General features: G+C 40.2%; 3 protein-coding genes across 17 annotated transcripts; 2 read left to right on the forward strand and 1 right to left on the reverse strand.

The window, feature by feature from the left end:
- The first annotated feature begins 359 nt into the window (after positions 1-359).
- Positions 360-65,818, forward strand: pde4a (phosphodiesterase 4A, cAMP-specific). The gene is given in 16 exon segments (XM_042504345.1): positions 360-1,513; positions 38,519-38,704; positions 39,663-39,699; positions 39,862-39,932; positions 40,675-40,724; positions 41,858-41,925; positions 41,927-41,971; positions 50,780-50,873; positions 50,995-51,158; positions 53,449-53,547; positions 53,638-53,802; positions 54,500-54,599; positions 55,973-56,127; positions 56,237-56,359; positions 61,540-61,722; positions 61,946-65,818. Coding segments are annotated over 16 exon segments (2,349 nt in total). The 5' UTR covers positions 360-1,217; the 3' UTR covers positions 62,459-65,818.
- Positions 65,819-67,280: 1,462 nt separating this feature from the next.
- prkcsh (protein kinase C substrate 80K-H) lies at positions 67,281-77,647 on the forward strand. 2 transcript variants are annotated; one of them, XM_042505727.1, is made up of 18 exons: positions 67,281-67,313; positions 67,648-67,804; positions 69,875-69,991; positions 70,181-70,276; positions 70,364-70,421; positions 70,540-70,657; positions 71,106-71,235; positions 71,652-71,736; positions 72,527-72,605; positions 72,760-72,843; positions 72,924-73,082; positions 73,172-73,265; positions 73,655-73,724; positions 73,888-73,977; positions 74,936-75,010; positions 75,112-75,211; positions 75,324-75,483; positions 77,421-77,647. In XM_042505727.1, the coding sequence occupies exons 2-17, from the start codon at positions 67,717-67,719 to the stop codon at positions 75,468-75,470; spliced, it is 1,590 nt and encodes a 529-aa protein (XP_042361661.1). In that variant the 5' UTR covers positions 67,281-67,313; positions 67,648-67,716; the 3' UTR covers positions 75,471-75,483; positions 77,421-77,647. The 2 variants fall into 2 exon arrangements, with proteins under 2 accessions (XP_042361661.1, XP_042361660.1); XM_042505726.1 differs by lacking the exon at positions 67,281-67,313 and adding an exon at positions 67,428-67,561.
- A 5,957-nt stretch (positions 77,648-83,604) lies between these two features.
- On the reverse strand, positions 83,605-97,372 carry elavl3 (ELAV like neuron-specific RNA binding protein 3). 14 transcript variants are annotated; one of them, XM_042505482.1, is made up of 8 exons: positions 96,897-97,372; positions 90,032-90,248; positions 89,839-89,942; positions 86,816-86,969; positions 86,473-86,701; positions 86,141-86,194; positions 85,550-85,588; positions 83,605-84,794 (listed from the first exon to the last, which is right to left on the reverse strand). In XM_042505482.1, exons 1-8 carry the CDS (start codon positions 96,903-96,905, stop codon positions 84,446-84,448), a joined length of 1,155 nt encoding a protein of 384 aa, XP_042361416.1. In that variant the 5' UTR covers positions 96,906-97,372; the 3' UTR covers positions 83,605-84,445. The 14 variants fall into 14 exon arrangements, with proteins under 14 accessions (XP_042361416.1, XP_042361415.1, XP_042361417.1 ...); XM_042505481.1 differs by having other exon boundaries at positions 86,473-86,698; positions 90,032-90,251; XM_042505483.1 differs by having other exon boundaries at positions 83,605-84,773; positions 90,032-90,251.
- Positions 97,373-102,360: the final 4,988 nt, after the last annotated feature.

A 102,360-nucleotide genomic window follows, 5' to 3' on the forward strand; every position in this document is an offset into this window, starting at 1 on the left:
AAACAGTGGTATTTTAAGATGTCATGGCTGATGTTGTGAGCCCTCTGACATCAGCTGCCATCATTTGAGCAATTTGCTGTGTTTGTTTTTCTGTCAAGGAAATTCGCAGTGAATGCACACATGGGGCAAAACATAATGGATGAGCGCATAAAAGGTTCAAAACCCTCCAGTGCTGACAAATCAGTGAGAACAACCACCACCCAACCACCACGAAGAGAGGGAGAGAGGGAGAGAGAGAGAGAGAGAGAGAGAGAGAGAGAGAGAGAGAGAGGGAGAGAGAGAGAGAGAGAGAGAGAGAGAGATGAGCGCGTTGTGGTGAAACCAATGTTTGCCGTCGAACTCCAGCAAATATGAGAATGGAAAGATAATGGCCCACACTGAACAGGATGACTGAACCTCGGCAATTATCAAATTGTGCCCCTTTATGATGCATTCTGACAAAACAAAAGCTGAAGAAGAGAGTCTGGACAGCAAGGAACAAAGGATCGCATGTGGTTTTTGGACATGTCCATCCTTTCTTCACACCATCCTGATGTACTGAGGGGGGATGAGTCCAGTGTAACATCTCGCTGAAATCACTGGATCCAACATCTCCATGGAGGAATAACTGGAGACTTCTGCTGCGGTGTGTGCGCGCACAGAGATGCCGTAGCTCTACATGAACCGCGATAGATTGAGTACTTTTATGGAAATTGTTCTCAGCTGAGAGACATACGGGCAGCAATAATACCACACCACACATACATACATAGAAGCCAGCGCCGTCGATCTGTGTGCCTCTGCAATAAGTGGCTGATAAAAAGCAATAAATTCTCTAAAATAAATACAGTCATTCGATTGTGCGCCATGGGCGACGAGGCGTCAAACTTCAGGGGAAGCAGCAGGACCGGTGTCTCATCACCAAAACGCAGGACTGGTGAGGATCACGGCAGAGCGGAGACTCTACTACATTAAAACTGATCACCACTGAGAACAATGAGATTAATGATTTTTGGATGACTTGTCAGCTCACCACTGTGACAGTTTTTGATGTTATTCAGAAAACAAGCTTCAGATCCGGACTGTGCTGGACTTGGTCACTTTGATTTGTTCGCTCAAGTAGAAGAAAGGGACATGAAACGTTTTGTGCTTGAAATAAACGAATACAGCCATATCATTTAATCAATAAGTTTAAAGGGGATCTTAATTTTTTTTATTTTTATTTTTTATTTTGCACTATGATGGAACCACCACCATGCTCGAAGAAGAGCCTCTCCCTGTCGCTCCCGGTTCCCCGGGAAGGACAGGCGACTCTGAAGCCTCCGCAGCATCTCTGGAGACAACCCCGGACCCCAATCAAAATCAAACACCGGGGCTACTCCGACACCGACCGGCATCACCACCGGCACATGGAGCGCTCAGACGCCGTGGATACGAGCGACCGACCAGGACTGAAAAAGTCTCGAATGTCCTGGCCATCCTCCTTCCACGGGACCACAAACACATCCATCGGAAATTGTGTCGGGAATAAACGGTAGGCGAGAGAGGGGAGTTCATTCCAAACATCCCAATAATAGCCCATGACAGCCCACAAGGCATATGTGTAAACGAGAGGGAGAGAGGGGGGGTGCATTTTAATGAGTGCGTAATAACGCAGTGTGCCTGAAGGGTTAACTGATATGAAGCGCTTTCTACCGGGAGGCGGGACGCGTGGGTTTTCGGTGCTGATGCGTTATGCGTCTTTGGATAGACTGTCAGATGGGTATGAAGCGCAAACCAGTCCGCCCACTCGAAAACGCAAGAGCAGCATCTGTAAATACCAGTAAGATTATTAAGGGCGTCCACATGTTACATGTAACTAAGTGACACGAGGTACAGTCGGTTTAATGGCACCAAAGGTCTAGTGCGTGCGCTCGAGCGTGCAGCACTGAGATATCAGCGTCCAGGCCTTTTATCATCTTGTTTGCAGAGGGAGGTTTGGGGGCCCCGTGGGCGGAGGAGCAAAAGTGAACCCACCCCAACTCCCGTTTACTCGGATGCACCCTGCTGGAGTGCCCTTTAGCAAGGCACTGAGTCTCTGTCTCAAAGGATATGATGCTGACCCCCCCTAGGTGTGGTGGATGAGGTGGGGGCTACATTGAAAAAAACCCCTATGGCAATGATACTCAATATATGGCCCGCTGACCAAATCAGGCCCCCCTGACAGGGTGTCCAGCGGCCCCCCAACCCTTTTCTAATTCACAATAAAAGTAAAGCGATTCACACTGAGAACTGTTTTTGTACACATAAGGTGCCGGAGTGCATAAAGTATCAAAGTAGAGCTAGTTTTTTTTTTAAAAAAAGTGCCAATGGAGGATCCCTCGAAACCCCCAACAGACGTACTAGCCCCTAATGCCCTAAAATCCTAGATATGTCCTAAATTCCTTGAAAATGTCCTAAAGTCCAGAATCCTTGAAATGTTCTAATATCCAAGAAACGTCCTAAAATCTGTGAAATGTCCTTAAATCCTAGAAATGTAAGAAAATCCTAGAAATGTCCTAAAGTCCTTGAAAAAGGTATGTGGCTGCTGCGACTGCCCCCTGGCCTCCTGTTATTTTGCAGAAGTGGCCCCCAGGCAAATCAAGTTGAGTACCCCTGCCCTATGGTATAAATAAGATATGATAAAGTTATGAAGTGTGACATGGACTGTCACACAGATGGTTTCAGACAGAATCTAATTGGCACACCAGGCACACTCTCTGATCACATATGACGGTAAAAAAAAGAACATCCGGGAGAGGACATCAAAAACAGCACTATTATATGATATGCAAACTTCACCAACTAACAACTCGTCCAACACTTAAATCAAATTACTCCATGCATGTTAATCAAGCAGATTAGATTAACAGCATTTCATTAAGTGAGTCATGGAACGATACAATTTGTATTGCTTTGTCCTTAGACAACGATTGCTCTGTTTATCCTTTTAAAAATACAGAACATGGTTGTTTTTATTGTTAAACAGCTGCTTTATTTCATAGAGCAAGACACATTTACAGCCTGTTCAGTGTGGACAGGAGTTAGGTGACTCATTTATGTTACGTTTCACATGTTCATAAAAGGGGGTTTCTAGGAGAGAGGCTATAAATGCTGGTTTTTCTGGTCGCTTCGTCTTCCACTCTGTCCTTTGAGTGACCTGAATCCCCAGATGTTCCAAGTCAAGGAGTTAGTTTACATGTTTCTTACTCCCTTATTATGTCCCAAATGTGCTCCTTTCAGAAGAGTAACACATTTAACAAGGTGATTATTAGATTAATAACACACCCTGTCAGCCTGCTGCGTCTCAAGAGGACTTTTGGGGTCCTGTTTTTTTTCTTTTTTTTTTTTTTTTTACTCCTGTTATTGTTTGTTTTCTTTCTTTCATTTTTTTAATGCCACAGACGGCCTTCCCGGCAGGCCCCTGGGAGAAGGGCCAACTCCAGCTGACTGTAGGAAGGGCTGATTTGTATTTCAGTCCTCGGGACACGCTCAGAGGCAGTCCAATCTTTAGTGCATTGGGACCGACTCTGCCTGGCCTTCTCCTTCTGTGGGCGGCAAACCATGAGAGGGCAGAGGGAGAGAGAGACGTAATTCGATTCCAACAGTTCTCAGAGCGCACCAAGCTGGCTCCAACTGTGTGTGTTCATGTGAGTGTGTGTGCCTTAGCACATCCATGAGGTGATGTGTAAGGTCTGTGGGTGTTTGTACTACACACTGGTCAGAAAGGAGGGTGCATGGAGGAATGGAGGCTGGTGGATAAATGTTTTGTGTCATGAGTAGCGGTGAAATGCAGCGTGTGTAGTGTGTGTGTGTGTATGGGTGTAGAGATATTTGTGAGTGGGCTGTGCACAGGTTAGCGTCTGACCTGTAGCCTGTATGAATTGCAATAGGCCTCATTTTATGTGTTTTCATATCAGTGTGAGGCCAGAGGGATTTTCATTGGGTTCATATTGTTTTCCATGTTTTTTTGTTTGTTTTGTTTGTTTTTTTTTTTTCCATATGAGAGCGATATATTCTGCATTGTTACTGATGTCCAAGTAAAAGACGCTTCAAGCTGGATGCCTTATCTCCTCTTCTCGCCTCATCTGGATTTATCAGGCTTTATGAACAGCTAGGCACTCTGTTTTTAGCTCAAGGCTAGTTTGTGTTGTGTCCAGCCTATGAAAGGCAGCACCACACACATCTGCTCTCACTACTGTTCTCAACGCCAGGAAATATCATTTCACTAAACCTTAAGACATGGGGAAAAAAGACAGGCAATAACTGGGAATTGCCCCCTAATAATGCTTGTATTGACAAAAGTCTAAGTTACTTAAAATCATTGATTACCAAAAGGTTTGAGCAAAAATTTGATGCTTAATACTCTTCTGCTGAGATTTTTAAATTGAAACTGAGACTTCAAGTCCAGTTGCCAGAAGAAAATGTTGGCTTTGAACATTTATGCAAATTACAAATATTACATTTGTATTTTTAATATAGATCATGCCAACGTTTCTTAAGTGACGTAGTTTAGATTTCATATAATATATGTATTGAATTTTTCATTAGGAGGTAGCTAAGGGTGCCAAGTTACAGACCAATGTTCAAGACCAACAAACAACAAAACTGGATTTTTTAATTTCCTTATGTTTTTGCGAGACATCGGCAGCATTCAGAGTGGTGATTTTTTTTCTCCAGAAGCAGGTGATTTTTAGCGAGACATTGGCAGCATGTGCAGTGGTGACTGCGCCATCAAAAGTGGGTTTTTTTTTGCAAGACATTGTCAGCAATTGCGGCAATGATTGTGCCACTAAAAGCCTGTCTTTTTAGTAAGACAGTAACAACAAAAGTGTGTTTGTTTTTAAGTAAGACATTGGTAGTATTTCCAGCAAGCGATTATACCCCCAAAAGTGGGTGATTTTTAGTGAGACAATGGCTGTATTTCTAGCATTTTTAAGCCAAAATGCTATCTTTCCTAACCATTGCCAAGTGTTTTTTTAAGCCTAAACATTTGTCAACCAAAGCGTTGCTGAAATACAAAGAAATGAAAGTTCCAACCTATCTGCTATAGTACAAATGTAAAATATCTGTTTGCCGGTTGCACCTCGCCCATATTTATTCTGATCATGCGGTTGTGAAATCAGGACACAGTTCACAGTTTTTTTTGCCACGATGAAGCACGTAAGGTCAAATTTATTTGGGCAGGAACATAAAGTGACTTTGTCATCGCAGTGTGAGAAAAGTAATTGGTCTTTGATTGGTTGGACACTGATCGACCCATCGATGACCTTTGTGTCTTGAGGAATCAGACCGTTCAATCACTGAAGTAGTTGGTCAAGACCTCATCTGGAGGTCCGAATGGTCAATCAGCCTGAGAGATGCTGGTGAAATTGTTTGGGACAAGGGTCGTACAAAAGCAGATTGCGTTGTGTTACTGTAATTGATCCACTTGCTTTAGAAAATGAAGCTACCCCAACAATCAGCAGTTGAGGGATGGATAGCATACAAGAGGGATTCTGGGTGCTGTTTAGCATAATTGTTTGAAGAATCTACAATGTAATTGTCTACGACTGTTTTCACTTGTCTATTTTTGTCTCTCTGTTGTATCGTACAAAATGGCAGTCTTAGTGGCAATCACCCCCCCCTTGGAGTGTCGGTCTGCCTCCTCATCCGTCCCCGGTGTCTTTTGTTCGACCGTCTTGTCAGTCCTTTTGTCAGAGGATGCTAATATGAGCGTATCAGTCATCAGGTCCCATGCCCAATACGCTCTGGGAAGTTCCAACATGAAAATGACTGACTGACACTGAACGAGTAACAGCTCTTTCCGCAATTCTGTTGCTATGGTAACTTGTTTTGTGCATTTGTAGAATAGATTTCATTTACCCAAAAAAGGCAAAAGCTTACAGGCACTTGATGGGCTTGACTGTATAATTTGTCAGTATGTAGCAGATCCATCAGAATGTGCATCATGACTTGTATGTTTATAAGGTGAAAAAGTGAATATTAATACACCTCTGCTGAAGAGCTGCAGTCTGACGATAGTTTAATCACAGCACAGAGCTGGTTTCCTGTTCAGTCCTCTGCAACAGTTTCAAACCAAAGCCTCCCTCCCACCCTCCCTCACCCACCTCTTCATGCATTCTTTACACCTTGTTTTTCTCCCCCCCAAGCTGGGATCCAGGGGTGATTTGTAAGCCGAAGCTGCTCTTTTGCCTGCCTGACTGGCCGGCTGCCATGATAATTTAGTTCATAATGAGGTACAGCTCTAGTTAATTACCGCACCAGCTGTATTTTGTTGTTGATCATATATTTACATTTCTGCACTCTAGAAACAAAAAAAGTCTCATGCAAAGCGTATTCATGAATTATCCCAACAAATGTGTTTTAATAGCGTTAAGTAATAGACCTCTTATCTCGTTTGTGTAGCAGAAACATCTGTTTAAGCTACAGATTGCACCCTTCTGTGACTACACTGTGCTTTTCTCACTACTCTCAGCGCTAATTAGTATCTGGAGGCAGTTCATGTACTGGAACGGCGCTCGCTATTGGTTGGCTCAGGCAGATCCCACAGACCTCGGGTAAAATCCCTCTGAGATCTTTTAGCAATGACACCACGCAGGTTGTTTTGCTCGAAGGGGATGTATTTGCAGCTCTCATCCGAGGTCTGACTCTGTGTTTGTCATCTGCTCATCACTTTGTCTCACTGGGGGAAGCTCGCACAGGCTTCTCAGATACTCAGGCCACCGGTAACCGCATTTAGCGCAGTCAGTTTGCTTCGTAAATCGGCTGGAAATCTTGGCAACTTTGCATTTTAATTACTTTCACACTGAATCCACTTGAAGCGGTGATACACTAGTCATTTGTTTTTTTTGTGTGTGTTTTTTTTGACAAGTGTGGATGGGCAAGGATCCCAGCAAGAAGAAACAAAGTGAGCCAGGGCATCAGAAAATTCAAGTTGCACAACAACTCCACCTGTTACCCAATAAATATCGCCCAGTTTGGTGCAAATTGTCAGCTTACATTTCGTCTAGAACAGCACCCAGTCCTTGAAAAAGTATTTCAATACTGGAAAGATGGTCTAAGCTGTTTTTGCAGTAGAAACTGGTGCTACATGACCAGAGATAACAGAGGAGAGGGGCTGTGGCATTCACTTTTGCTCAAGCGGTAGAAAACATGCAACTTTTGGACCAGCGAACACTCTTGGTGGTCAGGGGTGAATTATCAGACCGTGAGACCTTGGGATCAAAAATGCAAAACCCCCCTACCTCTCCTAAAAATAATTTTTTGTTGTTGTTTTCCATCTCTTTTTTGTTGTAATGCATCTTAAGTTGTTTTGTGACCCTTTAAGGTAATTTTGTGTCTTTTTTGGTTGTTTCACCCTTTTTGTAGTTAATTTGTGGGTTCTTTTGCATGTGTTTGGGGTCATTTGCCTCTCCTGTTCGGTACATGTTATTTGATTGACAGTTCACAGGTGAGGGCCAGGGGGAGCCTGACACTTTGGGCCCCTGGGCCTGTGCCCAGTAGGCCCATTCAGCTATCTTCCATGCTGCTGGTGGATCATGTAATGCAAGTTTGTCTATTTTTGCACAGGAAACAATATGACAGCTGGCCGGTAATAAAGAATCTGGAATTGCAGCCAAACAGTGCACTAAAACATTTTTCATGACATTTTACATGACAAATAGACACAACAGTAATAGAATCTTGTTTTTTATTGAATTAGTCCTGCCTAGTTTTACAGTTTGATCTGAGTTTGAGGGGAAGAGAGGGGCGGGTATCTCTCTCTATCTGCTTCTATACTCTTTGTGTTGGTGGTGACGGGCACACAAAAATGCAGAAGTACAAGCTGTAGTTTGAGTAACAGCCAGGCCCTCAGGAAGTGCGAAGATGAGCTGGGAGATCTGGGCGTTGGTAAGATGAGTGGGCAGTTTACCACAGTTCATCTACACCTAAGACCCATTGTTGTGATACAAAGCTGGTTGAAAACCCTTCACGGTATCCCTTTAATGCCTTTTCATAATCCTACTTTGTCAGGTGCATTAAATCATTTTGATGCAACTTTCTGCCAGTTTATTATACGACAGTTTCTTTTCTCAAGATGTCCAGTATGATTGCAGTAAGCTTCATGCTGGCCTTTTTTTTTTCATCTCGTCTTATCTAATAATATTGTTTGAATCCCTCTTTTGTTCATAAAAATTACAGCCTTTGATTGCTGTCTTTATCTCTTTTTGATCCTGTATCCTCTCAGTTCTTCATCTCACCCCAGTGTAAATGGGGAGCATTGATTCCATCTCTATTTCTGTTCTCCGCTTTGTCTCCCTATTGTGTGGCCCGTCTCGCTGGTTCCCTGTAGCTTCTAAGATTCTCTCTGATAGCCTTGTTCTTGCTTACAGCGGCATTAAGCGCACAGTTTCTCTGTCATAAATCTATCTATCATTTCATCCCACTCTCCGTCTCTTTGTCCACTGAGATCATCAGCTGCTTGCAGAGTCTCTCCCCCCTCGAAGCCATATCTGAATCTCAAAACCTTCATATCCCCAGTGGTGAAATGAGCTGCCCACCACTGACAGTGTGCAGCGCCTCATCTCTTCCTATATTCTTCTCCTTAAAGGTATTTTACGCTGATGCAATTTTTCATTCTTACTTGAAAAATCACAGGCTTCAAGGCTAGAGCAGACACAAACACCTTCATCATATGGCTGGCAATCAGCTGCCATTTAAGAGGGAGTTCAAACAGACCTGTGCATCAAAGAGCAGTCTATTTGAAGGAAAACAGTTCATAATGATGAAAATACACACTAAAAATGTTTGAATTCAGAATGTGATGCTTTCTTGTGTTACAAAAAAAAGCTTTTTAGTAGTAGTAATGGTAAATTATTCTTAAAGTCCATAGGCACTAAGAGGAACTAAAAGGGAAAGCTTTTTTAGTGTAATCAAGTCACCCACTTCAAACCAAGAAAAAGGTCCTCACTGCTGAGACTCTGGAGAATTTAAATGTCAAAATGCGTGTTCAGTTTCAAAATAAGTGGTACTCTTTCACCTCGCAGCAAACAGCTCCGCTTGGGAGAAAGCTCTAACCTGAAGCTCATTCTGGTTTAGATTTTCCTCTCAAGGCACAAGAGTGAGCCTGATATTGAGTCCATGTTGCGTCTCAGCAGTTGATACAGACCACAATTCAGATATAGTTGGTGGTCTCTTCTGCCACTGTAGCACGGAGAGAACGACCCCGCCGAAATGCGATTCAGGCTGTTGTCTTAGTGTAAATCTGTCTGAATGACTGAGGCTGACAAACCCTCTGTCAGCTGTGTGCCAGTGCACACTACACAGTGGAGCAGAAAGAACAAATAGCGTACACCTGTCGGGCAGAGCGCTGTGTCAGACTAATGCGAGGTGCGTCCGGGGAGCGCGGGAAGAGCCTAGTTCAAAACAAGAACTCACAACAAATCAGAGCTGGAAGGGATGAAGGAGTGCACCTGGAGACCATGCTTGGCATGGACAGACACAGATGCTCGTTCAACTGATGCCAATGTCTCATCTGAGGTATCACTTCCAGACCTCCTGCCCCGGGACAGTGCTGTTGCCCAAAAATCACTGGCAGATTATCAGCTTCACTGGATGATTATGAAAGAGTGTCAGTCCTGCTTAGAGAAGAGGGACAGATGGCATTAATAGTGGCGTAACATGTCACAGACTTCCGTACTGTACTGTGTGGCCAGGTCCCAGCAAACATGACCCAAAGCTTTGTTCAGAAGTTCATTTATCAGTCTGTTCTGTCTTCCTATAGACTTTGCTGCCCATATATCCTTTTAATAATGAGACAGTGTTGACACATATTTACAGTGCGCCTGAGACAGAAATAGTCCTATAGCAGGAGATTGTTTGTTTTTGTCCACTCTTGGTCTGACTCAGCTCCATTGTTGTTTTGTGAGCTTGATTGGAAAAATGCTGCAACTAATGGCAAATCACATTCAGGCAGTATCAAAACAATAACAGCACAGGGGCTTGCTAAATGTGTCATTAAATATTTCATAGCATTCTTATTTGGTAAGGAGAAAATTAAATCAGCTGGACAATATTTATTTGAGCTGCTGTTGTAAAATCTTATCAGCAGTGCATTGCTTTAGGTTAGGTTACTGCCCTTTATGCATACTGGTGTACAGGGCAGCAAAAATATCCACTCCTGTCTGTTTAAGGCAGGAGTAGGCAACATGCAGCTCTGGAGCCATATGCAACTTTTTAGCCCCTTTCTAAGTTTTTAATGTGGTTACTGGCTCACTAGGATCTTGAATCTAACAGATCGCTGACTTCTGCTGGTATGTTATTTCCTCTTATGCAAGTGCAGAGTCTGCATGCTAGTTGGCCGTTAGCTGTGGTCCTCGGAGTGAGTCCAAGCACAACTATTTGTCTGAGAAACAGGCAACATGATGCAATGCAATAGTCAACCTTCCTTGCCACTTGTTCTTCGATGTCAGATTGGTGTGGCTGGGCCTTAATCCCCTGCCATATTTTAATAGCAGTGGCTACAGTGGTCTTGAGTCTCCCCAGTTTGGCTAGGTATGGATTCCAAATCTAAAAAAGGAAAAGTCTCTGGAAATTGAGAATTTAATAATGTATCGACATATGTGTTTGGTTTTCACTACCAATGCTGCAAGGTAAGTACCAAACAATCATTGAAAACAGGTGAAGAGTAGCCACCTTGTCCCGAAACATATTAATGGATGCTCATCTAGACCATTTTGTTATGTTGATAGGCTAATTTAGATATAATAGGCTGTGTTACCTTCAATATAAGGCTGAAATATGTGGTTCCAGACAACCTTTTTGGTTTACAGGCCAAAATAATCTGCTCTCTCTCCACCGTTTGATGCCAGGTTTCCTCGGTTCTTCTCTTCTTCTGCTTTCCATCTGATTTTCAGTGCAGGGCAGTTCCTGTCATCCTGGTCTCTTTGCATGATGTGTCCAATCCATCTCCACTACCTTGTCATGATGATGGTGCCCATGCTCTCTTGATTGAATAAAGAAAGTAGTTGTTGGTTGGAGATGGTATTAGGCCAGACATTACACTGGAGTTCTCTTTAGGCATCTTGTGTCGACAGCTTGGAAAGGTCTGTCATTTTTCAGCATTGTGAGCTGTATAGCCGGGTAGAAAGAACAGTTATGGCACAGTTTGAGCTCGGTGTTGATGCTGACTTCCACACGTTCAATTCAATTCAAAAACACTTTATTCATACCCAAGGGGCAATTTAAAGCATAAAAAACTATACATGATGACAATGACCTAAAAGACAAGAAATAAAAGAAAACAATGACATGGGGGAAAAAATGCAACAAATAAAGTTGCAATAAATAAAAAGCTGTAAACATTACAATTGAAATAAAAGTAGTGCAAGTTATGCACTAGCAAGTGTATGAGGTATATGAATGCTGACAGATAGCAGCAGGACTAATTTCCAGTGTGTATGTGAGTACATGTATGAGTGCGGTGGGGGTCACGGGCTGGGGTGAGTAGAGGGGCAGAGATGGATGGGAGTTAAGGAGAATCCTTGCGGACAAAGGTTGCTTTTCTCCTCTGCGTCCTGCAGCCTGGACAGTGAAACCGGTGTCCTGAAAGGAGCCACTCCAACGCAGAGAACAAGATGTGTGAGGGGTCCTGTAAAATCCTTCCAGCTGACCTTAGTGTCTGCTGCTCATAGAGGGAGGAGAGGGCTCTGACAGAAAGTCTTTCACTGTGCTCTGTAAGCGGTTTCTGTCGTGGAGGCTTGTGGAATGGAACCAGCAGGTGAAAGAAAATGTGAGGACACATGGCGCAGTAGTACAACGATTGGAGGGTGTCCTTGCTGACCCCAAACGAGTTGAGCTTCCTCACAAGATACTGCTGCTGCTGGCATTTCCTGAAGATCTCCTCTGTGTTGATGGCAAATTTTAGCTGGTGGTTGAAGATGATGCCCAGGTACCTGTACTCCTCAACGATCTGTTTGGGCCTCCCATGGATGGTTGTGGTGACTGTTGCAGCCAGTTCCCACTCTTTGTTGGAAAAAGTCACCCCCATCTCTTTGGTCCTGCCCATGTTCAGTTTCAAACAGGAGTTGTCACACCACTCCACAAACTCCTGTAGAGCTGAACTGTGGTGCTGTGAGGATCTTGAGAGGAGAGACAGGAGGACTTGACACCAAATGACAGTTTGGCTTGGTGGATCTGCAGTCATCAGTGTAGAGGATGAAAAGCAGCGGTGAGAGGACACAGCCTTGTGGGAAGCCAGTTGAGGTGTATAGGAGGCTGGAGAAGGTGTTATTGACCAGCACTCTTTGTGACCTGTTGATGAGGAAATTTATCATCCACAGAATCAGTTGATCATCCAGTTGGAAGCGGCTGGTGAGTTTCTCAGCGAGAATGTGTGGCTGCAGGGTGTTAAATGCTGAGGAGAAATCAGCAAATGGGAGTCTGCTCAGCATTCTGACAGTGTTGCTTGTCTTGCTGAGTCGGCTTTTGTATCGCAGCCTGTTCCTCCATCATATCTAACAGTGCTTCCAAGATATAAAAACACCAATGCTGTGGGAAGGTTCAGTCCATCTACATATATTGGTGGGTGTGGAAGACCAGTGCCAAGTCGTCTGCAGAGTCGAAATCTCTAAGTGTGGAAAAGAGTATCTGATGCCTGTGGGTTTGTCTTTAGGTCTTCTTTGCATCACCCAGTCTATGACCATACTTAAAAGTCGTGCTGACTTTATACTTTTTTTCCTCACTCCTGCTTTGACTTTGAAAAATAAGATTTAGGTTTCATACTGTGAAGCTCGTGTAAAAACTCTTGATGATGAGGATGATCAGTTTTGGAACCTCATAAAGGGACAGAAACTGTGCCTCTGTCTGTCCAGTCCTTTACTGAAGAAAAGTAGTAGTTTTTGAAGACACTTTATTACAAGTCAGAGTTCTGCCATTAAAACACTACTTTAGTAAAAATGCTCAGTACTTTATGTGATACTTTACTGTTTAAGCTGCTCAAGATGGAGCTTAAGGCTAAATATGTAGCTTAACCCTTTGAAAAGCAAATTAGTTTGATTTCTTTCAGAAACATGAGGAGCAGGCAATGAGCAATTTAACACGACATGGCCTAAACATTTGCCAAAAACTAGTGAAAAAAAAAGGTTACAAGAAAATTACCTGAAAAAAAAGTACTGAAAAAAAGATTATTTTATAGATTTTTATTTTATTTTTTTCTGTAACATAATTTTGAATATGAAATTATTATAACTATAAATATAATTTCCTGGACATTTTCCCCTATTTTTTGGGATACTTATCTAGTAATCCTCCCCCTTTAAAAAACAAAAAAGCAAACAAAACAACTAGTTTTAAAGTTAATTTTTTGTTCACTAATTTCTTACAATTTGTGGGACATTTCTTGCTCTTTTTTTCTTCTTTTTTCCTATATTTTTGGAAAAAATCAAACTAATTGCTCAGGGTTCAAACAGTCAAATAGCTTGTGAACTGATTTCAATTCAGGTTTCAAAGTCTATCACAAAACAATGTATTTAATCAGATGATTCTTTTCTTTTTTTAAGTAAAATCTTAATTTGTGAAGTAACTCTATATGTCAAACAAGTGTAGTGGAGTTAAAAGAACAATATATCCCGCTTAAATGTAGTGCAGTAGAAGAATAAACCACAAAATGCTCATTTATATGCGTCTGATGACCTTCAGCAGGCCTCTCCCTCCAGGAACCTGGTGGGGGGGGGTCAGGTCATCAGGAAGATTAAGCTCACCTGGTCGCTGCAAGACTATAAACTGGTGGCAGTCAGCCAGTCTCTCCCTCCTCTGGCTTCCACCCTGTTTGGGTTTTGTTAATTTTAGTTTTTCGCTACATAAATCTCCCTTTTATTCAGTCAACAAACATCTTTTCTCTTTACAACTCATGACGTCTTCTCTTCTTCATCCAGCCTTGTGCTGGGTTGGGACAAATTGGGAGATCGACCTGGATCAAATTGACCATGTTGGTAAGATGAAACATAATTTTAATGATAATTTGGGTTTTACTCATATGGCATTTGGTTCAAGGTATCAGTTTGGCTTCTGTAGTTTTTGACTTTAGGTTTGATACCAGTTTTTTATGTTGATTTTTCTTGTAGCTCGATCTCTTTAAGTGGCATTAAAAGTGACACTGATGCAGTGTCTATTGTTTGGAGTAGGGATGCATGATAATATTGGCACATCATTGTTATTGGTAGGTAGTGGCTTTAAAATGGCCAACATGTTGATAATATCGGCATGTCATTGGCATCGACCAATATGCCAATGCCAGTATTGGCCAACACACTTCTTCTTATTTTGCGCAATGAACAATTATTAAATACACTGAAAAGCATTGTATTTTATGTCTCCATCTGCTGGTGGACCATCACAATAAGAGTATGCATGCATAATATGCTTGAAATGAAGACTTGTGATCACTAAAATTAGGTGGGGAAAAAAGTGGATATATCGATATCAGTTATTGGCCAAATTAATTATTATATATTGGCATATCGAATATCGCCAAAAAATCCAACATCGTTCATCCCTACTTTAAAGTTTTGCAGAATGGGGAATGGGTCTTCACACACTCACTACTGTCTTGTGCATCGCCCCTCATATCTGGTTTTTTTTTGTCTGTCTTTCAACTTAGTCACTCTAATCTTGACTGTCTCTCTCTCTGGTCATAAAGATGCTTTCTCTGGTACCAAGGAAGAGGATGTCTGTGGGTGGATAAGCTGAAGGAAAAAAAATGGAATATTAGTGGGGTTTTTATGGAGATTGATGGGAGGTGCACTTTGTGTATTGTAAATTATCCTTGTGTTTTAAAGGGACTAAGGACTGGTTGGTTCAATGTGGAATGCAAAGTGTAGTGATGGAGGGGGGTGACGACCCTTTATAAGCAGGCCTCTCCCTTCAGGAGCCATTGGGTAAAGTCTGGTCATCATCATGCTGCATTGATGCGTATTGCCATTGCCAGTTTAACACTAACACTAGTTTAACACTAGTGGAGTGGACAGAAAACATTCTGCTGGTTCACAAGCACAAATGCGTTATCAGTTTTAGACACACCTTCAAGCGGAGAGATGCAACTGCCTGCCGTGCTGGGCTGATTTGCTGAGTCAAACCCAGTCAACCAAGCCAGCACATGTCAAGGGTTAAGGGAGATTCAGCTCACCTAGTCTGACTGCACGACTCTATAAACTGGTGGCAGGCAGCCAGTCTCTCTCTCTCTACCCTCTAGCTTTCACCCTGTTTGGGTTTTGTTACATTTAGTTTATCATCTTACTAATTTCCCTTTCAGTTATGTAAAATTAACTTATTTTTAGCTGAAACTAATGTGGTCTACCCTTCTCTGTCCGGCCTTGAGCCAGGTTGTGACAGTAACGGGGTGTAGAGCTCGGTATGTGCACCCTACAGTGTATTTTTTACTGTAGGTTGCTGTGTTGATGCCAGCTGAAGCTTCTGCTTAGGAATTCATAATGCATGTTGCTTCCTGTCAGGGCAAAGCATTTTTTATTGCCACCAAAACAGAATGATTCAGAAACCCATGAAAATAAAACAGATGCAATAGGTTTGTGTGAGGAATATAATATATAAAAAAATAACACTAGCAATCTCAGCAGCTGCAACACGGTTTGTGGGAACGCTTGAGAACTTTACATAATGCATGAAGCAGCTTGTGATTTATAGCCGACTGAAGGTGCGGTATATGACGCACACCTCTCTGTTTCCTCCGTTAGAAAGAGAGCCGCTGTTCCAGCTCCTGACCTCTCCAAGATCAATGTGTGAGCATAACCTGTCTTGTCAGAGCAGTGAGCCCATTTCTTGCAGGTCATGTTCATGTTCACACATTAACACTCAATATTCAGGCTGTTAGAGGGCAGAAAGGGAAAAGCATGGCTCGAGGGTTCAGGATGGTGTTTTCATTTAATGCTCTACTTTTCAGTTTGAGATCTCGATGTCTTTTGACAATTGTGTGTTTATTTATTTATTTATTTATTTTTATTTTTTGCTCGGGCCCGGTCTACAGCAGGAGGTTTTACTGTAAGTTACATCCTCTGTTATACATGATTTTTAATGATGCTGATGCAGATTCGGAAGTGTATTTTACTCCCAACAAAGGCAAAGTAATTAACACCAGTGAGGCCTCAGTCCAAGCTCTCTTTCTCCTTTTTATTGTGTGTGTATCGAGGGGCTTATAGTGTGATTACTTGTGTGGTTTAGGGGGTTTTTGTTGTGAGAGGCTTCCTTAAAGAAGATCAGAATTGAGTCATCTCTCGCTCCATGCAGCTTTCCTCCTGAGCTTTTCTGTTGTTGGCAGTTTTTAAGAACTTAAAAGGTTGCTGGTGCAATCTTAAGTACTGACAGTGCCCAGCAAAAGTTTCAAAGTCTCCCTAAGCAAGAATACCTAATTTTGATGTATGTTTGCATCAGCATATTCTTCAAGAACTATTTCACATCTTGAAAGATGGTCTTTTCATAAACTAGGCTGTCTGTACAGAAGAAAGACAAAAACACTCAAAATTTGAGCTATATATGACCAGAGAAAACTGGGGGAAAAGGCTGTGGAATTTGTTTTTGTTTAAGAGGTAGAAAACCTGCAGCTACCGGATTGCACTACACTACATCCAAACCATTGATACTCCTGCTGGAGGGTGACGTCACAAGAGCTTGGGAAACAACATGGCGGCCAGCTGGCAACAAACGCTCTTGAATTACAGTTAAACAGTAACCTAAGATATATTTCTGAAAAATATTTCAGGTAATAAACAGGCAACACAATAACAGAATCCTGCCTCATATTTTCATCCTCTGTTTTTACAATACAGTAAACAGTATGGAGTCTACTTGTTGTTCACAAGAACTTGTGCACTACAATGTGTTTCTAAAGAGATTTAATGTAGGAAATAGGCAATACAGTAACACAATCTTCTGTTTTATACACAGAGACCAGACAATCCTTCACTCATATGGGATCAGAGAATCTCCATGAGTGTGAGAGTGGTGTCACTCTCTCTCTCTCTCTCTTTCTCGAGCTGCTACTTCCCTTTGTGATTGTGGTGGTGGACATACAAAAATGCAGTAGTACAATCTGTATTTTGAGCATGAGCCGAGAGTGAGTAAAAATCTGCTGTCATGCTATAGATTTGAGCTGAGAGATGAGCGGGGAGATCTGGGTGCTGGTAACATTGAAGGAAGTTTACTACAGTTAATTTACACATAGTGCCTATTTTGATATGTAACAACATTGGTCCTTTTAAGGAACATACTGAAAAGTGGCTAAAACCTGCTGAATACTTCCAAGGATTTTCATCCTAAGTTTGAGAACCAGAAACCACCAGAGAAACATGTCTGTTCAATCGCAGCAGCAGATAAAAAAAAAAAGCAGCGGGTTTTCCCCTGCACAAAGATGCTGCTGCTTTAATAGAAGACAACCCCTGAGCCCATTCCTTTGCATCAAACAGGTGGGACGCCAACACCAGGGAGAAGGTGTAAAGATAAGGCGAGCGGAGAGAAACAGAAGGAAAATGTGGCAAATGAGGAAGCGCACTTGTGTTTGGAGAATAGAGAGTGAGGGCGGTTGTCTTCACAGATCATTTGTAATTGTACATTTTATCACATCAAATTTGACACAAGACCTGCCTGTGATTGGTCGTGTCCCTTGCCACTGGCGGCCGCAGTTGCACAAGCCACTGATGTTGTGTACACGAAGCCTGGACCTCCCTTCTCTTTCTCTCTCTCTGAGGGTGCTATAAATAGGGGGTAGAGAGGCCTCAGGCTCTCAGTGTAATGAGATTAAACCCAACCAGCCTCAGCTCCCAGTGTTTTATTGAGCTTTATTTCAGTTTTCATTCTGTGTTTCAATATGTATAAGCAAGATATTGAGAGTGGCTGCTTCTGCATGCCGGAGTCCATGTAGGAACGTTTGTTTGTGCATCAGTATGTCACTGTGTGTGAAAGCAGCAATAGTGAGAGATAATGTGAAAGGCTTGTGTGTGTAATAGTCTCATTTTGCACGCTGCAGGGCACATCTCCTAAAGATGTGTTCATACTGATGGTAAAGCATTTGTCACCAAGATGTTGTGCCGTCACGAAGCTCCAGCCACCGCCGCCTTGCACTCGTCATGAATTCCCCCACGTTGCTCTCTGACTTTTCCAGCAGTTTCCACATTATGCACGTGAGGCCCCGTCTGTTGCTGCCAGTGGAAAAGTGATAGTTGACCACAGTGCACACGGCTCGTACAACGCTTTGTACAATCCTGATCTGTGAAAAGGCAGACAGAGCCGCGCTGGCACAGCTCTTGTGGCTGAACGTCTGCGCGTGAGCATGTGCTTTTTTTGCAAATGCTTTTTTGAGACGGAAAGTGTCTGGGGACACGCAGAGTGGGAGACATCCATTCTGTTTGGACATACTGCTGATTCTCACAGCCCATATTCCCAGACTCTGACGTTTTCGGAAACGGTCTGCTGGCTGCTTTTTCTACCGCGACGCTCAGGCCCCATTACCCAATCACAGCTTCTTCCTCCATCATTTTGCCATCAGTTAGGGAACCCAGGTTCACTCAATCCTCTGCTGATATCTGTTATTCAGCTCCTGCTCCCATTAGCAGGAGATCACAACATCATCAACATTATCTGTATCTCTAACACTCATCTTAAGAACACATTTATTTGTAGTCAATGGAAATAGAAAGACAAATAAGGATGAACAAAAGATAGCAGGAGCAGAGACAAACACAGAACTGCATCAAAAAGCAAAACGTAACTATCTTTTACAGTTTTGTTGACATGCCTCTAAGCTTTTATTTAAGTCAAAACAGCAGCCTCTCAAGACTGAGGACACAAGACTTCTTGTCAGGTCTAACCACCAAAGTGTGAAAGAAAAACACCAGGCAGATGCTGAAAAGTTCAAGCTGCTGGCGTGATATGATGTGAGGAAAGGAAGTGGAGACAGGAAGGCCGCATTTTGAATTAGGGGGACATTTTAAAGTCTAAAATTCTAGTGCTTATGCTTTAAATAAAGGGAGAATATGAGGAGGGCAATGGATGACATAAGAATAAAAATGACAGACATATGACTCATCAGACAAGCATGTTGTATTCACTGGCCGGCTGCAAGGCAATGTCCCTGAGGCAGTTTCAGGACGAATGAATCCACACAGATAATCCTGCTTTTTCCTCACTAATGATATCTAACTGCTCTCCAGGATGATCACACTGATTTTCTTATTGTTCTCTTGCTAACATGATTCTCCTGTTAAACACCTATTAAACAGCACTGTAATTGGAGTACAGTTTTACTAATTGGCCTTGTTAAATTTATGGTATGTTTTATCTCCAGGAATGTAATTAACCTACCCATTCAGCGTTTAATTTAGCAAAAGAGATATTATTATTCATCATTTTTTAGGGTGTAATCCTTAATTATAGAAATTCATAGTATGCACTACAGGGCCATTTAAAGCAGCATGCTTTTTGTTATTTTTCTTATGATGAATAACAATGGATAAAATGAAAACGTGTGATGTGAAAGGGATTGTCTAATGAAGCCAAAGAGAATTATCACTTGACTCCAAAAGGCTTTAAAGCATCTCTCCGCTCATTGTTTTGGGTTTCCAGCTTTAATTCAACTCTCAAAGCTCTTATAGGGATGCATAATATTGGATTTTTTGTTGATATCCGATATGAAATATAACAGTTCATTTGGCTGATAAGTCAATATAGTCAATATATAAATATATAATTTTTTCCCCTGTAATTTTAGTGATCATTAAGTTTCTTTTGAAGTAGAATTAACATCATATTGTGCATACTCTTATCATGAATACTCACCAGCAGATGGAAACATAAAATGCCATGCTTTTCAGTGTGTGTAATATTCATTCATTTTGCAAATAAAGAAAATAGTTTAACTTGATGATTTGTACATGTTTACGTTGTCCATATAAAAATATTGGTTTGTGATATCGGCAGAAGTCATTATGTTGACTGAATCTGATATTTTATTTTAAAGCCAATATCTGCAAATACCGATGTCGTTCCGACACTTTCTTGCATCCCTACTTATAGCATTGTGTTTGGGCTGCAACAGGAAGCTGTTTTTAGTGAAAAAGCTCTAAAAACCATTGATGTACTACCTTCCCAAGACCAAATGGCAGGCTCAGATAGTGAATAAATGAACAATGAAGACTCTCCTCCCAAGAAAAACAAGTGCAGTCACTTCAACAGATGTCTTAAAAGAACCAGCTTGATGTCATCCCGACAGTCAAATACCAACTCTTTGTCAAACCTCTCGGCTTGGGTCCAGATTGAAAAAATACTAAAGTTTATTCTTAAGAATTTGTCATGTGCAAAGGAGGAAGTTGTCTGACATTGCTATAGAGCTATGAACATCAACAGGTTTTCTTTTAATTGTGACCGTGATAAGCACCTAATGTTAAACAAGTAATTGATAGTCTAACAATGACAATATTGTATGTTCTGTCTCCAAACCTTGCCAATAACCGTAGCGTTGTAAGGTCAAATTAAAGTTTTATGTTTGAAGCAGTAATGTTGTCCTGTCAGTAGTAGCATCAAGTGACCCCATGCTGGCCATTGTACCTGTGTCTATTTACAAAGCTAGTAGCCCATTTTGTGATACACAGTCCCATTTAAGCACTGGTTGTCCAGATTTGGTTATCTTGACAAGTCTATATCTGGATCAGGGTGATCCAATCCAGCGCTGCTTTGAAAAAATCATCACAAATGTAAGATGGATTAGTTGACTGTGGATCGCAAAATATGGGATTTCCAAATCTGGATCATTCTGATCCAGATTAATCTTTTAGAAATGGGCCATGGAGTTTACTTAACTCTGCATTAGTTTATAAATCTCACTGTGTAGCACTGCCACACATGATATTGTACATCAAGGACAATACAAAAAAAGCGAACAAGGGGAAAGTGATACAACAGTGCACTCCCTTTTGTTCAACCACACCATGAATGCATTACAAGTTAATTCAGAGCATAGAGCAAAATGAACCATTTCACTGCGTGTTGAAATCAACCTTGTACACTCTCTCACTCGGCTGCACCCTGCCCAGCGTTTGTTTTTGCACCACATTATATTAGTAATTATCTATCATTCCAGGGTAATGCGCAGCCAACCATCTTTGTACTGCGGAATATGTATGACGAATTGGATGCCAAGACTGCTTATTAGTCTGCATTTCACTTCTAGATTGGATTAAATATGACAGATATGTAGATTTTCAGGCCATGAAATGCAGATAGATAGATAAATAGATAGACTTCTATTTCCCAAGAGTGGCAGACTATGTGAGAAGACAGATGGAGGGAAAGATGGAGGGAAAGATAGTGAGATGGTGAGGAAGAACAGAGCCACAGTGACACAAAGGTAGCTCTGGATGACTCACTCTCCTCTCTCTCTTCATCTCTCTCTAGTCTGGATTAAAATAAAAGAAGCCCAGCAGCCCCAGCCTGCAGAGAGGGAGTTACGCGTTCCATCTCAGAGATAGGGTGATGCGCTAAAAATACCACTCCTTGTGTGGGCTTGTTGGGGAGGGAGGCCACAGCATGGGGAGGGAGGTTTATGGATTTGGTGGTATAGTAGGGACTCCAGCGCTATCTTGACTTCCTACAGTGTGGCTCGATTGCATTTCCAGCATCTTTCAGATGTTTCTTTTCTCATCATCTCTACTCCACAATATGCACTAATTGGGGTGTGTAAGAGCACCCTTTCACTTTCTAGGAAGGCTGGTCAGTGCAATTAAAATCTAGTTCTTTAAGCATAATTCAAAAGGATGCCACATTTATCTTTGACCCCCATTCCTTCTTTCCATCACCCCCGCCCCCTGCTCATGTCTCCTCTCTGAGAAACTCCATTAAACATCAAAAGCAAATCAATATTATCTCATTGCTCTTGCTGCTGCAGAAAAAAATGACTCTTTGTGTCAAGGAGTTTGTCTCTCAATTCCTAATTTATCTGGGTGCGAGTGGCAGGAAACTAAGCAGAGCACCAATTGAACACGTCTTTCCATCTGTCATCTCTTAGGATGGTTCTGTGTCAGTTGATCCATCTGTTTAGCCCACTCTCCACAACAGCAGAGGGAGGGAAAGAGAAGTACAGCGGAAGCTCCCGTAATGCAAACCTACAAGGTGCTTTTTGAGGGGAGCAATGCTCATTAAACAAACAGTTGCTCTGGTTACCCCCCTGATGGTTGTGAATCAGAATGGTGGCTATAAAAAGAGCTGGGTGTTTGGAGTCACGATTCTTAAATGCTTACCTTCCCCACTAAACGGCCCCCGGGGTCACAGGGGAGGATTTACATATAGAATGAGTGAAGAGAGGAGGAAGAAGCAGGAGAAAGATGGGTTCCTGCTGGTTCTGTGTGTGCCCAATCTCGGTTGTAATTAATAATTTTGCAGACTTAGAAATGAGAGAGAGAAATAAACTGATAGGCAGGAGGGACTGATGAAAGAAAGAAAGAAAGAAAGAAAATGAAACTGAAAATAACACAAGCTGTGCTGACCTGGTTGCCCCCTGTCTCTAATACGTGCTGCAAAAGTGCAGCAGACAGCAGCAAATACTGCGCAGAGACACAGAACAGTTGGAAAGAGGTTTTTCTTTCCTTTGGCTTCACTCCAAGACTGTGTCTGTTAAGATGTGTAGCTCTTTGCATACAAAGTTCCCCAATTTTAAAGACACTACTACAGGAAATTGCTCCTAAACATGCTGACACAATGTAACCAAGGAATTTTTATGTCCAAATATAGTGAAATAGTCCTGACTGGCCAGGTCATTTATCTGAACTCAGTCCAACTGAGCATGTGTTTGACTTCCTGAAGACCAGATTGAAGGCAAAAAGACCACAAAACAAGTAAGAAGCGAAGATGGCTGCAGTACAGGCCTGGCAGAGCGTTACACTACATGATTTAAACGGTTTGCATCATATGTCTGTTTGTTCTGACATACTGAATTACTCTTTGTCCTCTAAAATCTGTGTGACAGAAAGGTGACATTTTGGATAAAGTTCATCTGATGTAAACAGCTATGTAAACCACATAAACATTTAAATCAAATCAAACTTACTTAAGTATGAACCTAGCAATAGATGAGTATCAGTATTCGATAACTCTAAGGTGTCAACCAAAATAAACCAGTAGTTGAAAGATTAGTCACACCACATCTGCATTCAATCCTTTTTTGCACTGGGGTCTGATCCTGCGCTGACCCTCCTCCCCACCAGATCAACAAATCCTCTGTTGCTGCCATCTCTGGAACCACTTTCGTTCCAGTCAGTTCAACATTGATCCGGCTGGCACGAGCTAAAACAGTAGCGGCCAGACCCAGAGACCCAATAATGCCCAGAGACCCAATTATCAGACCCAATAAACTCACAATGATTCTGTCGTTATACTTGTGAATGAGGTAACGTTAGCAGTGTGATGCTCAGGGCTCTGACAAACCAAGCTGACAGTTTGTTATTGGTTAATTTTGGGCCGTCATTAAGCATCTGTTCGGCCCTTGTTTTTGTGTTGTGTCCCGCAACACTGGCACTGTTCTTTTTTTTCTAGTCGGTGCCCAACGGTGAATGTTTCAAGTGTCTGTGCCCAGGGGCCCGTGGTCTCATTATCTGCCTATGGCTAACACCCTCTGTTGTGTGGTGAAGTTGACAGAATTGCAGTTTAGCATGAAAGTTTGGCTATATTACATGCCACTCCTTTAACATTTTGGGTATCTAATGAAGTACTATATTGAGTTGAATACCACTTTAAGGTACTGGTATTGTTACTGGTTTTATAATTATTTAAATTTATTTATTTATTTTTCTCACTCAATGTATTGTTGCATTAAAAAAGTAACATAGGTCTGCTGAATGTTGTGCAGAAGGCCATGTCACAAAGATGCATCTGAGCATAGTTGAAAGTGTAAAAGCAGGCACGACAGTGACAGAACGAGTCGGTCTCCACCTGAGGAGAGACTCTTGCGAGTTTGCAGGAGTTCAGAGATCAGCTGATGGTGATGCAAAGTGATGGCGCCTCTGGTGGGTTTCGAAGAACACTGAGTGTAAGACAAGCCATCGAGCATCAGAGCCGAGATTCCTCAGGTGAAAGGAAACACTGGACTAAGAGCTTTGTGTGTCTAATGGTAACCACTCAATCCGGGAGGAATTTATTTTGTACAGTGCATTAATAGATTAAGAGGGCTGGCGGTGGCTGTACTTTCACAATGAGGAGAGCCTGTTGCTGTGCGGAATAAAGGCTGATTATCCTGTCTAGTGTAGCCCATGAAGTAAATCCCTTTCCTGTGGCATTTGCCAGGTGTGTGATTGCGGCCAATCCCTCCGGGTTCTTCCTGAAAGGCATGTGTTCTGCACTTTCAGAGGCTTGGGGCCGACTCCCTGTGTTCGGCCGCCCGGAGTTGGGTCGGTGATCCTGTGGGCAGGATAATCTGCTGTAATCCTCGGCTCTGTGATCTGACCACAGCGCAGCGGAGAGCTGGATGGGTGCAAGAGGATACGATTGGAGCAGAGAGCAGGGAGGCGAACAGGAAGGGCAGAGGATGAGGCAGGGCTGTATAAACATCAAGGCCATGACTCAGATCTGTAAATGGCACAATGGAATCTGATGTTTTTAACTCTGAGTTGGGCAACTTTTGTATGTGGTCCTGATTCAGATACAGGTCTGATTTTTTACAATTCGACCTTTGTTTGAACAGTCATATCAGAAATCATTCAACTTTTACATCACTCTAGATTGGCATTTGTCATAATTCTGTATTGCCGGGAGTCACTCACCACGTACGTCACGATCCCACCACTCCTGTAGTGATGGGGGATGGTTCTTTTTACAGTATCGGTTCCTTCATGTTGATACAGATAAATGAAATGAACTTTTTGAACCTTTCAGATTTTGACACTTATTTGAAAATATGGAGCAGTTTCTCTGTAACACTCTGTTATAGTACATGCATGTTCAACGGCTAATGCTGAGCAGTAAAATACACTGCATCTTCTTTGTAGCACCAATGTGTTTTCCATAGGGCTGTCAAACATTTAATTATTAAAATTGCGATTAATCACAGACTTTCAATAGTTAATTGCGATTAATCACATTTTTTAATGATGCTTTCAATTCCATTATTTTACACTAAAAAATGTTATGGAGTCTGTATTGACAATGTAAAGCAATTCTTACCAGATTTTCTTGATTAGGAATCTAATGACAGCAAAAAACGACATGGGACTGCTACAGAGTGGGCATGTCAGTAAAGGGGACACTCATGGGTACTCATAGAACCCATTTTCATTTAGATATCTTGAGGTCAGAAGTCAAGGGACCCCTGTGAAAATAAAATAAATAAGATAACTTTGCACCGTTATTTAGTCCCCTTCCAGAGAAGTCAGTATGCCATGCTACCACTGGATTCCTCAGGTCCTCTGGTTTCATATGATGACAGTATCATCGCTCTGGCAATTATCGCAATTTTAAAAAGTTTTAAAAAATTAATTATGTTAATTACATCGCAATAAAGACATCAACGCTGGCAACCCTAGCTTTCCATGTTACAACTTAAAGCTCATGAATACACCAAAGCTGGAAGAACGACCATCTGAGGAAGATGTGGATGCACCATTGCCATTAGCAATGGTGCATCCACATCGAGTCCGATGTAATTGCTTCTTGTTCACTCACTGTAGCAGGCGTGAGCGTGAGGAGTGAGCAGTGCCCTGTGATAACAGAGAGAGGACAAATGGGAATAGTCAAGAATTCATGAGCACTCTTAAGCTCGACAGGCTGACCTGGTTCATACGTAACTCTAAAAAGAGTCGTTCAAAAAGATTTGTTCATTCATTTTCGCCCAAACGCTCCTGGCTCTGACTTGCAATCAACACACACCTCCATGCGATAGAAGCAGCCATTGCTCCACAAAAAAATGGTACTTAAAATTTTGTCTCCTTCTCTCTCTTTGCAGTAATCGGTCGGTGTGATTGACATTTGATTGACACTGACTTTTAGGCCCAAAAGTTTTATTCTTTTGAGCATGCGGGTCATTTCAGGACCATGACCAGGTCACACTGGAATCTGATATTGGCCATGTCATGTTTTAAATAATAATGTGAATAGCAAATAATCTGATCTGGGAAAAAAATTCAATATAGCACTAAGGTTTCAGTGTGAGCAAAGCTGTACTTTACTTAAAAAAAATACATATTACATTACAAATTACATACACATTTAGCTTGTTTCATCATAGCTGTTTCAATATAAGACTTTTGAACTAAAGATAAACCAAGGCAATGAGTCAAGTCAGTTTTGCCTTCCAGTTACATCAGTCTTTTTGGTATAAATGGATTTAAGGTTGTAATGCTAGTACAGTTTTTTTCTCCACTGTGCAGAGCTAGTCAGTCCAGCATTAGTACTGACATGTAGATCTCACTGCAGCTCTGCTGATTTATAAGCTGGGAGTGAAGGAGTAGGGGCTGAAGTGGATTTGAATTTTCATCGGGCTAAGTATTGTTTTCATTTTTATCTGAGAAGATATTTGTGACTCATCTGAGGAGCATGCATGAAATAACAAGCCTCCATCATGCAACTGTGTTCAAACTGGGAGGAGGAGTGGTTACTGGAGCGCTTTAACTCAATGTATGCTGGGAAATATGCTAAAGATGTTTGTTGGCTAACAGAATTTGAGGTTACTGAGTGTTCAGCAGCCAGGTTGCAAGACCTCATGAAACTTGAGTTCATGATAAGATGTTCTGAAATGGTTCCGATAATGTGGACTAGAAAATTGATCTGATTGTATTGAATTAGTGACAAAAGAATTCACCAAAGATCAGATTTTACAGTGTGATGACAGAGGAACCTGTCACTGTCCCACTCTTTCTTTCTGCTCCACTGTGCTGTCTTGTATTTTCCCCTCCCCCATGCATGTCATTGCTGGCTCTGTGAAGCTCCAGTGGCCAGATGCCCTCTCTTTGCCCATGTGGCGTGGCGCCAGCACTTTCCCTTCAGAGCTCCTTGTGCATCGTACTGTAAATGTCGACATTAAAATAGAAGCAGGCTTGAGCGTGCCGCTGTCTTTCTATCTCTCTTGTGGTTGCCTGAGAGGCACAAAGGGCAAGCTGAGGCAAGCTGTGATGGCAAGCCCCACTCTGGACATGTCATTTGAGATGTGTCAGTTACGGGCATGTTGCCCTAAAAGCATGCCCTGGCCTGAGAGTGCTTCATAATAAAAACCCCTAATGTGCTCAATAGATCCAGTGGATAATTCAACCGCAGCAATAGAGAGAACAGCTGTGATTATATGGTCAGCTTATAAAAGTAGCACCCTTACCCAATTTGCAAGTCCCCGCTTCTCTTCCCTTCAACTCCCCTCACTGCCACCACCCCCACACTAGTAGCAATCAGCCAGGTGCTAAATGCCTGGGTGAGGCACAGCTCATGGGTGGGTGGGGGGTGTAGTAGAGGGGGGGTTGAAATTGCACGTGGAAATAAGCATCTGTGCTTGCTTGGCAGAGGAGGAAGCGGGGGCAGGAAATAACTGTCATTCTCCGCTGAGGCTGAGAGTACGGACTGTGTGTGTGTCGCAGGGAGAGAGAGGGTGATGGACTCCGGCAGGTTAATCATTAACTTAGTGAACTGAGAAGAGTGAAGAAAAGCGGGTGGGGGGAGAGACTGACTGTAGTGTTTTTTTTAAAGTAGCTTAAATGAATGAATGTTGGCTCATCCCCTCAGAGAGACCTGATTAACGGCACCACACAGTGCGATGGAGGCAGAGGAGAGCTGACACCAACCAGACTGTTGGGAAAATGCTGATGTGGCAGCAGCTCCAGCCTCAGCTGGGGGCTTCCTCGTGATGATTGTTAATGAATAATCGATTGCAAGCGAGGGTCAATGGAGAGGATGTATGTGAATCTCTTCGACACTCTCATATAGACTTATAGGTTTAATTAAACTAATCGCTGCATTGACTCAGAGCTCCAAAGCCCTTTGAAGCCTGCTGTATTAATGACATGGAATCAAGCTCCCCCCTTTTGTTGCAGAAATGTGTGCAGAGATGAGAGAAAATGAAGTGCTGCTGCAGAACAGTTCAATTTTCCCGGCTTATTCTGCACACAAGGACTCTCTGAAAGTAGATGCATAGTTCTAATTTAATAACCACGCTAGTAGCACAGTAATACCTGTGTGAAAGATTTCTCTGCCAAAATCCAGCTTAATGTTACATGGCTACTGCACCTGTGATAAATGAGCTATTGATGGGCACAATTGACAAATCTTTTTTGAATGACCTTTTTAGTTTGTGGCATATGCCGAGTCAGCCTACCTCATAAATCTCTAATGTGTCACAGCTATAGACTGTATTAAGCAATGAATGTAGCTACCGAGACATCAACTGGCATCTTGGCTGTCACCATCCTGGTTTTTTTTGGAGCCATAAGTGACCATGTTTGGACAAGAGGTTGGTGGTGTGGAGGAGCTTGGGGTGGATCTGACTGACAGACTGTAATAAAACCTTATGAACAGCATGTCACTCATATAACCCTGCCCATAAATATGCATAACTTTCATCATAAAATGTCAAAGTTGTCATGACTGTCGTAATTAGCTATAGAGACCAAAATTGTTTTTGTACTAGGCTGTAAACATGTTTATTTGTGCTGTTAAGTTACCATGGAAGTTCATAGGGATTGATTCTGTTTTGGAGCCAACCTTTAGTGGCCATTTGATGAACTGCAGTTCATAATGAATATGATATTACATTTCTGATGCCCCTAAATCCTTTACATTGGACCTTTAAACGACACTTTGATTTGTGGGAATGGTCATTGTCAATTAAAATATCTAAAAATGATGATGCTGTGATTTTGCAGGGATGTGTAACAAACATGCATGTTCCCTTACATCTGGAATACATACATCTATATCTATATTTCTACATACATGCATGTATGTGTGTATATATATATATATATATATATATATATATATATATATATATGTGTGTGTGTATGTGTGTGTGTGTGTGTGTGTAAGCAGGGGGCATCTCTGTAGCTATATAATGGTATGTTGTGATACATTTTACCTTCATCAAAAAAATTGCGGCTCCTGTGATCTGGATATTGCACTTGGCCGTATAAGATTTAATAGTGCAGTCCTGTTACTTGTATCAACTCAAGGTGAATCAAAAGAATCAGTCCACCCATCGCTTAAAATGAGCTTTACATTTTCCAAGTCAGTGACCATATCTCTCTGTCAGCAAAGATGAATCAGAGTCGTGCTGTTAACATATCCATTACCGCAGGTTTGTCTCTGGCGTGCGTCACCGAGCCCCGGCGACTTAACAAAGTGCGGCAGTTCAGGTAGCGAGGCTACATGAGAGACAGCAGCTTTAATGTGCTCCTCTCCATCCTGACAGAGACGGTTTGTTATCTTCCATAAGAAGAAGTCACTCAGCTGGCACAAATCCCTTTCCCTCTGAAACCTCTGATCATCATGTCATTGTCCACAGCAATACACTCCAGGGACTCTGCTTTCACATAATGAAGCCAAGAGAGCTGCCCACAGCACGGCTTATAATCACCCTGTGTACAGTCTGTGTGTGCACATGCATCTGGCTATGCTTTTTATAGTGTTTGAGTGAAAACAAAAGAGCTAATGCTCATCTGTGCGTGTGCGCTTAAGTGCATCATGGAGGTGTGTTTTTTTTCCAGTGTGTGTGTCCACATGTGTGTGCGTCCACATGAGTCACTTTGAGAGGCTTCAGGAGCTATTATTGAGCTGGGACTCGTTGGTTTTAATAGTAGATAGAATAACTGTCTCCTCAGCTCTCCAGAGATTACAATAGTAACTGTCTTGTGAATTAGAATTCTTGACATTTTCCTAGTCTGTCTTTGAAAGGCACTGTTCAAATAGGCTGTATGTGAGGCCTTTTTATAAGCAACTTTCCAAGACGAGCTCCACCATCCATCCCCCTGTGCGTCATAAACAAATGATAGTTACTCTCCAGCAGGAAAAAGAGGGGAGAGAAGAGCGAGACTCAGAAGAAAGGGTAAGCAGCTGAATGTGGAAGGCAGGAGAAGAGGAAACAGTTTGACAAGGTGTCTTACCTTTACTGTGTTCTTCGCCGTGCTTGGGCTTTAAGCTGCTTGCTGAAAGGTGGAACACTGAATTCTTGCAGCAGGTTTTGCTTGCCTTTTTTTGTGTTAGCTGCTCTTGCAGGAAAAAAAGTAGAGGGAAAGACAGATACTACTCACAAGTCATCTCATTTGTGCTCTTATTTGGTATGTGCAGAGTGTATATTCAAATCGCAACACCCAAAGTTTGAATATCTTTCCTCTCTGGCAGTCGCAAATAAACACACAAATGCAGGGTGTCACACGGACGTGCTGGCACACACACACTTAAAATGTCCAATCTGTATTCCAAACACTGACTAAAGGTTAGCCCCGTTACCAAAAACAAAAAAGTGTTTGGAGTGAGTTTTCTACTCAGACAAGCAGAAATTAAGAATTAGATCTGATCAAGAATCAGCAGTATGTCATGCTGGAGAGTAGGATCGGTTCTAATTGATTTTTTTATATAACTTATATTATAATGACAAAAAAACTTAAAGCTACAGCTGGTAAAAATAACTTTTTGTCATATTTGCTGAAATTGTCACCATATCCACACAGTATTATGAGATACTGATCATCTGTGAAGAAAAAAATGCATATTCCTCTGCCTCCTTGTAGTGTTTGTAATGGCATCCCCGCATGTGAACAAAAACGACCAATCACAGCAACAAATACAGACATATTTCAGTGAACTGTTTAGCTGTAAAATGAGAAGGACCACAATGTTTAAAGCAGCCGAGCCCAAACTGAGATTTGCACACTACTTGGTGCACACTTTATTTTATGGCTAAAAAGTACACTAATTTATGTTTCTGATAACATTTGAGGAGAGAAATAGCAAATAACAGAATCTTATTCTTATTTAAAAAAAAAACCAAAAAAGCATCCAGGGAACAGGGAAGTAAAAATACTTTTAATCCTATTAATACATGGATGACCGATGCATTTTGACCCTGTTTAAGTCAAAGCACAGTGGTTATCCATGTGTTCATAAAGGATTTTTAGTATCAGTGCCTTGGATGCTTTTCAGACTTCTACATTAAGTAAGCGGGACAGTCACTGTTTTTTTCATGTGAATATTCACCCTATATCCATAAAGGGCATCACATTATTATTATTATTATTATTATTATCACCAACACCCATAGTTTTTGACCAAGTGCAGCTCTCCTTTTTTTTATTTTTATCTCCTTTTTTTAATTTTTATCTCCAGTATCTTGATTCATATTTGATCAGTCTGACAGTTTGACAGAAGTTCACAAGCAGTGATTGACATCATTGACGGTTGTGTTAGACTCCCTGGCTCTGATTGGTTGTTTGCCTTCAGGCCTCCAGCAAATGCCATCAATATGAGGAGCAACATGATCTTTTTCACAAACTGCGTCATGATGTATAGTGTGGATGTAGTGACAGCTTCAGCGAATATAACAAAAAGTTTTTTCATGAAAGAAACCAACTGCAACTTTAATAGGCATTTCTCTTAATTACTAGGCCAGGAGGACCCCTTAGCTGAAAGAGAGATGGAGCACTACATATATAAAATGCAGCTGTTTAAACATACCTTTATAAGGTGCATACAGTACTAAGCCATTGGAATTATAATAAAGAAGACTGAAATATTTATACATCATGGAATTATTTCAGAGGATTCATGGTCAACAGTTAGCCTATCATCAGTGTTGCGTTTTGTAAAGTTTTTTTTTATTTTTATTTTTTATACAAATAGGCTTATTAATAATTGCTAATAAAATGTTGGATTCACATTAATGTGTATTTTCAGGCATATTTAATTTTTGGAAATAATTTTCTTTTTAATTATGAAACAATAATTTGGCACCTCCCCTGCAGAAAACCTATGACTTAGGTATAAAAATATGAAACACTGGACTGCTATTGTTAACTTACATTCAAAAAACACCAAAAAACGTCAAAAGAAACCATATGCACCTCTACATTACTCATATTTTCTGACACTATTCAAGATGTGTTTACATCCAAACATTATCTATGACTAGAAGGCTTCAGTTGTATGTGAGAAAGAAACTATCAGACACGGCCACAGGAATGTAATGTGGTAAGTTGTGCAATCGTTACTGAGAAATTCTCAGTTAAAACTCACTCTCCACTTCTGTCTGTCTTTAACGGAAGTTGCCACACTTGCAACAGTGTAATTTCCAAATGCCATTTTGGTAATACAGTAGTTACAAAGCTGTTGGTCAATACCTCCTATAATTAAAGTAATAAACTGCCTCATAATAGTTGTTTTTTTTTTTTAATTGAGACTGCAGTGAATTTTTTTTTTTTTTTTTTTTTGCAGATTGAGTTGCCATGTTCGGAAATCATGTTAGTGCAACAAAAACAATCAGCTTTAGGCTTGTCTAACATCACTATCTCCGATGTCATCACTGAATTAGTTGTGGCTGACCTAATGCACCTTGTTTGAAAGCTATTTCATGGTCTAATTGTTGCTCATGGAGAACATTAAGGTGTCTGCTCACATCTAAAGGCCAAGGAAAGTGCTGTTGGTGAGCAAGGCTGTTGATGTCAAAATAAGAAATGTTTTGGGCGCAAACCTTGCACGCTCTTTAGTAGAACATGTAAACATTTACACAGGGGTATGAGTCAACCCGTTTTCCCCCCTGACATTTTTTCCTCTCTTCTTTCCTCCTCTTTCTGGGTTGTTTTCTATCTTCTCTTCAAAAATCCTCATTACACAGACTCTGTGTGTTGCTCTACTCTAGAGTTTGTTGTCTGTTACTGATCAGCCTTCCTGTTGCTGCAGAGGAACTGCGAGCAGCAAGATAAGGACATGAGAGCACATGCTTGCACTAGGAAGGCAGGGGGAGGAGATAAAAAGGTAACAAATACAACGTGAAGGGCAAAAGGCTGGTTAATTAGGATATTAGCAGAGATCATCAGTTGTGTTTTGCAGCCTGGGTGTCTCATAGGATATGAATGTGAGACAGCAGCCACAGAAACCTGGACACCAGATGAGGACAGAGGTCCAGTCCCAGCAGCGGCAGCAGCAACAGCAAACAAAGCTGAGATTGTGAAATATCAGAAGAGTGCTCTTCTGGGTGAAGACAAACCTCATGCAAACCTGCACAGGCAAGGATTAAGAAGACCTGCATAAATCCAAGGGAACAAACTAAGGATCAGAGAAGGGGGGGGGACTGAAGTTTAAGCATCCAGGGCCTGAGGATCACAGCGCAGGATATGCATGTTGATGCACTTTGACTCCTCCGGCATGAGACACGCAGGATAGCAGGACTAAAGGGAGGATTGTGCTATTAGATCTCACTCTGGATTGAGGACAGTTTGCACCACATACAGCAGGTGCTGCGGTTCTGTCTGTCTGGCTGAGACGTGAGTCGCTGCACTAAAAAGTCGATGAGGGGGACTGCGTGGGAGGGAGACAGCCAAACAGAGTGAGACAGAGTGTTTTAAGTGGAGGCTGGGGGAGTTTTTTCTTTAACTGGTCGGCTCCACCAGGGCCAGAGCTGGTAGCGATGAGTCAGAGGAAGCTGACACGACAGCTGAGGTTGTGGGAGAGTCCTGAGGGTCCACCTCCTGCGCCCTCGCTCACCTCACCCGTGTCACCGGTGGATCAGCTTCGAGGACACGGGGGCTCTGCTCTGTTTCAACGCATGAAACTGAACCGCAGTATTCAGAAGCGCAGACGCTCATCTCATTGTACTTGCAGGTACATTTCTGCATCCGTCACCTCACTAACATCACCTTACTGACGTCTCTGTCCTATTGACCTTTCAAAACTTGAGCAGATTGACTTTATTTTTATTAAAAAAAAAGGCAGTAAGTAGTATGTAGTAAGTAGTAAGTAAGTAGTAAGATTTTTTTTTTTAAAAAGTACAAGAAAATAACGTAAAAATAAATAAAGAAAAAAGAACTGAAAATACATTAAAAAAATATAATTATAATTAAATGTATACAAAAACATAATTTTAAATGTGTAATTATGATCACACTATAGTTTTTCCCAAGCTTTTTTTCCTTTTTCCTTAGAAATTTTCACCCTAGCTTTTTATAAAAATAATTTTCAAAATCTACTAATTTCTTGCAATCCCCACCCCCCATGTTTTTGAAAGAAATTACACCATTTGCTCAGGGTTAAAAGGTTAAAATACTTGCAAAAGGCATCATAAAGCAGCACAAGGAAAATTATGTTGCTTCAGGTTTCAAACTAAGGGTTAAAGAGAGGCTGTGAGTGTTTTGCATTAGTTCAGATGAGGTGAGCATTATAAACATTAATGCAATGTTCCTGTGTTGCAACTCAAAACAAGTTTCAGAGTAAAGTGTTCCATGCACACACTCTAATAACCATAGTCAGATGGATTAGATTTTGGGAAGTGCTGATTTCAGAATGCTGAAGTCTCGTAATTACACTCAAAAGTTTGCAGGGGGAAAAATAACACGGATTAGCATGTGCAGCTTGCAGAGGGTCCCCCTGGCAGACATTTTTTGATGTGTTTGTCATTACCAGGGAAACTTGTTTAATGATATTTTGATCTGCAGCCATATTCACAAAGCCTGCTGCTGGGGAGAAGAGTGGCTCCTAATTGGCCAATTTAGAAGTAAATTCTAAAAATATTATGCTTCACGCTTAATTTTAGTAGTCAAACTGAAAAGCCTTTCACAACTGTGTTGACAACAAAAGTTTGGGAAGTTGAGCGGGGAGGTGTTGTGAAGATAAAAGTTATCCTACATTAAAAATAGATGCTGCAGCTGCTGCAACCTGCTTCCCTATCTGTCCTTGTCATCCCAAACATTTGGCTGCAGCCTGAAAGTGACAGTCATAGATTCATATTATTATATATCGCATACAGGGGCGGCATTTTGATTTCAAAAGGGCTCTAGCTTTTCAGACACTGCTGAGGTACAATGAAACACAGCCATGTTTATTCAAAAACTGATATGTCCCCCTCATGAAATGGATGGTCTAAACCAAAAAATATATATGTATACACAACAAAATACAGCATAAAATAATGAAAAGTGGAGTAAAAATAGTGCCATGAAATATCTGCCCTGAACCTCAAAGCAATCTGAATATCAATTTATGTATTTTTTATATATCTAGAGCCTAGAGGATTTTAGTTAAGTTTAATTAGCAGATTTTCACACCTTTTTATAAGAACCTTTAATATCTGATATGTTGGCCAAGTTCAGACCATTGCACTGATTGAGAAACTTTGAATAAAATCGGTAAAGCTGACGCACTATAGCAAAATAAGTAAAGTAAGGGGTAAAAGGCATTTTTAAATTGAAATATGTAAGAAAATATGCAAAAGTAAAGGGTTTCATCCCTTATACTTTTGGAGATAAAAAAATTGAATACCATTTAACTCCATGACGCTCAAGATTTCAAAATGTACTCCCTTTAAAAAAAAATTCACGATGGCTAGTATTACCTTTCAAATCTCAATTATCTTTAAAGCAGGGGTTAATTACCACACTTTGAAAAAATCCTAGTAAATACTGTCCAGCATAAACAAAAGTTAGCAGTTTACCAGACGCAGCATGCAACGTGGGTTTGTTTTCCTGTTCCCTTGTTTACAGAGTGGGAGTGCAGCAGTCAAACTCTCTTGTCACACAGATGCTCGATCAAGCATTTCAAAACAGGCCGTCTTTAATGTTAATGCACTTTTGATATGGTTTTCATATGTATTTCTAAGGTATTGGCTTTGTTATTTTAATGTTTATGCAAACAAAAAGTGCTGCTATTTTTTGTGGTTTTTCATTGTAAAACCTATTTCAGTTTGTGTATCAGTACTTTTTTACTTTTACTTTACTACCATAATTTTGATATGAAATTTTTTTATACTGTTTCATCTCTGCTTCAAAATTAAACACACTGGTACATGCAATTTCTCCTGTTTTTAAAAAACAATATTTTTGGACTCAGGGTTCAGTAAATGGTGCCCCTGATTGTATATCTGAAGTCTGAAGCTGTTACTGTGTATAAAAAAAAACTGATAACAAATCAAGCAGTACAATTTTTACAAATACTTTCAGAGAAGTTGGTATCTGTCTGGTTTATTGAAACAGAATCGTCCATCGTTTTCCTGTTACATGTTGCCAGACTCAGATGCCCCATTCAATCAATACGGACTTCATTTTTTTACTCTTGCAAGATCAAATCTTCTTTCATCCCAGAAATAGTTGGGCTAAGGAGTTTTGTCGAGGGCTGCTGAAGAATAAAGGCTTCATGGCTGCAGGTGTTGGTGGAAAAAGAGATGAGTGTAACCTGAGAAGCGTGTTGCTGTGTCTCCTTGGGCTGAGCTTTAGTCTTTGAATGGGTCTGGCAGAGTTGTTTTAGCATTGTGTTTTGGATTTATTGTTAATCAGCGATCTGCTGGCAGAGTTTCTTTTTTTTTTTTTGGTGTTGATGTTTCTGTATGATAAGTGTAAGCAGTTGTAAAGGGATACTTTAAGATTTTCAACCGGCTTTGTATGATAACAATGTGGGTAGTTGTGTGTTGATGTGAAAATGAACTGTAGTAAAGTTGCCAGCACCCAGATCTCCCTGCTCATCTCTCAGCTCAAATCTGCCGGATGACATGTCGGGTTATTCATGCAAATTTTGGCTGGCTCAAGGGCTTTTGCTTGAACTACAGAATGTACTTCTACACTTCTACACTTCTACAGACCTGCCCCTCTCTCTCTCTCACGTGCACATGCTCTCTCAGACCATACTCTGATCAATCAGTAGAATTAAGCAGTAGTGATCAAATATAAACCACTGTGTTGCCTATTTCCTGCTTAAAATCTCTTCAGAAACATATTTTAGTGCACTGTTTCAGTGTATTATGAGAAAAATGTAAAACTGGACATCAAACAGTAAAACTAATCAGTGCTGATAAAATATGACTCAAGATTCTGTTACTGCATTGTCTGTTTCTCCCAACAATTTTTTCGGAAACCTAATTTAGTGTGCTGTTTAATCATAATTTGAGATTGTTTGTTTGTTACCAACCAGCCGCCATATTGTTTCCTGTGTCAAAACCATATACTGTATGTAAAGATGGACAACATGACAGCTCCCCCAAAGTGAAACTTTTCAATCTCGTTTTCCCCCGGTGACTCACTGCAGTATAGGTTTTTAATCCCAACCCTCCATGTTAGTGAATGGGACAAGTGCCAAACCAAAAACTCAAAGTGACGCCAAATAAATTTTTCCCAAAGATGGTTTCTATCACTGAAGGTCGTTCTCATCACCCTGATCTTTGTTCAAGTGTTTCGTTTTTCTGATAAATTCAGTTTAAGTGAGTTATTAGATTATAAAAAAGTTTTTTTTCGGCCAGGATTGACTGCTGTGACAGCCAATTCATGTTCTCGCATTCAATAGAGCTGCTCACAATTAGTTGGACGGGTGTCTCGGTGGAAAATCCCCCACCCCTGATATTGCTACTACTTCAGCATAGCGGTGGGAAGTGGGGCATGTTGTTCATCTTTATATACAGTCTATTGTCAAAACAGGCTCACATTGGTCACTCGTAAGCAGGAGTGTTTACAAGTCTGGTGTGGTGCAGTGCATTCTGGTAGTTGAAGGTTTTCTACCTCTTGTGCAAAAGCAAATGCCTCAGCCTTTTTTCTGTTTTCTCTGACCATATAGCACCAATTTCACAGACAACCCAATTTTCTTTTTTTTTTTCCCCCAAATCTGTTTATTGATTTTTTTCAAACAAGACAGTTAAGGACAGTAAAAAAAGAAAGTAAAAATGAATCAAACTAAAGGAGATTTAACAAAAGTATCTGTAGCAAGTGAAAGACAAGGGAATTCAAAACCAAGACAGGACTAAGACGAATACTGCAATCAAACCAGACAAAAACAAAAACTTAAACTTAAAAATCAGTTAAGATAAGTGGCCTAAGGAAAAAAGACAACCCAGTTTTCTAAAAAAGAAATGATGATTTCTATTATTTTAATCTGCTATTTTAATACATGTAAATGGTCTTTATATGGCCTATATTTTGTCCTAAAATATATCTGAATCTAAATTAAAAATCTCAATCGCTTATGTCTTCTGACTGACAGCTTTGGCCCAGAGAGACGCTGTGGTTGATGTGGCTCATTTTGCTCACTTAAACATGACTCGCTCTAAAATATGCCCTGTCAGTAAAGTGTAATTCTCAAGGTGGCCTTGTGGCAGTCTGCCAATCCAACGGCTTCTTGGAGTCAAAGCTGCATGGGCTCACGGTGCAGCATCTGTCATATCTCTCTTTCTTCAACTTCCTCTCTAAGAAACTTGAAACACTACAGGAGGATGGACTCTGCGCCTCGTGTTTGGGTGTTCAGGCTTATCTTGTTGTCACTGTGAGGTAAACGAAACAAACACCTAAATGAAATTTAACAGATTTCCTTCCTGTCCTCTCTAACCCTTCAGCTTTGATTCAGAAAATGGTCCCTCGCCAGGCCGCAGTCCCATGGATTCGCAGGCGAGTCCTGGGTTGGTGCTCCACCCTTCTTTCCCCCAGAGCCAGCGCAGGGAGTCCTTCCTGTACCGCTCGGACTCGGACTACGACACGTCCCCCAAAACCATGTCACGCAACTCCTCCATCAACAGTGAGGGGTAAGCATGAAGCCGTCATCCCCGATTCATCACAGAATGGAATTTAAACATGTTTCTTAAACATTCAGTGTCCACATACACACACACACACACACAATAACTTCACATTATCTCAATCAACACAGCCATGATTGTAATTGTAATTATGTAATCATTATGCTAATGAAATCATGATAAAGCCTCTTAACATTAACCGTTGTGCTCTCATTTCTGGCTTGTCTTTGAGTTGAGTTTAACCCCTTGAAACTTGAATAGATTGGCTTAGTCTCTTTCAAAAACTTGGGAGGAAGGTAATGAGCAACTTCACAAGAAGTTATCCAAAATTAGCAAGGAATTGGTTAAAAGTTACAAGATAATTACCTGAAAATTAGCACACACAAAAGAAAAGGGAAACTGTTAAAGAATCAAATCAAATCAAAAACAGCAACAACCAGAAATGGCCCAAAAAGTGCTAGAAATGTAAATGCAATTAACTTAAAATATATAATTAATTAAATTATTAATTTTTTAATAATTAATTTCTAATGTTTTTCTCTGTGTCTTTCTGTCTTTTTTTTCTTAAATTCTTCTCAGTTCATTTTCTTGTCATCTTTCCCTAATTTCCTGTAATTTAAGGGGCATCTCTAGCCGAGATCCCCGTTACCTTTTTTAGCCAAGTTTTTAAAATAAATCAATCCAATTACCTTACAAATTAATCAATCAATTAGCTTCAAGGGTTGAAACACTTGTGAAAGGTGTCCAAATGGAACATGAGAAACTGATGTCGTTCCAGGTTGCAGAGGGTTAAACATCCCATCTCTTCAGTGCATTTCAGAGCTATTTCTCTGTTTAGATCCACAGTTCTTTGTAAACAGTCAGCTCACAGACACGGCCTCTCATATAAACACTAATACCAAGCACCTCAGCTGCCCAAACCACTCATATTCACCTCACTTTTTTTTCATCTTTTATCCTGCAGGCACGCCGAAGACATGATTGTCCCCCCTTTTGCTCAGGTATTCTTTCCTTGTACACCTTGTCTGACGTGTTTAATTGCTGTAAATGACTAGAAAAGCTGGCTAATTAGTGCAGTGAACTTGTCCCCCCTCCTCCCCTCCCTTCTGTTCCCTCCCTCCCTTCTCCTTCTTTCCCTCCTACGCTGTCCATCCATCCCCCAGGTGTTGGCCAGCCTACGAACTGTAAGAAGCAACTTCACCATCCTCGCCAATGTCACAACACCCACTAACAAGTCAGTATCATGCTGTCAAACACCCCTTCCCCCGCCGCTTACTCTCGTCACGACTGCCTGCTTAGTTTGCAGTGTGTGTTTGCTAATGTCTCCCTCTCCTTGCTCCCGTGGGGAAACACTTTTGCCATCATGATTAACCAGTTTACGATGATCAGGCTGTGCTCAAGGAAAATATGATGTGTTTATTTGGCATCTCTCCAGCTCGCTGGCTGAGGACTGAGTGCAGAGAACATCATGCCTCAGATGTATGTCCCTGACTCTGTACCCAGATGAGAGACACGGTCAATAACGCTAAAATTATTCTCCTTTGTAATGCTGCAGATAGAAGGAGCTTGAGTTGGCAGGCTTTTAGCTCCACGTCAATATGATATATAAAGCATTGCAGCACAGAATTATCAGCATCTATAATTATTGAGTGTCTCTCTCACTGCACAATCACAAAAACAGGAAGGCTACTTGAAGGAGAGCCGATCTCTCTGTCTTTGCCTATTTTTGGATACTTGAGCATCTTTATGCACTTGAAAAAACACACATTGCGGTTTTATTCAACATTCAAACACAGTTTAATCCATACAACTTTTTTGGGGACGTATAAATGAATAATATACATGTAAATGTTTATATCCCCCTATGAGCCAAGCCTTTTGTTGCCTCATCTTGTGATGCTGTCTGTGTGATGCACCCCAGCAGGGGGCAGCAGCGTCTGCTTCTCCCTCTAATGTAATGATGTGTTTGTCCACAGGAGGTCACCAGTGACAAGCCAACCCACTGTTCCCCAAGCTACACTCTCTGGTATGTTGTCAGCTAATTAAAACTCTTAGTCAAAAGAGTACCATAGTCCCCTCACACAGCTGTGAGGACACACTAAAGCTCCCATAATCCCAGAACTCATCATATTGAAAATGAGTGCAGGACAGCACTGAACATCATATGGCTTTCACGGAGGATTTCTTAATTAACTGTACTGCATATATTTAAAGACATTCGATGGATCTTAAAATTCTAACGCTACAATAATTATGCGTAATAAGAAATAAATCAGTTGCTGAGAGTCTGTTGTCATACACAGATGTATAAAGGACATGTATGTTCAGAACCTTTTACCTTTTACTGCAATGAAACATTAAATTTGACTTAATGTTTTAGTAGCACAAAATGGAATTTGATTCTTCAACTGTAGAGTGCTTGACATGATCATTTTTAATTTAGTTTTAATCAGAAAATTAATATTAGAAGCACAATCAAAGAGTTTGTCCAAAAGATATACATGTACTGTGTGCATTGGGTTTTTTTCCCTTTCACTCAGCCGATTTCAGATCTGAATTTCAAATTTAGTCCTGTTTAAGCATGTTTATACAGTCAGTGCACAGTTGCCTAGATCCACATTTTTTTTTGGCAACATCTGTTTCTCAGTGTCATAAAAGAAAAACAAAATTAAAGAGAGCATTCTACAGTTTTGCACATCTTTAGGGAACAGAAATCAATATAATAAAAAATGCAGCTATTCTTATTATTATTATATTATTATTATTGGAATTCATAAAAAAAAAACCTAAAATTTAGTTGTCTATATTTGTATGTATATTAAAAAGACATGCCAATCAATTTGAGATCTAATATTTATCATGTTTTGAATTTAAATCTGTTTTTTCAGTTACTTAGCTAATCCTAATTTAAAATACATGCAATTTAGCAATTTTGCTGTGCTAATAAATATTACTGATACAAAAGAAAACAATTTACAGTGCCATAAATCAAAAAAAATTAAATTAAATTAATTAAAATTCAGATTCTCTCAAGAAGCAAGCAAGCCGTAACATTACAAGGATATCAAGGATATATACTGAGGATATTTTATCATGCCTGTCTGTGCCCTCCCTTTACTGCTGGTTTGTTTATTGTCTCTGCGTGCCTGTTCTTCCCAGAGGAGACATACCAGCAGATGGCTCGGGAGACTCTGGAGGAACTGGACTGGTGTTTGGACCAGCTGGAAAACCATTCAGACCCATCGCTCAGTCAGCGAGATGGCCTCCAACAAGGTGCACACCTGTCCATACACACAAACATGTCCACTTGTCCTTCTGCCGTCAACATTAACGCAGCATGGTTTCCAAGCTTGTTGACGTATTAACGTATAAACTGTATGTTTTGTGGTTCATGAGAACATTTCATCATTTTATGAGAACTGAGTGTTACTGGGCTGCAGCTGTATCACTCAGTGTACAAAATACAGTGTGACTAACTTCCCGTTGTAACTTCCACTGCACAAATAAATACAAACAATGCAGCTCCACCAGTGGTAGATAGTAATTAAGTAAACTTATCAAGTACTGTATTTAAATACACAATGTAGGGGACCTTGTACTTTACTCGAGTATTTTCAGTTAATGCTACTTTATACTTCATCTGCACTGCATTTTGGAGGCAAATATTGCACTTTTGTTGCAAAACATTTATTTGATAAATGTGTTACTTTATTTACTAATTACTTTTCAGATTTAGATTAACCCTATGAAACCTGCGCAAATTGGCTTGATTTCAAGATGACAAGAAATGACCCAAAAATAGCAAGAAACTGATAAAAAAAAAAATGACAGTAAAAGAACAAGGTACAGGAAATTACCTGAACAGAAATCTAAAATGTGATAGCAATTACATATATGTGGTTTTCTTGATATTTTTCCTTAGCAATTTGATAATTTTCTAATACTTATGTCTCCCCCTCTTTTTGTGTGGTATTTTTTAAGGTAATCTTTCCTTTTTTTTAATTTATTTGTGGGAAATTTCATGCCAAATTTCCTGTTTTTGCCAGTGAAAGAAATCAAACCAATTTCCAAAGTTTCAAAGGCTTAAGGCATCTGAATGCAGCACAAGAAAACTGATATCAATCCAGGTTTTAGAGGGTTAATAATGCAAAATATAAATATTAAAAAATTCTGATGTATTATTATAGATAAAGCTATACCAGCAGTATATAAAGTAGTTGAAATTACTTAACTTTTTTCTAATAACTTTTTCAAGCTGCAACATTACAGTCATGTATACATTAAACCAGATTTACTACAAGGGACAAAAACATTTAGGGAGCCTATCAAGCCCTAAGCGAGCCTAAATGAAAGCCTGCTGTTGCTCTGAAAATAGGTTGGAAGTGCATATAGCTTTGCTAAAATAGGGCCAGAGTAAGTAGTTTTTTAAACATGCAGTACGTTGCTTAGTGTGTTTGCTTTCTTCGCATCGTATCCAGTTTTGAGGAGGTGTTAATGATTATAATCCAGTAATATTTAATTCTGACATGGGCCATTCTGCATGATTCATTCTTTCATTTTGGTGCTTAAAGTTAATTTTGATGCAAAAAAACCAAGTAATATTTTTAATGCAATACTTTTACCTCTATATTGTAATATTGCTACTTTTGCTTAACCCTTTGAAACCTGGATCGATGTTGGTTTTCACGTGCTGCGTTTAGACAGTTTTTACAAGTTGTTTAAGCCTTGGCAACTTGAGCAAACTGGTTTAATCTGAAAACATGGGGGTAAAGGCAGTGAGCAATTTAGCAAGAAATGTTCCACAAATTGCAAGAAATTAGTAAAAGTGACAAGAAAAAGACCAGATTTTTTTAAAGGGGGATCTTAAAAACGGAAATATATAACTATATTCATATTATTCTAATTATATATTAAAAATTATGTTAGAGAAAAAAGTTTCACACACATATGTCTTTTCAATTTTAAGCACCTTTTTGAGTCTTTTTCTTTTTGCTTTTTACACCTTTCCTGTCCTTTTTTTTCTTTTTTTCTTTTCTTCTTTTTCTTTTCTTTTCTTTTCTTTTCTTGTCTTTTGTATGGATTGGTTTGGTCTGGTCTGGTCTGGTTTGGTCTGGTTGAGTTTTTGCTTTATTTCCAAGTCATTTTCTTGTAATTTTTAAAAATAATTTCTTGCCAGTTTTTGGGCTATGTCTTAAGTTGCTCATTACCTTTCCAATGTTTTTGCAAGAAATCAAACCAATTTTCTCAGGTTTCAAAGGGTTAAGTAAAAGAGCTGAATACTTCCTGCAGCACTGAGCTTCACCAAGGTACAAGTAATTTATTACACTGAATTGAAAACAAACACTGCAGCAGTCGTATGTAAAACGTATTCTTACAGCCGCACTTTAAAGCTGCAACAAATAATTTATTAATAAAAAACATTAATTAACAAATACAACATGTAGAGTCAACTTATCAGCAATGAAAAGCATGAATGGGTGCATGACAGTATATAAAGGTAGCAAAATACAAAAGAAACCAAGAGCCTTCATTCTGCCAGTCATGGCAGAGGCAATCTATCTATCTAAAAAGAGCGGGCCAAAGGAGGGGGGTTATTTAACGGCAGAGCACACACTGGGCTCAGGTGTAGCTCACACAGCTGATAACAGAGCACCTGCAACAACAACCAGAAATGGCAACACAGCAACAGGGACACCTAGTGTGTGGGAAGAGGGTCGTCTTACTTTACTTACTGTAAAGAACGCTGCATTTAGTTGTAAACACCTTCATTGGGCCAGTCCAGCCTCCTCTAACACCTGTCACATTCAGCCTTAACACATTCTTTCTAAATATTGTGAAGAAAACAATTTATAAGCTTTTGCATAGACCGAGTTGTTAATTCAAAGTAGTAGTTCTTATAAAAATATTTGTCTCTTGCTGTTTTTGTAATCCTATGGTTGTACTTGTATTGATAAATGATGCATTGATATACCTTGGATTAATAACAGTTTCCTAGTGCTTCACCTAAATGCCTTTTCCAAGCATTTAAACCTATGGAATGTGAGCAAATTTTGTTTAATTTCTCTCAAAAGCATGTGAAAAAGGCAATCAGCAACTTTGCATGAAACTTCCCCAGAAAAAAACAACAACAAAAACAAAAAACAAAAAAGTATTAAGTGACAAGACAATGACCTGAAAATTAGCATTTTAAAAAAAAAAAAAAAAAAGAAAAAAAACCAGAGCTGGGGACTCATTAGAAAATTATCAAATAACTAGTGAAAAATATCAAGAAAACTATATATATATTTATTGTAATATATTTAGACTTGGGTTACAAGAAAATATCTATAATTATTTTTGTATTTATTTTGGCACTTTTTTCAGTTCATTTCCTGTCATTTTTTATTCTTGTACTTTTTTTTATTTTCAGTTCATTTTATTGTAATGTTTTACTAATTTCTTGCTATTGTTTTTTTTTTTTTTTCATTTTTTGATATTGCCCTTTTTCCATGTTTTTGAAAGAAATCAAGATAATTTATTCAGATTTCAATGGGTTAATATCACATCATGTGATCAACTATTTCGGGTCTTTTATGGCATTTGTTGTACTAAATTGACTCGTGATTGTGTCTAGTGAAGCAGTTGTGTTTAGGACTGCAAGAGATGCAGCCAGATTGTGTTTAATTTTGAGGAGCAATTTGCATTACCACATCTGCAGGCCTGTGTTTGTGCACATGGGCAGGCTTCTTGAGTGTGCACGCATTTGTATTTGTGGGCGCACAGGGACAGAGAGAGAGAAGAGAGGGAGTTTGAAGGCCTGTAGGTATGGAGGACATGAGAGGGAGGGGGGACGGGCCCTGATGCTGATGTCTCTGCTGTAACCTTGGTTGCTATCGAACAGCAGCAGGGTCTGCCCTTCCCTTTTAGTCATTGGTTTGCCACTCTGACCACAAGCCATGTGGTTTGGGTGACAACCAATGAAATAGAGGTGATGCTCCTTTAATAGTGCTCTGTCTTAAAGAGACAGCATCGTGCACCTTGTTTGTTTTATTCTACAAAATCTCCCTGTGTTGCACATCTCTGTTAATGAATGGCAATGTTCTTCATGTGTACAATCAGTCAGGCTTATGATGGAAAAAAAAAGTCTGAGGGAGAGATAACAGCAGAGTGCTTAAAGGACATTATATATGAGTGTGTATGTGTGTGTGTGTATACATTTATGCGTGTGCACATGCAATGTGCAGAGTCTCCTGGGGTAAACAGAGTCTCTGTGAATATGTCGCTGCCTTTTTGCAGCCGCATCCAAGCTACAGAAATCCTCCACATAGTGCTTACATGGAGGTACACATGAATATTCCCACTCAGTCTCTCACTCTTACTCACACCCTTGCACACACACATATTTTCGACAGACGTACATGCTGTCTTGTTGCACATGCGCAGTCTGGCTGAGAGCAGAAGCAGACGCACACACACACACACACACATGCATGCCCCTGCAGCCACACTGCCTGATTAGCTTGCGAGAGCTGTCTACAGCATCCAGGGAAATGGCGCAAGAGGCAGAGCATTGGAGGAGGAACGGCAGCCTGAAGCGGCAGGATTAGACCTCTGGCAATTTGGCCAGCTGAGGCATGGATTGATTTAGAGCAGGGGACTGGGCTACGGAGCTATCAGGACGCAGCCTGACTGACTGAGGACTGGCTGTGTGTTGCCGAGAAACAGTGTGAGACGGCACAGGCAGACTGATGCACTGGTAGGACTGGGCCGGGCCTCTGGATCCGTACCGTGGGGGAGGGGCAGTCGACGCAGGGAGAGGGAGCCTGTTTTTCCAGACCACAGCTCTGGTGTGATTCTTCAGCCTGACCGTCTGCTACAGGCCTGCCTGCATCCCTCTCTGTGTCTTTCTCTCTCTCCCGCTCACATCCTCTCCATCCTTGTTTTTCTCTTGCTATTGTCATCTGCTTCTCCCTTCTCCCTTCCCCGATGTTCCTGCTGTCATCCAAGCTCCCTTTACCTTTATCGTTCGATACTACGGTCATCTCTCCGTCCTGTTGTCACCATCAGTCCGTCCCTCTCACCTCCATCATCTAAATTTTTTATCACTGTTCGTCAAGCAGCTACAGCCCTCGCAACATCATTTTTTTGCTCATATCTCTCTCACATTCCCACTCATCTCCTCCATCTGCTCCTCTCTGTGCCCTTCAGACAGTCCCCCGCTCCCTCTCCTTTTCTGTTTCCCTCCATCTTCCCTCTTTTAGCTCCCATCCACCTCTACCCTGCAGTGACTGTAGATTTGGGTCAGTCCGCTCAGCAAATGGGATGAGATGTAGTCTCCACCGTAGCCGGATCCAGGGGGCTCCTGGTCTGCCCATCAGGGGGACCCTCACCTACAGACCACACTGAGGCTGGAGCCTGACTCTGGACTGACTGGGTGGCCTGCTCTGGGGTGCTGCATGTAGGCAAGGACAGTCTGCACCAGCAGCCCCTACCCTCACCCCCTTCCCCCCCGTTCCTTCGCCCGCTCTCGGGGCAGCCGTCGCTCTGGAGTGTTCCGGCCTGACTGGCTGTGGCCTCTCCTCACACACCCTGACGACGCCCTCATGCCACTGGGGCACCCGCAGTGCCCCCACTCCGCTCCACTACCGCACCTCCTGCCTGTGCCATCGGCCCAAACCCCCCGTCGCCCTCAACATGGGTGTGGTGGAGGCCATTGACCCAGCGCCATCCCCCTGCCCCTCGCCTGTACCAGGGGGCTACAGGCTGCCCCGCTCCTCCAGCTACAGTCCCCTGCAGGGGAGGGCAGGGGCAGAGCTGGACCTCGGTGCTGCCGCTGGAGGGGTTCTGGAGGGGGGTGGGACGGCGGCGGAGCGCAGGACGCCCTTAGTGGATCTGTTCTGTGAGACCTGCTCCAGGCCCTGGCTCATCGGATGGTGGGACCAGGTAGGGCTCGGAGAGCTTGCAGAGGGCAAACAAGGCCTGGCAGTGGCCATCTTGGATAAATGCTGTGGACTCTTCAAGTGTAACTGCTACATCTAAGCATCATCTGTTTGCCTACTCCATGTTACTGTGTGTCTTTTTTCTTTAAAACAGCAGTAGTGGTGTCAGTTTGTGAACTATATGTGTTTACATGTTCATTACATACTGAATTTATGTGATGAAGGAAGGTTTTGTGGGTCTGACAAGGTGAGAAACTATAGAGCAGGATATTGGTGAGTGTGTTTCCCAACATAATTTATACACAAATCCACTAAAGGGGATAAAGGCACAGAGTTTATTAATTCTGCTCTGCCCAACGTTGCAGCAGCACTGTAAACAAAAAGACAATATCAGTCTCATTCTTCATCCTCCTATATATATTTCTGTCCTTTGAGAACACACTGAGCTTAAAATCTAAGATAATATCTAAAGGAGTTTATGATGAGCAGTAGTCTAGCTGTTTCTACTGCATGTATGTTGCAGTGTCACATTACATCCATTTCCATCCTCCACACCTGCGTCCCACATCCCTCTGTGTCTCTCTCCTGCTACCCTGAGGCTGGCCTCAATACACACTCAAGGAAGCCAAGCATATTGTCAGTGAAGGACAATGCTTATTGTCTCAGGACTGGGTAGATGTTTCTTTTTCTTCCTTTTCCTCGGGTTCACTAACATGTCACATCTATAAAAATGCTGTGTGAATTTTCTTTCATATGTCAGGTTTGCATTAGATCCTTGTGGCCCTGTGTTATCAAAACAAATTCTGTTTTTTTGTCTTTATTGTTTTTTTGTATAACGTTAGGCACATTAGGATGTATAAGTTTCTTCTCTGCTGATTTTTGCACAGTCTGAATTAATGCAGGTTCGGAGGAGGATCACATTTAACACGTGTGTTATTCGATTATTGTTATACGTGATAGGCAAAATAAAGCACTCCAGGGCTCCACACATACGCAGGTGTATCACTGTGTTTGTGGTCATGTCTGTGCAGCGTTCGCATGTTTGCCTCATTAGTCAGTGTCAGAGGAAGAGTGTTGTTTGTCCTGGCACTCGGACTGGCACCGTGGAAGTGTTGGTTGGCAGCTATGACTCAGCGTTACAGCATTAGGGAAGGAAAGAACGAGAGAGAGAGAGAAGGAGAGAGAGAAAGGAGGAGGTTTGGACTGAGCCTGCTGCCTAAGTGTGCCACAGGGCTTGACTTGCTTTCCTAGCTCCTGGTGACTGATTCTGCCTGATTGCTTTTACGATACGCCGTCAGAGCACCTACTTGCTTGGCCTATCATGTAACGAGCGCCAGGCTGGATGGGAAGGGGTGAAAAAAAGGGAGATAACTTGGAGGGATGGAAAGGAGAGGAAAGATGGAGGGTGTGCATGGAGTGTGTGAAATGGCAGGGAGGAAAAGTGGAGCGTGTGACAGAGGAGGATTTTGGGGCTCGAGGGCAGTAGTGGAGAGTGATGTTTACCTCAAGAGGGAGGGAGGAGCAGATGTAAGTAACGGAGAGATGTAGAGAGGAAGACAGCAGAGGAGGGGAGGGTTGACCTTGGTAAAGGTCAGAGGCACCTGCCTACTCCCTCAGATTGTCACCCAAGCAGCCACCGCTCTCACATCAAGCTGAAGGACTGACTGTGAGGAGGCAGTTGCCACGGCAACCGCTCTGGTTGCCATGGAGATTGTTATGTGTGAAAGATCAGTCAGTAGGACACAGACTGAAGGGGTCTTGTCCGAATCGCTTTGTGCCTTCACATGACTTTGTGCAGCAGGCTAACTATTGAACCTCCAAAACATTATCTATCAAAATAAAAGAATAACGGAGAACATTCAGAAACAGTGTTCTTCTGTCTGCAGGGATAATGTATTCACTTAATCACATTTGTGCCTGTACTGCAAGGACCCGCAGACTGCTTGTTCATGATTGCCACTGTAGATGTACAGAAGAAATGCATATAAAACATAACTGCAGCATACAGTATAAATCCATGTCAATCAAAATGCAAACACATTGAATTGGGGGTATTGAACAGTATGTTCTCAAAAAGAGAACGCATGATGCATCATTGATTTTCTCACCCTTTAGTGAATAAAGCCAGAATGAGGGTGATAATTTATTTTCTCATATTTGACTCACAGGGATGTTTTGTTGTTATTTATCAGTACAAATAAAATCCGAAGAACAATGTCAAAGGAATTCTTCACCCACACAATGATCATTGCAGATCATATATGTTATGTTGAATTCATAAGTAAAAATTGTTTTTCTTACACATCTCCAGTGAACAAAGAATCAAAAAAATGGAGAGGATTATTGGATTAATTACAGAAACAACAGTAATAAAAAATGTTAATGCATCCGTTAGCAATCTCTCACAACTCATGCAGTGGAAATAAAACTCAGCAAAAAGAGGGTGGTCAGGACAGTTGACAAATCTGTGTGGTAGGACCAGCTTTGTTTTACTTGAGAAGTATCTCTGTTTCCACTTGAGCTGGCGAATTTCTGTATTTATTTCTGATGATGTCCTTTATTTATTTTTTGTGTTTTGATGCCTGCTGCACATCAGATTGCATTTTCCTAAAACCTTACTATGTAAAACACTATTGTGTACATGTAGGGTGCCTGGGCACACGTGTGGGTTTGAACCCCAGTTATGCCAATGCATGCATTTGATCAGGCACAATATTCGTCCGTACATGCATTAGACTGTTTATGCAGGAGTTTGGTAAATAGTAAATTTTTAGCCAAAATACATGCATTTGGGGAGTCCTGAGCATATGACTGGATAAATAAGATTTGGATTATACTGCATGAGTTGTGTCAGAGTTTATAAACAGATGTTTTGATATAACTTTGCTGTTATTAAACGTTGACCCCTATCACTTCAATTCATAAGGAATTTTGTCCATTTCTGGATTCTTCTCACTGTGGAGGCATGCAACAAAAACAAACTTTTCTTTACTAATTCAATGAAACATGGGGAGAGTAATTCATATAAAAATGACAGTTTTCTGGGTGAACTTTTCCTTTAAAAATTCACAAAATTCATTCCACACCTTTCAATGTCGTTGGATATGCCACTAACCCTTTATGCAACATATGCACTCACTTTCTCCGTTTGTTTGTCCTTCAGTTCAAGAGGATGTTGAACAGGGAGCTGTCCCATTTGTCAGAGATGAGTCGCTCAGGGAACCAGGTGTCAGAATACATCTCCACTACCTTTCTAGGTAAAACAAACCTGTCGTCCTTTTGTGACCAACTTCTATAACGAGTGTCAAATTGACCCCAGGTCAAGCGAAACCCATAGGTTTCTATCCTGGCTGACTTCTTACTCTTCCCCCCACCCAGATAAGCAGAACGAGGTGGAGATCCCATCCCCGACCTTGAGGGAGAGGGAGAAGCCCATGTGCCACATCAGTGGTGTGAAGAAGCTCACACACAGTTCCAGCCTTTCAAACTCCAGCACGCCTCGATTCGGCGTGAAGACTGAACACGAGGATGCATTAGCCAGGGTAAGTTAATCATTATCTTCCTGTGTTTTCTTATATTTTTATGCTGCCTAGCTGCAGCAAAAATGTTCTCTTGTGGCACAATCAAGACCTAAACAGAACTTAATGGATGTAAAATATGCTGACCAAAGCAAGTTATTGCATAGAACAACAAAAAACAGACATGCTTTCTCTAAACAACTGTTATACCTGGTCATATGAAAAGTTAAAGGGAATATGCACTGTTGTCACGCAGTAGATGATCTGATATCACAACTTAAAAGGCATTTCAAAGCAGAAAACACACCCTTAAATATCACCTGTAACTGAGAATCTTCTCAGGTTGATGAAAGATTAAAACTTTTATTTAATGTTATAAACACAACTTTTAGAGTCTGGTGGGATATAAGAAGTTTGGTAGGACTTTTCCTCCCTCTTGCCAGTATGGGTAACAGAGATCCCAAAATAGGGCCACAACGAAGAGCCTTCGTTACATCTACTTTTCTATTTTGTTTTTTTCATACGGAACCAAACACAGCAGGCATCTCACTCCAGTGAAGGATTTTAGACAGCATGCCGGCATTACAAAAGCAAAAGAGGTGTGAGTGGCGTGACATATAACACAACAGTGTCAGCCTCAAGTGTGACACCTCAGGCAATCCTTCCTAAACAATAACAAAGTTATAACGTGGCAATAAAAATTATGTACCGTCTCTGTTATATGGCGGGTGATCACCTCGGATGGTAAGGAGCTACCCGACCTTATTGTCTCCTCAGTTTGTAGACATTTTCGGTTGCTGTTCTTCCTCTTTGAGTTAGCTGCTGACTGCTGCTGGATGCTTTTTAAACCTCCCCATGGGGGTTTGCACACATAACACAATGTCAAAACGTCATATCTCTTCTGTCCTCCTGGCTGTCCCTTTTATATAGACGTTGATTTGGCGTTGTTGCCATCTTCACTGTCAGCTTAAAGGCAAAACAACTCTGTCCTAATTCTGTGATTGTACCCTTTATACAGAGCAGCAAGGTGGAATAATGGCACAACCACCTTAAACAAGCAGTATTAAAGAGGTTATAGACTTTTATGTGAAAAGAAAACTGTACTTTCATTTGATCATTATGAGAAATATAATATACCACATTTTTTCTTTTTTTTCCCCAGATATATTCAGATATAAAGTTTTTTAACATAGCCGAAAACAGACAGTAGTCATTGTGATCAATCTTCTGCACTGGAAAATATAGTTTCTGTTGCATTCTGGGGCTTTGGTATAGAGCATTTTCTAAATATTATAAAGGCAAACCTGCATTCATGCCCAAAGATTCAACATTGATTAAGCAAACCGGCTACAAATATGGAAATCTGCAAATAACACTTCAGTTTGTAATGGGACAAAGGAAACTCAATTTAGACTACTACACCACATGCAGATTACTCCCAGCTTAGACATAAAAAGGATCACAATAAATCTGAAATGTGCATGAGGAGGAATACTGTGGCTAGGGAGTTTTATTCATTGTGTTTGTACTGGCTAATACTGGAATACTGGAAAAACATAGAAGATGTTACACTTAATTCTTGACATTAAAAAGACTCTCTGTGTGTATTTGAGCTGTCAGACACAACTTAAAAGTGTACATTTTAAAAGACCTCTATATATCTTTACTTTCAATGCAAAAAAATATATACTGTGGAAATGGATAGACTGTAAAAGTCCTACAGTATCTGGCTGTCTCAGTGTTATTTCTGATGTAAAACCTATGAAATATTGGACATACAGGTCTAAATGTATGATTAAGGTATTCTATAAGAATTGGTCCCCAAACAGCTATTGTACTGAAAGGTCCGGTGGATCACAGAGAGACTCTATAGGATGCTTAACTGATGTGCTGTGGGGTTACACTTATTATTTTATGTTAGATTTTTTTGTTTTTGATGACATTGCCTCCCTCTTTTTGTTCCCATTGTTTAGTTTGTCTGTGCAATGGTTTGTGTCAGCCTTTTTTGATGCTGTAGGTACACACACACACACACACACACACACACACACACACACACACAAAAAAAAAAAAAAAAATAAGAGAGATCTGGACTAAGCCCTGAATATCCTGAAATCCTAGAAATGCCCCTCCGTGCACCTGACCTGTGCATATCTGCTGCGACTGGACTTTCCTGGTTTAGAAATTTTATCTAATGAATATTATTAATTTATCTTTGCTCTACTACCTACCTCCACCTTTATGGGTGTATTTGGATGGAAAACCGCTAGATTGTTGCATTGATTTGGGTTTCTGTTGTCTTTTGTGCCTTCAGGAGCTGAACGACTTGAACAAGTGGGGCCTTAATATCTTTCATGTGGCAGAGTTCTCTAATAACCGACCCCTCAGCTGCATAATGTTTGCCATCTTCCAGGTGAGACACACGAAGACTGATTTTGAATAACAATGGATTTTATATCATATATCGTGTAGCATGACTTATCAGTGACTGTCTCTGTTGCAGGAGAGAGATCTACTGAAGACCTTTCGGATCCCTGTGGATACGTTTGTCACCTATGTGATGACCCTGGAGGACCACTACCATGCCAATGTGGCCTACCACAACAGCCTCCACGCTGCAGATGTCACTCAGTCTACTCATGTACTGCTATCCACACCAGCTCTAGATGTAAATATCTCTTCCGGTCTGCACACATCTAACTTCACATGCACAGACTTTCAGAAACACACAAAAAGTGATTTGGTTTATTTTGTCATGTTTACATATTTCAATTGCCTATAAAATGTCCATTCAACTGAGTCAAGTAATTCTAACATGAGCCAAAAAAATGCAGTTTATGTAACTAAATCCAATAGATGAATGATGAATATACTATGAGAATTCATGCAGATATAGCTTAGAGAATTGACCTTTTTTACTTTATTAAAGTTAAAAAATGCTGTGTATTTCAAATATGTCCTTCAACATATTTCAAATGCAAAGAATTTATTTACATTAATTACATAAACTTTATCAAACTAAATGCAACATTTTTCAAATACACTAAATGTATTGAGAGTAATCACATAAACTTAATTAAAGGGAATTAGGTCAGTTCTATGAGTTAAAGTTACATAAAGTCTAATATTCTATTCATCTCAGTTTTAATAAATTTAATTTTATGAACGGTATTTTTTTGGTTTATGTTAGAATCACTTAACTCAGTTTGATTAAATTGCTATATGTAATTGAAAGATATAAACCTGTAGATAGACCAAATAATTTCTTTGACTGTGCAAGGCCCATTACAAAGAATACAGCAGCCAAAGGCAAATTTGAACAGTCAGTTAACCCTTGTTTCTCCCTTTTCTCTTTAATTTTACAGGCGGTGTTCACGGATCTAGAGATACTAGCTGCATTATTTGCCGCTGCCATCCATGATGTGGACCACCCAGGAGTGTCAAACCAATTCCTCATAAACACAAGTGAGTTGAAATTGTGATAAGAGACACACAAGCATATGAATTATAATAACAAAAACAGAATGGGGAAAAACAAATAACATCATGATGGCAAGGTCAAACAAAAAGCCGCTTTTGTGGAAAAATTCAAATGGTTTCGGACTAAATACACCTGACAGCCCATGTGTTGAATGTGACCAGTAAATCTCAACAAAGGGAAGAAAGCCCCAAAGAACCAGTTTAATAATGACCGTGCTCGTCTTTTGCCAAGTAAAAGTCTCTGATTTTAGAAAGACCAAAAGGCAGGGAGTTAACTCCACTATGTGAGAATTAGATGAGACCACTTTTCTGGGTCAGCTATTAATGCCTGGCATTTAATTTATTTCTACCCAGTAAAGGTTTGTCTTAATGGTTAATTTTAAACTGTTATTTTAAAAGTATGCTATGCATGATTGTCGTTACTGTTAGTAAACATGCTGGCCAGTAAAAGTGTTAGTAAAATCCACCCCAGATTCACTCTCATTGGGTGTTTTGCCTGGATTTATTTGTATTTTTTCAGTGCTGTGGCTCTTGGAAGCCTGCTGCTTACTATCTGGCATCTGGTCATTACCTTTTCATAAAGCTTTAATCTCATCTGAGTGCTGTGGGGGTAAAACATACCGAACAAACACAGTAACTAAGAAAATACAGTAAGAGGACAGAGTCTTTAGAAAATATACCGACACACACTTAAAGTGTTTTTTATGTGACGATTGAGAGGGATTACTTCTTTATGAGTCTATACATTGTTTTTTGTTTGTTTGTTGAGGAAATACCTGCATAGTATATATATCTTTAAATATCTATCATGTTAGTTTTCTGTAAATATGACAGTAGTCCATATTGTTTCAGTTAAATCACATTAGCACTAAATCATCACTAATCATCATGCTGCAAAGCATGAGAAAATACATTTTAGGCAACAATATTTCCCAGACCATTAAGAACTGAGATTTCATATTTGAGATGAAAGAATTTGGAGTATTGACATTTACAGACACTAAATTTTGAATAATTTAATGTAATTAGATGTGCTTGGAGTTTCAAATAATAAACATCCTTAAACTGAAAGTTTTACATATTTTTTGCCTTTGGTACTACAGTCATCCCCAGTTTAAGTGAAAAAAGTGCCCTTTGATATATGTTTCCAGGACTCTAACACGTGCCTTTGTTAAATGGAGATATTTGCTTCTGAAGTTTTATTTGCACTTTGCATCTTCCTTTAATCAGCCAAGCGGTTGTATATTTTGAAACACTGGCACCACAGTGTGATTCTGAAATGGTGATACTGATGGGGTGATGCAAATTATATGTGCATGTGTTTTTGACTCATATGTGTTGTATGGTGCTTCCCTCAGACTCAGAGCTAGCCCTGATGTACAATGATGAGTCTGTGTTGGAGAACCATCACCTAGCTGTGGGCTTCAAGCTGCTTCATGAGGACAACTGTGACATCTTCCAGAACCTAAGCAAGAGGCAGCGACAGAGCCTGAGAAAACTTGTTATTGATATGGTGAGCACTGTCAACACACTTATTAAGAAGATCTCCCTATTCTCCTATAGTGCCACCTTTCTATTCTCCATCTTTCTGTTTTTTACACTCCTTTCATTTTTCTTTTCAGGTTTTGGCAACAGATATGTCTAAACACATGAGTTTGCTGGCAGACCTCAAGACAATGGTGGAAACCAAGAAAGTGACAAGTTCTGGAGTATTGCTGCTTGACCATTACACTGATCGGATACAGGTGAGATGTCACCTCTCACTTAATTAAACTTAAAGTTTAAGTTACTTCAATTGTAAGTTTAGCCATTCAGCAGACACTCTGATTCTGTCACAAAAGAGCTGATCATTATGCATTCAATAAATTCAGGGGCAAATTCACAAAAGCATTGCGCAGCTTTCAAGGCAGCGAAACCTGTCCAAATATAACAAAAAGAAATGTGAATTTCCTGCAAAGGGTGTAATGCTACCATAACTGTGCTGCCAAAAACAAAAGCGTCTCGGAGCTCCAGTGCTATTTTCAAATATTTCAGTGAGGTAATATGCATACATTTGATGCATATGCAACTGAGCTTTGTTGCAAAAACAGTCCAATTCACAAAGATCAGCACCAACAGCTACACGCAGGCAAATTACAATTGTCTTCAGAGATTTGTTGATGACCATGCTATATTCTTTTATGGTCTGAAGGTGTACATTTGAAAACAACAACAGTGACAGTCCCAAATACAATTTCTCTCTTTCAAAATGAATTGCCCGGCCTAAAGTTTTGAGGAATGCCTCTGCTCTTTGTCAGTCGAAACCAGCTTGAGGTCTGATTATGTCAGTTTTCTTGTCATGCCCCCATGGCCAGAGGAATTATGTTTTTGTGTCCCATGTTTGTGATTTCTCAAGAATGCCTTTAGGGAACTTCCTCAAATTTGGCAAAAACGTCCAGTTGGAATCAGTTGGAATAATTAGTTTAGGATAGTCATAGGTCAAGGTCACTGTGACTTCACAAAACCAAATGTCTAATAAGATCAAATTATGAGGTGAAGACATTTTTTATTTCAAAGGGTCAAAGGTCAGCTTCTCTGTGACATCATAATGTTCTGCAAAAACACCTTTATGGCCATTATTCAACGCCTTAACTCAGGAACAGAGGGGGAGATATTTTGTCATATATTTTGGTGACACTAATCTTGGATGTCCACCTTCCATTTGTGGTGATTTTGGAGATCGTCTGTGCTGCTATGCTAAAAATGTGTGTGAAGCATCCATGTTTTAGAATAAGTTGCTTTTCCAACTGTCATGGCTACATGAGTGTGGACATACATGTGGATGCAAAATATAGGCATATTGCACTCAGCTGCAAATTTTATGGGCTTGTTTGCATTATAACATCATTATCACAAAAGCTTTTTTGAATTGAACCTTCACGCAGGGATGATAGCAATTACAAGTTATGCGCAATTCATGGTACTATCAGTGGCCGCAATCCGTTTTTTGTGAATTTGACTGTCAGAGTGCTAAAAATGGGGTTGTGTTTAAGAGGAAGGTTCAGTCAGATGTAAACCCTTCTTTGGCTAGAGTTGAAGTGGATTGTACAAAACAGGTCAGAACACCACCTGATGGTGAAGACCAATTTATATTCCTGTGTGTTTTTTCTCTGCAGGATGTGGCTTGTACGTTAGAGACATTGCCATGTCATAATTTAGATGCCCCTCCTCAAAATGTCAAGCATTTAGTGGTTGCACTGTGGACATTGTCTTGCATAGCCAGACCTATTTCCAATGCACTGTGTCAGATCTATAGAAAGTTTAAGGATCATCCATTATCATTCCAGCATAGGGGAAAACGCTCTGGGTTGTTTGTATATCTATAAACCAATCACCGTTGTCTTGGGTGGTGCTTGTACGTAGATCGTGTAAGGTATGCCAGCTGAAATAGCCAAATTGCAGGTTGATACCAGCAGTCTACATTCAGTCAGACTACTATGTACATGGACACTTCAAGAACTCTGACCAGGTGATCAGCATCAGGACTTGTCTAGGTTATTCCAGGTTTGTGCTGCATGACAACAAAACACTGCCTCGCCATGTTTTGTTCTAACTGTTGGGATGGTCAGCAGGTCAGCTCCAGATCTTCAAAGGCTCAAAAAAGGTTCACAAGCATGTCAGAGATATTTTTTGGTGCTGAGCCACAGAGTGATTTATAGACAAGCAGCAAGATTTTGAAATCTATTTTCTGAGTGATAGGTAACCAGTGTAAGGATTTTAGATAAAGGATACACCGCTGATCCACATCTGGAGGATCTGGTTATCAAAGACTATACTGAAAGGCAAACTGACTTGAATTTTGCAAAAAAAAACCCCAAAAAAACAAGTATAGACTCATAATCCCTCTCAATTATCAATGAGGACTAACACGAAGTGTGCAGCTGTGCCTATATCTCCATAGACCTCGCACCCTGCCTGCATTTTCTTAATATGTTGTGTTGGTTATTAACCTCGGGACAGTGATATGTTTCCGACAGCCAGCAAAAGCACGCAGGGTGTAAGGACATGGCTCTATAAAAATATAGGTACCAGATCAAAAGCAACCGACAAATCCTACTCATTCTGCCTTTGAGTATTTGATGAATGAAGTATGTGTCACTTTAATTCTTCAGTGAGGACCAAGATATGTCGTGTGGAGCAAGATTTTGCAGAAAAAAAGAGCTGCTTAGTATTATTTAAATTTAGACTGAAGGACTGGTTCATGACAGCCAGGCATGCAGATGTGTTTTTGACCTGATCTGAACTGAGTGTCAAAGATTTGAATCAGAGGTTCATTAAGAGAACCATGGAAAGGAAGGAAGAGAAACACACTCAGAGATCTCTATGTCTGTAAGAGTGCCAAGAGGGAAGTTGTTGTTGTTCTTAACTGAGGTCAGGAGAGCAGTGCCGGTTCAATATGCCAATTTGAATACTGAGAGATTGAGGTCAAGCAAGTTTTTTTGTGGGAATTCTTTGATTCAAACGTTTTGGAAAGAAATTAAAGAAACAAGTAGTTGAAACAAGTCTGTAGTTGTTGACGTTATGTGTAGGTAAAGAGTTCTTCATGCGCATTGGTGAAATGAGGTGACTTGAAGGCACACAGCAAGATGTCACAACATAATTGATTGACTTTGAAAGAGAGAGTGAAGGTGAAGTATTGAACAGAAGAGGGTCCTCACATAAAACTAAGCAGTCTCTGCAGTCGAAAGATGCAAATACATTTGAAATTGTTAATGCATGACCAGAGAAAAAAAGAGAAAAAGGGTGCTTGTGCTCAAAAGGTCTAAAACCTTCAACTACCAGAATGCATCACGCTTTACCAGACGCTCCCGCTAGTGTGTGATGTGATGTGGACGGATCCAAGTGAAACAATGGTGGCTGACAATCTCATATTAGTTGAATGGTAAGCTAAAACATGTTTCTGTAAACATTTGAGGCAAGAAATAAACAATTCAGTGAGAGAATTATGGTTTATATTTGATCAGTGCTGCTTAGTTTTACCGTTTGATCTCCATTTATTCAGCTTTTCGAGTTTTACTGTGCAGGAAGCCCATAAAACTCATCACAAATTCTAAAACTTCCAGCTGAACGCAGCGTTTAAATACGTTTCTGGAGACATTTTAGCAGGGAAATAAGCATTGCAGTAACATAATCTTGAATTGTATTTGATTAGCACTGCCTAGTTTTATTGTTTGACTGGATTTCGGTTTTTGGCTGAGATTGAGAGAAAAAGAGAGGGGCGGGCAACTCTTGATCATCTGTATGCTCTTTGTAGGCTTTGTGGGTGACACGGGAGGGGGATAATGCAAAATTACAGCCTGTAGTTTCTCTGTTGGGGAAGGAGGAATATCTAGGCACTGGTTAAATGGAGGGAAGAGTTCATGTGCGCACACTACCCACATTGTTCTGTTTCAAAGTTGGTTGAAAATCGGCGGAATATCCCTTTAATATTGCAGGTGGCTGCTAAAACAACCTGGGCTCTGCACATTTTTGTGATAAAAGAGGAGAGCAAAGTCCCCACAAAAATGAAATGAAAAATACATTTTAACCGTTTTGATCCTGTGTCCTTGTTTCAACTCTTTTGTTATATGCCAAATATATGTCAAAAAATCAGTATCATCATATTTTTTACATCAAAACCCCTGTCTTTTTTCTTTCTGTAAAACCAGGTAAAATGTTTCACATGTTTGATGACACATCCTGCACTCAGGGGTGTTTATAAAAGTTCATCCATTAAAATGGGGCTTTGTACGACTAGTTCACCACACTGGTCATATAAAACCACACTTCCCTGTTTGTTAGTTGTAGTGGCTAACAGAGCAATGTGGAGAGAAATGAAAGAGATGTGTGTTTATATATAAGTGAGCAGGATCTTTGTTTTCATTTCCAACACACTATGGCGGAGGTTGAATTCATTCATCTCTCCGTCATCCTCCTCCTGATTTAACTGCAATGGAGGTGTCTGTGGACACAGTCCACTCAGCAGTGGACTTTGCTGTAGCTTCGTATCATGATCACACGCCGACTTTTTAGCAGTCCAATCAAACGCAAAGGACTCAATTTAAATCCCTCTTGTAACTGCATTCACATACTCCTTGGGTGGTCCTATTATCTAAATTGCGAAGTTGTTCTTCCAACTTTGGTGCTTTCATGAGCATTTTTGTTGCAATGAGGAAAATTCATGGATGCAACAACAAAGATGTATTTTATTGCTCAGAGCTTTCAACGTCCCAGTTAAGATTCATGTTGCTAAAACAGTTTGAAGCTTCATATTACAGTCATTTTGTCCCAGACTTGTTGCTGCACCACTATTCCCTAAAATATTGCTTTATTTGACCTGTTATCAGTATCAGTGCTAATAAATAACGTTTCTAACTAACCTAGGCCAACCTACTTAAATTTATATGCAATACATAAATGGATAAATGTCTCTTGACGTCAACAAAACATTTTCTTTCATCTGCCATCTACAGGGTTAAAGTGAAAAATGAATGTGTTTGGGGTGTATTGAGCATAGGACTGGATAAATAAGACTTGAATTATGCTGTTTAAGTTGAAGTTTCCAGTTCAGGTTATTGTTATTTACAGTAACTGCAGGAGTTTTGTGAAAGTTTGTCAAAGGATGGTTTGATAAAGATTTGCTCTTATTAAATGGGGACCCTGATTAGTCCAGTTCTTGAAAAATGTGGCTTTTTGGGGGGGATTATGTGCTCACTCTGGGGGCATGAGACAAAAACAAAGTTTTCTTCACAAATTTAAGGTGAAATGTGCCCAGTAAATGATATACAAATAGTCATTTTGTGGGTATTTCTTTAAAGGCAGATGAACTCTTCATTTCTGAATGCAGTGTTTATTCCTTTGCATATAACCAATATAGTGTGTGACATGTGACTTTGTGTTTGTGCAGGTGTTGAGGAACATGGTGCACTGTGCTGACCTGAGCAATCCCACCAAGCCCCTGGCTGTGTATCGACAATGGACGGAGAGAATCATGGAGGAGTTCTTCAGGCAGGGAGATAAGGAGAGAGAGCGAGGGATGGAGATCAGCCCCATGTGCGACAAACACACCGCATCTGTGGAAAAGAGCCAGGTAAATGATCGGCTCTGAAATATAAACGTGCAAATATGATTCTGTGCACAACTGGATAAGTGTTAATGCTGTGGGCGTGGTGATAACCACGGTGTGGAGAGTGATGTGTCATCTCTGATCACAGCAGTCTTCCTCGTACATTTTTAATGCTGATTCGTAGGGAGTGAAGTGACACCACTGTGATTTATATGATGTCAGTCACATTCTTTTTTTCTGTGTGCAGGTGGGTTTTATTGACTATATTGTCCACCCGCTGTGGGAGACATGGGGGGACCTCGTGCACCCTGACGCCCAGGACATCTTGGACACTCTGGAGGACAACAGGGACTGGTATCAGAGCACGATCCCACAAAGCCCCTCGCCACCTCCTGTGTGTCAGGATAAGGAACTTAACGCCTGCATGGACAAGTTTCAGTTTGAGCTCACCCTCGAAGACAGCTCTCAGAGAGAGGAGGGAGACGAGGGAGACAAGCCTACGCCAAACCACGTGGCCGGGGACTGCAGTCAGGGGGAGGAGGAGGAGGAGGAGGAGGAGGGTAAAAAAGAAGAAGACATAATGGCAGAGGAGGAAAATGAGGACATAATAGAAGAGGAAGATGAGGTGGCGATGGAGGAGGAGGAGGCGGAGGAGGAGCTGAAAGCTCACTTGGAGGTGAGATCAGAAAAGGAGAGACTTTCTGACACAAGTCCTGTAGAGGAAGAGGAAGATTCTTCTTCACAAGCTGAAGATACATGAGTTCCGCTCCTGTATCTCACTCCTCACTTGCACACATAATCTTGTTCATCCTTTCAATGGCCAAACCAAGAACAAATAAGACTGCAATGACAATACAGACCTTTAAATATATTTTTCAAAAAGGGAATAAATTAAAATTGCTTCAAGAGAAGGTAATTACACAGCAACTGTAGATTTGGAGCGGTGACAAGTCCTCCGACTGATTTCACAACAAACTTTAGACTAAGAGGAATTTAGGAGAGCATTAACGACGGGCAACCGAAGAAAGCGTAGCACTCTGGGACTGAAATGCACACATGCAAACAAACAGAAAATGATAGCAGGAACAAGTGATGTGGAATACACCAATTCAACGTGTGTTTGTGCATGCATCAGTCATGCAGTATAACTGGAGTCCTTTCTTGACTGTATGTTTGTATGTGTGCATTGACACGAGGGACAATGATCAGTGATGAATCTCTTTGGAAAAAGCCATCTCTTAATGGAGTATTAACTAGTCAGTCAGTATTAGTAATTCATGTTCGTTAGAACCTCAACAGAAACTGTTCTCCTCAGAAAAGCTACACATCCGAGTGACTTTTTTTTTTTCCATTTCTGTCGGAAAGAAAAATAGGCAAATCCATAGAGTTGGAGGAGGAGCAGAGAGGAAAATACCAGAAGGCAAAGAAGATGCTGCGATGAAGGGGCCGCCGGGTCCCATACCCCTTTTCCCTTTACGAGGAGAGTGCTACTGGTGCAAGATGGCTCTGTGCCTTTCTGAAACACCAGCTTCCTGAACGGAGCTGTCGTGAAGCAATGCATTGTGGGACAGGAGTGTCTGATTTTGTTATCATTTTTTGATTGTCTCTTGTTCAAGATCTCTCTTTACTGTTCATGGTATTGTGGTGTGTATCTCACACGTACAGTTTTCTGTGGTGATATGTTTTTGAGCTGTAAGTCTTCCTTTTGTTGCTCTTCTGGTAATATTAATAACTCAGAACTCTAGATGCAGAGCAATCACTACCACCACCACCGCAGCCGCCAGTGGACTCTTTCCAGCTTATGTTTTTTTTTCTTATTAGAATGCTTTTTTTTAAAACTTTCTGAGAATAAGCCATGTGATGCTTTGAAGCATAAGTTTTGCCTATTTTCTATTTAACAGTTGCTAAATACGTTGAAGGGATACAGAATTATTTCATCAACAGAACAAATTTCCACTCGCCATCTCACACCCACTTGCACTGTGTGGTCTCCTCATACACACCGGTTCTCACCAAAGTAAAGGATGAGAAGCTTCAGTGGGTGAAGTGATTTGAAGGAACACGGATGAATAAGAAAATCAGGGAAGCAGAATGTCAGGGGAGTGACGCGTGACTTGGCCAAAAGGTGGTCTGGCAGTCCCTAATCATCCTTGTTATGTTTGATGCTTTTTTGCCTTAATGTCTGATGCAGGATACATACCTGCCAGTATGTAGATTTCTAAAATATATAATAGATATCCTAGTATATTTATATCACGACTGTATGCTTATTTCTGTGAGTATCAGTGTGTCTATACACAATGTATCCAGCATTTGGAGGGGAGAGGGAAACATTGCTGCCAATTAGTTATGTTGTTGCTGTGCTCAGAACCAACATAAAGAATGTTTTTTAATCAGGAGGGTATAACGACTATCTTATAGATACCATGTTCAAGAAATAAGAAATAGGAGTTAAGGTTGTGCGGGCAGTGAGAATGAATAAGGATGTCCTTTGTTTGACCAGATATTGATTTGTTGTCATGATGGAATCGATGCGTGCATGTGTTTGTTTGCGTGGCTAATTGTGTGGCCATGAGTAAGCGAGTGAGTAACAGAGGGCAGGATGCAAAAGATGTTGTCATATGTGTCATTGTTCCCTCACTGGCATCACCACATGTTGTTGAATAGTGTTTAAGAATTCGATCAGCACAGCTTAAATAGGTCACAGTTTGTTTAGGTGTTTGTTTTTCACAGGGTAAAAAAAAAATACATATAAATAATAATAATAATAATAAAAGAACATGAGTGTGGTTCTTTCGAAGGGTAAGAGCAAGTTTCTGCAGGTCAGTAACTGAGCTTATCTGAAGACACCACAGCTCGGTGCAACAGAAGCCTGTGTGTTTGAACTGCTCTGTCGCAAGATGGAGCAGAGCTGACGGGCCACAACGCAGGCTTTTATCATGTTGATGGGAATCCAGGATTACTACTGCAGTAACTTAAATAAAAGATTCCCATATGCATCAGCCTTTTACTTTAAAGATGTTGCTTTGTTTTTGTGGCTTCTTGTTCTGTCATAAGCTATAAAAACATTACTATTTAATTGCCATACAAACACGATACTGTAGCAATTGTTTCTTATTAAGAAAATTATTAAATTGATTGATTGCTGCCATTCTTTTTAAATGATGAAAAGAAAACCATGGGAAGTGTTTTCTTTGAACAGTTTGTGTACAGTTTATTTTTATATCATTCTGGTGGATGGTCTGGAAAATGAATCACATGTTGATGATATAGCTATAAGCATTACCACTCTTGTATATAATGTAATATTGGATTGTAAATTATAAATTTATCCAAGTCATAATGATTGACAAATAACCATTTAAGGTTAAGTGAACCACTAAAGCACTGCAGGCCACATCCTCACCTTTTTTCATTCTCTGGTTCTGTTTTCGCTCACTTGTGCTAACATTTTTTTAACTGTTCACATTTATTGTTAAAAAATCAAATTTGTACCAGCACTTTATTTAGTCAGGTTTAGGGGCGGATAGTGTGTTTCAGGTAGTGTACAGTCTGTGCTGGTGGTTTGATCATTGACGGTCACCTGTTGATTATATTGCATTGGGCCAAATCACAAACCGTCATTGTGCAGTCCTCAATGTTGACCCCTTTTTCTAGAGGCATAATCAAATTAACAGTCATTATCTATTAACAGTCCATGTGAGATTGAACTTACTCGACTGATAAAGTCAGATATAAGCTCATGTTGTCACATTGGATGTGACAAGTTCAAAGGAAATAAATGTGTCCTTATCAAACTTGACCATTTATAGTCCTATCACCGCCTCTATTTCTTAGTAACTTTAATCACTAGCCTGATAGCCTAAATGTCCGTCCAGTGGTGGCCTACCTAGCTGGTTGCTGTCAGGTTATTTTGTCGCAGACTGACTCCCTCTGTGAATAATACTCTGGGCTTTAATTCATGTGTTTGTTCACAAGTAAGAAAGATTATTCAAGGGGAAAAAAAAACAACATGAAATGATTGTAATATTTGTAAATGATCTTGCTGTAATGTGTAAAATGTGTCCAAGTTATTTTTTATTATATTATTTTTATGAAAGTTTTTCCTCTTAACAGAGCTGAGGTGTCATTTTGTGAATAAATGCATTTAATAAGCAAACATCTATATATAAAACAATATTATAGTATATCAGTATATTTTTCTTTTATTTCACTGTTCGGTACTGTAAAGTGTGTTAAAAATACAAATAAAGTAAGATTTTTATAGCAAATGCAATACGATTGTCATGTTTGCTGTTACTCGAGTTTCCTTGTATACTGCTCCCTAGTTTGGCTGTTTGTTGGCAAATCAAATGTCAGCATTTTATTGATTTATTGATACATGTGTTGGAAATGTAATTTTTTTTCTAAGGGATGTTTTTTATTTATCAGAGGAGGGGGGTGGCTGGAGTGTTCACACTAGGGATGCAGGATAACATCAGCACGTAATCAGTATTAGCAGATATTGGCTTTAAAATTAAATATTGGAATCACCCGACATGCTGTTTACTGCCGATATTACAAAGTAAACCTACAGAACATCAACCCTAAGTTGAAGTATTTTTCTTATTTTCATCAATGAATTAATATTACATACATTGCAAAGCACTGTATTTTATGTCTCTATCTGTTGACGGGTCATGACAACGAGAGTATGCATAATATGAAGTTAATTCCACTAAAAAAGAGACTTGATGATCACTAAAATTAGGTGGGGAAAAAAGTTGATGCATCAATATCGGTATGGGTTAAAAGGCCAAATGAGTTGTTATATATATCGGCAAAACAGATATCAGCAAAACATCCAACATCATGAATCCCTTATTCGTACTAAATGTAGGTAGTGGAGCCAATGCAACAAACAAGCAGCATAAAAATAAGTCTTACCTATATACCTATATTGGTAATGATCATTTCAGTTTTTATCGTTTCTGGCTGTATTAAATGGTGTGATTTGGCAATTTTTAAAGAATAAAGGCCTTTCAACGCACCAGCAATTTTGGGGGTTCAGATGGGATTTAAAATACCCTAAATACAAAATAGATTTAAAGTTGTATGTCCCTCCCTTAAGCCAAAAATGTAAAGCTCAAGTCCCTCCCCAGTGCTTAAAAAATACTTGGCATGCCTCCCCTTTTCTGCACAATCCCCTCCTCTCAGATCAATAATGAACAGTCCCTAACTGCAGCAAGAGTCTGTATTATCAATTGTAGGCAATGTCCCTTGGTTGTTCAAGACAGGGGAGTGACGTGTGACTATTTTTGATATACATTTCAATGATAATGGCCAATTTAAAATAATATTTGGACACGTGAGCGTTATCTTCTTATTATTTTTAACACTGATCCTAGATATGGTGTAAGGATAACAGTGTAAACAGTGATGACTTCCTGCACCTGTTTGGCATGAGATGGCTGCATCCTCCCCAGAATCCTCTCCTTCAGACAAGTGTCACAGCTCTCCACCAATCAGAGGAGCCAAACAAAGCGTCGTCCAATCAGAGTGAAACAAGACAGAGCGGGTGGGAATATACGCATGCGCTCTGACACAACGGAACAGGACGGCGTATTGATTGACCGGTAATGATTAGCCGTTAGCTTGTTCTAAGAAAAAAATTGATAAAAATTTTCTTTATCTTTACCCACTTTATTAACCGTATACACCGCAGTTATTGTGATGCTATTGTAACGACATGCGAACTCTTGGTATTTTTTTATTCAGTGTACGGGTTGCTTTTAGCTAAAGCTTTAGCTAAATTCGTTAGTTAGCATTGACTTGTTAGCTCTCGGCTAACTAATAAGAAGTCGTCGTATTTACTCGAAATAAGGTAGAACAAGGGTAGATACTAAATGTAGTTTTTGTGTAATATAACATTATCAATCGTTACACAGTGCCTCGTGTGTTATTCCGCAGATTCTGTGAGACTGAGGCGGTTCCGGTGCCGTTAAATCTTGCTAAATCCTGACCCGCAGTAGAGCCGTCATGATGCCCTGTCAGTACCTGCTCCTGCTGCTGAGTGTGGGGGTCTCAGCGGTGGAGGTCCAGCGCCCTCGCGGTGTCCCTTTGTCAAGTAAGCATTTTATAATTAAATAACAACTAATAACACAGATCCCTTAACTCAGTCTGCGCTGTGGTGAAAGTTCACTGTAGTTTTACGACGTTCATTTATTTGTCCTGTTATGACACAAGATTGCACAATGAAATGTCAGCTGTAGCCCATTTACACCTCACACATACAGAACATATACCTGTATTACTAACTTATGTTATATTACTGTTACATTGAACATTGTACGGTATTTTATACTGCATATTATACTATACTGTATTATGGCATACTGTATTACTGTAAAACTTTATGAAATACCCCGGGGATATTATTTGCTTAAACCACTGAACTCAGCAGGCTTATGTTAAAGATAGGCGTCTATATGGAAGAGGCTTTTAATGCCTTTCGCATAAAACTGTTGCTAAGTAAAGATATAAATACAATCAAATTGTTTAATTAAACCTCTTTTTTTTAGAGGCCAAATAATATTGTTTTTTCAGGGAAGATACCAATTACTAGTACTTAGACTACTTAGACTGATAACCAATATTTGGAACCAATATACATTTACATGAAAATGAAAATCTTTCTGTCAATATGTAGAGTTTAGAATATCCAAAACACAGAACATTGTTTAAATGCCTTAAGCAAATGTTTTATCAAAACTAAAACGTTCAACATCATATACAGCAAGTTCCCTGCAGCTTCTTTTTTTACAAAGTCAAGGGAAAATTTAAATTAAAAAATGAATAAATAAAAACAGCTCCCTGAGGTTTTATAAAGTAAAAGTTCCTCCTATGCTGACACTTTCTTTGCACTTTATAATCACTTAATATTGTCAGCAATCATTAAAATTAAATGCTGATGCAGATAGTCGACAAAATGCCAAATATCGGCTACAATAAATGGCCTGGCCGATAATCTGTCAAACCCTAAATATTACTATTACATTGCACCTTATACTGTACCTAATATCACATAAATTATACTGTACTATATCAAACTATATTACTGTAAAACTTTATTTAACACCACAGGATATTATTTGCTTAAACCACTGAACTCAACAGGCTTATATTTGGCACAGGCGATTATCACATAAAACTGTTGTTAAGCAAAGATAAAAATACAATCAAATTGTTTGATTGAACCTAATTTTTTGTGTTTCTCATTTACTCTCAGAGTATTATTTCTTCTTTGGTGCTTGTGGTTTCAGTAAAATGAACTGAATGATTGAATTGTAGAGAATCTTACCAAGCAAATGATGTGTGCAGCATGTCCATATTGGCAAAAGTTTAAAAACTTATATTTCTATGCATTATCTAAGCAGCTAACTAACATTATCTCCTGCGGGTAGCCACCAACCTGGTTTTATACAACTTAAGAAATTTTACAAAAATGAAGTGCTTGTTAACCAGGCCTCTAATTGAGACAGGCCTTTATTTGTCAACATTTGTAGCCACACTGGGCTTGTAAAAGGGACTGGGTGTCTAATTCGGACTAGGATATATTTTGAAGTTTTACGGTTGGTTATTATGTTAAACTGTCCACACAATACATGACATTATACTTTTATTTTGGTATATTAATTAAGACAGCACTAAAGCATCATTACCTAATGACAATATGTAATCTGATATATTCTGTAACTATGCCCACTGCTTAAAATCACACTGTGTCACTTTACCTCATAACTTGTCACTTTAAGTGGTCACTTAATGTCATAACTTTGTCTTAAATTGCTCATGTATAGTTCATATTTTTAACTTCTTCACTTACATTAGTTTTATATGCATCTTAATTTATTTATTCTGTTTTTATATTTTACTCTGTATTTATCTGTCCTTGTGCTGCTGCAACACCTGAACTTCACCAATGAAGATTTATCTTATCATAATTGAACATATATAAAAATTAAATTAGAGCAGAGGAAAATAAAATTAAACAGTATACACACACACACACACACACACACACACACACACACATATATATATATATATATATATATATATATATATATATATATATATATACAGACTTTTGGAGCTGACATGACACTGACTTGTTTCTTCTGTTAAACCTTGAAAGAACGGCAGTTTTATGAAGAGGGCAAACCTTTTACTTGCCTGGATGGCTCCCGCACTATTCCCTTTGACAGGGTGAATGATGACTACTGTGACTGCCAGGACGGCTCTGATGAGCCAGGTACGTAGATTCTGTTAGAGATTCCTGTACTACTGTCTAGTACTATCTTTTCCATCTTTCTCTAAATTCAATGAAATACTTATTAATAAATGTATAGGAGGCCTGCTTAGTCAGTATAATTCTTACTTTACCAGGTCTTGACAATAGCAAGCAGGTGCTTTGTATATCTAACGACACATTTAATTACAGGCACTGCTGCTTGTCCCAACGGCAGCTTCCACTGCACCAATGCTGGTTTCCGACCAGGCTTCATCCCATCCTCCCGCATCAATGACGGAATTTGTGGTATGAGTTTTAAACTGTGCTGACTATCTCTTTTCAGGTGTGTTGGACAGGCAGAATTTTGCTTAATGTCTGTGTTTTCTTGTACAGACTGCTGTGACACAACAGATGAGTACAACAGCGGTGCTGCCTGTCAGAACACCTGCAGGTGGGAATGTTTTCTGGTTATAACTCCAATAACTTATGCATGCTTCATGTTTTTACATACAAATCTAGTCTCCAAAAAATTATAAATGATTTTTCATGGTACCGTGTGTGATTTGCAGGGAGTTGGGACGCAAAGAAAGGGAGAGCCTTCAGAAGATGGCAGAGATTGCTAAGGAGGGCTTTCTGCTTAAACAGCAACTTATCCAGGAGGCCAAGAGGGGGCTAGAGGACAAGAAGGTGCGAATGACAAGAAAATCTTTGTCTTTGCTTGAGTAATAATCAAGACCAGAGCTTTGAAATATGGATGATCACCGTGTCAGATATGTTTTTATACGTAGATAATCACACTTCAGTTGAGATGTGTCTATAATAACTATTGCATATCTAGTATACACAGAAAAACTTAAAGCAGTAGTCACGGTTACCTAATGTAAAGCACACTGTACTCATTTGCTCAGAATGGGCCTGGTTCACATTTAGAAACTAGACAGTGGTCATCTGAAGTCACCTGTTAAACACAAACAAACAGTCAAACAATTAAGCTAGATTTAATGTAAAACATTGCTTAAAAGTTGCTTACAGTTGCGCTTTATGTGATTTGTTTGAGGACATTTTGTTTAATACATTTAATGGAGTTTTAAGGTATTGTGTAGATTTCTTAAATTTATTTATTTTATCTCAACAGTCCAAACATGCAGATGTTCAAGCCAGCAAGAAAGAATTGGAGGAGAAGGTGGAGGCTCTGAGAACTGAAAAGGAGACTGCAGAGCAGCCAGAGAAAGAAGCCAAAGAGCGCCATCTGAAGGCCTGGGAGGGTAAATTAGGATGTGAAACCATATCACCATCTAGTGTTTGTGTAGAGCATGACATTACTGAGAGTGTAGACCACCTTACTGTCATTTTTGAGCTTGGACTATAGTTCTCAAACTGTGGAGTGGGAAATATGGAGTGAAACAAAGTTGAATGAATATGATTTATGCAGGGAAAATAATCAGTTGCTGAATGTCATGGTTCTTCTTTATCAGAAGCTTTCCAAACGATTGTTAGTGATTGCTATGTGACTGAAAAAGTTTGAGAACTCACTGAGCTTAACTAAGTTGCCTGGGTGCCACATACACTAGCAGTGCTCAAAAAACTTCACTGATGCAAGACTTTTAACCTGAAGTTTAAATTCTGTGTGTGATTGTGATCAGAGTCTCTGATAACTGATAAAATGTCATTTTTGTTTCAGAACAAAAGGCTGTTCTTCAGTTGGAGAAGGACAAGGCTAGAATGGCTGAGGTGTTTCTTGAACTAGATGACGATGCAGATGGCTTGTGAGTATCAGCACCCTCCAGAATTATTAGCACCCGTAATGAGAGAAGGCAGTGTTGTGAAGCTTCTCAGAGATGACTTTAAATGCAAAGTCAAATGAGAAGGTGCAAAGAAGAAATACAGCATTTGTAAATCAGGAAAAATCTTGTTGCTCTTGACCTTATTTATTGGGAATTCAAAAACCTGATGGCATGCCACATATTTTCAAAACAAAAAGTGTCTGAGAATAGATGATTCTAAGATTTCAATGAGTTTCTTTTGAAAGTCTTAAAATGTTCTAAATTCAGTCAGTTTATTTTTTTTTAGGTCAAAAAAATTTAAAATTTGAATGTGTGAGGTCTTAAGAAGAAAAAATACATTTGATCGAATTTTGTGTATCTTATAATTTCTTTTTGTCAAAATGAGTCAGGCTCTTCTGTGTAATGGTCCTCATTTCTGATGTTACAAATCTTTAAACCTACCACTGAACCTGACACTAACTTCATACTTGGCCTGGCCTTTTGGCAAAATACTGATCATCCAAACTCACTCTAATAACCATAATCTTACATAAAACATATATACTATTTACCTTTACACTTACCTGCAATGCTTTAATAAAAAGAAGATAGTTTGTCCAAAAGTCAGTCTTAAATTTGGAAAAGATTATCTTTAGAAGGTCTTAAAAAAACAGTGTCTGATACCCCTCTGTAAGTACATGCTCAATCATTACTAGTATAGTAAATCAGTGTTTGTGTAGTTGCCTTTGATTATACTGTAACTCATTGAATTATGTATTTTTGTTTGTGCCAGTGTCTCAGTGGCTGAGCTTCAGTCCCACCCTGAGCTTGACCCAGATTCAGATGGTTCATTCACCGAAACAGAGGCTCAGGTAAATATTTTCTGTTTTAGAGTAGTTCCAATAAAATCACTGATGTTAAAGTGAAGTTGTCGTTAAATGCAAGGTTTTGGGTTTTTTTTTAATTATAGTGCTCTTAGGGAGCTGAAACAAATCAAACTGTGAATTTTGTCTTTTGTTTGTGTAGGGGCTGTTGGGAGGAGTGGACAAAGTGGACACTGTGACATTTGAGTCAAACTGGAATAACATCAAAGACAAATACATCTCAGAGGTAAGAACTGTTTTTTGTTTCAGTAAACTCTGTGTGTGAAAGCCTCGGCTCATCTAAATTTGCAAATTTCTTGGCATCAGGCCAACGCAGACACTCCAGTGGATACTCCGCAGGAGGAGATGAGGGAGCCAGTCCCCGACAATGACTCTGAGCAGTACCCCGAAGATGACATCCCAGACGAAGAAGAGGATGATGATGAAGAGGATGAGGACGATGACCCAGATGATGGAGACTATAAGGTAAGCCCTCTGAGTTTCTCCATCAGACTTATGCTGGATGACTCTCAAGTTTTGTTGGTGAGTCATTTTTTTCTGTGTTTGATATGCAGAGCCCTCCTACGATACAGACCCAAGAAAAGAAGGATGACGACGATGAGGGGACTATGCCACCCTACGACGAAGAAACACAGAGCCTCATTGATGGTAAGTGTGTATAAAAGTGAATGACTCAGCCAGACCTCAGCTATGATTAAGTGAGTCACACTGTGAAATACTAAAAGGAAAGAAAGCACAGATGTGACGGCATACCAGTTCATTTGAATTTTAATGTGAAAACTTAAAACTCATCAAATTTCTGGTCGTGCAAATGCATTTGTAATTGTAGGAACAAAGTGATTTCTTGAACAGATGTGCTGCTTTTGTATGACAGAGATCTAGTGCTTGTCTTTTATGAAAAGCATCAACAGGAGGGCATGAGTTGCTCACACTTTTTGTATATGCGTGTGTGTGTCTGTGCGTAAGCACATGTATTTATAGGTTTGAACTGAATTTACTTTTAAGAGCGTGTAAAACATTTCTGCATTGATTCCCAGCTGCTCAGAAAGCCAGGGATGCATTCGACGAGGCTGAGAGAGCTCTCAGGGAAGTTGATGATCAGATCAAGTAAGTACTAAGAATATAGAGGAGCTTCTTTTGCAATAATGCAGTCAGTGTTTGTAGCCACAAGTGCAACTTTCAGCCGCTGCTGTGGATTGTTCTGTTGCACAATCACTGTGTTGTTAGTTTAAAACAAATATTACGTTTTGGATTTGCTTTCTGTCTGCAGGAACCTTGAGAAGGAAATTTCCTTTGACTTTGGCCCCAGTGCTGAGTTTGCCTACCTCTACAACCAGTGTTATGAGTTGACTACTAGCGAGTAAGTGCACACTCTGTTTATTTATTATTATTCTGTGTGCATTACACATGCTGGTTGTTATTTGCGATACTTATTACCTCTTATTCTCCATCTTTTTTGCTATGCTCCTCATTTCACAACATTGCAAAGACATTTGCTAGAAATAAATCAAAATACTAGTACATCCAGGATGTGGCTACTTAGAGTGCTTAAGTCTGTTTATTATCCACTACTGCAGCCTGTATCACTGCTGCTGTTGCTACTGCTTACTGTGTACCTGTGTGTGGCCTCTGAACCTCAAATACAGAGATGATCGTATTTAACCCATGATGCTTCCTACTTTTTAAAGAGTATGCAAACATTATATATTGACATCTTCTGTGAAGCCCTGTGCAACTCAATGTGTCACAGTTTTAGTGAGAATGAAAATCTTTGCAATACGAATTAACATAGTACTTCTTCAGCCTATACAAACAAGCTGTAGCAACTGATGTTTCACATAGAGAGAATTATAGCTATTGCTAGTTCCCAAGTCCTGTCTCTAGTAAAGCTTTTAGTAAAGAAAAAGAAGAATAAACAAGAGAAGATATCAGGGTTACAATAGCTTGCATGCAATAACAGTTATGGTAAAAAAAAAAAGGCCAAAAAGGTAAATATTTACATCAAGATTACATGGAATTACAACATACTGTTACAGTAAAATTTGATTTTTGTAGGGGTCTGTACCAAACAAGCATGATTCCATCCACCTGGAATATGACTGTGATTTCTCTCTCTCTCACTCTCACTAACACACGCGTGCACATGTGCACACACACACACACAGTGTGGCCTATGAACCTGAATAATAAAACTTACTCAGTACTGTAAATATTGGCATTGGGATGCAAACAAGTATCAGGCACACAGTCAAAATTTCTTGAGAAGTTTTCTAGTTTGTTATAAGTTCCTACTTCTAAAGTTCATCTTTTGCTTTCAGGTACATCTACAAACTCTGTCCGTTCAACAGAGTATCCCAGAAACCCAAGTATGGTGGCTCAGAAACTAACCTGGGGTGAGAGAATATATACGTTGTTTTTTTTCTATTTTGTGATATGTGCTATTTTTTTATACTACTTGACTTGTACCATACTTTTAATCACTTGTGTTTTGTAGAACATGGGGACAGTGGTCAGGTTCTGAGGATAACATCTACTCTATGATGAAATATGAACATGGAACAGGATGCTGGCAAGGCCCTAACAGATCCACTACGGTGAGTCTCAGGCTGTCAGCCCTGACTTGATCTTTTTGTACACTTAATTTTTCACACCTTTAATGTTTCTCATTGGACAAAGAACAGAAAATAGGCATCCTTTGTCTTTCAGATTAAATTAACGTGTGGAAAGGAGACAGTTGTGACATCTACCTCAGAGCCCAGTCGCTGCGAGTACCTGATGGAGTTTACCAGCCCCGCTGTCTGCCAGGAACCACCGAGCCTTGATTCAGCACTTCATGGGCATGAAGAGCTCTAGATCCACTTGATTTGTGAGTAACTCGAACTTGTCTGTGTTCTCTGGCAAACCTTAAAAAGACAATCTCACTATGTTTTGTTATGGGCATATACAGCATGGTCTGCCGCAGGACATCTATTCCAGAGTAGGAACGTAAATCGGTTCTACAATTCTGCCAAGACTGTCAATGTTACAGTCATATTTTTGAGCAGAAAATATACAGCACCTACTGTGAACAACTGATCACCATTTCTAAATGGTGTGGACACCTTCAGATGCATAATGTGAAGGTTAGCGTTAGTTTGCCACATTTTGTGGCGAAGAAAAGCCCCTGTGCAGCTACAGCTTCCCTTTAGAAGAAGAGTGAGACAGCAACAAGAGCAAGGTAATGGCAACTTCATTTGAGTTCATAGTAGTTGTTAAGACAATAGATAATTAAAAATTAATTATGACATGAACATAATGATTCAATATATGGGTAAAACAAAAAAAAGCCATACATTGTTACACATTATAGAAACTGCTTTTCTGTGATGTCATTGTTTCTGTTACTATAGACAGTTTATAGTGATAGCATTTGGTTAGCTTTCCTGCAGGGCTCAGGCCGTATTCATTGTTTCCCACCCCACTTTAGATTAAACCATGCCCACTTCCACATGAAAAAAGCGGGTTACCAGACATCAAGGCCCAATCCTTGTCTGCTAGCCTATTGCTGCCAGCGTCATTGAAAGAGTGTGCTGCTAGATAGTTACCACAGCCATAATTTGCCCCATGGTACTTTCTCTTTGCTTCCCGATGCAAAGCCACAAAGTTTGCTGATCAAGCAGCAAATTTTTTTCCTTAGGATGTTAAAGGGATGACCTGTCCTGCTCTGCCTTACTCTGATCGATTTACCCTGATATTCTAACCCTAACCAATATCACTTCTCATATCTAAACCCAACCAATCCAACCAATAAAGGCATCAAGTGCTAGCCAATAAGAGGAAGAGTAGGGTGAATCATGCCTTTGCCATTATAGGAAGAAAAAAAAGTGATCCAGCAGGAAGTCAGGGGGGCAATCCAGCCGCTGAAGGGCCGTCTGTGGAATGTGACAGCTCCAATAACTTGGAATAAAGCAATACAGTCGCTTACAGGGAAACTGCACATTTTCAACCATCTCTGTGTCATTGCAGTGTGGTATGTGTGGCAGAGGATGATGTCAGATCTAGTTGAAAGTTGGCAAAATTTAACAGCTGAAGCATCAAGAATTCAGCCAGCAATTGTTAGCAAAATCAGATAAACACAGCAGAAGCATACACATGTAAATGTGAAACACGTAAAGGCTTCCTATGTGCCACAGCAACAGGCTGGGAGCCAGTCCTTGGGCCTTATGTCTGGCAGTCAGCTTTTGTAATGCTTAAGTTGGCATAGTGTCATCTAAAGTGGGTTGGAAACGCGACAGATGCGCTCAGGGCTCATGCTGTACAGATTAAATAAATATCAGGTATAGCCTCCCTTGAAAGTAATTAGGATTATAAAAGGCTGCTGTAAATAATTTAACTTTTTTAAAAATTAAATTTGGTGTGAAAAACTGTCATGTAGCTTTTTCTCCTGTTCTACAGTATTTACTATTGTGGTGATATTGTAGATAAGGTGTTAAGCTAAACTGAGCTTTTTGATAATGATAGCGTGGATTGGTGTGCTCAAGCAAGTGTGTAGATGATAGGGTTTGGGACTACAGATTTTGAATTGTATTAATAATTATTAGTAATTGTATAATGGACTCAAATAAACAAAGCATCTATCCTTAATAAAAAGGCTGAGTCATCGATAACACAAGAAGTGGATACCTCACTGGTGTAATCGCTTAGTCCTCGGAAAATGGAACCTCTAGGGATTAATTTCAACTAAATTGCTGTTCCTTTTTCACAACTAGGAAGTCATGACTAAAGCAAAAAGCCATTGGAATTAATGTGTGCTCACTCTTGCAGGTTGTTCGTGAAGGGACCACAGTCACTGCAGCAACATGAAGTTGCCATGCTGTGAGCGGCACCACCTCGGGGTCGTTTAGCAATTTAGAATTAACGATGGAAATTCCAATGAGTAGTTATCGTCTACACATCCAACTTCCACTGCTTCCTATTGTGTTGGTTTTCTGATTTGTATCAAATGTAGTCATTCCATTGATTTCAAATAAAGGTTGTTTTATCATATTCCAGATTAATGTCCATTTTTGTCTCCAGTATAAAACTACATTTTACTATAACTAAGCTCTCAGTCACTACTGCATGTACCTCATGTGGAGGCCACATGAGGTACATGCAGTTTTAAATTAACAAGTCTCTGTATGCACCCATGTGAAAATAGTCACACTGCTGCTATTTGACTTTTCAGACTTATTATGTATCCTGTGGACTGTGATTGGCTACTACTTGTCACATGGAAGCCTCAGAGTTAAAAGTGGTAAAGATTAAGACAGGGAGTTGATGGTCAGGGCTAGAAATTTAGATGAGGTAGTATAAAGATGAGAATCCACAAAGGGAGTGAGATGTGGATAAATGGCTTTAGCAATTAAAGAAATTTCACACTGGGGTTAGAGACCTGTGGGATCATGGGATTGTTATTTTTAAAATTAGTTGACATATTATTTATAGTTTAAGTATAAAGCTGCTAAATGCACACTGTGTATGTAAACCTTTGCAGAATAGCTGAATAGACCTGTTAACATCGTATTTCAACAGAGCTAAGATTCCTGGGAAATATTTACACCTGGATGTGAAAAGCCACATTGATGGATGCAAATATCATTGTTGGCTATGGACACCTGGGTGCAAATAACATCTGCTATTTATTAATTGTTGTATTAAATAAATAGCAATAAATAACACATTAGGAAGAGCTGTGTAGAAAACCTTTCATATTCTCAAACCATTGCATAGATCTTTGTCAGCACTGATTTATTATATTATATGTTACCATTGTATAAGTAACTGGAATGTGTAAGAAAACAACTTGGCATAGAGAAAGATGTATGGAAATAGCTTCAGTTTTTCTGATACCAATACCAGTATTGAAAAATTGGAAATTCCTCTGATACTTCTTAAAATGCTGGATCACTTAGGCTAGCCAATGCACCATTCTATCACCAGGTAGGCCTAATTTATTAAAAAAACAAACTATTTCACGCCTTTGTTAAACAGCTGTTTACAGAAAACAGTTTTTCATCACTCTTAAACAGTAGCCCACATAGCAAGTTATGCTGTGCAGCCTCTGTAAACTACGGTTTAGTGTGGTAAAGAAGAACTAATCTCTGGTAATAGTGTAACTTCAGCCGTTAGCAAAATGTCAGCACTTTGGCAAAAGTCCCACCAGTTTAGGATTTAATCATAGCCATGCTTTACAAGAATGACAGCATCCATTTCAGTTCGGGGTTTCGGGGTTAGTAGTATACAGTTGTTCATTGTTATGTAATTAAAACATATCAGATTTTACTCCGTATCAGCCGATATACAAGTTCAAGCATCAGTATCAGTTTTGGAGTGGAAAGAATGGTATAAGAACATCTCTTCTCATAACTTTCAACAATATTGTTTTGACATTCAATAAAAATGGGATCACTCAATATTTGTAACTTTTATTTTATTTTTTTCTGGCATGTAAAGTACAAATAATTAAACAATTCCATGAAAAAGTCTTCAAGCGTCTTCAGCTGAAATCCCAGTAATAAATATCCTAGACTAAACTGAAAGGTTTATTTTTTTTTTCTTTGTTAAATTTTGACATTGTTCATTTGGTCATGTTTGGAAGTATGAGATTTTGTATTTTCTCTGCTAACGTTGGTGTCAGCAGAGCCGTTTTGATCATTTTCACCTTTGATTTGTTCTACCATTCCAGGAAAATGTAAGAAAAACATCACTAAGTTACTGCGTCCCCTCTTCTAAATAAATAGACACAAAATACAGTTGGTTGAGAAACAGAAGGACCACTCACCCCTTTGCTACCCTAGAGACTCCCAAGAAAACCTTCCTGCAGCTTTTCTGAGCTCTGTAATTGTTTGCCCGTGCTCTTGGCTGGGTTTCCAAATGCATCTTGGCGCTAAAGAACACCCTTCAATAGCAGAAATTGATATTGAAATTGATACAGATGATCTCAGTATTACACTGCTTTTACAGAAACAGAACCCTTTTTGTCTTTTTTTGTAAGTCAGCCCATCAGCGTAAACAGGAAAGCATCTTGTGAGCCTATCAAACCTATGACACCCCCTCTGTTCCCGGCCAGTTGCTTAACCCTCGAATGGGCCAAAGCCTTGCTTACAGGGGCTGTCCCATGTCTCAGGGGTTCACAGAGTGGTTGAAAAAACAAGACTGTGATTAGATTAAATAATTAAAAGATTTTCATTTAACAAGACAAACAGAACACAGGCAGTAAAGGCATAACATCTAGCACACAGCATGTATGTTTATACACTTCAATTAGTTAAATATAGCAGTGCATTCTTTGACTATGGAGAACGTTTCCAAATCGTACTTCTAAAGCTGTTTTTCTATTTGTCCCCCTTTTTAAGAAACGAAATGGTGTAACCACAATTTTGGCAAACTTAAAATCTTTTAAACTTGCAAATATAATGAAATAAACCATAAATATACACAAAACATACTTTATACGAGGCAATAATAATAATCATAATAAATAGTTTTTAAGTTAACAATAAGTTAAAACTACAAGCTTAAAGTCGCCCAAATAATACAAGTTTGTTGGCGCTATTTTGAATTTTTTCTGTTTAAATTATTTTATGTTGCAACAAAAGCTACCACAGACTTTTACAAACACAATTGAACACAGTTTGATTGAAATAAAAAAATCTAACTAAGTCTAAAATCTGCATACACTGTAAAAACTGCAACTAATTAAATAATGGAAGAAAAATAACAAACTGTACCCAATCAATGCAACCAAACATAATCTTTGACCCATGTGTGTTCTCTATGGCAACATCAACAACACAAATACGCTAATTTAACAAGTGAGTCTTGATATGTAAATGAAATCAATAAATTACAGGAAAAATAAAAAGATATTTGAAATTGACATGGGCTAAAACTGATGATATATTAGACAGTATTCCTTTCAAGGTCATTGAGAATTGCTCTATTAAGTCAGCCAAATATGCAGTTTGTTTGAGCTTGCATGATCAGAGCACAAATTAGGGGCTGAGGAAGTGATTATGGAAATCTACAGATCAGACCTCTCATTGCGTGTTTTTGATTTTCTTAATGTTCGTTTTTAACATTTTCGTCTGAACTTTTGCTCCTTTCACTATTCCGCAAACCTTTTCAGTGTGACGTTTAATTTCTTTTTTAAAAAATATATATCATTTGTTCTCAGTCAATATAAAAACAAAGCACATTGCACTTACTGTTCCATAGGAAAGTTTTTTTGTCTTTTTAAATGATTATTGTTGTTGCTCAAGCAGTGTAGTACTGTTTCCTGCCATGGTCCTTGGCTCTCTACTGTACATCAGGTGTGGGTCTTTGTAGACTGTGTATGAAAGGTCATTTCGTGCTGTGGTTTTTGGTTTGTGGCTTGACTGTACTACATTGGACATGGCTGGGTGAACAACTCCAGCTGCAGTTCAACGTGGCCTGTTATCGCAGTTGTTCGTAACGTCTATCACTGGTCTTTCCAAGTGCTCGGTCCTACCGTGCTCTCTTGCAAATTGCTCGACCCAAAAAATAGCTAGATTAGTCCTTTTGATGTGGTCAGCTCTGGGCACGCCAGCAACAATCATTCAGAGTATTTGGGGGGGATGAAACAGTATGAGTCAGATCGAAAGATGCCAGAGTAAGTGGTGCAATGTTAACGCTTTTAAAGGATTAAATTGGTCATGAGACAAAGCAGATGATATAAATGTTGGGGGAGATACATTATATGGATGCATCCAATTTTTTTCCTTTGTTTTGAGGTGAACTGATTCATCATACTTTATTTTTGATATGTCTTTTTTTATCATTCGGTGTGTGCATGAAATTTGCTTGCAACTGTTTGGTTTAGTGGTTATAGGATTTACAAATGTAAACTGATATGCGCAACTTAGGTATTCAAAAGTAATGATAACTGAAATTGTCGAGGGTCCTTATTCAATAAATAACATAGATTTGTACAGCAATTACTCAGGGAATAATATAGTTAGTCTTAATTTATCCTTCTTGGTACTGACTTGCAAAGCAATTCTTTGGCAAAAATCAAATCTATCTAATCATGCTCGGTGTTCGTTAAGAATCTGCATCACTGTTTGAATCTGCGTTTTTACCTTTTTGTATTTGCAAGCAGCTATTCAGTTTTTCAGCTGGGCAGTGAGGCGGTCTCACTGCAGCTTTGTCTGGGATTCTCAAGTCAAAGAACTTCACTTCACTGCACCATCATTGAAGCAACACTGTACACAACTTCAGGACAAGAGATGAGAGTGTGTCTAAGCACTGAAAAGTATAGATGTGTCTGTCAGGTTTTACCCCCAACTGTTTAATTTTTTTCCGTTTTTTACATCAAATTTTTGTTAAGTTTCAATTGTTGTGATATGGTTGAACGGTTAAGTTTGTATGAGACACAATGTTCCTTCGCCCCCTCCCTAAATCCCCACCCATACACCGCATGCTTATTCCCCCTTGCTCTTCAAAGATCAGAGGGTTTAAAATAAAGCCATGCGATGTCCCAATTTTTCCAAGCTTAAGAATCTGTAAAAATTCAGCACAAGGTCTTGTTCCTTTGTATGTATAAAAATAGATTTATCTCTAATGTAATCCTTTCAAAGAGATCGTCCTCTTTGGCTAACACAGCGTCATTTAGAAAAGCAAAAGCAAAAATGTCTTGAATATAGTTGACCTTATTTAATCTATTATCATGTGCAGATGTCTTGATATTGAAAGACATTCGCTCTCCCCATGGTAAATCGTAAGTCTGGTCTGTAACAGACACTTCAACTAGACAGGTTGGCCTTAATGTTTCATCAAGGGTGCCATAAATAATTTCCATGCAATTGGGTTGGGGATATTTTGAGAAATGCTATTTTTGTGGTAGTGCCAAACAGATCTAAAGCAAATAAATAAATACTTTTCTGTTGTAAACAGAAGTATAATTATGACACTTATTTGCAGGCTTGATGTTGTACAGTCATCTTTTGAGAGGGCAGGAGTTCAAAGTTTCTGGGGAGCTTTTAAGAGAATTCAGGGTTTTAAAATAAAACTGAGGAGCGTTTTGGCAAAGCTGGAGGAACTGGTAATCTTTCTCCTCAAAGGATCAGTGATAATTTTGTAACATTGCCAGATATGATCGCTCACACGCGTGACTCTAAGTCAGTTTTAAATGTTCAGTCATTTCTGAACTGCAGTCCTCTTGATCTGCTCTATGCATGTTCACTGTAGATGTGTTCCACTGAATGGTGAAGATTTGACCTCATTTATTCGGGGAGCTTCTATCTGTGCGCTAGACTGAAGAATAATACCGGTGCTCTTGAGTTTTTGCTCATCTATGTTTTTTCTCTGCAGCCTAGCTCAATGTTCAGTCCATGGGGTGTGTTTGATGTTTTTTTCAGTTACTTTTGCAGCTATTCGGATCATAATCATATTCAGCTATCAAATTCCCTGCTTCCTCTTGTCTAAATTCATCTGAAGACTTAACCTGTATTGAGTATAGTAACATTCACAATCAAAGCAATGTAATTTTTCAAGTTTTTTCTCTTGACCTCTTGACACTAGATGGCCTTCCAGTTAAAGGGATATCACACCAAATCATGGCTGACAAAGCCATGCAGAGTAAATGTGGAGAATGTAAAATACAAGTGTAATGAAAAAGTGATGCAAAAAGTGAAAAAACACCGGTATTTTCCTTTGACGTGGCTTTGTTACAGTGAAATGGTTTTCCCCTCGTACTCGCCGCTCTCTTGCCCACCAGAGAATTTTTAATGAGCGCCATCACCATGGGAGCACTGCCACTCTGCTCTGAGTTCACAGACAGTCTGCGTGTGCTGAATCCATCCTGAGGATAGATTAGACGAAATACAGGAACTGTTTTTTTTTTTAATGTTTTCGTGGACTAAATATATTATCTAGTTATTGAACTGTGTTTCTGTGATACAGAAGTGTACTATTAATGTTGTTTGGTGTGAGACTGTGAGGGAAAGAGTGATTTGGATGGCTTTCGGACTACTCTTTTCTGCAACCAGTATTCATTGGTTCGCCTAAATCTTATGGGGTCTGAGCTAATACGCTCACATAGGGTAGAGAAAACTGCCTTTACGCTTGGCACCACCTAATGCAGGTCAGGAAACAGTAGTCAAAGTTTCTAGAAAATGCTTACATACTCGGCTATTATAACCACCTTAAATATTGAATATATAGTTATATTTTAATAGACGTATATAAGAGAACACTGTTTTTTAATTTCATTTTCTTTGATCTAAAAAAATCGCTGATTCAAAATGCCCAAGTGTAAAAAAGTGACTACATCCTCTCCAGCAAGATAATAGGAGAGATGGTGGGGTTAAGAGTTTGGGTAAATTGCACATATTCATTTAAATTTTTGATCATTTTGTTCATCAGTTGTCATTATTTGCCTGAATTCAATCAAAGCACTCAGTACACATTCTCTGTCACATTCGTTAGACTGTCTCCTAAATAGATAGCTCTTGCCCCTACCCAACAAACCCGCTACGTACTCCTTCTAATTCAATCCAGGCAAATATAGGGAAGGACTAGCATGTTGTGTAAAGAGAAAAGAAAAACTCCACTAGTGTGTTTGTTTGAAACTCTGACTTGTGTATGCTTTGTGTATGGATATGTTTGGTTATTTCTGTGTGTGTATGTGTGCATCTGCATGTCTGTGTTTGTGATAATATATCATGGATTTGTGTGAGAATGCGTCAGAGAGAGACTCAGTCCAGGCCCATGTAGAGTGATGGCACAGGGGGAGCTCAGGTTGCTCTCCCTGCAGGTCGAAGGAGCTGGCGCCAGCAGCCTCTCTCTCAGGCCTTGTGCTGCTTGCTGGTTTTGAAGGAAACCTGCAGCACGCGGTCACCCAGGCGGTAGCCATTAAGGCTCGCAATAGCCATGGCGGCTTCGTCGTAGTTGGTCATAGTGACAAAGCCAAAGCCCTTACATTTGTTGGTGGTGAAGTCACGGATGACCTTGACGTTGGTGACGGCGCCGAAAGGCCCAAAGAGCTGCCAGAGGACGCTCTCGTCCGCCTCAGGGGACAGGTTGTACACAAAGATGCACCAGCCGGCTCCAGTTGGACCAGTAAGGTTGACCCCGGCCAGGCTGGTCATGCTGTCAATGGTGATGGGGGAGAATCTGGGGAAGAGAGTGGGAGAACTACCATGGGTGTCATTCTGAAGTTCCACACAGGATTCAGTTCTCTATACTGTCTCTTATGGGCATGTATCTGTGAGAAATGATAAAGATTGTAGTTGGGTACTGAGTCGGGGGACACCATCTCCATCCCCTCTGCTGTACAGTAAGTAGGTAAATATGTGTGGGCACCGCACTACCTGCTTTCATACAAAATGACACTGTGTGCCCTGAGACACAGACACCCACATAATTTGCATATTTTCTCATTTTCTCTGCTGACCAAAGCCTCTGGAAGAATTAAACACATGAATCACAATGTTTAACAGAAACCACAGTATCGAACAAAACACAGAAACCTAGAGAGGGATGAAAAGCAAATCGGAATCAAATCATACACAAACTGGAGCAAACAGAGGAGACGCAAACGGAATCTGGTATGTCCATGCTGGTGAAAAAAAGGGGACATTAAAGCAACTGAAACTGACAATGTTAGTTCATAAATAAATACATATAAATTATTTCTATTAAGTAAAATAAAAGAACAAAAAGGTTAAACAAAGCCATGCCAGAATACCCTGCTGTTAGAAGCTTGCATCATTGCAATTACAGATATTTTGTTGTGTGGGCTGCTTCTGTAACATGGTTTAAATGGGCAGTGGGTATTAAGAATTATGGCCATTATATCTGATTTCGAGATGAAGTCAGCAGGTGGTATTCCAGGCACTTTGTTTGAGGTTTTATTTTGGCATGGATGCTTTTGAAAATACACCATTTACCTCTTGACTCCGTAGCTGGCGTTTAGTAAATTGTCGAGTCTGCAACGCAAGAGGGAGAATGAAGGGGATGCAGAAGTTAGTTATGAGATCTACAAGGAAGGGGGGCTTTCAGTTAACATGTTGCTCCTTCACCAGCTGGCCTCCAGAGGGCATCCTTCACTGCAACGCAGTCCCAAACCATCCAACCACAAACTGATGGCGTGTTAAATAGTGCTGTGAGTATGTGTCTCAGCTGGTATTTATTGCTCATTGTGAGTTCAGTTGGTTAAGCTACATAATAGATTCTCCTTTATGTAATATATCAAATTATCTATCGTAGGCCATTTCACATCTACTGGTTACATATAACTATCCATACTGACTAAGAGAGTGTATCTACAGTTGATGGTGAGGTTCCATGAAAATATTGACTTTAAAAACCTTTTGATTCATGTAGATGTGGCCAACATCTGGTTATTTCAATCTTAAATAATTCCTATAATGCCTATGTAGTATAGGCACAATTGAAAGCTTCAGTGTTATTTTCCTTAAACCAAGATTTATTTAGCTTTAGTTTTATTTTATTGTATTTGGAAAAGTCTGGTGTCTTACATTGGTTTTGAGCTGTTATTTGGATCTGGTCCCTTTCCAAGTGAAGGGATCATGCTGCAGTTTAAAAGAAAGTCAGAGAAAAAGAGTGAGAAGGAGGGACAACGCAATATTGCCAATTCCTTCTGTACTGAAAAGCAATAATATTGCTTAAAGTAACAGTTAACGTATAAGTTAATATTGACAGTAAAAGTTTTGTTTTTATTTTGGATGTTTTGATTACACAGGTTTCCTTAATATGAAATTAGACCACATTTGCTTTTTTAGGGGGTGTGCCACTTCACCTGATTGATTTTTCTTTTCACTCTTGTGTGAGGTTGCCAAAGTTTCAGTACCTGAAACGCTGAGTCTGGTGGTGCAGGGGCCCCGTGTAGCGGCGGGCAGCAGTCTGGTACAGTTGAGTCAGTAAGGCCTGGCCTGTCTTCTGGCTAGGGTTGTTGGCGAACTTGACAGTGATGGGCTCGGCAGCACCCAAAGGCTTCTGTCCGTTCAGACCTTTGATGGCCTCCTCTGCTTCGTTTCGCTTGTCAAACCGGATGAAGCCCACTCCTCGTGATATGCCTGCTCCGATTAAGAATACAAACCAATTTTACTACCTTGGCATCAACGACTGCTGCTGCCTACCAAACTTTCATTCAGAGATGGAATGACAGCATGAGAAGTGAAATAAGGCTATACCTGTGACTTGGTCCACTAGGATACGGGACGTGATGATGCGACCGTATTGGGAGAACAGCTGCTCCATGTCCTTCTGGCTCATGGTTTTGGGGAGCCCACTCACGTAAAGGTTGGCATCACGAATAGAGGCCGAGCTTGGCCGAGCATATGATACCTACAACAGCCAGATCAAATAAATCAATAGGTGCATGATATTTACATATGCCCAAAATCTCAAAATTGCCTCAGAGGATTCAAATCAAACACAGCAATTTAAAGCTACAGTCAGAAATGTATATAAAAATAACATTTTATCATATTTGCTGAAACTATCACTACATCCACACAGCAGAACATGAGACAGACAGTCCCTGACAAAATCCTACTTGCTGCCTCTAATGGCATTTGCTAGAATCTACCAGCTCATGGAAAACTACTCACAGCTGTGGAGCTGTCAATCATGTCAATCACTGCTTGTGTACTGCAATCACTGTCAAACTAGGCAGCGCTGATCAAACGTGAATCAAGATTCTGTTACTGCATTGCTTATTTCTTACCTTGGATGTTTTCAGAAGCATATTTTAGCATAATGTTTAGCTGTAAAATGAGAAAGTTAGCTCTGACACTTGCGTAGTGCTTCATTTTAGCTCATTATGGCTGCTGGGTCACAAGCGCTGTCATTTCACAGCTAAACAGTACACTAAAATATGTTTCTGAAAACATTTGAGGCGAGAAATAGACAATGCAGTAACAGAAACTTGTGTCATAATTGATCAGCGCTGCCTAGTTTGACAGCTTGACCGCAGTTCACTAGCAGTGATTGACATGATTGACAGTTGCATTATAGACTCCTCGACTCTGATTTGTTGTTTTGGATTCTGACAAATGCTACTAGAAGCAACACATGGAGGCAGAGGGACATGCTTTTTCGCAGATCATCTGTCTCATGTAATACTGTGTGGATACAGTGACAGTTGCAGCAAATATGACAGAAAGTTGTTTTTTTTAAAGTTACCAACTGTAGCTTGAAGGAACATGTTAGAAAGACCTGATGTAAGTTCCCGGCAAATAGTCCTTATTTTGTCTCCTACTGATTTCTCCTCATTCGCCCTCTCCACAGACCCAACTGTCTCTCTGCTATCTGTGGACTTAATCAGTGCCTTTAAGCTCACACTCAGCCACAATGAGACCGTCAAAGAGGCACTGTGATGACTGTAGCCATTACCCAAACTGATACCAGTCATCAAGCCCAAGCGTCAGCTTTGTTTTGCACCAAAAAACATCAGCCTTAGTTGATGCATTTCCCTGAATCCACTGGTGACTTAATTAGTGCACGACCATTTCTGGTGCGTCTGTGTTTATATCCCTTATGGTTTTCTGTTGGTCTACTTTTCAGATCAGTTTTACATCTAGTACTGCAGAGGAATATCTGATTGATTGTTTAAAAACAAGCTCTATACACACATTGTTGTTTTTGTGTTTATGGGAGCATGCGAACACATGTGCGATAGATAATCCAGTTCAATGCATTGTTGGCAGCGCTGTGTTTGTGTGTGATGGAGAGACAGAGTGAGTGTTGTCTGAGATAGGCTGAGCTGCCCTCCCTGTCCTGCCTCCTTCCTTTGTCTCTATCCTCTGGGGGAGAGCAGCTCCACTGGCAAACAGCAAACAATGTGAGTACATCACAAGACTTGCAGGATCCTTGACAACTTTTAAACACGCTGTTGACACACACACACACACACACACACAAATACAGACACACATTGTTTATAAATATGTATTGGTGTTATAAATGTTTGCCAGTCTTGCCAAGTTTTAGAAATATTTGTTGTATTCAAATTTCACTTATCGCAAAGGGCGCCAAAAAAGCTTTGATTTGAATTCAAATGACTTGCATATTATCTTTCAGATGAATACAGGTGTTCTGATTTCACCCATCAGCACTGAGCACCAGTGTCTATTGTGTATACAGACAGACTGTATGAGCAGGAGGGTTGTGTGGTGCAGTGATTAGGGTGTTCTGGATGAGTCAGGGGGGAGTTGCTGTGTTCGAGGAGCAGAGGCTGCCCTATAATTAACCCTCTCCCTGTCGCTCCCACAGTACAGATGGTGCCTGAAGCCCATATGGCCTCTAATCCCGTCATTGGCATTCTGCTCTCCCAGCTACCCCCTACCCTTCCACTGCTGCCCCCTCCCTCACAGCTTCACCCCTCTCTATTGAAGCCTCCTGCAAAATCAGAAGGATAAAAGTATGGTAGTGACCAGAGGTGTTTTTTTTTTTTAACATTAGACCAAGAGCGATCTATGGATAGAAACATCAGATAATTATGTCATTAGATCATCCAGAGTAAATATGACAATCAACCTTTCTTCTACACATTTGTTCCAGAGTAAGAGGTAATTTCTCTTGTGCAAAATATACACACAATATTTCAAAAAGGACCCAAATCTGGACTTTTCCTGCTGATGGCTCAATGTTTGATCCCTCATTAGTCAGATTAACGTCTCTATTCATGGACAGCTGCTGGTAGATCACCTGCTCTGCTCTCTCACAGATTCGATTTCTCAATCCTGCAGTTTGTCTCAATCTTTGATCTACTTTGATCAGGTTGGGGGGATGGAAGGAAGTAGTGTTTAATAATATGCCCCCCTCTTTCCTTCATCTGATTTTGGGACAAAGAAGCCCCCTAATTAGCCTAGATTGGAGGCAGATGGGGTAACCGAGACTGACCCCAGTGCACCGCAGTCAGGCTTCCTAATTACATTTCCATCACAATAACCTCTGCATGCTGTCCGCCCCTTGCTTTCTGACCTCCACTCACTCCTGCTCTTTTCACCCTTTCTCTCACTTCCTTTGTTCTGGCCACTGCTCCCTTCTGCCTCCTCCTCCCCGTTTTCCTCCCCTCCCTCTGTCACGTCTGTCGCCACCTCTCTCATCACCACCCCCCCCCCCCCCCCCGACTCCCCACTTCCTCTCTTTTTGTCTAGCGTGCCATCAAGAATCCAAAAATGAAGTGTGAATATTGCAGAGGTGTGCTCACCTTGATTGTTTTAGTCTGCAGTTTTAGACCATTTAGTGTGTTGATGGCCTTATCTGCATCATTTGGATCCACGTAGTTTACAAAGCCATATCCAAGACTCTGACCTGGAGACAAAGAAAGAGCCACAGTGGAGTCAGTGATTCTCAAAAGCAGATGAAGGGACATTTATTTAAGCATGGACAAAGTGTTGCACCTGTAATCTTGTCTCTGACTAGCTTGCAGGACTCGATCTCTCCGATGCTACCAAACAAACTTTTGAACTCTTCTTGGGTCATGTTCTGAGGCAGATAGTTGACGATCAGGTTGGTTTTGCTGTCATCTGTGGAGCCATTGGTGCTAATGACTGGACCATTAGGCAGACTGGTTCCGCTTGGACCGTTGGACACCTGGGTTTCCATGGTGCTGATTATCTGCTGAGGAAGAGGGTGGTGTTAGATTTTTATTTCTTAAAAGATGCACAGTAGGATGCAGAGGTGATGTGGCTGTATATATGTGCAAACATTTAACACATTATACATGCACAGATACAAACTATACACACACACACACACACACACACACACATAGGCTGTCCACTGTGTCACTGTGGCAGGGAAAGGTCAGAAATCAGCATTGCTAAAATGGAGATGGATACAAGGTCTGATTTATCATCTCCCCTCCCCCATTTTCACCCCACTTTTCCCCCTCTCTTGCACCCTGCCTCTGGTCCTGCAGATGTCACAGTCCCTTTTTCCTTGCCCCCCCCCCCCCCCCCACTCTCTTCCAGAGTCAAACACCATTACATCACTACACAGGGATGGATAATAGTAATGGTGGTGTGTGATGCTGGGGGAGCTTTGGGAAGGCAAGGGTCGAGATGATGGACAAAAGGCAGAGTGGCAACGTTATATGGGTTTTGTGCTGCAAGAATTTTAGAATATCATGGTCTGGAGGAAAAGTAAATCCGGATTACATGTTTGTTCTTTGTTAAGGTTTCTTTGTGGTCCACTGACTATTATTTTTGTGACTGGAGTAATAGTGTGGGTTAGAGCACAGTGAAGTGTTTGTGTTGCTCTGTGTTGCTTAATTTGATCCACAGGGGCACCTCAAGGAACATCGGTGTGGCCAGTCACAGAACTTCCTGCTCCATTTTCCCTTTCTCTTTCCCTTTCGTCCCACATGCAACACCTAGCCCTCTGTCTCTGCGTCATTGTTTCCAGTGCGAATCTTCATGGAAAATCACTGCAAACTCTTTTTTTTTGTCAACAAAGGATATAGAATTTTATAAAATGGTTATGGTTATGATAACATTGCTTTGTGCGATGCTGATTTTCTGTAGCTGCACTGATTTGTTCAGCTGTTTGAATTCAGAAAAGAAAATACTACTGAAAAACCTGCAGGCTTGCTATTAGGTATCTTAATTTTAAATCCCATGTTTTTGTTCACTTATTGATTTTTTTTTTTACATTTGCATCTGTTAGTTTCATGTCCAAACATCATAAGATAAAATATTTGAATCATTGGAGTTGCCAGTTAATAAGTATGCATGCTCAGAGTTGGCTTATCCTTGTTGACTAAAATTAGCCTCTATAACATCACTGTGCATTTGCAGTACATTTTGCAGTTTGGATTTTTGATGCATTTCAGTGCCTTCTCACAAAAGTGTAAGGTGCTTGGATGAACAGTTTTAATGCATGTGTGAGATTGTGGGTTTGAGCTGTTGCAGATCTCTTCACTGGTGGGTGTTATATATGTCAATAAGGCTAAATGAGTCTCTTGTAAAGCTCCTGGGGTCTTTCAGGGGAGTCCAAAGCAACAAAGGGGCTTAATTAATCAATCTTCAGAATGATTTCAAAAGTATATTCAGGGGATTTCCTGACTTGATGAAGAAATATTGTAGGTGTCACTGAAACATAAACATTATAACAGTAATGTTTAACTGACAAGTTTCGCTCACAGCTCACGGGCATTTTGTGTTTGTATAGGCTGTGTTTCTGTGTTATAATTATATTACTGAAAGAATTAATTTCTTCATTTCTGTCTAGACATCTTTCATGTATTCTCTTTTCTTTTCAGCATCTGCAACTGGTCTGTCTAACCTGCCCTTTCTCCGCTGTCTTGCTTTGAGCCTCACCTCGACTCAGGTTGCCCAGGTAACAGCCCCTCAAAGACTGCATTGTTTCTAATGGCTGAATGGCTTTCTTACTTTCAGTGTATGTTTGTGTCTGTGCTTGTTAGGAGCAGCTATACAGGTCAGACGTTTATTTCTCCCCACCGTGTATTAATATTATACGGCTTTGCAGGAGCAGAGAATATCAGTAAGTCAAATTGATGATGACAAGGGGAGAAGGAGCACAGTGACAGAGTTAAGACAGCCTAAAAATAAAATACTTCAGACACACATCGACGCACAAAGGCAGAACAACGCAGATAGCAATCTGTCACAAGATTTTGATGCAAGGCTGAAATGCCTTCCGACTATCTTTTGCCATTATGACTATAGGATAAACACATTTTGACAAAAAAGGTGGTATCAAGCTGTTGTGTTGTGTTTATTGTAATATTAACCTAGTACACCATTGTGTGATGTGATGCATCTGACTAACACAAATATAAATGTGTCCCAAATATGACAAAAAGCATTTTGAAGGGGAAAAAAACATATTAGGGCAAATCTGACTTGCCAACTGAAATAACCCTCAACATGGCAGAACACACATCCCCAGTGAACAGTGTGAAGTTATATAATGCACAGACCCACCGAGTATGGGCTGGGCACACTGAGATTGGCTGACACAAGCAGCAACAAAGATTAAGATTTTCACACAGAAATAAAGAGAAACAGCATGCTTTGAAGTTACTGGAAACAAGTAAACCAGAGAGGATTATTTTGTCTTTAGGCTGTCATATTTCATCTTGTATACCAACAACAAAAATCAAATTGTCTAGAGTTTGGTTTGCAGTAACCCAATTACTATGGTGACGAGACAATAAATCATTGGGATGCTGTAGCCTACAAAAGCATGAATAATCCTAATACGCCCAATCTACTCCAGCTGTACTGTACAATAAAAATGTCCACAACCACGATGTCCTGGGTGTAACTATGGCCTAGGTCGTTTGTTGCGTATCACTGCTTCTTCTCCCTCAAATTATTTCTTATATATATCGAATAAGGACGAAAACATGCCATAAAAATCCTCTTTTAAAATTCCTAAAAGATTCCAGTTGTCAGGGTAGCAATATGTGTCCCACACTGCTTTTTTTCTATTTTGGGGTTCTGTGAGATCTCCCTTAATATTTAATGTACTGCATCAGCATCGCCCACACATGGTCCCAGACTTGCACGCAAACAAGAGCCCTGCCTCCTCTGCCAAACACATGAACCCAGACTTGCACGCAAACAAGAGCCCTGCCTCCACTGCCAAGCACACGTACCCACCACCTACACTGTACACTATTAAATTACAAAACACAGCAGCATTACATGACTAAATGTAAATGCAGTCTCTGCCTTCTGATGTCTGTAAAACTGTTCCACCCGATTCATTTCTGCTCCAAATGCAGCACAGCGCCGCAGGTAATAATGTACAGAAGAATAATCATCTCCAGGTTTAACTCAAAACATGAGATTACATGTTACAAATGCACTAAGAGTAATTTGAATATGATATATAACTAAGAGAAAAAGACACAGGCACCTTCAGTATTTTGTTTAGGCTTGCAGTCCAAGCAAAAAAAAAGATTAAATGTTTGAAAATGTTATACCCAGTGTGAATTAAAATTCACTTGCTTTATGCATGTAATATATGTCCTTTAGTTTTCTTTGTGCAGACAAAACTAAAACCTGATTATTTTCAACCAACAACGATGATACAGATTCCTCCCTTTAACAAATAACCTTGTCTCCAGTCCACGTTATAATGCTTTATATAAAGATTTTTTTCTGAAATGCATGAATCAAGACTGAATGCAAGGCTGAAGTGTAAATGAGCCCTCTAAATAACACAGATTACGGGATTATCCCAAACAAAGGGCATTAGCCACACTCTCTGCAGCTTAAGGGATCATGGTGGCAGCTGTAAAACAACAGGACGACAGGAGTCACAGCCCATGTCAGCCATGCTCTAAGGCTCCATCCCTATTCTCCGCTCCGCCGACTAAAAATAAAAGATTTCTAAAAGATTTCAGCTCCCTCAGTATGTGTTTCTTTGATAAAATGGGAGCAGACAACGTCAAAAGGCTCAGGGAGACATATCTGTCCTGCAAGTCCTTGTAGCATGCGGGGCGCTATCCAGCGTGCTGAAAAAGGGAGTGGCTTTCGGACGGTCTCGTTTGAGGCCACAGAGGCCCGTGAATCCGGCAAACACCACCGAGTGGTTTTATTTTATATTCTCTTGACTTTCAAAACGTTTTGAATCGAGTAATTAAGATAGAAATCGCACATACGGCTGTTTATATATGGCAGATGCACAACAAAATCCCTCGATTTCTCTTACTTAGCCCCCCCACCTCCTTTTTAAAAGGCAAGACTTGTGAGCTCTGCAGGCATTCATGAACCGGAGCGCCTTTTTGCTGAATAAACGTATTGAAACGACCAAACAAAAGAGCCACCCGTTCCTCTTCTTCTCCCTCGCAGAGGCCATGGCAGCACTATGAATATTAATGTAAACAGTGGCGCTTTGTGTCGTGGCCAGGGGCTGCAGGACTCTCCGGGAACAATGACTGTTACAGTTGCCAGCCACAAGTCAAAAACGCCATGATAGGTCAAATAAAAAATCTACAATCCGAGAAATTTATGCATAGATTTTAATCGTTTGCCCCCACCCCCCCAAAAAAATAAATTATAGTCTTGTATTTGGTGATAGTTGGATTTAAAAGGGTGGTTTAAACTCATCAAGCATAAGGCGAATGACAAATTGTCATAGATAATAATGTGTTTTTCCCCCATAACTATCATACAATTTTTAATCAATATTAATAGTTTTATATATCCTTTTTCATAATGTAATAATAATAATAATCATATTATTTGTTACCTGCAAACATGGGCCCAAGAGATTCATTTTGCAGTCTCAGAGATGGAAGGTACATTCACCTCTTTCTTCCCTACAGGCTTTATATTTGTTGCTGATAATTACATGAAGTCGTTGGCAACAGGAGGCGAATCACCGCTTACATAACACCATCACATTTAACGTTTCACACAAATTAGACAGGTCATGTCTTAACTGTAAAAATATAACACCACATGAAGCCTTTTAATTGTTATATTTTGACTTAAAAAATGGCCTGTAAACTCTGCCAATTTACATTCAATTCTGTATTTTAACTGAAAAACCAAACACCTGTTTAGAGTGGTTTACAGTGATGGCCTCGGCTGCCCTTGTCCTTGAATTGTGTAAGTGCCTTGGATAGGTTATCTGACTCAACGCTTTTATTTGCTTGGCACTGCGGTACAGGCATGGAGGACTGCGGACCATGTGGAGGGGAGCTACAGCCTCTGCCGGTGTGATTGTGTCTAGGCCTGCAAGGGACAATAGGTAATGTACAACAAAGAGAAAATAAAAGTGGAATTGGGGATGTGTCAGCTCGAGCCTCGCAGTTGATCTGCTGTCCAACCCTCCATTTTGCATTTTTTTTTTCGTAGCAATATTTCAAATTCAATGAAATGAGATGTTAAAAGTTGATATTTGGCCCAACTACAAATCAAATCCTGTTCCCTTTATGTGTTAAATTATTTATCTTGTGTTCATGCTATTAGTCACAGACTGATCAGCCTGAAATTTCACCATGTGTATATACAATAACAATTTCATAATTCCCCCAAAACTAAACTATTAAAATGGGATTTTATTTTTTAACTTTTACTTAAAAAGCTTGTTTTTAAACATCTGCTTGTGGTTTTATGGTTGCAGCGAGCAACATCAACGCGGATTTCTGCTTTATTATTTATTTTCTGACCTCTATAATCTCATGTGAATGTGCCTTAATTGCTCTGCTAAAATAAACAATCCGCTGCCAACTGCAGAGCATGTCAAGAGGTAAAGCGGAGCAGGCCTTTTGAGGCTTCAAGGCCCTCGTTTGGTGCTTAAGTCCAGCAGAGACACGCCCAATCCGGCCGTTGGCTCAGAGCAAAGCTAATTTATCACCGCTCACATCTCCCTTTATCCGACACGCGCAACGTAAGCATGGCCATCTTGAACGTACGCGATGTGATACTTGGAAGGAAATGTGCTTAAAATGGAGATGTCCGCGCGCGTCCTTTACCGTCGCGGCCTCTGAGGTTTCCAGCCCATTTACTCGGTTGCATCGCAACGACAACCCTGAGGAATTTGGACTTTGTCTGATTCAATGCAAACCAATGGATGCGTAATCCCCCCCTCCCCTCCCCTCCCGGAGTGACTCGACCCTTTTTTCCTTTGCCTTGCTGGATGGGCCCTCAGCCTCCGAGGCATCATGTTTTGTCTCAGAAAGCCGTCTCCAGCATCCCTGCGCTGCGCCAGGCAAAGAAAGCACGTCCCCCCCCCCCCCCCCCGAACCCCGCGCCCCCTTCTCCATCCCCATCAATCCTGCGGAATTCCCATTTTTTGACTCGTGCATCTCTTAGGAAATACACGCAAAGCGTCGACATTTAGGCAGTCGAAGTGGCTGTGATGCAAAACGTAAAGGCTGTGTTATCTAAAATGGCAGGATAAAGACTTTATCCATCGCTCAGGATGACTGCAGGCTGGAGCGCAGCCGGCATGGCGCATCGCTCAGTATTAGATTGCTAATTGCCTCTATCGATCGTTAATCTTATCATAGTAATACGGCATTGCATATTGGACAAAAACACAGGACACTAATCCCAAAGCTTCTCTGTTTTGGCATGTAGGCATAGTCTCGGAGCTCCCTTTAAAATGCCACTCGTATCCTCTACAGATATATTAGTAAGAAATAAATCAGTGTATGGCTACATCACATGTCTACATGCATTGTAGTGCATAGCAATTCAACATAAATGGACTGAGATACAATGTAAGCATGCTGCTACAACATCCCCTTCACAAATAGCGGAGAAATAGAGTCATACGTACAGTAACCATTCTTGACGTACAATGAAAGAAATCTAGGTCCTTCTTTCCACTGGTCTTGAAGCTGCAGGCTGAGTCTCTATATGCTCTTCGGCCTTTCTATTATATGACCCTTCTGTCAGGAGTCCAAATGAAAAGAAAAAAAAAAGAAAAAAAGGAAAAAAATACAATCTTCGCCAGGGAATCTCAGCCCTCTGAGATTGTAGGTGTCCTCTATAGGATGAAAATGAGGAGAAAGGGGTTTTCTACTGGGTGATGATGAGGGAGAGCGTTCTCTCCGAGTGGCGTGGGCGATGGTTCAGAAAAAAAGAGAAGCAGTGATCCTCAGCAGGGTGTGTCCAGGGGAGGGTGTTCTGGTTCTGCTGTTTTTATGTGTAATTCCCTGCTCCTCTCGCAGTCTCCTTCTGTGCCTCTGCTGCAATGTTCTTCTTTTATGCGTCCTCCTGGCTGGCAGAGCACGCTGCTGATTGGCTAATTGTGCAGGGAGGGTACTACATGGCAGCCATTGCAATGCGCTCCTCTCCCATTATCCCCTTCAGGAGAGATCACCCACATTTTCATCCTATAGAGGACACCTACAATCTCAGAGGACTGAGATTCCCTGGCGAAGATTGTATTTTTTTCCTTTTTTTCTTTTTTTTTTCTTTTCCTGCCCCCTCTTCACACTCACACGCAGAGAGGAGTGAATAGGGCTCCACCTGCACTTTCAGAACAGATGGGTGCAGCAAGAGACAGCAGACTTGTCTCTCTCGTTCCCCTCACTTTGCACTCACTTCTCCTTCAGCACAGCCCCTTCCTTTCTCTTTTATTCTCCATTTAGGTCTGTTTGAAACCATAGCAAACAACTTCGCTCCTCAGGCCTTTGTCTTTGCGAATAAAAGCGATTTTGAGCGTGGATCGACAGACTTTCGGAGTCCACGTTCTCGGCTTATAATCACAGAATTGAAGCAAAGGGGGTAAAGACACAAAATATGCAATAATTGGGTGTGAATTGTGGCTACAAACAAAGTGGTAAATCCATAATACGACTAATGAGTGGATGATTTCTGGACCTCTCATATGCAAGGCAGATGGCTAGCTATAGAGTCAGGTGCAGACGTGAGAATAACAAATTAGATAGCCCCAGAATTAATTCATGTCTATTGAGTGACAAGTTGAGAAAGGTGCAGTTGTAGCTCGGTCAGACTGTGCTGAATGTCCTCTCCTCTTTTCTTTGCTTTTTTTTAAACAAAGACATGGCCAGCAGTGATTTTCGTCTTACTTTACGACATCCTAGTTTCCCCTTCCTGAGGAGTTCTCATCCCTCTCTGCCCACCTCCTGCTGCTCCCTCCTGTGTCCCTAGCTGTGTGGTGAGTGCTCACTGAGACATGCTGTTTGGGCTCATCTATAATGCATCCCCTGCCCCGGGACATCATGTGTGACAAATGACCTATTTTCTGTGCAGACCCCCATAGGGCCTTGACCTGGGGGGGTGGGTGTGCGTGCAAGTGTGCGTAAATCAGAGTATGTTTGTTTATTTGTGTGCGAGTCTAGGGTTTCTGTTCGTGTGAGGAAATGAGATGGTGAAGGAGAGGTTGTGCTTTGTAGAGAGCATCTCCTGTGTGTGTTTTGTTATCTGTCGATGAGCGGACAAGTGTTGCTCATGTGAGCCCTCGTGCAACAACAATCAGCGTCTGCTTTGCTCTCCCTAACTGACCTTGAGGAGTCCTTAGACGGCTCTGGCTGCAAGGAGTGGTACAAGGAGGAAAACTGTTTGCATTATTGACACTGACTGCTTGCCTTGGATGGATATGTGGGTGATGTCTATAGTCAGATGGAGATAAGATAAGATACTGTACTTTTGTTTGTTTATAATATGTTTTTTTGTTTGTTTGAAAAGTCATTCATTTGTTGAAGTCATTCATTCATTCATTCAAGATAAGATAAGCGAAATAAGATAGATAGATAGATAGTTTATTTGACCTCAAAGAGGAAATTCTTTTTCACAGCAGGTGCATACAAATCACAGACAGATAAGACAGACAGAATGCATATCTCTGCATAAGACACACAGAGTTAATACACAAGAGAGAAAGAAAATAAGGTAAGACTTTATTTATCCCACACTGGGTAAATTCACGTTAAAGCAGGTCGTGAGAGAGAAAAATGCAAAGTGATATGAAAACAAATGGATAAACAAAACAAAAGGATAAAATATTATGAAATACAAATTTGAAAAATGAAAAAATAAGATAGCATAAAACATAAAATCTGTATAGGCTATATACACTTTTTACTTTTACTTATATATATACTGTATGTTTATGATTAATAGTTGCACAGGACAACTGAAATACACACCTGTGTGTGGTATCTTACTGTAGGAATATAGAAATATAGCCTATAAATATTACTGCACAGTTAGTGCAAATAAAAAATAGGTATGTTATGTGAATATGATGATAATGGAAGATACAGTAAAGGACTCACAACTAACAACTTTCCACAAACTGTACATCTCTTGTTGTTTGTCCAAAACCTTCCTGGTCACCCTTGTATACCCCGTCTTTCTCCCTGTCATTGTCCTGCAGCTCTCTTCCAGTCAGATTCTGAACATGGGCCTTGTCTGATATTTTACATAATTGCCTTACATAAGTAGCAAGCTCGGCTCAGAGCTTGGATGATATTAGTGGAGATGAATATTGCATGAGGAAAGCACTCGTTAAGCGTTAATAAGAGGATAGAGATGGAGCCCCACTGTCAGTCTGTCTTAACCCCCCCCCACCGCTCTGTCAAGCAGTGACTCAACTCAGCCTTTGAGTCAGTTTTTTAGAGAGGGTGGAAGAGTGTGTGTGTGTGTTTGTCGATGCGTGCATGCGTACACGTGTGTGTACGAATGTCTGAGAAGAGACGGTGAGATTTGGTCATTAGGTGCTTGTGTTTTTTCCATCTTTGTTTGCTGAATAAAAGCGGCTCTTGTAACACAAAGGCACCCAGGTCCAGCGACTGACTGCAGCCCCACTTACAGTTCACACTTAATGTGAATAAATGGGCTTAATTGTGGCCCCTCATTAGAGCCCCGGTTAGTAGCACGGCAGCTGAATCCTCCCTGTGGATAAGAGGGCATTTGAAGCGCCTATTGTACATAACTGAATCAAAGGATCAAGCATTGGTTTTGCTTAAAAGCCTTTTTGTTATTCTACTGATTGTTTTCTTATTGTTAAGGGTCCCTCCACTAGTGGTGATTAGGAGTCTTGTTGTAGCGGCCCCTTTCTTTTGGCATATCATGGAATGCTTCTTGGTGCCAAACAGATGAACTCAGAGCATTTCAAAATTAGTTCACTGATTTTGAAGTTTATCAGCCCACAGCCCACATCTTTAGCGCTGCTAAACATGCAGTCATCACAGGAAATTTGGTAGAAAAAGCAGAAAATGCCTGTTTTATAGAGTTGTTCCGACAACAATAATAGTATTGGAAATGGCTCTGACACTACCTAAAATGCTATATCGGGTATTGGCAAGTATGCAAGTCTATGGACAGCTCCAATATCACGTAATTTAATAACAAACTTTTAAGTAGCTTAACACCAGGATATAATAGTTTTTGTAGCGTACACGACACGCCCTTATAAGCCTCACCCTCCCATAGTACAAGACCCATTAACCCGTTAACCTGACATTATCTAAACCCTGCTTGTAGTGAATAAATATTAGGCCAAATGTAACAATAATCCACTTTATTATTGATTATACATGAAGTCTTGATTTACCCTGTAAATAACAAGATGATAACAACATATAACATTCCCATTACCCTAACCTTAACCTTAACTAAGTCTCTTTTCTTTTAAGCCAATACTTTATAGCTAGCTAAAAACTAGCTGACCCTAACTGCATATTCTTCAGGGCCTCCGCATCTGGGTCATAGACTCTATAAAATAATGGACGTAGCCACTGTGACGTCACCTATTGGTTTGTTAATTGTGGTCTTGAAGCCCCGGCATTTGGCTGTTTTTGGCCGTCATCCAGATATGGTCAAAAGTGACCATATCTGGTGACGGCTGAAGCTGTGGAGGAGCGAGGGCTGGATCTGACTGGAAGCCAGATTCACTATCAACCATCACTGCCATTTCAACACCAGCAGTCTTATAAAGCCTTTCAAGATGCATTGTGTATTTATTTGTTTGTATTTATTTGTTTGTTTTACAAAGGGTTTAACCTGAGTCATGGCATACAAAAATGATGGCAGTTACTTCATATCCATTGCATCCATACAGGGTTAATAGTATAAAGCTTTATTATTATTATTATTATTATTATTATTTTATTATTATTATTATTTTTTTTTTTTTATTTTTTTTTAAATAATAATATATCGATTTATCCTTAGCTGCATCGGATTGGTACTTGGTATCAGCCGATACGAATGTTCAGGTATCTAAATCGATATGTAGCATCTTCAATTGTCATTTTACTGTTTTATGTCTATGCAGCACCACTAGAGCAGCAAAAATATGCCAGTAGTACAGTATGTGAATTACAAATTCATTATGTGTATGAACTCTGGATAGTAAATATATAATTAAACTTAACTTTGTAAATTGCAAAAAAAACCCTTTAGGTCTGAATTCTTTAGCCTGGTCTTCCCTGTTTCTCATCTCTATTATTCTTGTAGTATTACGTCAAAATGAATGCCTGTTGCCATTGCCCTGCGGTAAGGTAGTGGCCTTGTGTGTGTGTGTGTGTGTGTGTGTGTGTATGTGAGTGAGAAAGAGAGAGTCGGAGAAAGGGGGGAGAGAGAGGGAGAGACAGTGACACTATGACAGTGTATCGGGGGATGGGTAGGATGATTCAGCCTCAGGTCTGGTTAATTCAGTGGTCTCTCCACTGGGCCTGGCTCTTGGCAATTCAGGGTTTTTGTGGCAGCAGCAGTGAAGCAGTTATTGCTTTCAGGAAAGGTTCCAAAATTAAATTAGCCTCTTTTTAAAAGGACATTTGTTGATAATGGCAACTGGCCTAATCCAACCCCCTTTATGTATTATTTGGCAATTTTCTTGTGGTCTCCCTCATGGGTTCACTCTTGCACTTTCTGTCTCTCTCCTCTCGTTCTCTCGATATCTTTCTCTCCCTCTGTCTGTCTGGATGTGTTGTCTCTGGGCTATTATTAGAGTAGACAGGCTGGTGGGAGGAAGTCTCTGAAGTAGACGCTCTTGTCATCTTTTTATTTATGGATTATATTCTGCTTTCCATGTGCCTTGTTTAATTCTCGGTGAACAGTTATCTGTCTTTTGTTTGTATGTATTCAGTGCGGCATGAGATATGTTCAGTGTTTTCAGGCAATGTTTATGTGCTGCATCCTCATTATTTGGCTAAAGAAATAAAACAGTGTGCAGGTATATATATTAATTAAGATATATATCACATTTTGTGTGCCACTTTTGTACATTCACAAGCGAATTAATGTTCATGTGGCTTTGAGGTTGGCTG

This window comes from Plectropomus leopardus, chromosome 17, assembly GCF_008729295.1.
Source record: "Plectropomus leopardus isolate mb chromosome 17, YSFRI_Pleo_2.0, whole genome shotgun sequence".
In the NCBI taxonomy this organism is placed as follows: Eukaryota; Metazoa; Chordata; class Actinopteri; order Perciformes; family Serranidae; genus Plectropomus; species Plectropomus leopardus.

Coding starts and splice junctions, on each gene's coding strand:
- prkcsh (XM_042505727.1), top strand. CDS start 67,717: ATGATGCCCTGTCAGTACCTGCTCCTGCTGCTGAGTGTGGGGGTCTCA. Junction 72,606..72,759: donor TCACCGAAACAGAGGCTCAG/GTAAATATTTTC, acceptor TTGTTTGTGTAG/GGGCTGTTGGGAGGAGTGGA. Junction 75,212..75,323: donor GCCCTAACAGATCCACTACG/GTGAGTCTCAGG, acceptor TTTGTCTTTCAG/ATTAAATTAACGTGTGGAAA.
- elavl3 (XM_042505480.1), bottom strand. Junction 86,970..89,838: donor TGCAGACTAAAACAATCAAG/GTGAGCACACCT, acceptor TGGCTGTTGTAG/GTATCATATGCTCGGCCAAG. Junction 85,589..86,140: donor AATAACAGCTCAAAACCAAT/GTAAGACACCAG, acceptor CTTGCGTTGCAG/ACTCGACAATTTACTAAACG.